Genomic DNA, 144,179 nt, shown 5'->3' with positions numbered 1-144,179 from the left:
GAATGTCTCATAGCAGCTCTCCTTCCCTTTCTCTGACACCAGGTCCATGGCCCAGACAGTCAGGGTTTGTACATGACTCAGCCATGGGAGCAGACAGAGGTTTGCTGCCCTGTCTGTAAGGGGTTTACTTGCCTCACCCCCTTCTAGCCCTGCTCTCCCCAGTTTCTCTTTTCTCACTACCATTTCTTCTCATCCGTGGTTTTCCCTGTGCTCCATCTCACAGTTCCAGGGCTGCTGAGTCTTACCTGCTCCCAGCACCCACAGGCTGACAGTAGTGTCCCAGGCTGCTTCCCCCCCCCCTCTTATGCTTGTCTTCCTAAAATGACCTTCCCCTGTGGTGACCTGGCATGCTCCCCAGATGCATGAATGAAGGGACTAAGAGTGCAAGTCATCCTTAGGTTTTCAGGTCTGGGTTAGAATGGACCTTAAGATCATCCAGTTCCAACCCCCTGCCACCTTCCACTAGAGCAGGTTGCTCAAAGCCCCATCCAACCTGTCCTGTAGAAGCTTACCATGATTCAGTGTGCCACCTGAAACCTCTCAGAACATGATTATTTTCATCTCTTGACTACTTTTTTGCTGCTTCCCAGGGCATAGAATCATGTGTTATGGCCAATGAAGCAGTTATTTAGCCAAATGCATTCAAACAGCCTTTCTGTTAAGCTCATTTGTTTGCTAATTTATCATCCTTGTAACTGTGGCAGGTATTAATCCATCATGCTATTGTACAATTTCACTGATACCTGTACTGGTATCTGGTACTTGTCAGTGTAACAGAAGTACAGAAAATAGAAGAGATTTAGATGAAATCTGGACCTTTAAAAACAAAGAGAGATTCAGATACTATAGCCCCAGCTCTGTTTTCCTGGCAGTTGTGGCTTGCCAGTTATCAAAACATCTTGTCTCTTCTTTGCTGCTGTGCAAAAAGCCCATGGATGCAGTGACTGGATGCAAACTTACTCAACATAGTAGAAACAGTTTAGCTGATAATACTGGCCAGTGAGAATGAAACAAACTAAGCAGATTTTTGTTTGATTCATCTATTTTTAATCTAGTGCATTTCAGTTCTATTTATCTTTAGCTGCAATAGTAAAGAAGAGCCAGCAAACACCTTCGACTGATTCCACAGCTGCCTCCTAAAACAGAAGGCTGTTTTCAGGTCTAAGACTGAATTCCACGGCCCAAGCATGAAGATGGGATATAAAGCTGGAACAGGCTTCCCCTAAGTTGTTTACCAGATGTTATAAAACTCAGTGATAATAGCTAGAAATAGAATCCACACCTTGGCTCATGCCTTCATTTTCAGCTCGGAGTGGGAGTTCTGGTTTAATTCCTACCAAGTGTTTTTTAAAGAGCTGGCTGGTGTTTAACTCCTGATGACTTTTGAAACAACAGGGAAGTTTCAAAGGACTGCAGGGGGGGGAAAGTAGAGCAAAAGTGATTAATGAACCACAGGCTGGTATCAGTCCTGAGCATAACAACAGACTGGCTGTTACAAGATTCAGTTAAGGGAATTGTGAGCAATGCCAGACAAAAAGCTTAAGAAAAATAGATCACCATTCTAACTTGGTAGAGAGAACTGAAAGATCCTGACTGTGGCTGAGTCCGATAAAGGTGTTAGTTTAAAAGACTTGTGTAAGCTCCCTGGCTTTGTTCTGCATGACATTTGGAGTAAGAAAATCAGAACACTGGAATTATACGTACAATTCATTATGGTTAACGGGCAGCTCTGAAAATGCAATTAGAATCATAGAATCATTGAATAGCTAGGGTTGGAAAGGACCTTAAAGATTATCTAGAAGTGAGGACTCCTTGCAAGGCAGGTGTTTCCAATGCAAGGATCATTTTTAATGTTATATCATGAAATTATTTCAGTTACCTGAAAGAAAACATAAAAAATTCCTCCTAAAGTTTGAACAGCTACAGCTGGGGAGCTCACAAACAATAAAGGGGTGATTTACTGTAACAAAGTGATCTGCATTGCTCAGTAAGGTAGATGGAGGCAAGCAGATGGAGGCAAGCAGTAGACTTTTCAGCATGCGTACAAGAACATCTCCATTCAGAATGGAATATTCTCCATTCAGAAAATGCAAGCTCTTAAAGGAGGTGAGTCTTATCTGGGAACCAGTGTCACCGAAAAACATTCATACTTTGTCATAGACAAAGAGCTGTCTGTAAATTCCCAGTGCAGCCAAAACTAGTGTAATATTATTACCTCTAAGGAGTGGAAATCTCAGATGTAAATACAATGAGACTTTACTGCAGTTTCCTTTGACAGGTGGATGGCTGCTGCTGGAATTATATATCCTGCTCTAAAACTGCTCTGAACTCCAGAAGCATTTACAAATTGGGAAGGATGCAGAGAAGATCTGTAAGAATGATGAAGTCTGGAACACACTCTTCCTGGTGACAGATTTAAGTGGCTGAGTGGATTTAGTCCCTCAAAAGGATGGCTAAGAAGTAACTTTATTCCAGCTTATAAACAGCTATAGACAAAACAGAAATGAAACAATACAGTTTGTTGAGCAAAGATTTACGAAGACTGGACAAACTCATCCTGAAAGAAAAGTGTATGTGCCTCATAGCAAGGTAAGTTTGTCTTGGAAGACTAATGGGAAGTGGGATGTAAATAAATAAGGTTTGGACATACTTTTAATCCCTTCTTCCCCTAGCTCTGTAAACAAGCAATGAACGGAGAAAAGACAGAGCAAAAACAGTGTGTATAACCACAGCAGTTTATTCGTGCTGTGTCTATGAAGCTCTTGAGATATGCATCAGTCACCAGGGATCACCTATCAGCTTCTCTGAAATGTACTTTTTTCTCAATCTTTGCTGCTATTGTTAGCTGATGTAATCTCAGATTTGTGGTCAGTGCAATACAAAAGGACACAGGCCAATCACTCATGATGTACTCATTACTTACTCACATCTAAGGGCCAAATGCTGCAGTCTGCACTGGTAAGTTTGTCTGCTGTGGGAATTCAGGCACTATTATTTTGGCATTTCATATCAAACAAGACCATTCCTTCAGCAGAAACCAGCGGTAAGTGAGGATCAAGTGTTTAAAAAATTCATGGACATCAATGGAGCTGACAGCACTTGATGCAATTCCTTTGTAAACCACATCAAAATAAAGAAAGGGCACACTCTTTCATTCAAACAAAGACAAGAATTAGCATTTGGTTTTATAGAATCATAGAATAGTTAGGGTTGGAAAGAACCTTAAGATCATCAAATTCCCACCCCCCTGCCATGGGCAGGGACACCTCGCTCTAAACCGTATCACCCAAGGCCTCGTCCAACCTGGCCTTGAACACTGCCAGGGATGAAGCATTCACAACTTCCTTGAGCAACCCATTCCAGTGCCTCACCACCCTAACAGGAAAGAATTTCCCCCTTATATCCAATCTAAACTTCCCCTGTTTAAGTTTGAACCCATTACCCCTTGTCCTACCACTATAGTCCCTAAATAAGAGTCCCTCCCCAGCATCCCTATAGGCCCCCTTCAGATACTGGGAGGCTGCTATGAGGTCTTATGTAGGGGAAGTTAGTCTATTTTTCTTAATTTTTTAGTGAGTTTAAATAAGATATTCAAAAGGTGAGGTTCACAGCTGTGTAATTACCACCCACTGTTAGTCTTTTAAAGATTGACAACTTCCTGCCTCAGCAAATAAAAGCAAACTGACACTTAGAGCATCTCCCATTCTTGCAGCCCATTTCTCACCTAAAGCATGTTTCAGCACATTTCTGATACTAAAGGTCAATCCTCCCTCCCTTCTTGTCAGTACAGATTTACAACAGCAATTAGCGCTGGGAGAATGTGGTCTAACAGAAGAATACATCCATCATCATTGCTTTTGATTCTGGCAATTCTAAAAATTGCTGAAAAATTGATAAAAACCTCTTTAGCCAAAGCAGAGATTTTAATCTCTTACCCGAAGCCAATGGGCAGCAGACAGAGGGATACTCAATTGACAACTCTGCTTCAGACCAAGGATCCATCAAGAGATTTTTCTAGAATTCCTATTCTTTGGCAAACAAAATTTTCTATGGCCGAGTCACTCATTATTTGAACTGATTCTGTGTTTTCTGGTGAAAAGACATTGTTGGTAAGGCCAGAAGCAGAAGTCATAACATCTGTCTGAAGGTCACTGGCAGGAATAAACAGCCTCTAGTGGGGTAATGGCACTTCTTTTATATCCTGATACTGTACAGAGGTATTCAAGGAGGAAAGGAATTCTAGAAGTTGAATTACCAGAGAAATGTCAAGATGCATCATCCCTCTTTAAAACACTGACTGATAGCTAACATACGCTGCTTTCTCCTTTGGTGGCAGAGTAGGAATGCAAAGCTAAAATAGCCAGTGCACAGTGGTTATGACAAGGCTCCTGCTCTCTGCATCCTGCAGTAGCTCCCACTACCCTCTTCCTCCCTTTTTACACATGTTCCTTTCAACAGCACTGACTCTGAAATTGATGGGGAGGATGCTTTAGCGATTAAAGCACTGCAGTAGGACTTGGAAAACTATCATTTAATTCCCAGCTCTAAACAGTGTGATCACAGGTATGGTAATTAATCTCTGATGTCTTAATTTCCTCCCTGCAAAAGAGGAGGATAGTACATACTTACTCTGTTCTTGCTGGCACATCATTTTGGGCTGTTATCCCCAGAAGATGATCTTTAAACTGTGCAGGGGCTACCATAAAGGAACTGAGATCCCAAATGGAGCTGCTAGCATAGCACAGGATTCAGAGTGGGAGAAGAAGAATTTATGATCCAGACCTGCTGTTTTATCTTTGACGGCTGAACGCCACAGTGCAGTTACACATTTGATGCAGCTCACTTGTCACAGTGATATACACATTTATTTTTCACAGACTAAAATATTTATTGAAAACCATCTCACTCACGCTCCATAAACTTGCAATGATGGATGGACCACTCGGCAGATAAAGAACTGGCTGGATGGCCGCACGCAAAGAGTTGCGGTCAATAGCTCAAAGTCCCACTGGAGACAGGTAACAAGTGGTGTCCCTCAGGGGTTGATGTTGGGACCAGTCTTGTTCAACATCTTTGTCGCTGACATGGACAGTGGGATTGAGTGCGCCCTCAGCAAGTTTGCCGATGACACCAAGCTGTGTGGTTCGGTTGATACGCTGGAGGGAAGGAATGCCATCCAGAGGGACCCTGACATGCTTGTGAGGTGGGCTGATGCCAACTTCATGCAGTTCAACCAAGCCAAGTGTAAGGTCCTACACCTGGGTCGGAGCAATCCCAGGCACAGCTACAGGCTGGGCAGAGAAGAGATTCAGAGCAGCCCTGCGGAGAAGGACTTGAGGGTGCTGGTCGATGAGAAAATCAACATGAGCCAGCTTCAGTGTGCGCTTGCAGCCCAGAAAGCCAACCGTATCCTGGGCTGCATCACTTGGAGTATTGTGTGCAGTTCTGGTGTCCTCAACATACTGTTGGAACAAAACCAGAGGAGGCCACAAGGATGATTAAGGGCTGCAGAACCTCCTGTATGAAGATAGGCGGAGAAAGTTGGGGCTGTTCAACCTGGAGAAGAGAAGCTGCATGGAGACCTCAGAGCATCTTCCAGTGTCTGAAGGGGGCTACAAGGATGCTGGGGAGGTACTCTTCATCAGGGACTGTAGTGATAGGACAAGGGGTAACGGGTTTAAACTGAAACAGAGGAAGTTCAGGTTAGATCTAAGGAAGAAGTTCTTTACTGTGAGGGTGGTGAGGCACTGGCACAGGGTGCCCAGAGAAGTGGTAAATACTCCAGCATTCAAGGCCAGGTTGGACAGGGCTTGGAGCATCCTGCTCAGGTGGAAGGTGTCTCTGCCCATGTCAGGGGGTTGGAACTAGGTGACATTAATGTCCTTTCCAACCCAAATCATTCTATGACTCTATGATTGCTAAATGATCCATGCAATTGCCCAATATTTGTGACTAAGATTTACCTCTGTAAGGATAAAACTGTGTTTATATAATTTTCATATAAACTGTAGATAAAATGCAGTTTTGTATTCTTTGAACTGCCTGGAGAAACACCGTGTTGTTTTTCACAGGTGTTATGGTATTTCAAAGCCACAAAGCAACTTCATTTTAAACTGGTTAAAACCCAATTGGAAATTATTATTATTCATGTCTGTCTAATGCAGAGAATTAGGGAAAAACATGGGTTATAAAAAGACCACTCTGCCATATCTGAGCACTTCAGTACTCTGCTGGTACACAGGAAAGTAAAGTTCCTCTTATGTAAGTCTACTGTTCCTTTTTCAAGTTACCAAGGCATGTGTTTCTGCACACACTTAGATGTATGTTTAGGTTTCAGATTTATAAAACTGATTCACAGCACCTATATGCAAATAGATGGTCAACACTGCATAACAGGTGAACAAGAAACACTCACATGGCCTCACGTGGTTAGATATAATATATATAATTATATACATATATACATTACTTGCCATTCCTTCTGGGTGAATGCATACACTGTACTCTTGACAGTGCAAGGGAATTGTGCAGAACGTACTCAGATGGTCTGAATAGCTAGTTTTGCCACTGTAAGTAGTTGAGCTTAGCTTGGTAATCCAATCATAGCTCAACAGAGAGGAGAAGAAACAGCTTTGCCTTAAGACCAAGATCATGGAGACCTAAAGGTGTGCTCAGAGAGCCAGATTTACTTTAGGTCTTCCTTCAGATTAACTTAGGTAGAGTGAGCCCGAAGCACCTGACTGCTTCCTACCACAGCTTCCCCATGCTGGTGTGCTTATTTGTCTGGACTGCTACTCGATGGATAATGGAAGCAGAGTGCTTACTGCAGGACTAGGAGACAAACAGCACATGAGAGCAGCCCTTGGCAGAGTTGCTCTCATTCCTGGAAGGGGAGAGTAAGGAGAAAATTAGGACAGGGAGCCCTGGACCACCACGCTTCCCTGGAGTGGTGGGCTGGGTCTGTGATGGAGCCAAAGACCTGAGCTTTAGCAAGGGATTTTCATAATTAGTGATTTGGGTTGCTTATTCTCCTGTATGAAGTGTGGGTTACCTTTATGGATTCCCCTGTTTGGGGCTGGTTTTGATTAATCTTTTGTGAGTGTTAAGGTTTTCCTACTTTCTTGCCAGCTCATCTGGGACAGCTTATATGCACATCAGCCAGTTTCTACTCCTCTTACTAAGCTGATCAGCCTCAGGAGATCTGACTCAGACTTGGGCTCTGTGAATCTGGAGCAGAGTATCATGGAAATAATGGTTGGATGAGACTTCTAGAGCTGGTCATGGAAACACTGTCTCATGCTTCCAAGGTCCAAGAATGTAATACAGCTCTTTATTACTAATTAATTGGTAATTATTAATAACACATTAGTAAGACATTTGGAGGACTTCTTTAGTGCCACAGGTAAGTTTAAGTCTCTGGCTTAATGCTGTATAAATAAATATCTGATTTAAAACAAAATGATTTTGAATTTTCTTCTTTGAATTGAAACAATTTCTCATAATGGATTTTTTCCCAAGAACTTTCACATTTCCATTGGAACAGAAATTCTTCTTTTTGATTGCTTAAACGCTATTCTGAAACCTGGTCACTGGTGTGTGCTCAGCAGCAGCACTGCTTATGCTCTTTCCATACTCATTAGATGCTCTTTCTAGCAAATGTAGCTTCTGCTTCTAGTAAAAACTGTAAACATCCTCCTAGTCAGACATTTTCCACACTGAAATGGCCAAGGAATCACTGTTCTCACAGTAGCTCCATCAGCCACGATGCTCTCATGACTCTTAAAACACCTCTGCTTAACTTTATTTCCAGAGACCACTTATGATGCTGAACTAGGTCTCCCATATTCTGGATCTCTGATGCATCTCCAGATAATATATCTAGTCTTAAGGCTGGGCACAGATGCATGTTTCTATCTTTTGATGACAGCTGAAAAATGGACCACAATTGTTAACATGAGAATGCCAGAGATGCAGTGTTATTGCTAGCACAAAGCCAGCTCCATGTTAGAGAGAAAGGACGGCTCAGGAGGCTTTGTGTTAGCTGTTTCTACCTAACTTTGATCAAAGTTTGTGCAATTTCAACAGTATTTTTAATGTTGCTCTGACAGTAAAGAGACACAATTAGTATTTCACTTTTGTATCCAGTGACAAGGTGCATGGGAATGGTTCAAAGCTGCTCCAGGGAGATTTCGACTGGATATTAGGAAGCATTTCTTTACTGGGAGGGTGGTCAAACACTGAAACAGGCTTCCTAGAGAGGCAGCTGATGCTTCAAAGCTGTCAATGTTTAAGATGCATTTGGGCAATGCCCTTAATAGCACGCTTTAACTTCTGGTCAGCCCTGAATTGGTCAGGCAGTAGGACTCGATGATCATTGTAGGTCCCTTCCAACTGAAACAGTTGTATGCTATGCTATGCTATGCTATTAAAACATCATGAAAACTGGCATTTGCAATGCTTTATAAGCCATATTTAAAGGTCACTAGATGAAACAAGCCCATCTCATTCAATGACACTCTTACCAACTGCAACATTAGTAACTTCATGAACTCTAAACCAGCAAAATGCCCAATGAAGCAGCAATTTTAAAACAGTGCCCTTCTAAACCCTAGAACTGAAAATCCAAGATACTCCTGAAGATATTCAGGAGAAAGTCCTGTACACTGCACATCTTCCACTTTGTCTATAGAGTTCTTCATCTGAAGTATGACAGTACAGACAGCTTGGGAAATGATGCATTTTGAGATTGTCAGAAAAGCCAATTATATACAGTATGTTACCTGCAGTGCATTTATTCTTAAACATAGCATTGCATGTTGTATTTTCTCTGTCTTATCAGAACTAATCTTTTTCTCTTTGCTTTAATAGGTTTGCATATGTCTACGTCACTACCTGAATTTCTCCTTCCAGCCTACCATTGAAACGCACGGGATCCAACCACACATCCGGAAAACAAGGTTATACCTACCTGAGTGCATGGACTGAGGGCAGGTAAGAAATTCTACTGTATCAGAATGGGTATCTGTCAGAGTTCTGATAAATGTCCAGGTTTTTAAAGCATACCACACTTAGTAACCAGTTATAGCAACAGTGGGAGATTGGTGTGAAACGTTAAAAGAAGAAAACACTGTAATCTTGTACTAAGCAGAAAATTAGTTTTGCCCTCCTATTATTCTAACAGGCTGGCAAAACAGCCTTCATTTATGTTGTGTCTTTGAATATGCAAGCGATAAACAGAAGCCTATTTTTGTAGAAATAAATTCATTTTATAGTGCTCAAACGATTTGCACATCAACCACATTAGCAGCAACTGTACCTTCATTGTGCTACTGCCCTACTTAATGTTTCAGAAGATGTAAGATCTGATCCACCTTTTCATTGTGACTTCTACGTTTTGAGCATTATCCTTCAAGGGACAAAACTTCTTATGCCAAGACAGATATTTCTGGAACTAACCTGTCAGAAAAAGGATTTAGCTGTTACAGAGTATATTTTAGTGAAGATAAATATTAAATGACAAAGGTAATCTGCATTTCCCCAGCAGGCTACTGACAAAAATGGTTTTGGGTCCTCATGTCCTCTGATGGAGAATCTCATGTTATGGCTTCTGTGTGCACCAGATGTTTTGTACCCAATGTGGGCTTTTAAATTAACAAAAACTCCACACAACAATACAGTCCTGCATGGCTGTGTAAGAGGAATACCTTCCTAAGAAAGCATTATAAGAATAAAGATAATGTTTACTTCTGATACATCACCCAGGAAAACTTGTTATGGTAGCTAATGCAGGTAGCTGAACAAATTCTGTGTCTTCCTTATCTCAAGTAGGTGAGATTCTACTCCTCATGCACTTCTGTGTCAGGATCATCTCTCTGCCAAACTAACATCCTCAGAAAGCTGCCCCTGGCAATTCTTTCTGTTACTACAATGCTGTTTTCATAAAGCAATCAATCAAAATTATGAATTTTAAGATGATTATATAAAAGACAACTCTGAAGAAAAGAACACAGTATTGAGCATAAGGAGTTAAAAAATGAAGGGAATTTTGATTGTGATGTGTTATGATCCTGAACTTGTTCTTTTGCTATTCTCTACTGAATCATAGAATCATGGAATGGTTTGGGTTGGAAAAGACCTTAAGATCATCCAATTCCAACCCCCTGACATGGGCAGGGACATCTCACACTACACCATGTCCCTCAAGGCTCCACTAAACTGACCCTGAACACTGCCAGGGATGGAGCATTTACCACTTCTTGGGCAGCCCATTCCAGTGCCTCACCACCCCCAAAGTAAAGAACTTCTGCCTTAGATCTAACCTGAACTTCCCCTGTTTCAGTTTAAGCCCATCACCCCTTGTTCTATCACTACAGTCCCTGATGAAGAGTCCCTCTTCAGCATCTTTGTAGCCCCCTTCAGACACTGGAAGCTGCTCTGAAGTCTCCATGCAGCTTCTCTTCTCAGGCTGAACAGGCCCAACTTTCTCAAGCCTGTCTGCATACGGGAGGTGCTGCAGCCCCTGAGCATCCTCGTGGCCTCCTCTGGACTTGCTCCCACAGTTCCATGTCCTTTTTATGCTGAGGACATCAGAACTTCACACAATACTCCAAGTGAGGTCTCACAAGAACAGAGGGGCAGAATTACCTCCTTCGACCTGCTGGTCACGCTGCTTTTGATGCAGCCCAGGACACGGTTGGTTTCTGGGCTGTGAATGCACACTGCCAGCTCATGTTCACGCTCATGTTCATGTTCATGAAGATCTCATGTGACACATTTTTCTGAACCTTTATGGGCAAGAGTTATATTTGCCTCCTTGGCCTGTATCTTGCTCAAATGGCTGCATCTCACCATTGCCTTTGAGCTATCTTTGCTTTCGAGTATAATAACCTGCTCAAAGTAATAGCCCGCTGCAGATCTCTGATACATGGCTCCCACTATGCATGCACTGTGGAAAAATAGAAGCTTTCATTTTTCCAGCTTTTGAAATTTCATTTTAAGACGGTGTTTCTGTGTAGAAAGGGTAGATGCTCCCGTGTACGTAACTATCAACTGGAAAAGTAGCATGTGCCACACAACGTGGTGAAAGAAGAAAACTAAACACATTCCAAAGTGAATGCTCTGTTTCCAAGGTAAGGGGTGAATGTATTCCTTTTCATCAATCTTTCTTCCTTTCCAAAAAGGAAGGGCAGGAGAAACTGTGCCTACACGTTGGGTACTGCAGGCTTCAGCCAAGAGGTGGCGTTGGGATGCAGTGCAATGTTCTCTTACCAAAATGCCATCCATTCCTCAAAACCTGTCTTAACTGTAGCATGCTTGATGCCCAGAGACCCACGAAGCATTGATGGAAATGAAAAACGCAGTGTGGATTAGCAAGGAATGCAAAGGGCCAGAAGTCTGAGTTTAGACTGGAAAACTAAAGCAATTTATGCCTCCAACAATCATATTGCTTGAAGTAAGATATCAGAGTCCCACAGTCTGCAAATCTGTGTAAACACGTGTAAACACGAACCAAGTGCTTGATACAGCTATTAAGTTAGATCCTACATTAGCTATTAGTAGATGCTAGATAATATTGTGTTAACCACAATGATGCATGTTTTCAGCATGCATATGCCTCTTCAGAACACCTTTCATCCTAAAAGAAAAGTATTTCCAAACCAAACAAATGGAGACAGAGCTATTTTCAAACCAAAATGAAACAAAACTACTCACATTTAACACTGGTATGCAGACTCTTTGGTGCAGATGAATCAACAGCAGCTGTATTAACAAAAAGAAGGTTCAGCCCAATGAAACACTAACATTACAAATAATCATATCAAAATGGATAGAGATGAAACTGATGATCCTAAGGTGCTGGTGGTAATTCCGTGTGGGAATGTGGCACCAGTCTGCATAATATAAGCATTATTAACAATGTAGATCTACAAACTACTAAGTCCTATTGTTTCCCTATTTTCTTCCTATTTCCTGCAGCTATCTTTGCCAATGGTCATCTCTCAAAAGGTAGTACAGCTTAAATGTAGTGGAGTTAGTTGAGTTACACCAACCACAATTATATCAACTGCAATTAGATCAAATGAGGATTTGAGCTCTTCTCTTTATCAGCATAGAGTAAGTGCCTCAGCAGTGCTCCTGTTGGTTCAGTGTAAAACTGGGATCTGAATTTTGTGGCTTTTGCCCAAAATTAAGGTATAAAAGTAAGAGCCACTACAGCCACATCTATTAACTTTCATTTTAGTTTTCAATTTAAGGAAAGCTGTACTAGTTTTGTATTGGCATCTACTACTTCCTGGAAAGTTTGTATTTTAGGGATGAGTAGTACAGCTGAGATCAGCCGGGGGAAACAGCCAAGTGATGCTTGAAGAGCGAGATTCAAGTTGTCCCTAAGTTTCATGTCATCAGTTCATTATCTTTCTAGCAAGATGAGTGATCTAATTGTACGATTACACAGCATGTTATTTGGTTGTTTGGTTTTCATTATGACAGGTTAAAGCAAATAAGCTCCAAGGAATCAAGCCCTGTCCCTCTACTGCTGCAGTCTTCATTAAGTCATGTGCCCATACAGGAGGCAATATGGAGGGTAATGGAGCTTTATGTCTGATATTGTATGTACCTGGATACAACTGAGGTATATGAGTAAATACTATTTTTGACTGTGGAGGGAAAAGCAATCACTTAGAGAAGCTCAATGTTCGAGTTTCATTTGAAGGGCACTGACTCTTTTCCATCCAAGACGCTTCTGTGATTACTGCCAAATGTCACAGCAAATCTGAGTTTGTACAAGCACTCTAAACAAAGTTTCAGACGTGCAGGGCTAGCTACTGTCTAGGGTGAGGCCAAACAGGCTGTACTTTCAAAGGCAGCTGTATTTCAAAAGGATTGAAGAACATTTAAGAGGACACTGGAGAAAGCCTTTAGACAACCCTGAGCAGATTTTTCAGAGGCATGGCATCCTATCATCTCTAAGGATGTACTGAACATACAAGGATGCCAGAGTGGGACTCTTCATCAGGGACTGTAGCAATAGGACAAAGGGTGATGGGTTTAAACTTAAACAGGGGAAATTCAGGTTAGATATAAGGAAAAAGTTCTTTACTGTGAGGGTGGTGAGGCAGTGGCACAGGGTGCCCAAAGAAGTGGTGAATGCTCCATCCCTGGCAGTGTTCAAGGCCAGGCTGGACAGAGCCTTGGACCACCTTGTATAGTGTGAGGTGTCACTGCTCATGGCAGGGGTTTGGAATTAGATGATTTTACAGTCCTTTCTAACCCCAACTATTCTATGATTATGTGATTCTATGATTCTATGATATCCTTGCAATACTGCATTTATTTAAATGCATGTAAACATGTAGCTCTACAAGAACTACCTGTAGGAATGATGAAGCACTCTAAGAAGTAAAGTAAGTGTTTTAAGATTAAAGGTTTCTGGTCTAGTATGCTCCAAATCTGACTTTTGAGAACTATAACTTCACATAGCAAAACACCTAAGAATTAGATATTTTAGCCACTGGAAATTTAGGTTAGCACCTGCTGTGAGAAACTCTTTCCAACTTGACTGAATTCTGCTACAGACAAGCAGGACTGACATTTGAAATGCAGAAAATTGAAAGCTGCTTGGGAGCAAAGCTCTGGGCTCCTTTTATGCCAAGAATATCTCCTTTGCATTTTCTTCTGAGCTTTAAGAATGTAACAGACAAAAACTGCAAAACGTCTTTGATTTCTTCCTTGTACTTTTTGATCTTCACTCTCACATTTAGGATTCACCAGTTGAGAATAAAATTAACTTCAATTACATACAGCAGTCTCTGTGGCTCTTAGTCCTGACGCTTCTGTATGTGTATGAGCCCTGCAGTAGGCTATGAATTCTGCAGTCCTTAGAGTTCACTGTTTCAGTGGCATTAGCCATGCAAAAGCAAGAGTCACTTCAGTATGAAAGTATAACAGCACCAATTCAGCCTCCAGCTCCCAATATGAGTGGAAAGGTCATGAACCATAGCACGGTGCAGGTCATGAAAGTGAAATAGTGGTTCTGATAACATGATAAAACAATGTGCTAGATTGAGCTAGGTAGCTTAAATTAAAGCACTTGGCACTGCAAAATGACAAAGTGATTGGTCTCCTGGCAAAAAATGCAGTAGCAATCTCATCTGCTGTTCAACAGCTATGTGCTGTTATAGAGCTCACTGCATCGTATCAGTGTATTGTTTGGTTAGAAAGCCTTGGGAGCCCAAGGACCGGATGTTTTGCAATAACCTAACTATGGCTATGAACATGCAACTCCAGTTGTTTTCATCTGCCCCTGAAGCACCAGGAAGTTTATGCAGCTCCAGACAACTGATGTAGGACATTTTTTTATTCTGAATCTTATTTCTAGCAGTTTGCAGTTATTTACAGGAAGAAGAGTATTTGAAGAGCTCGCTCAGACATAAGTGCTTGCTAATGGAAATTCCTTCTAGATTATTTAGGAATGAAACTGTAACTTTCTAAATGTCAAAAGCTACAACCTCACTATTACTCTTCACTGGTTTTCCCCAATTAAATACCTGCCCTAGTTCACATTTTACCTTTCCTTTTAGTCAGCTACCATATACATCTAAACAGAAACCATTATTAAAATCACTTAGCAGAATTAAATAATATTTCCTTTGCTAACATGAATGTGTCCTTTTGTGAAACAGTTTGACTCTGTACGCTTCATGCTTCTTAACAGTTAGGACAAGATTACAGTCTCAGTCCTTGTCCCCTACATAATGTCCTACATATCTCTTCTTTTAGGGCACACCATGTTTTAAACTCTCCTACACCCTTTAAGTTAGTGACAGGAGAGGGAGGAAAGAAAGGGGGAAATTCAACACCTAGCCAAAACTAAGGGCAACCAACACACCCTTGTCTATGATTTCATCTTTCAGCTATGTAGATGTTGTCGTCATTAAAGACTGTACATACCTTTGGCTGACATCAGCTTCTTGTAATGAGCAGCCATGTGATCTTGAATGATGTACTGGTTGGAGAGCTTGCAGGAAAGCCCTGGAGAAAAAGCTGTAAGAAGGAAATCTCTCAGTTCATTCAACCGGGCAAGTGATGCTTCGTGCACTAAAGGCTCTAAAAACATTTGAATATTCATCTCTTCTTGCTTGAAATAAAACCAAGTCAATATTCATTTATTTATTTCAAAAAGTAAGGGTAATACAAAATGTAACATGAAAAAGTGGTAAATTATTCTCATTTTGTGTGGTTTTGGACACCTGAGAATTATAGCTTCCAATAAGTAATGTATGAGCCTTGGATATTATAGAACTCTGGAGAGTAATAGAGGATCTCACTGCTTAATATCTGATCTAATAAAAAGCATTTACATTTTGAAAGATTTAATACTAGAGAGTAGGACCAAGTAGTGTAAAAAGCTGCATATTAATATCTTGGTAATACCAGGCCTAACTCTAGCACTCCGTAGTGAAGGAAATGGACTGGATACACACAAAGGTAGAAGCAGGGCCAAAACAGAGCCAGAACATGGAACAGAAGTGTGTTACACACAGACTGACCATGACACTCCTCTGAATCGCTAACCCACAAGACTTCTCAGATTAGGAAGAACTTGTCTCTGTATCTGACATCAGTTCATTATCCCAGGAGAAAAACCCACGAAGCAGATAAGCGTTTACTCATTTCACACTTTAACCTGGCACTGGCCAAGATAGATCACTGTCTTTCAAGCTGTTTCTGAATATAAATATTATTTCTGAAATCCCTCTGTAATCATCAGGCAGGATTTGCAGATGGAAAGTTGCTAGCAAATAATATTAGCAACTAAACAGCATACTGGAGATCAGAAATTTAATGTGCCTTTGGCCTTCCGTCCACAGATACAGAAATAGCCCTTACACTGAGATAATCAGCCCATCCACCCTATTAAGATCTGGCTTTCTGACACAATGAAGTAAATGATTGTTTCATCGTTCATGTCCCCAATGTACAATTTCAGTTAATGTCTTAGTTTCAAAGCTTACATTTTGAAAGGGGAAATTGGGTTTAGAGTGTGGGAGTCCATCCTTCTAACCTCTCTTTGGCTTCTTTCTCGCTGTGCTGCTTTTTCTAGTCTAAATCTCCTGCCTAGCAAGTGAGACAGTGCTATAAACTGTATTTTCCCAGCTAAAGAGTTTGACTGCATTCAATTTATAGTCTCACCTTTTGAACAAGCACCATAAATAAGAGTAGGGCAGAACACCTATTGCCATATTTGTTGCTTCATTCAGTATTATTTACTAACGTGCTCCTGCAAGCGACTAAAAGCCTGCCCAAAGGGCACTGGCATGAAGACCTGCTTTCAGCAGCCTGCCCAGGAGCAGCATCACATCCCAACATGACCAGTTGCACACAGGTGGTGTTACTTTAGCTCCATCCATTCTGGTTTTCATTAAACACATAAGCACAGCCAGAGTGCTTATACGATGACACAAATAGGCACAAACAGAAGTAGTGACTCTGTGTTAGCTATAAATCAATGGAGAATTTGGTGCCAAATTATGTCCAAAATCTATTTATTTCTTGTCTCAATGAAATTTAGCATGAGTAGTATAGGTACAAGTATGGAATCCAGTACTTGAAGCAGACAAACATAAAGCTCATGACATTTCTAATCACGAGCTTTCATCACGTCTCCAATTTCAATCAGGGAAACCACTCAATAGGTGTCAGTACCTTACTAAAGAAATCCAATAGTTACAATCAGTGCTATTCTGCTTCAAAGCTTTCATGTGCTTGAGATTAGTAGTTACTCACTCACTTCCATAACTTTGAAAACTTAATTTTTCATTAATTTTGCCAGCTGTGCTGCAACCTGCTGCTTGCAAAAGCAACTGGAACAAGCTTTCCAGTAATATCCAGCACCATCCCTAGCTGATGGAAAGTGGGAAACTCTACTGAGCTCAAGGAATCCAATGCCCTAAATCACAGCAGCTAGAGGCTTTTGTCACTAAGGCAAAAAACCCAGTATTTTGGGAGATGCCCCAAATTTCTCCCTGATTGGCACTGTCAGCCTGATTTCAATATATGCAGCGAAGAAGACAGCATGGCAGAAGAACAATTTGATAATCCAAACAGTATCTGAGGATTAAAAAGGGATGGAAAATTCATTTATAAAAAGAATATTCTTCTCCAAATGAATTACCAGCCCAAATATGAAATGCTGGAGATATACAAGGCACTAGTAGTTTAATCTAATTTTTGATCTTAAATCTAACTTTATCCAGCATCCAGAAAATCACTACCATTGTGCAATAAACCACACTGTGGTTATTCCTATGTAAGGAAAAAAAACCCCACAGATTATTTTCTTTGCCAAAGACTTTCTGTTGAACTTTAGCAACTCATTTGGTCTTTCTGTGTCTTTTTGTCTTTCTGCAAAGAGGACATGAAAAAACACATCCATTTTCCAAGAAGATGTTTTAAGGGTAAAAACAATAAAGTGGGGAGATTTAGGGGTGGGCTTCCCCCATCCTTAGAAAGAGTGTTCTTATTTGACCCCTCTGGAGAGTTAACACTTTTTAACAGATTTATTCTTTCATTTTCCTTTGCATTTTTTGAAGAACTTCAAATTGAGGGAAAAGTTAAATAGAAGAAGAAATTTTCCAGAAATTTTTGGTAGCCCTGTTATGAGGCTCCCTTGATGGGGCAAACATATGGCAGGTCAGATTGAACCAGCCTTTTTTCGTGCTTTTGAAAGTCTTTCTAAACTTTGAGTAATAGTGTACTTTCAAGTCATTTATATCTTTGCTCCATCCCTGGCAGTGTTCAAGGCCAGGCTGGACAGAGCTTTGGGTGACACGGTCCAGTGTGAGGCATCCCTGCCCATGGCAGGGGGTTGGAACTGGATGATCTTAAGGTTCTTTCCAACCCAAACCTTTGTGTGATTCTATATATGAGCAAAGATCTTCAGGAAATACATAACCAAGAATGAGGAAGAAAGAACAGTGACAGCTCTCTCAACTCTGACTCTTTTTATTTCCTATTTTGTAATAACTTTCCTAGTAATTTATTATAGTCCTGGCTGTGTAGTTGTACAATGACTAATTTGCCTCCTTTCCACTGATTGAATTGCAAGAGATTACTTCTGCAAATCATGTCTGGAGAATATATCATGTCATATCATAAATCCAGTCATAGCAGTATTAAAGTTTGACTAATACACAATGACAGTGATAAAACGTGTCTTTTCCATGAAGCTGGAAAACAACAATATGCTTTTGAAAACCACAAGAAGTGACTTTGCTCCTCACTAGATTGCTCATCCAAAGCCACTACTTTTTGGCTCTTAGAGGAGCTTGTTCTCAAGAACATGTAGAGTATTTTAGCCTTTAAAAGACCAGTATAACTGCAGAGCTGAGATAACACAAATAGTTTATACCATTGCTAACTGCTAATTCCTACAAGTGGAAATTTCACAATGGGGGGACAATGCTACATGTACATTTAATAACAAAAAATCTTCAGTGATATTTAAGCCTCAAAAGCTTGGAAAGATCAAATTCTTATCTACCCTTCACCTTACCAGGAAGTGGGAACCATCTCTACAGCATCCTTGGTTTTGCCTTTTGTAAACAGAAGTATCCATCTAGCATTGCAAGGAAAGAGCTATCTCATACCATAAGCAGAAGTTCACAGTTATGGTCCTTCACCTGTATCTGTGTACTTCCTCATCTTGTATTAGAGCCAACATTTGAAGGAGAGAGGGACCACCTCTTTGCTCTGTGTTTGTCTCATGCTTAACAAGGTAGAGTATTTGCCCATGGCTATGGCCACAGGGCTTGCTTCAATGCAGATGAATATAATAAGCAATGAGACAGTCTCTCAGCAGAATGGCCCAGTCAGTGTTTGAAAAACATTGAGCAGATCCTCCTTCTTTGGTTCAGTTGCATAGTTACCTCAAGCTGCTCCCCTTCTGGGTAAATATTTCAGCCTATTTTCAGCTACAGGAAGCACTAGTAGGCATTGAGCTTTGGCTTCTGCTTTGAGCATCTAACAGTGGTGTCTCTGCTTCTGTTCCCTGCAGAAAATATATGTATATTCCTTTATACAGGAAGCCAGCATGACAGACTGCTGAGGTGTCCTCCTCTCAGTCCTTCGGGGTTCCTTTGGAAAGGTGGGAGGAGAAAGATGGCAGTAGAATAACACCCTGTGAGCCCTTAAATGCAGCACTCCCTGTGTGCAGAGAGTAAAATGTCTCTGACTGCAGCTGGGGTTTGTCAAGGGAGGGACAAAGGACAAACTGGACAAAAATGGAGAGTGATGATGCTGTCTTTGCCAGCATTTAATTAAGGGCTCAAACTATATGGACTGGGAGAAGGTAGAGTGGAACAGCATTTCCAAGAAGGGAAGCTTCAGGCAGAACAGCTTTTCAATATTCTTTTAATAGGTGCTTTGTAAAGATCCTGATAAGGAAAGCTGATTGCATGAATTAAGAAGGTGATTTTTGTAATAGCAGATCTTAGAAGCACTTATCTACTTTATATTGTTAAAATAATAAAATATATGTTTTTTAATAATCTTATATTCAAGCTCTTATTTCAAAACTGGAAAACACAGGTATCTCTCACGTAATAATTTGGATACTTACGGCTACTTTTGAGACTCATGTGTCCTCTGAAAGGTCCCATCATGGAGTATGTAGGCACAATGGCTATCTGGAATCTTTGGTAAGGAAGTAAAATGTATTAGTTACATATTATGGAAGCATTAAAAACTATGATTATCTTTCTGCAGATCCAATGGGGATTACAGAAAAGTCATCTCCTGGCCAGAATGTTCCACTACAACTGATACAGGTATGAAAAGGCTGGTACTTTTGAGTTTACTTTCCCAACCACATTACTTCTGTTTGTTGTAATTCCTACCAATTAGTGGGACTCTTTTGACCAGATACTCTGAGAAAAAGATCTCTGTTACAACAGCATCTATGGGGCAGTTTTCTGCAGGCCACAAAAATGAGCCATGGCATTGTGCAAACGTCACGTATTTTGCAATCTGAAAGATCATCTCTGCTAAACATAAATCTTCAAGTGAAAAGAAGGAGGAGCTCAAATGCTACTGTGCTGCTTGTGCCCAAAGGAAACAGTGGGGGATAAAGCACAACGTTAAAGTTTTCCTAAAGATACAAAATAAGATAGACTAACATCCATACCTAGAAAAGCCACAGTGAAGTAAGCATACAAGCCTCCTCTCATTTTAAATTAAGGTCAAGTTTCAAGAACACAAATCCCAAACACATGTAATTCCACCCATTTTATGAAGACATGTCCCAGTGCTGACAGCTGAATTCATCTCAGATGGGTTGAACGGTAAATTTTTCTGTGTGCCATAACAGCTGCAGGAGCCAGCTCTCCATTTCAAAAGCCACTTAGGTTCACAGGAGTCAAACAGACATAGATTCAGAGAAATCCAGGTTTCAGTCCCTACCTGTGCAGTGGTGTGGTTTTCAACACAGTCATGATCCTAACTCCAACTATAATCAAGGAGAAGCTGGTATGCTAATTTGCAAGTTTGAGCCTGTAAAACTAAACATCAGTCCTCATTTCTAACTAGCTTCTAACTTAGTGAAATGATTTGTCTGTATGCAAAAGTTCCAGCAATAATTTGAACTATAGTTTAAATAGACTTTCTCCAATTGAAAAACTTATTTTAGTTCACCTTAAACCTATTCCTGGTTAAGGTGAAGCAAGCCAGGCATCAGTGCAATGTAAATACATACGTAATCTTCTCCAACAGATAAACCTTATCACTTTAAACTCACACCTAAATGCCACTGCTTCTTTAGCAGATAAGCCAATTGGCATACAGGAGCCTAAAGCTCAGCAGCTTTATACCCCAAAGAGTTGTCTACCAGCAGAAGTTCTTAACTGTGAACTGAAATGCCTGATTAGATTTGTGAGTTACAAAGGAAACATCTCCTTAGAGATGATCCTGAGTGTCAAAGGACAAGCCAAGCACCATCAGAACTAGAAAAATCAATGCAATTCTTTCCTTGGTTTCAAAGCAACAAAGTAATTTGGGGTAAGTACCAGGAGTATCTGACTCTCTGACTAAACAATGCAATGTTTACTTGTGTTTTCACACAGATTTCCAGATAATTTTTGGCTTCAGAGGCATTGCTGCAGCTTTGGAAACCTTGTGCTATATAGCTGTGTTATACAGCTATACCCTAAGGGCAGAGACTTCAGAGACTGATTACAGGGTTTGGATCTTGCTTTGGTGACACTCTGGTGACACTGTTCTTCAGAGAGCACACTTTCAGTCAGGTCTCATCACAGGTAGTTTAGGTTTTGGTGAAATAATCTGTTCACAGTGTTCTTAACTGTAAAAAAGGACCCAGATAACAGAGCATTATAACTGTGTTCTGAGAAAACAAAAGCACAAGCAATGCTTTTTTGGCTCAGGCTCTGCCACCTTAGACTTCAGGCTTAAAGCAAACACACTGTGAAATAAATGGGAGCTTTTCCTCTGCGCCTGTATTTCTAATTGGCATGGGTCCCTAAGTTAATAAAATCACCAAAAGGTCAGCTTCTTTTTTTGTCTTTTGGAAACATACTTCTATAGTAACAACAGGATATGGACAAAGGAAGTCACTGCTCTTAAATCCAAGGTAGCAGATCAAAACATTTAATTATTATGGTTTTATTTATTTAGATATATTCCTTATGCATTTTTACTCTTGTTTGAAAACCAGTGGAACTTAGTCAACAGCTTCATATATACTGGCTAAAGACTTAAAAGCAAACTAACTTTGACACACCTCACTGTATAGTAATAGTACTACTAATAATTTTGATTCTTTAATTTCTTTCAAAGTAAAATTTATCCATAACTAAATCCTTACTTTTGGCTTTTTCTTTTTCTGTCAGGCGTCTCTGAAAGGCATCACAGGTAGGACATTATACTGGAATGAGCTCATAATCATGTTCAACTTTAGAACAGAGAGTAATTCCTTATCTTGTGTCCAATCCTAGCATTTTAGCTCAACAACTACTCCACTATGATTTCAAGTGGAAAATCATGAGTGGGAAACTGCTATAGGAGAAGGCAGATAAAAATGGAACAAACACATATCAAAAATTGCACTTGTTTTACCCAAATACATTTAATTTAGTATGTGAATGCTATGTGTAACATTTAACGCAGGGACTAAAGAGTTGTTATGATTGAAAACAGTCACAATAATGGTAGGTATTTAAGTAACTAGTGCTTTATATCTGCATTTATAGCAGTGCACTTACGTGCTAACGCTGCTGTTGTTCAAACCCTGGTGGCGACTTACTGAAGTCTTAATCAACCAGGCTCTGTACAGACAGTCCCTTGCTCATTAGGGTACCCAGTGAGCTTCCAATGTTCACCTTCATCTAAATATCTAATACGTGGAATTTTCTTTCTCATGAGAAGATGCATTCCACGGTTTCCATAGATGCAGCCATTTTTGACTTATGGAGCCCTAAAAGGTTCTAGAGACAGTGTGTTTCCCCATGGAAAGCCATTCAAAAAGAGAATTATTTTGGCAGAAGGCATTTTGAAAACCAGTGAGATGACAGTAGAAAACCTATTGTGCTCAAGTTATGATGATTCATTGTGGTCCAGTACCGCACAGAGAGCCAGAGCACATTCAAGGTGATGCTACAAGCAATATGCTCCAGTTTACTTCATGATCAGGCCTTGAATGATGAGCACCCTTTTCCAGAGCAAAGTATCTGATAGTGAAACAAGGGAGCTACCTGACGGAGTTTCTGAATCTGAAGGGTACAATCTCTTAAAGGCAGTAATTCAGCAATGTTCCTTACCACAAGCTTAAATCATGCGTGCTTTGTAAAGCCATACTTTAGTACTATTGCTAAAATAATTCAGCAGCTATGCAGATGGTATTATTTTTGCCTTTTCTTAGAAAGAAAACAAGAAGTATATAACCTTTGCAGGACTGGTGTTAATTTTTGTGAAGCTTTTCTTTGGAGCCATAGCAAACTGAGAGACAGCAGAGCTTCTGCTTACACTCAGGTACAGCAACAGAAGCTGATGTGTTTTGGGATCATTTCAGAAAAGAGGAGTTTCCTAAAGCTGTCATAATTTATGCCCACCTTTGTTGAACCTCTGTAAGACACAGTAGGGAATCTGTACCACATAATCAATAGTTACCTATCCAACTGTAATTTAAGCTCTGATCTTTGCAGCCATTTAGTGAAAGAATGAGTCCCAGATCTAATAGAGACTTATTTCTATTTAATGATGTGTTTTGTTGTCATCAAGTCTCTTCAGTTTCTTGTATTTTCCACATTTTTATAATAGCCAAATCTGTCTCGCTGTAGCAGCTATTTTATTTGTGCCAAACTGCTTTAATTTCACTTATATGATTGTAAGAAAACAATTTGATTACCAAGTGTTATATTCTGCTACTTTGCATCACTCCAGTTCTTCTAACAGGAGACCCAAGCTGTAAATTACATGGAAGAAAAATCAGATTTTTCTTACAGCAGACAGATAGATACTAAAATGTTCTTTTATATTAAACGCAGCACACCTAAAAAAGGTGACAGTAAAAGTGCTGAAAGGAAGTTACAGAAAAAGAGAGATGCTTTTTTACGCTTTACCTAATAATAATACACACCTACAACATGACACTGCTAACTGCATTCACAGAAGACAGACCCTTTCTGGATATTTTGAATTATGTACATACCGCTGAGTATGTACTGATCTCACTGATGCTGCAGTGAGAGGGTCACTCTCCAAAAACAAGGGTTTGATTCTGTAGCTTTGCACTTGCCTCCAGCAAGCTGCTGAGCATCAGCTCCCACATCTGCAGGGCTTTGCATGCTGCAAGATTCGGCTGTCAGTACAAAAGTCAGTGACAAGTGCAGCTATTAAGAAGGTTTCAACAGCAGTCTAGTCTCCTGTTATTCACTATGATAGAATATTCTGCTTCACATATTCATACTTAAGGACTTACCACTGCATACTATAGCGAGTTAAAAATTAGGCATATGTTAGGCCATTCCCATTTATGGGAACACGGAAAGTTTAGCATAGATCTGAAACAGAAATAGATCCGATCATCTTCTCAGGGGTTTTCTACTGAGTTTGGGTTGAAAGGAGCGGACCTTCATTCACAGCAACACAGAACTACGATCTCTGAGATATGTATATGGCATTTAACATTCAGAACTGATTATTAGATATACATTATTTGTCAGCATCCCCAAATCCACATGAATTTCCTAGTGGACTGGAATCACTCTGGGTCTGTATTTGAATACCTGTAGCATAGAAGCCTGTGTCCCTCACCAAGCATCTGATATGAAAGCAGCATTCTCAAACTTAATCCAGAATGTTAAAACAAACCCAACTTGACAATTGTTTGTGCAACATTTTCGGTCAGTTTGTCAAAGTAGGAATAGTTCTCAAAGAAAGAACAGGATTTCACTGAACTTCAGAAATAAAACCTGCAAGGAATCCTTTCAGCTCACTTGATGGGCTGTGGGAGACCCAGGACTCCAAAGCAGTACCACATATGGCCTCCTCTTTGTTGGGCACTGAATCCACTCCAACACCCAACATTTCCAGGCTTTGTGGAAGTACCGGGGCCATCCTCTCTCTCTTGTGGACCCAAAAGCTACACATCATGTTTGGCTTTCCAGTTGAGCAGCTGGAAACCTTTGAGAACTGAGCTTATGCGAAGGTCCCTGGGTCTTGAAGCCCTGGGGGACCCTCCTCCAACTCACTCTGGTATGAATAGCTAACAAATGTGAAAGCCTGGGGATTTGGGACCCTGGAGACAAAGCCTCCAGATTCAATGCATTAAAAAGAAGTCATTTTGAGGCACAAGCAGAGGGGTTCTAATAAGTCATCATTTATTTTCCTTTGCATGGAATGGGGGTTCTGCCACTTGACTGCCTCTGCTAAAGCCTACCGTACTTGTACTGGGTGAGCACTCTGATATTTGGACTTTGTGGTATTTAATTATTTGCTATCTAAACTGCATGACAAACTATTAAGAGCTGGAGGCAAATGAAGCAACTGTTGCAGTTGTAAAAGCAATGCCTTAGAGACCTCCTATGAAGGTATGTGTGAACCTGTACCCAGGCCATCCTCCCACTGATCAGCAGGATCCAATTTTAGCAGTGTGCTTCTCAGCTGCAAGGCCCCTCAATGGAGCAAAGACACTCCTTTTCAAATGCCTTTGCTGTCACTGGGTGGTATCCACTCACAGCTACAGAGAAAACATGGAGAAGCAAGGAGAGACAGATGAAAGGAAGAAAGATCAAGGCAGTCCTTCATTGAATCCCTTTGATGTGAAAGGGAGATGTTACAGTTTGGGGATCTACAGGCAGAAAAGTCAGAACAGAAAACAAATAATAAGAAAACCATGAAAGCATGTGGGAAAAGGATAACTCTGCTCTTTATTCTCTCTTTTCATTAATAGAACATGGTTTAACTAACAATATATTCTTGGAGGTTGTCTTTCTTTTCATAAGAGCTCAGACTTTTCCCTCGCTTCTGCATGTCATTTCTGAGTAGCTGCATACAGATCAATTATTTGTTCTCATTCAGGACAGAGTCATAGTTTCCTGGTAATACTTTCAAGGTTCTTAAATAAATAGAAAGAGCGCTATAATTGTATCCATCCTTACACCCCAATTAAACAGCTATGGGTTGCTCCTGTACCGATTAGCCTATACTCTTGCCCTGCAGGACAAAGAATCACTCTTACTGTGCTTTGCACAGGCCAGAGCTCATCTGCAATTTGTTATCCTTTACACAGTATCCAAGTAGGAGAACTTCTTAACAGCAAGGAGTCTATTCATTAATATATAAACCCTAGTTGATGAAGAGCTAATTACTTGATTGCCTGAGAAAGTAACTGAGCCACCTCTCTCTACCCAGCCATGCTGTGGTAGCTCCTGGATGTCAGTGGGCAGCACAGTCAAGTAGTTATTCCAATAAAGGCAGGAGCCATTTCTTTGAGTTTCTAAAATCAGCACATGCTGTAAGAGAAGCACTTTAGACTGCATTTATCAACAAGAAATATGGCCCCATCCCGAGCAGGTAAAAGCAAGATATAAATAAATTTATACTGTCTCTGCTGATGGATATGAGCCTGTTTGCTGGCAAATTGCTTCAGTTATTTTAGATTCCTCTGAAAACTCAAGTCCTAAAATAACTTCTATCCCCCTGCCTCTTCTAAAATGCTTTTTCTTTTGTTCTCAGCGGGAGAAGACTGACTTCAGCAAGATGGACGCAATAGAGTCTGTCCCTTCTCACCATGCCCTAGAGTCACCTTGGACATGGTCTATACCTCAGAAGTATCCTTTTCTCTTCTGCCTGGGAGGATTGTGGCAGCATCTGGCCAAGGATGTACAGCCTACTCCACCAGCAAGCTCCGCTCTCCTCCAGAGCAAGCAAATGCTTTCTCTCTATTGCCTGTGAAAGGGTTGAGCACTGTGGCAGTGGAAAACTCCTAGAGCTTCAAATGGCCGTGAAGGGTTCTGCTGCCCTGACTCTATCTACCAGACTGGACATTACTTCAGGAATATCTTTATAGCTAGTGCATAACTTTAGAGCATCAAAGACCATGATGTGTGCCTTTTACCCTTCCAATCTGTCTTGTCCAGTTAAACCAGAGATTTAAAGTTTCTCAGGACAGTAGTTGTCTTTCACTCTAAGCAGAATTGTGCCTCACAAAATGAGTCTTGATCTGTCACATTTAAACACTAGGACAGCACAACCACCAAGTCATGAGAAATAATCTAAGTACAAATAAGCACTGAAACATGAGATCTTTGAGAACTCTGAGGTTTGTGTCCACCACACTGGTTAGCTAAAGATTGAAGACCATCTTCCCCCACAGGGATGAGAAAGGAAAAATTGAGGAGAGTGTGAGGGTTAAGTGCTCTGTTCTTGTCCTGTTCTTCAACTTTCCCAGGCATCTACTTATGGCCAGTATTGGAGATCTATTTGGCTAGATAACTTCTAGTCAGATGCAGGGCAGCACTGGTAAAGTGTTTTTCATTTTAAAGCCTTCTTTACTTACAAATTGTAAATGATATTATATATATATTGTAAGTTATAAACCCTTTTCAGCCTCAGTTCCTCCTCACAGTGTAACGTGGCTGATAACTCCTCTCTTGTTTTAAGCATGATAAAGCCACCAGCTGCACCAGGGCCACTGACCTGCACCCAGAAGAAACCCAAACTCTACCAGTCTTGCATGTTTTAATTTGTGTTTAGTCTTCCCTTGCCTATAAGGGCTAAACTGCAAGTAATGCCTGGTGAGGGAAAAGGAAAGAAAGAAAAAAGGACAGAGCAAATTCACTCTTAAATAACAGACATTTATATAACATATTCTCTTCATTTTATCCTATCATTTAGATACCAAGGAATGGCAGGACATGTGAGAACTATATTCATTTAAAAATAACAATGTGTCTTAAAGAAGAAATTAAATCAAGAGGATGAAAAAGAGCACAGGTAAAAAAAAAGTAACGCGAAGAGCTGTTAATTACTGTCACTTCTCCCTTGAGTTTTTGGATATTTTTTCCTCTACTCAAATGTGTTTCCTCTGCTATGACTTTTTCTACATAACATGATACTGGTATATTAATGCTTGATGAAGCAAGAAATTTTGAAGGCAACTTCTGTTCCATACAATGAGGAATTACTGAATTTTCCCCTTTTTTGTCAGGTATAATGCATTGGTATCAGTACAGTTGTGGGAACTACAGTATTACATGAATTAACTACATGAATAAGTCTGTCATTTATTTTGATAGGACTTTGACAAGAAAAGAATTTAATTCCATTAAATTGTCACGCTATTTAATTATTATTGTGTTATTTCTGTTTCCCAGTTTTCAACTCACAAGACTGTAGATCTTCACTGATGTGCCTTGCGGTAGGTCAGAGGTGACCATCTTGAACATAAGATCCTCACAAGGAACTACAGTTTTCAATTGAAGCCTGCTGGCTCACAGCAGTTAGCTGCAAGTTTCAACAGTTCAAGAAGGTAATACAGCCTCTTCCTGCAGCAGCTGCAGCAGGCAGAAATAACAGACTGATGGCCGAAGGGGAGAAGAAAAAGAACTGGGGAACTCTTCCTTTTCTTTATGTCATTTCAGGGGCATGCTGCGCACTTGGTGGGGCTGCCAGGAAGCTTACTACAGCACCTTTGGCACTGGTGAGGAATAATCAGTGTCTGGTGTCACAAAGCAGAGTCGAGATCAGTCACAACTGTGGCCAGGGCAGTGAAATAGGAGGGTGAAGCTCTGGATGTCAGCAAGCTGGAAATTTCTCCAGAGTAGGCAAAAAGCTCCCAGTGGCCACAAGCCAATAAACCAGCTCTGTTCCATGTAGTCATACAGCCTCTAGCATAAGGATAGCAGGAACAGTGACACATCTGTTCCTAAATGCCAAAAACACCCCTCAGGAGGATGTATAAAGCTCAATTCAGGGGATAACTACAGGGCCAGGATAAATCGTTGAAGATATGAACACTGTCAGTTCAAGAAGCTGAGGACTCTGTAACTTTTTGTGACATAGTCAATAAAATGATTGCTCTTTTGTACCAGAACTGCAGCCCATCTAGTTCAGCATCCTGCCACTGGGATCCTGCCTTTCAAGTACCTGAATAAAGCCTGCAGCAAGTGTATGTATAAAAGCCAATCTGTTCTTGTCCTCATCCTACATCTTCTAACACCCAGAAGCTACCCTCTGAATAAAGGAAGAAATTTATTAATCTTCCCAATAAATCTATTAGAATTCATTACAGACTTGTTGATACATCAGTTTGTGTCATCTATAAACACAATTAAAAGGATGAGAAACAAGATCTTGGTATTTATCAGTCCTTTGTAGTCTTAGCAGTAACTTCAGCAAGTGCCCTGAAAGCATTTCAATGCCTCTAAATCACTAAGTAATATTAACTCAACGTTTAGAAGTTTTCCAAATCCTCCTTCTGTTAACTGTACATGGTGACACTTAAACTAATGAGGCCAAATTAACAACTTCCAAGTTTTAAATAATTAAAGACAGCCACTGCTATCTAAATCTGCTGAGATAATATTAAACCCATGATTTACTGCCAAATGCTCTGAAGTTATACTGTCACAAAGTTATTGTGGTATTGAAGGCCAGGGGAAAATATACCATCAGATATTAATGATAAACACAGCTAAGATTCAGACCGAGTTTTGGGGAGAAATATAAATTGTAAAGTGAGTGTCATATGTTGTGTTCACATGCAGCACGAGCCCAACCAGCTGTAAATAACTAAAACAGCTAAGACTTTCCCATTATCTTAAGGGCTGCCAGGCACCAGCCAGATCTTTCAGTCTTTATTTACCTACCTGCACCTTTATATTCTCTGGTGTTTCTTAGAAAAGATCATAGGTCTCCACATGTTTGGGAAACCTACAGCTCTTCATACACAAATGAGCATGTTTCTATAACTTCAGCTATGTAACTATTTCACTTATTTAGATGAGAACTTTTTCACTGTGTTGCAATTTCTTGTTATTTTTTGCATGCCAGTCAAACAATCACCAGGAATCATTGTTTTGTAATTCATTAAAAAAAGAAAGGTAGGAAAAAAACCCACCCCAAACATAAAATCTGTTTTCCATTTTTATCCTTTACAAAATTGGCCCAGTAAAATACTTGACAAATATATAACGACTGTAACAGACAAGTACATTTTACTGTCGAGTTTCAATCACTGTGGTAAGTTTGCTTCCAGCCTCAGTCCCCACTGAAGTCCACAATGGTGTTGACGTTGACTTCAACAAGGTCACAATTCAATTCTCTGGAGGTCCGTGGGTGTTTTCAAGCAGGAAGCATGAAGAAATGCAGGCAGGTATGTGTGTGTTTGTGAGACCAACAGAGAGGCCACACCTCTGTGTTCAGAAACTATGTACTCCACTGGTTTCTTCAAATACCAGGAGGGCTTGGCTGGAAAAGACTTTGTTGGCAGCTAAAGCCTTCATAAAATGAACCCTCCGTAGTGCAGCAAAACTGGCCTCTTGCAATTAAACTTTCCATTTTATGAAAGAAAGCCATTTTCTGCTAGCAGTTCAGCAAAAAAGGATGTACCTAATTACAGTGAATCTCTCAGACAGGACTATCTTCAGATACATGAACATTTGCAACAGACTATGTGGCTGCAGCAAAATGCTGGCTGTCTTTATCATGGAGACCCAGCTCTTCCTCTCAGTAAATTAGTGACCTTTGGTGAAGTGGGATAGCCCCTTAGGGAGGGAGGGGGTTGTTGCTTTTTCTTACCTTCTCGAATGATGCCAGACACAGGTTAGCTCAGAACACAAGCAGAGCATTAAGTAGGGCAAAACAACATTGAAACTACAGCAGTATTAAACTGCCAGGCTTTACAGCCACACGATTCTGACTTTTTGGTTTTCGTTGTGCAAGCAAGAGCTTTCCTGTTAGAAGGGGAAATCAGTTGAGAGAGAGAGCATACAGCATAGTAGGGGAGCCCTGCTGTTACTTGCAGCAAGAACGTCAGAACTGGAAGGAGGAGGTATTAAATGTAATTCCCTGCTGCTCACTCTCTTAAGGCACAGACAGTTCTCTAATGGAGGCCTGCTGGCTGCAATCAAAGGTGGCCCTAGGAGACCTTCTCCACCATAAAGCCATAAGCAGCAACAGCAGACTATAAAGTTCTTAATTAGATTTAAGCATAATCCTGGAAGTCTTAAGCAATGGAGAATCCTCAGATCTGGTACTTCTGAGGGAGGCTCTGATTGCACAGAATCATGGAATGGGTTGGGTTGGAAAGAACCTTAAAGCTCATCCAGTTGCAACCTCCTGCCTCAGGCAGGGACACCTTTCCCTGGACCAGGTTGCTCAAAACCCCATCCAACCTGGCCTTGAACACTGCCAGGGATGGGGCAGCCACAGCTTCCATCCGTGGCAGCGTCTCGGGGGGGTTCACAGGATCCCAGAATGGCTGAGGTGGGAAGGGACCTCTGAGGGCAGCTGGTCCAGCCCCCTGCTCAAGGGCTGATGCCCAGGGCCGTGACTGAGGCTCCACTGGGCAACCCGTGCTAGCGCTCTGTCACTTTCAAAGGGAAAAGGCAGTCACCGACATTCGGAAAGATGCTCCCGTGCTGCAGCTTGCGCCTATGGCCGCGGGTCCCACCCCTGGGCTCCACAAGGAGCACCCTGAGCTGCCCCGGGGCAGTCCCCGTCCCCTCCCTGCCTCCCGTGCACCCACCCCGCCGGGATCCGCGTTACCTCAGCGGCGGAGGGGAGCGGGAGGCTCCGGACCCGCACAGCAGCGGCTGCTGGCCCGCGGGGTTCCGCCTGGCAACCGCGGCTGCCCGGGGAGGAGCCCCGCGGCCGAGGCTGGCCGGGCCGGGCTAAGCTGCCTTTCCCCCGGCCCCCGCGGCCATGTCCATCCACCCCCACCGACCTTCTCCTTCCCTCAGGATGCGTCTGGAAGGCGCTCGCCCCTCGGAAGCAGCGGCGCTGATGGGGCATTCTGGGGTCTCTTCAAGTGGCTCCTATTTATGGCTCTCCCACCTTAGAGCCCAGCCTGGGTCTCGGCAGCAAAGCCTAGTGATGCATGCATGGGATGCAGCCATGGAGCCAGCCCACCACCCCCCGGCGCCTTCAGTAGCCAAGGGTGAGTGATAAAACGTGTTAGCTCATCACATTAAATGCTCAGAATCATATTAAATGCTGAGGTAATATTAAACATGAAGCTAATATTAAACGTGAAGCTAATATTAAGTGTGAAGCACCACACGGGCCAGGCTGCAGGCAGAAACCTCCACCAAGGGCCTGAGGGAGAGGAAGCGCTGAAGGGATCAGGAGAAGGATGCTGGCTGACCTGTTCAAGTGTGTTACAGAAAATAAGATCTTGGAAGCAGTAATGAGCCCCACACATTTAATGTTTAGAGTGGTAAAGAGCTGGCAGAATCATAGAATGGTTTGGGTTGGGAAGGACCTGAAGATCATCTAGTTCCAACCCCCCCGCCATGGGCAGGGACACCTCACACTAACGTTTCTGTGTGGTCAATAATGCACTATTGAGATGATCAGCTGAAGCATACATATCAGTCATAAAACTTCTGTTTTAGCAATATCCACTTTTTACCACTGTCTTAGAAACAGGCATTGTTGTAGGAGTTCACTAGCTTTTTGAGGACGGGCCTTCACCCTGAAGGGTTTGTTCTCACTTTCTTTGGTGCATCCAATTCACATTAAACTCAAAAGAACCAGTGGATAGCTTAGGGCACACACATTCCATCATCCATTAAGTGACCAAAGGATAAATCAGGCTTCATGTGAGCACTACCCTGATACTCTCTGTAGTTCTGTAAAGACGTGTTTATCCAGATTTCCATGTCTTCTGCCTTTCAAATTATGCAGCTCCAAGAGAACTCTGTGTCACAGAGAGGAACACAGGCTGCAATATCAGGCAAAAAGGTGGAGCAACTGCACAACTGTGCAGGAATGCTTTAGTTCTATGCTAGTTATTGTATACTCTTGTTCGTTGTGTCTTAGCCATGACAAAGGAACAACTTTGTTTCAGCTGGTGAGTTTCACCTGCTGTAGAGCAAGAGATGAGGAAGGGCATTCTGAGTAAAACACACTGATCATTGGTGCTCCTTGTGTGTAAGCAGATGTAAACATCAAAGCCATGCTCTGGAAAATAGTGTAAGTCGCAGAACACAAGTTGTAGCACTGTCTTGCAGTGAGTTTTAAGTAGAGAGATGGTTTTTCCAGAGTCATCCTAGTGACATCTCCTCTCAAGTCTGCCTTGAACCTATGTGGGCATATAGGGCAAGAATATACCTAGAATCAAGCAACACTTAGAGAGGAGGGAGATTAAACTTCCAGCTTTAAAAAACTGTGTTTAACATTTCCAACCACTTCAAAATAAAATGTCCCCGGGTGGCAAGTGGAAGACAAACTTTCTTTCCTTAAACCTCTTCAAGCTTAAAGCAGGCAACTAAACATTTTAATCTTCTAGCTTCATGTCTTCTCGCAGATCACTATGGGTGACAAATGTTCTGAAGGGCAATCTGTGCTTTAAATTCCCTTTCAAAAAGCTAGGCAGTTCATTTGCATACAGATAACTGACTAGTCCTTTAATTTTGTCGTAGTTCTGTTGATGATAGACAAGAGTTATAGCTTGTACTCCCTCAGTTATGTTGGTGTAGCAAGAATAACAAGTAACTTAAAAAAAAAGGTGTTTTTGTTACTGATGTCAGCACACCCATGTCTGAGTTCACACAGGGAACAGCTGTAACAAGTAAGAAGATACATTATACACACTCACTATTTGGGGATGAACTGTGCTTCAGAGAAAGTTGCGTAGATCATAAGCCTGCAAGCAAGAAAAGTTGCTCTTAATGTGCTGATACTTTTTAGAACCAAGGCAAGGCTTTTATCATCCTTTAAACAACCACTTTTCTCCTATCAGTCATTGTTTTCATTGAAGAGAAGGAACAACTAAACAAACACCTTATTCAGAAGATGTAGAGCTATTTTGAAGAGCTTCCTTTACAAATGCTCCTCTTGGAACCCAGTCTCTCATGTAAAGTGGATCTCCTGTCTGAACCATCCTTCTCTGCGAACAGGTAAGTTCTGATGCTTTTATTGCCTTTTAGTCTCGTGAGCAGGTTTCTAGCTTGTATTTAATCAACACATTTTATGCTGGCACTCTTGAAAGAAAAAAAAGGTTTGTTGAAAGCAAACTGATAAATTCAGAATGTTGAAGAATAAGCAAGAGATAAAGGAGGTCAAACAGAAAATGGCTGTTTTTGCTCATAACAACAGAAAACATTGTCTGCTCTTCTTTCTCCCCTTGCTTTTCTTACACTTATCAGTTTCTTTTCATACTGGCTGTGATAGAGTTTTGCTTAGTCTTGTTTAACTCAATAACAAAATGTTTTTGAAGAACTTATTCTGCAGGAATAAGGCAATGTCAATCTTAATGCATATGCAGCTTCTGATTTGATATGTTTTTGAGCAGTATTAGTCTCATACCTGAAGAGAGAAATAGAACTCTTTCAAAGTTATTTGATACAAGTTGTTTGCAGTGTTTGGGTTTGCAAATGTTGTCCAAGATTAAGCAACTTTTTCATTTCAACTTGCAAGTGGGAATAAAGAGCTTTGAACTTTAAACTGGATTATTGTGTCATACCGGTTATGTTGTTATTTTCACTTTTGCTTATACAACTTGTGAAGAAGCAACAATAAATATCTGTTTCTGTAGCCTTTACTTCAGTGGCTAATAGCACTGAGTTTATGGGGCTGCTACTTCTACGGGGACCACAGTGATGAGAAGTTATTTGGCTGTTAAAGATTTGTTAGTAAAATACAGGGAAGATGTATAAGAATTCAGTGTTGTTGGACTTTTCAAGAGGCACAGCAACTAAACAAACAGTTGAATGATCTAGCAGCAGCAGGAGACCTGCTAATGCAAATACTTAGTGGAGTGACTCATGAAAAACAAGCTGAAAGAAAAACATTAACCAGCTTGCCCTTTCTTCCTCTCCCAACCCTTCTCCCTCCTTTCTTCTTCTCTTCTCCCTTACCTCTTTTCCTCCCTTTTTCCCTTCCTTCCCCTACTTCCCTTTACACCCCTCCTTTATCTGCAGAAGCAGATCAACAACAGGGAATTTTTCCCTACTTGCATTGTTACATCCAGAAGAATTGGTGCAGGAGGCAAAAGTGAGATGCCATTCCATTTTAAAACCTAAACCAATCTATGACATTCTCCCTGTTGCTGGATCACTGAAAGGGAAGAGGTCTAAAGAGCTTATCTAGCTGTCTTACATTTTCAGTCACCATCTTGGTGCATAGGCTCATCCAACCATGGCAGGTGATGCTGGAGTGAAAACAAACAAACAAACAAACAATGACTTCAATGTAGTTGTGCTGCAAAACCTCCTTAGAAGCTTTACAGCCTATTTTTCACAAGTATAAATATCAGAAATAAGTGAATACTCCCAGCCTTCAGCCATCTGCATGTATGTGTGGGGTTTTTGTACAGATACATGTTATTCTTTGGTCTTCTGCTTTCTCTCTCTCTGGGTGTCTTCCCATGGATATTGTTATTGGATAGTGTACCATCATGTGTTTGGAGTTATCGCTGCAGTTTTATGTGGCTTTGCTATTCTAAATTTTCTTTCCAGGAAGCTTCAGTTTCATGAGTTTAACCAACATACCTCTTTCACTGTAACGTGGTTGCATTAGCAAAGGTTCCCATTTGAATCAATGTGACATTCAAAGTATTAGGAGAAGGCTACCACAGTATAGGAATTGAAAAGTATTATTATGTGTGGTTCCTACATACAACTATCACTTATGGAGGAAAAATTCTCTTAAAGGGCTCTCTAAAGCACAAGTTTGCTTCTTTAGAGAACATACCAACTGCGAATGCTTATACCACCCTGCAAACATGAATGGAGGTGGTGGTGCACCTTCTGAGTTCCAGTACACCATAAAGACCGCAGAATTAATCTGCTGCTGAGATTATTTCCATCATCTTCTTCTTCATATGTAATGTAAAAATCTGCATTCTCACTCATAACCAAGCTAAACTGATGTGTACTTCTAAATGTACTTGCATATGCTCATTTATCTCCAGAGTACCTCTTAACGGCACACTTACAAGTTACTCTTATTGTTGCTGAAATTTTGAAAGTAAAATCTATCTTTTCTCATCTAATATATAAATAGCCTAATTTGATTCTTGGAAACCTTTAATTTCTGGCTGTAATAAACTGGTAGAGGAACATGTTTCTAAAATACATGTTTCCAGCCACTGGAAGGAAGTGTATCTTACTAATATCTTTATCATTAATTTGCAGTAATGATCCAGAAACTCAAACTAGCAGGAAGGATAAAAATATAGAGGCAAGACTTAAATAGCTTGTTGACAGAGAAGGGTTAGAAATAAATTTAACCTTAAGCTCAGCCACAATGACCACTTGCTACTCAGTTCTTATATGGCATTGTATTCTGTGCTATTTACTGTTTTATCATGCATCTTGTAGAGCATTCTTCCTTGGTCCTTTCTGAGAAACTACATGACTGAATGCAACCCCTAAGTGAAGGCAAGATTTGTGAGCTAGTGCAAGAAGTCTGTTCTGCAGCCATGTTTGGGGGTATACCATCAGTGCCTTTACTCTTGACACAGACTTTGTCAGCAGGGCTGGTTGATTCTGCAAGTCCTGACATCATGGAGCTAATTAGCCATTACAATTACAAAGCGCCTCAGTCTGGATGAACCCATTCACCAGTCATATGGAGCAGTGATTTAGTCTATGCAGTGGCACTCCAGACACATTTCAGTTCGATAAATGAGATTATCCTTAGGCCCTTTGTCAAGTTGTGCTTGAAGTGGAGGGTTTGACACCATCTTTAACACCTGAGACCCTGCTGAGCATCGCTTTGCTTTCTGTATTCATTGCAGAAGACACATCTGCATGGCTAAAGGAAGAGTTAATATAGATTCAGTCTTTTTTAGAGAATGAAATGAGGGTTTGGAGATTGATCTTTGCCTTTCCAAAATTAAACCCAGGACCCAGGGAATCCAAGCCCTTCACAGAGGAAGAGTGACTAGCATAGATACTGATGTATATCTGTGGGTTTTGATTCTTAGTATTGACATCAAATTCAAATTATTCCTGTCATTGTCAGTAATGAAATTATTTCACTAACATTTAAAAAAATAATTAGCAGAATCCATTTTATAATACTTTCAACAAATCTCAACCCAGATGCAGGTGGATGATTCCTCTTAAGGCATAGTACAGGGATATCTGTCGAAGTATTTGTGTTGCAAGGGCACATTGCCTGGCATTACCAATGTCATGTGTTACCTTGGCTGTAAAATTATGTTGCCTAAATCACTATGAGAGCCCTGTTCACTGTGTTGTGCAAGAGACCTGGTGATTGCTTCCCAGCAGTGATGAGAATGAGTTATGAGCCTCTCTGCCTCTTCCTAAAATAACAGGGAATGAATTTCATGTGGGCAAACACTTGACTCATTCTTCTTGGAACTGATAGCTTACCACAGAGGACTTGGAGGCTGCTCAGTGAACCAGCCCATGGTTCACAGGAAGAAGAAGCCTCCAGAGGAGCTCAGACACTCAAAGAACAACATTCTTGGCCAAAAATAACCCTGTACACTGAAAAAAAAAGGAGTTGGTTTACTTGTAAATCTGTTGCAGCAACATGTACCTCCAGACATATCCAAGAGATGAATCCATCCATCTTTGTCTCTTCACTCGTCTGATTCCAAGCAAAGCTTCTTCCCAACAAAACCAGCACTGCATATATACATGGTTTATGATCATGGGTCACATGAGCTATGTCAGCTGCTGATGGTGAAGACTGTGGTGCAGGATGTGAAGGTAAGAATGGCTGTTCTAGGGCAATGCAGTGATGTAGTGATATCTGCTGAGGGACTGAGAAAAGCAGGAGAGTTTAGGAAAGGCCAGAACTGTGACAACAGCAGTGTGAGAGAGGGACAGTACCACAGGTGGTGCTGCACAAGGAGGATGGGTAGGTGTCATTTTTGACGTGTCCCATATGAATGTGTACAGGATGTAGTGCAGCATGTTGTGTTCTGGTTTTCAGCACTGGTTTGTATGGATGTGTGTGAGCACTGGTGTGGAGTGAGGTGCGGTGGTAGAAGTGATACATCTCTCCTACCTGTTCACACACACTGGTGAACTGGAGATCACCTTTTCTCCCATACCCTCTACAGATGCTCTGTGGGTCTCCCTAAGTTCTGTAGCTGACTGTGGGGAATGCCATGGCCAAGTGTACATCATGGTTTTGAATCTGTGTGTTTTGTCTTGACTGATAGACCTTCTGCAGACTCTTTGGCACAGACTTTCTTTGCGTAGAAAATGGCTCACTGACAGCAGAAGGAATATGCCCTTCTTGGAGATATGAATCCTTCCTTGGATGAGAGAGCTGCTGTGTACTGCCAGATAAAATTCTGATAGTTAGGTTTCCAGATTAAAAAACTATTTTACTCTACATATGTGAGACAATATCTGCTATGAGATGCTGCTGTGGCGTGAATCTTTATGGACTGTTGCATAAATAGGAAACAGAAAACAAATCTACCCACACTCCTTTTTCTTTCCTTTATGTTTCCTTCCCTACTGCCTGTGCAGCCACTCTTCCCCAGCAGTGATAAAACATTCTTTGCTTGCTCCACAATACGAGGATAAAGAGAGTGATCAGCATGTCACAAGCAAGGGAAAGTGTCTTGAGCTGCTTGGTGGCAGTGGGAAGCAAAGGAGAAGAATTGATCGCTCCCCAAAGTCATTCTGTTGCTTCTGGGAATACGTAATTCCAGTACTGATACATCAGAAAAAAGAGTCTTTCCCATCCTCTGGAAAATGTCAGGAATGCCTGCTCCAAGTAGTACACTTAGCATCCTTGTTTGTATGCTGACAAATCAGCCTTCATTCCAGAGATGGCATGGGTCTCCAAGGAAAGAATAACATCTCTGTCCCAGAGTATTAGTGGCCTGAGGCTGATCTCTGTAAAATGCCTACAACTGCGGCTTCTCTGCACTGGGAAATGACATTCATGTTGGAACAGGAATGTAGGAAATTAATGTGGTGATAAACACAGTGCTAAACACAACTGTCTATATTTGGAGTTGGGCTTTCATTTGGGCTTACCTACACAGGAAGCTATCAAGGGATCTTGAAGTGGATAAAATTATTAGAGGATTTGAGCAAGGCATGGAATACTCCAATGTGAAAGACATATCCTAATGAAATTCCCTGCTGTAAACAGAGTGGGAAACGAGTAATTTAAGGAAGCTGTTGTCATTCTCTTAATTAATTGTGGTAGCTTCACGCTGAAGTTGAGTTTGTATTTGATAACAGAGAGAAGCAAAATGAAAAACCCTCTGAGAATCTTATATAAAAATATGATCCTCATGTTAGCCTGTTAAATATGCTTCACATGGATGTGTTTACCTGAAGGCATTTGTATCAAAAACCTTGGAAACATCTAACACCATCTGGCCATTCCTGCAGAGGGGCAGGAGGGGCAGGTCCAGCCTGACATGAAAATCCCATTGCTAAATGTCTTTAAGGAGCACACTGCCTCTGTTCTAACCAGCTTCTGGTTACACTAGGACCTGTACATCACTAGGAGTTCTTCCTGTTACAGTATGTTATCTCTGAACACAAATGGGTTTCCTTCTTTGAGAACCGGGATATGTAAGTGCCTGTAGTAGGTTCGAACAAATCATAAAGATGCTGGAAATGTTAGAGAGTAATTGCTTAATTATGCAGTTATTTTATTAATTTTTCTTTGTTATTAAGGCAGTAAAAGTAATTGAAATGTTAATCTAGGGTACTTGCTAAGGCATTATGTGTGCTCTATATTAAATTCATGTGCCAGTGCTGTGGGTTAAAGATGATTAGAAAAATATGAAATTCTTGTATCTCAGCAGGTTTGACTTAAGGGATTGAGTTGTTTTACTTGTACTTGTCACCTGCTCACAGGGTGTAAAGAGATGATCCAAAGGTTGGAAAGCCTTACAGGACTTGGATATTGTTGCATGCTAACAACAATAGATGTGCAGAAGCAGGCATTGCTCCAGAAGTTAGCTGATAGGGGAACTGTTTTAGCAGGCAGCATAGTGCAGTTTTAGTAAAGCTAGTGAGCCTGGTGAGTACTACACATGGTACTTTCTGATTCGGATCATAGGGGCTTTTTGTTGAGCTTGGATAGAGTTATATGAAATATTTAAAGTGAAGGGATATACATAGTACAAGGTGGAAGATCCTGGTGTTATTTAAATTCTGTTTTCATGCAACACAGAAAGTGAGATAGTGTTTTGGATGTTATCCTGAGAAGAGGAGCCAAGCAATTCTGGTTTTAAATCCTGATACTGACATTTACTCAGAGCCAGGAAGAATGAGGCAGCCCGTGAGCACAGCTACCCCACTTGTGCTAGACAGTGGCTAACTCACCCCTAGAAACACTGCTTATCTTATGAAGGTAAACCAGGTAGTGTATGACAAAGCAAATCAAAGCAATTGCGTACTTTGAAACAGGGCTCTCTGTTTGATAACCTACTGGATAGCTGGCTCCTGCTCCCTCTGCCTTGCAACAGTCCTGCAGTTTGTTTTAATGACAGTAGGATGACCTCCAGAGTTTGTATAATTTTCTTCTACATTTTATCTGAAGACTGCAGTGACTGGTCTAGATTACTTTTTGTGTTATCACCAACCCCAGATTTAGGTAACATTAAAAGAAGTCCTAAGTCAGGAGACAAAAGAAGATCCTTGGACCTTGTGATCCTTTAGCATTTTAGATATTTTATCATGTATTTCAATTCCAGCATTGTGTCAAAGGCACATTTCTCTACTTCCATAGCTCTTTATACACTATTTAAACAGAAAGGCAATTGTTCTGTCAGCTAAATACTTCAGTGCATGGATTTGATTAAAGTGAAATCACTACAAATAAATGGCACAGGAATAGCTTAATTGTACAATTCCACACAGTTTAGGAGAATAAAGCATGTGCCCGCTTGCTGTATTTGGACAGGAGAGCACCTTTGTTTTGTAAGAATAATTTCCAAGCTACAGGAAAATATGTTTAAAATTGCTGGCATATCTCTTCATCTGAAAACTGGAAGGAATTCAGAGATGCCTGAGAAATTTGTGGCTTACACCTGTCTCTGGGCAAAGTAGAACAGTTGATGGGGTAAGTCAGGGTGAAACAGTGACAAAGGTAATCGTATTGTGGTAGATCTGTGAGGGTCTGCTAAGAGAGATGACTTCTGCTTGGTCTGTTCTTGTGCTCTGTTGCATGAACATGCTTGTGTCTGTTCTCAAAGATAGGACTGAGCTGGCTGGACCTTTAGTCAGGGCAGAAGTGGAGGCTTTCAGGAGCTGAACCCTTTCTCCTCTGCATATGGGAATAGGCTAGACCATATGCCACTCTTTCACATTGCTGACCTGATACCTTCACCTCAGGAGTGACGGACAGTGATGGTGACCTCAGGCAATTGTTGCCTCAACTGATGATGAGCCGTTGGTCTTCTGCCATTGGTGCTCCGATCAAGTTGTAGCTCTCACTTGCTTTTGTCTAGTTCCCACCTCATTCCAGGCAGCATAGCTTCACTCTGGCTTTTCAGCCTTGCACAGGAGCTTCTCTCACACTTCAGGTGTTGACAAGGCAAAAGGAATACATAGGCCAGATTTCTTCATGTGTCAGCACCACATACAACAGGTAGGCAGGACATCATGCCACCGTATTCTTGCTGATGGGCACAGCACTGTGTATGACACTTCTCTCTTCCCCAGTGCTGATGTACAGATGCATTCCAGTGAGAATTCCTCACTGTTGCTGCAGAAACTTCTAGGGCTACACTAGTACTTAAAGTTCCAGGGTTTGGTCTGTGTGAAATAAATGGTATTGGATTTAGAATCTGTTGCTGACTTTCACTTAAATCAACAAACATGAAGGAGGAACAATTAAATATATTGCTTGCTAACTACACACAAGATGTATGTGTTCCATTACATCTCATTCTGTTATTTTTGTCCTTTGGTTAATAAATATAATAAACATGCCCACGTTAAATACATTACTGCAGGATGCTAATATACTGAGGATATTGAATATAATTGTTGTCCTGGAGAAATGGTCCAACAGAACAAATAAAAAACCCCATAAATAAGTTGCTATGATGTGATGTGATTATTCTGTCTTAAATTTCTAGGGACAATAATTATCACTCTAATTTATTTCTCAGAAGTCCTACATAGCAACACAGAAGAACATCAGGTGAGGCTCACCAGAGTCATAGACCACTAACTGACTTAGGCAGTATATCTATAGTTAATTTTGCTTTAGTTTGTTTTAAGAAGTTAATTGTTTAGCATATTTCAACTTAAAGGACCATTTCCTAAGAGAAGTAATAATATTAACAAGTAGTATGTGCTTTATAGAGTTATATATTTATGAACATAATTTATCTGACTTTGGTCAAGCTTTGGTCATCTGTAATTTGTCAATAGATTTCTCTTACTTGATGAAAAATGTATTTTATAAGAAATAGACTGTTTAATTCAAAGCAAGACTGCTACACTTTTCAGTAAACCAACCCCCCAAAAAACCCAAATTCAGCGTGCTTTCCAACACACAACAATGTTAAAGTAATCCCTCAGCATTATTTTGTGTTCTTTGACAAAGGTTTCCACACTGCAATTTAGATCAGCAGGGTATCTGTTCAACACAATTTTCAGGAGGATTCCAGCTGAGCCCTGATCTGTGAAAGTATAGACTTTAAATAACTTCTTATTTTTGTAGTGTAAGTGCTCAATGGAAAAGTGTAATCCAGGTGCATGTGCAGGTCTAATTTCAGGTTTGCGTTTTGCATGGCCAGGTTGGTTACAAATACGGTACATGAACATGCATACCACAACCATGTATTTCTTCAAATTCACACAGTTTAATAGATACTGCTACTTTCATTTCTGCATGAGCAATGCTCTGTGGATTTCTTCAGTGAATAAAACATCAGGATATCAATGATGCTCTGATCCTTTGGAGTCTTCACGCATCCTTGTAAGACCAGTGTAAGAAATCCTCTTACTGTTTCTGTCATTTTTCTGTTATCAGTTGTATAACTCGTACCAAAGAAATTCACTCGGAGCCTCTTATGTGTATATACATACAGCAGATAGCTCTGAAATTAGCTGCCTTGAAATATAAAGATGCTCTTTGTAGGGAACGGCTCTAATCTTGTTTGTGTTGATGATACACCCATATGAATAGTATTTCCTCAGTTTTCTGGTGGCTTTCCTTAAACTTGTTGGATTTGGGGTTTTAGGCTGTCATCATGTTCTATTTCCAAAATATGACTGAAAAAGACTTGTGCTTGGATCTCCATGTGACTGCTGGATTTGTGTATTCCACACATCCACCATCCTAACTGCAGTGCATCTAAAATATGATCTGTAGCTCTCTGGAAATGTACTCAGAAGTTCACAAATATTAGTAATTTTGAGGGATGATGCTCATTTTAATCCCACTTCTGTGCCAGGTAACTTTGTGTCTTCATACCTGTACACTTGCATTGGTAAATATTACTTGTATCACACATCATTGCAAAGCAGCGTAGATGAGTCCTTGTATAAAGCCTCATGTCACTTTAAGTTTACTGCTTGAACGCTGTGCATGAAAGCATTTTGTGCATCATTAGCTTGTTCCTTGCCAGACAATGTGGTACCCACACAAATATTACCATCTGGTAACTTCTGTTTAAAGCAGCTGTTGTCAGAGTATTCCAGAATCTTAATGGGTATCTAGATTTCTAAATGCCAAAGGCAACATACCTTTGATCTCATTGCAAACGGAATGGCTCCTTAGATTACAGAGCTGCACTACAGCATGCTTATCCTCTCCTTCAACTGTATTCATGCACAAAAAGGCAATGTTCCAGATATAAGTTCCTAGATGATAACTGACTTGGTTTAGGATAACTTTCTGTGGGAACATCTGCAATGTTATATGGAGGGAAACGAGTGGAGAGAGCAAGAGAATGAGAGCTGTCCACTAAGTAGTGGTGGTCTAGAAGGTGCTTGGGTTCTTGAGTCTTAAGGCAGGATGCAACCAAAGCATGCTAGCTATCTGGGTCAGATCACAATTAAACACTGGAGAAACTTGGGCTGAAAAGAAATGATTCAGATACACAGCTCTGCAGATTGTAAAATCTGAAAGAATCAGTACAAAATGTGGGTTGTTTCACAGGAATTTATCATTTCAGAAGGACACAGTAAAGAAAGATATCAATCAAAAAAACTGGTGTGAATGGGTCTTTCTTTGTGGATATGTGTAGGTTTGAATGTTTTAACCTACAGGAATGATTTAGTAGGAATTCCTATGTGATTTAGGAGCAATTAGTAGTATTGCCTTAGCTACAGCCACTGGACTTAACAACACAAATGTGGATTTCTTTTCAGGGAACTCACTAGCTGTACCTTCCTTCCCAGTCAGAGGAATTCTGCCATTGTTGCAACACATAATTATTCATGCCCCGTAAGTTGTAACTGGAAAACAACCATGTGTTGCTGAAAATTACCATTCATTCTAGGAATTATTGGAGGAGAGAGAACGGAGGGACTAGTTGCTATAGCAGTGGGTAAAATGTAGCCCACTACAGATGAATAATACTGGCATGGGATTTCTATGAAACACAGCAGAGTGTGGGTAAGAAATCAGTAGGTACACAGAAAGAAAGTTTAACATGAAAGAGTTCAAATATCAATTCTCCATCATCTGATTTTACTCTTTCCCAAAACAAGCAAACAAACAAACAAAATCCCATTCCCCCCTATCCCAAATCCTATATAATTCCCTAAATCTTACAAACTTGTTGTTCTGTGCTATTGGTTTGCACATATCCTTCTTATACTGGGCAAGGTTTGTTTTCATATTTGCCATGTAGCCCTTAAGAACACCAGTTGCACAGACTGGCATACTGTACTAGAAAGCGCAGATACTAAAGCAGTTATTAGGGAGTTACTTGCTGTTATTTGGGATGCTCTTTGTTGCACTGTGAACCCCGGCATGTACAGATACTACAGAGGGAGAAGTATTTTACTGTGATTCTTGTGTTCTGCAGATGCTCACAGCTTTCCTTTCCTGCTGACTTCTTATCAGTAAGTTTTTTTTTACCTTTGTGGCAGCTGAAAACCCACCTTTGTGTGGGTTTGGTACCCAGTTGTCCCACAGAGCCTAGGAAAGAGGTGGAGTACTTGCCTCTGCAGCTGAAGAAGGAGTGTATGTCATTGTCGGTGTCTTCTACCCCTGGGACTGTGTGTTTTCTGCTACTTGTAGTAATCTCCCTGCTCATTCCTGCAAGGTGGCTGGGTATCCTTTCACCTGAAACTGTGCACTTCTCCACAAGTGACTAAGGGACTGGATCGCAGCCCTGGCTTTTCATGCAGCTCTTGTGGCTGGTTTGGTTTAGGTCAGAATACAAATCAATAATGAGTCATGTTTGTCCTGTGCTAAATAGCTGCTTAGAAATAGAACAGGAGATTAGTTTGGATGAATTTGCTGAAACATAATATATATGAGGGCATATACTCTCTGCCTTCCCCGTACTTATGTTTAATGCGTAGTATCTATTTTGTATGCTTATCAGTCCAGGCAAAAGAGCAGGTTTCTGTAAATCACTTTGTTTTCCCTTTCTCTGACTTCACTGAAGGCAGAGACATACTGAAGGCACTCACACTCTTTTCTGCAAAGCTACTGCCGTTCATCAATCAGAGAGCCACAGTCAAGGCACTTTGCAGCCTTTGTAATGTGCAGCTGCTGGTGATCTTTTTCCCTTTCCAGCATATAATTCCTAAGTCCCTACTTTATCGTCTATTTAATAAGATATTTTTCTCAAGCATTCAAGTGCTCTTTCTAAAGTACAACTATAGCCATTATATTAAGGAAGGTTATGAGCTGAAAAAAATGGACAAAGTCTTATTTGGAAATGAGGTAATATTAGCAACACAAATTACATGAAGGTTGGAATTTGACCAAGGTAAAACAAATTATCCTATTTTGGAAGACCAGGATGTTTTCTGAAAATCATCAAAGTGTTGAAAGAATTGGAAATATGACAACAATGCTGATTTGGAACAGACAGAGGAATCAGATTGTTTTATTCTCACACTTGGGTAAATCAAGAGTGATTCCATTCAAACAAATACCATTCTGCTAATAGAAAAATGAATGTAAATAGGAGGAGAACCAAACTAGACAATCTTATCCTTTGGAACGCTCTATGCACAGGTCAAGCCTGACGTTTTCTATTTTCTGTGTTGGAAAAAGGAAAACAAATACGCTTCCATTGGTTTAGTTTTGTGCCCCTAAGAACACAGGAAAGCATGTGAATGTCATGTCAGCATGAATTACATATATATCTTCACTGATACAGAAATCACAGCATTTTGCGGGGCATTCTGCTGCCTCTAACCTCCTCTGGTTTGACAGAATAGGCTTCAGAACAGTAATCAGAATAAAGGGAGCCTGCAAAGCCATGACATTTCCTCAGTATCTGGATTCTCTTAACAAAACTCTCCATTGCCAGACCATAAACAACAAGCTGTATCTTTCAAGAACCATTTGTTATGATTTGAGTTTATGTTTGGTGCACCAGTAGCAGTCTGCTTGTGTGTTAGAAAGAGACCAGGAGACTAGCCTGATTTTATCAGGTCTACTTGTGTAACATTTATATTTCCATGGGTTTCAGAGGAGATAGGGACATATGACTTTCTGAATCACATTAGACTATTGACTGATCAATCTTGCTTCTTACAATGGCCAGGGCCTAATACGCCACAGTTGCAAATAGCAGTTATATACCTGCTCCTACCACAACTTCATTGATTGTTAGTTAACATTGTCTTAAAAACATATCTCCAAATACTTCTTGAGTTTATAGACCTCTGTTATTATGAAAAAATAAAATACAATTTTACAAAAATTCTTATTTTGTAAAAGCAGAAAGGCATCTCTTTGAACTGCAGGTCTGAAAAATGTAAGTCTTCTTCTCCCCCTCCCTTCCATAAGCAAGATCATGACATATTAACTGTGTGTATCTCAAAAATGAGAGAAGGGGAAACTGCATCCTGCTCTGCAAACACTACTCATGGAGATATTTCTGGTACTAAATTTTATTCAGTTGTAAATCTGTGTTGGCTTGAGCCCTCAGCCATAAGCTATGGATTTAATCAGTGTTTGGAGCTGGATGAATAATTCAATTTGATCTGTTCTCTTTTAGCTTGTGAAATCCATCTTCAGGTTTCAGCTGCCTCATGTACTTATCCAGATACTACCTGATTCCTTTCGAAGCTGTGCTTGTCTCCCTTCTGGATGTTGATTCCAATAACATGAGCAGACTCTCAGTTCTGAAAAGGGTTCTGCTTAAACAGAAACAAATCCAAAAGGCTTGCAAAGGCAAACCTGCAAAATTCAGCCCCGATATTTCAATCTCTGGATTAAAAGGCTACATGGGTGACATTCTAACAAGGGTGAAGTGAGTGACACAGTTCTCATGGATTTGGAAAAGAGTGTAGTTTCAGATTAGGTCCCAATTCCTGCCTGTGAAAATGTAAAATTCAGGCTTGCAAAACCAGTTTTGAAATGTGTTTTCCATGTTCAGCTCTATGAAATGTCTCTTGTCAGTTTAAAGAAAGAGAATGGAAGAATGGTATGATGCTGATACTGTGGCATTGTGAATATTTGTATGGATGCTTTTTCAAACTTTTGTATTGGTTTTATGTAATGTCTTTAGGTTTGTCTGGTCAAAATATAACTTCTTTACATTAAAAAGGTCAAATTAAGTCTTATGTTTTGAATGACCTGGAATAAAATAATAACAGATGATTCATTCCTGCTTCCTAAAAACCTGAGATGCCTGCTTAGGTGCAATAGGAACTTGGTGGAAAATGCTGTGTTTTAGTGCTGGGGATGGTCATTTGTTTGCAAGTTTAGAACATCTTTGTTGGAGCAGCCCTTTGACAGCAGTTCTGTCTCTGGACTAAGTGACCATTCTGCATTTGATGGTCTTTGTATTTTGGGCTTACTTTTTGTGTTCTTTTAGACCTTATGGATCCAAGTTAATGTGCCTCATGCCTCTCATTCCCCACTAGACATCAGTAAAAGCCAAGGGATCAATCCAATACAACCTATTTCTACAAGTTGAGTAATGTTTCTTTTTTTATATGTTTTCATTTGCTGTTTCTGTGTACGTTCCAGCCATATTCCACTCTTTCCAGTGAACACATTTAGCTACTGACATCAAGAAAATAAAATCATACATTTTAAAAACAACCAAGGTGTGACAGTAAGTGGCGTTCTGATGAAATAGGCATAATGTGGCTATATTGTGGGCAGCAGATTGATGTTCTTAATTATTCATTTTCCTGCTTTTAGGTGCTTGGATCTTTAATGTAATAGATACCACATTGTTACATTTAATGCCTTCAAGTGGACTTAGGAGCATGTTTGATGATTTGGGTTTTTGTTCTGGCAACATTTGGGTGAAATGCAGAAACAACGTAAAATGACAGGCTGGTGAGAAGGAAGGTCAGACACATCAGGGGAAAGTATAGAGTAAAAGAAGTTGGAGATTAGTTTTTTCTTGCTACTTGTGTTGTGACAGAGCTGCTGCAAAACTTTCCAGCAACATGGGAAATGATATTTATTTCTGTTGCAAAAGTTAGTGGTTGAGGCTATGGCTGAAATGGGGTTAACTGCTCCTGTCCTGGTAATAGGGGATATCAAGATGATTTGGGTTGAGCTTGGGTACTTATGATGCCCTCTCAACGTATTCCCCACCCTGTCCCTGGGACAATTGCAGCCATCTTAGCTTACGAAGATGGCTTATAAAGGCTCTGGTTTAGGCAAGAGGCATGAAAGCTCCTGCATTCACCCTTGACTATATTTCTCACTTCCTACCCAATCTGACAGTCCTTGAAACATGTTTCTGTGGCACAGGAGTAGGAGGACACCTCTCTATCCTCATAAGATCTTTTACTGAGTGTGGAACTAACATGACAGGAGGAATCAGGAATAAGATTTAATTTTTGTATGACTCTAATTTGTATACGACTTTTCCCTCACCTGGTGAATTGGAGAAGAACACATTCTCTTCCCCAAGCACACCAGTCAGCAGCATCTCACTGTCTCATTGCAGGAGGAAATCCATGCTACAGTTTACAGCAGCTTTGAAACACCTTGTCCTTCCTCTTTCAGTGGTGATTTTCCACACTTTGTACAAACTGGAAATATTTCTGTTTACGCCTTTTGCCTTCTGGGCAAAGATTATATCATGGTTTGGATTAAGATCTGAAGCTATTTAATGTCCTCTGTTTAAGTGCAGTGGAGAACATTCTGATTTCCATGGATGCTGAATGCTAGTATGGATTTAGTAGCTCAGTTCTTATTTATCTTTCAGACCATTAAATCTGACATATGTACAACATCATTTTGTTCCTCCTGGTTATGAAATCATTAGAAAGGCTGAGGTACATCTGTAATGGCAGTCCATTAATATAATTGTTATATTTAATAATAGACAACTTGCAGACTTGCATTTTCTTAACCCTGTGACTGAGGGAGCTGCTAGTCTTGGCCTTTCCAAAGGACTATGGAGTTTTTGCCTTCTTTTAGGTGAAGGCAGTCAGGGATGTTCACAGCACCCATAGCCTCTGGATACACAGCCCAACAGTGCTTAAATTGAAGTCTAACTGTTAGAATAACTCTTGGTTTAATCCATTTATGCTTTGATGTTTCTTGGGTAACATTTCTCATCTCTCCATAATACCAGTGTAGATTCTGCCTTATGGCAGAAGCAGAGTGGGTGGTGGGGCTGTGAGTAGCTCTGGAGCAGCCTTGCTCCAGAGATGCAACCCGCATGGCAGTCAGACTCGTCAGAAAGGTTCATTATCATTTCCTAATGTCATGTTCCCATCACCAAAACATCTTAACCAAGTGCGAGCGACATGTGCAAGATGTTTGAGTGTCTGGTGTCACCTACTTGATATATAAATGTTTGAATATTTATTGGTTTTCTAACATGCAGCTCTGTTTTTCTAAGGCACAGCAGATACCCATCTGCTGCAAGTATACAGAAGCACCCATGTTTTCTAAAACTTAAGTGTGCTTTCGCATAACTGAAGAAAAGTTCTAGTTGTTTTCTGAAAAGTGACATAAATAACTCCATTTTCATGCTAGGGATATTGAGTTATGCTGTCTCTTTCTAGAGATACAGTCTCTCAGTCTTCAGATTAATCCTGTCTCTAAGATCTGTTGGGCGCAGCAGGTTACTGCAGATATAGCTGCCAACAACGTTCATCTGATTCCGCTCATCCAGGAGGAACAGAATCCAGCTTTTTAAATCTGTCCTTGGCTGGTCTGGAGTTGGCAGTTTACAAGCATGTATGAAGAGATCAGCTGCTTAAGGAAAGGCTGTTTCTGTGTTCTTTGGAGGAGGATGATATTAGAAGAAATGAATGCAATAAATAGCTGAAAGTTGCTGCACCAGATTAAACAGGGCAGAATGGGATTATTAGTGTCCCAGATTCCCCCCTTTTCATGCTCCATTCTCTCCTCCAAATTGACAGCTGATTTCATGAATACTCATTCCTTCCCCTAACTTTTGGATTAGAGACTGTTTCAAAGACTGATGCAATATAACTGAAGATGAGAATGCTTTTCTTTGAAACATGAGTTGCTGTCATATTCCTATCCTTTCCCCTAAAAGTGAAATACACCTGTATGCCACACTGTTCCCTGTAAAAAGGCCATTATGATTGATTTCTCCTTCCCAGATCTTTTTGCAGCCACAGCATAAATGTGATTTTAACACCAACTCTGTGACTTCCAATATACTTCCTCACAGTTATGTAGATTTTCCAAGGACACATGGAAAGCCTTATTCTTGGAGAGAACTCCAGGACACATGGAAAGCCTTATTCTTGGAGAGAACTCCAGTTTAGCAAGGCAAGACTGAGTTAAAACTAAAACTGTTAGTTACATAGTCTGCCTTAGTACCTTAGGCTTCAAACTTCTCTGAGTCATCTGTTTGCTTTTTCGTTTGTGAAGTAAAGAGTCTGTACTTTCCTTTGGTTTTTATTCATAGTATTGGTAGGATGATCAGGGGCTTGGAGCACCTCCTGTATGAAGACAGATTGAAAAAGTTGGGGCAGTTCAGCCTGGAGAAGAGAAGCTGCGTGGAGACCTCACAGCAGCTGCCAGTGTCTGAAGGGGGCTACAAGGATGCTCAGGAGGGGCTCTTCATTAGGGACTATAGTGAAAGGACAAGGGGTAATGGGTTAAAACTGAAACAGGGGAAGTTCAGGTTCGATATAAAGAAGTTCTTTGCTGTGAGGGTAATGAGGCACTGGCACAGGCTGCCCAGAGAAGTGGTGAATGTTCCATCCCTGGCAGTGTTCAAGGTCAGGCTGGACAGAGCTTTGTGTGGAGTCCCTGCCATAACATGGGGTTGGAACTAAATGGTCTTAAGGTCCTTTTCAACCCAAACCATTCTATGATTCTGTGATCTACTCTTGGTTCCTTCATTTTGCTTCTTATCCTTTCTGCCTTTGTTATTGCCTTCTCACACTTGTAATGAGAGTCCTCATCTTAAATGTTAGCAAAGAGAACTTTTATTAATTTCTATGAATTATTTTATTTCTTTAATATTTTTATAAAAAGTACATAATTCTGTATGTAATTCTATGTAAAAAACAGTTATGTAAATGCCTAAGTTGATTCTGATCTTGCAAATGCTTGTCAAAACAGCATTTTTCTCTCAGTTTTGAGTTGATCGCATTTTACTTTCACTGTGGTTGTGTGGCAGTGTGGTGTGATGTTCCTATTGTGTAACAATACTTTTTGTGTCAACATAGATGTCTGTGCCTTCAAAAATATAATTTTGCATCTCAAATCCATAGTTCAATTCCCATGTTTCCTATTTCTTAGATGAAAACAAAATAACCATCTGAAATAGTTTAATGACACCTGGAATCAGTGGTGCTTCTGTGTGATGATGTTGAACGTTCTTGCATTCAAAGTTTCACCTTCCAGCAGTGTCAGCATCTTGTAGGCATTGCATGATTTTTCTGTGATTGCTGTAAGTCAGGGACTGAGATATAGAGCAGGAGCAGTTTCATCCCTGATAGTAACTTATTTTTTTGCCCAAGTATTTGTAGAATAGATTAGAGTCAATATTACCTCAGTTACATAACATGGGCTTCAATAGAGGGGTATTATGGAACCTGTAAAGAATACAGAGAATGGGCTAGGTGGGATTCATATGTCTTTGAAAGGAGACAGATATTTATTTAGAAAAATAGTTTATATTTTTGTCTCTGAAGAGTTGTATGTGGGCATTTTCCAAAGTGCTGTTTTGCCATTGATTTCAAAAGGAATTGACCTGATGAGATTTTCATGGAATCATGAATCATGGAATGGCTGGGGTTGAAAAGGACCTTAAGATCATCTAGTTCCAACTCCATGCTATGGGCAGGGACACCTCACACTAGGCCATGTAGCCCCAGGCCCTAAATACTTAATTTGCATATTTTGTTAATGGCATAACAACCTTTCAGTTGCACACTTTTCTCTTTTTCTCTATAAATGCCGTATCTGGTGTGGTTGTATAAAACTTTACATGTTTAGGAAAGTTACATCTTCACAAGTTCATGTCTTAATCTATATAAGGAAAACACTCAGTGTTTAAATAAAGACAGCCACAGATTCAGTGAAAGAGTGCATTGCTTTATTTACCCAAGCTTATTTGGGGCTTGTTTGCTGAAATGCTGCATTTGCCTCTACACTTCATGCATTAACAGGTTTACAACCTACTCATAGGACTATTGTCAGGCATTGTGCCTGATGCGATAAATGATAACAGGCAGCAAACAACGGCTTACTAAAAGCTCATCAACTGTAAGGCAGCGTGTGAGCAATCCTCATTGTTTCAGGACAATGTCAGACAGTTTAGTTAAAATTAACTCCAACTATTCCTGAAACTCATCTGTCTGATTCTGCGAAAGGACATCATCTCACTTGAGGCGTGAATGGGAGAGGCTTTAAGAAGATGCTGAGAACTGATTTTCTTGGTTTGGGTTGGGTTTTTTTTGCTATGTTTTGTTTTGTCCCCTCTGGATGGACTAAGTGTGTTAATGTAATGAAACTTTGAGTGAGAACTTCACCATGTGCCTGTGTACTGAGGCTGCAGGAGCTTGCAGCCTGCATGGGCAACCATCCCCTGCTCCTCGGGCACATGCAGCCCTGGGCAGTGGCTTTGATCCTGGGCCATGTTTGAAATCGGCCCGTTTTCTCAGATACTGGGAATAGAAGCCAGTTACTTCACATAAGGAAGTGGATGTCTTTGCCTGTCATTTATAGTAACTGGCTGTTATTAATTGTCTTGCGACAAGCAAGTGTTTCCTGCTTGTCTGTTTGGTATCTTTCCATGCCTTAGGTGTGAGACAAGCATCTGAACTCTGTTGAACTTTGTAAACAGGAAGGTCTTTTATTACCTCCTTCAGAGAACAGCAATTTGAGTAATTTGTTTTATTTGTTGCAAAATGTCAACAGGTTTCTGTCTGATGGTAGAACACCAAAAAGGCATTTGAAACTTTGCATGTGCTCTTGTGTTGTCTTCTATCAGCTAGTGTATCTAACCAAGTAAAACTTTCTCTGGTACATTAGGGAAAGTGCTTCTGGGGTTTATTCCAAGGTTAGGCATATAATGCTACTGTGCTCAAAAGCATAGATTGCTATGCATATTCATTGTATGTGAGTGAGAGATGCATTTGTGGTACATCAGTCAAAACTGACTATTTTCATGTCCTAAAATTCCATTAAGAAGAGAAACTTAAAATTGATTCCTGAAATTTTTGATGGAAATGGAGAAATAGGTAAAGTAATTTTGAGAGTTTAAGAATATCCTTGAACTCTGTTGAAATGAATAATTCATGCTTTTTTGAGAATATATTCAGAACTGCAAACTGTAGTCAACGGAGGAGGAAAACTACAGATAAATGGACAAAATATGGAATTAGAGCAACAAATATGCCCAATTTCATAAAGCAGATAAACTTATGGAACTAATTATTATCTTTTTTTTTTTTTTTAATCTAAAATTGCCCTGAGATGAAGGTCTTCTGAGCCATCTGATGTAACTGTGTTCTACAGCAGGGACTAACGCAACCCTAACAAAACATTTTTGAGTACAGGGTTGAAGAGAAAAGACTAAGAAGATGACGAATGTCTCCAGGATATGCTGCACAAGATATCTCATAGAATCATAGAATAGTCAGGGCTGGAAAGGGCCTTAAGTTCCAACCCCCTGCCACGGACAGGAATACCTCACACTAGACCATGTCACCCAAGGCTGTCCAGTCTGGCCTTGAACACTGACAGAGATGGAACATTTGATTCTCAGGGGACAGCTCAGCAGAGTTCCCATTCCCCTAAGAATTCCAAGAAAACCTGCGAAATAGACTCTGCTTCATAGCGTCAGACTCTTTCCCCACTCTGGATTTACACTCAAAGATTTTCATTAACGGACTCCTATTAAGGGAACTAATTTCATACATTCCCAAATGTTGCTAAAACTCAAGTTCAGGCACACTAGATGTAGAGAGTTGTGTCAGTTGCTCACAGAAACGAGTCACACAACTTACAGAAATGAGAACAGGCTATTTGTGTGCTGGTGTAATGATCAAAAATGATCAAAAATGGCCTAAATAAAGAAAACTGATAATCTGAAAGCATTTCTGTAGAAATGCACACCAGGAAAATGTTTTGCCTGTAAAAAAAAAAAGCCAAGCAAGTGAAGCAGTGTGGAAAATCTCTCTTGATAACATAAGTTTTCAGCACACAGTGTCAGGCTGCTTTTACTGTCTTTGATGCTTCTTTTAGTTCCTAGAACTTCTTACTCGGTTTTGACCTGAAACTCCTGGGGCTTGGTTTTCTTTGTGATTGATTTTTCTTGGTTCTTTGGTGGCAGCATTTACATGTTTGTTTTCCCAGAGAGACAGAAAACTGGATCAAAGAGCTGTGTCACTTCAAGTTAAATGGGAACAGAGGAGCATTGTCCATCAGAATTCTTACTGTAAGCAGTTGCTTACTGAATAGCTGGGGTCCTGTGCTTAAAATGCACAAAAAGATAGAACATACTCTAATTTAAAGAACACCTTGCACTAGTGACTTATTAACAAACAATACTTAACTAAGCCTTGCTGCAAGGCAGATTTTCCTCTAATTTGCACTTACATCTTCATCATGGCTGTCAGGCTGTTGGTAAGTATAAAGTTATAAAATGAATAAAAAAATACTACTATGATCTTATTTTATGTGGTGTTTGTCAACTACAACTCGTATTTCCAGCTCTTCAATGCAAACAGCAACTCAAGAACTCAAAGAAAACCATGTGGTGCCCCAAAATATTTGCCCGAAATCAGAATCAGGGCTTTAAGCAAAATATTGTCTTAGAGCTCCTGGTGTCAAGCTTTGAAAGTTAGGTATGTGAATACTTAATATAACTGAATAGGAGTGGGAAGGAGTTTTCTGTAGCACAACCTTCAGGAACAGGTTTTTCAGATCATTTCCTCTTTATGTAGAGGTGTTCATCTATTGGCCATACAAGAATTGGGGTTGTAAGCAGTGGATTGGGAAGCAAGCATGCACAACTGCTTGGCTACAAGTTAAAGTTTCGAGGGTCAAGCCAGACTTTCTTTTACTGACAATAATCATAGAATCACATAACGGTTTGGCTTGGAAAGGATCTAAAGATCATCCAGTTCCAGCCCCCTGCCACAGGCAGGGACACCTCACACTAGACCATGTCACCCAAGGCTTTGTCCAGCCTAATCTTCTTTTTCTGGAAGGTTGCATATATTTACAAGTGGTTTACAGAATATTTAATACAGAAAGAGATAGTTACATTCATTCTCTTAACCCCTTGCCATATCTTCAAATATTTAAAATGATATGTCAGAAATTTAGGGTTATATGATTGCCATACAAATAGTATTCTTTGTCTACTTTGTTAGGTGACTGTTGCAACAATTACAACTAACAGACCAGTTTTTCTGTGTCAAATTCCTACATGATTGTGTGGAATATGGAATAGCTATGTCATATTATTTTTTTAAGGAGTCAGTATAAATGCAGTGCATAAGCCTCAAATTACTGACAGCTGAACTTGGCAAATCTGAGTGCAGCTGAAGGTAGGGAACTGAATAAATCAGGATCCTTTGTCAACATTTAGAATTGGGATAATCATAATGCTGTGGACCATGGGGAGGAAGAGTGAAAGTTACAGAAAATAAGATCAAACTCTAGAGAGTATTTTATTCCCTTCTTTTTTGTCCTGACCAGTAACTCTTGATACAGTTGAGTGAAGATGCTTAAAAGCCTGGATTGTGACTGCTACTTGGGAAGCTCACAAATTAAAAAAGGAATAGTTGCAATGTAAACCTTCCTCCTTTAAACAGTGGAGCAAATTTTATACTTTGAGGCACACCTGACTAAACCATACTGGGGATCTGTCAGCAGCAATTAAACTACATGCTGAATATGTATGTTTTACGTGAGTGATGCTTAAAAAAGGAAGAATTAGTAGAAACACTGATTTTTGTCTATTACTTTATAGTAAAGAGGTTCTGGTCTTTCAAAATCTTCTGGGACATTTGACATAGAATTATTCAAACTTTTAAGGGACTTGAGGCAATTTTGGTTCCAGTTTCTAAGTGCTTCTTAACCTGTTCAGTCAACTGCCCTTTGTGTAAAGTACTATGAAAATGTAAAACATTACATAAATGCCATGTATCATAAATAACTTACCAGTTTATTTTTATGTGTACATTGAGTATTTTGGGCAGGAAACACAGAGAGAGAACACACATGTGCTGCAGAAGAGAATATGTCCTGACGAAATGACTTGCTCGGAAGACTCCTTAAAAACAGCAGTAAAGGAGATGCTTGATCTTAGAACAAAAGCATGGTGACTTCTGACTATTACATCACCAAATGAGGAACCCACAAGCAAGACATAATTTTTACTGTAAGTACCACTACTACAGACACTTATTTAAGTCAAACTTTACAGTTCTTATAGGTTCCATAACTTGAGATGGTAGATTAGAATGTAGAATTAGATTATTTGATTAATAATTAAATCAGAAAAATGCCACTATGATGTACATGTCCATTCTAGAAAAAGGTGTTTTATTGTAGTTAATGGCCTTTCCTTTGAAATCTTGATTTTGTAGTAAGGTCTGTTTATACGTGAAACGTGTATGCATTGAGGATTTGCTACAGCCAAATGACATAATTGCATCAGCTATCAAGTAAGCTGTTTACTGAAAATGTTTATTTGGGAAGATGGAGCTATCCTTAATTTTGCTGTGATCACAAATATCACTTAAATATTGCATATAATTTATTTATATATAACAGTGTGATGACTAATTTGGAGCTTGGAGATTGAGAGACTGTTGAATAGAGTGATTTATACCCAAGAGAAGCCCACTTAAAATGTGTTTTCTCTGAAACATCTTAATGTGAGTAATCTCTACTGCAGTCAGATATTGGAGAGCCTTGTGATTTTATTTAGGAATTATCAGCAAGTTTGTAAGTTTTGGCAGGAAAGTTTCCTCAGGACCTGAGGAAAATCTTAGCCAAAATCTCAAGAGGAAAAGATTAATGCTGTAGTGACTGCATGAAAGAGAAAATCTGCAGAATCAGACTAGGGACTTGCACTGTAGGTTTCTGAATTAGAGATGAGTCTTTCAAGCCATGAATCTCTCAAGCCACCACAAAAGGAGGTGTTTTTTTCAAAGTAATATTTCCCTTGCTTTTGTCTTTTTTTTGTCTTGGTTGTTGGTTTGTTTTTTTTTTTTGCCTTTTTTACCCCCCAACATAACTTCAGAAAATGTCTGCTTCCTTCCAATGTGATGCATGTATGGTTTTTGTTTGTGAGCAGGATTTTTTGCCTTCTGCTTGGTTGTCTGCAGTCTTCATTGAACATAAGGGTAAACACAATCATGAGTACTTTGTTGGGCTGGGGATGAACAACTTATCACCTTCATAATGAACCTCTAGTGCCATGTAACAGGACTCCAGCCTTTGGTGCAGTTCTGTTGTTTGCAAAGTGTTGTGTCTTCTTTGAATCACTGTTTCAACGTTTCTGAAAGTGAAGTAAAATTGATCTTTCTTTTAAATGCTTGATTATGTTGAAATGATGCTTTCAAAAATGCATAGCCCTTTTAATTTATTTTATTATTCACTTTTAACTTTAGCTATTTGGTGTCTCTTGGGTGAAATTGCACAAACACAATCTTTATGTGTGAAAAATACTTTTCAGAAGAGCAGGGAAGGAAGTAGCAACTCTGTTCTCTCTGAAACAAAAGAAAAACCAGAACAGAAACAAGGCAACAAGATCAGATGTGATTTGCTTTGAAGGTTGTGTCTAATAGCCATTTAATCTTTAGAGTTATTATCTTTATGGTTATCGGTGCTGTGTCAGTATTTGCAAGACGTGTTGCCACAAAAGCCATGATCTAAAGTGAGAAAGGTGCATTAAGAGACGTAAGGAAAATCATAAGCAGACTACTACCACAACCAGCACATCAACTGCTTTCTCTTGAGAGAACTGGAGAAGCTGAGGTGAAAGGTTGTGAAGAGAATGGAATAGAAAATATTTCCCATTTTTCTAAATGCTTTAGAAATAGGTATTATATTTGAAAGCAGAGGAGAAAAGTAGAAGGCTATCCCAGAACTGGCATTGATTGATTGACTAACAGTTTACCTTGCAAATATATTTAGTGCATCCTAGATCATGCTCCAGTCAAACAGATGGTGTTTTATTCTTGCAGCCTCTGTTCCATTATTCCATTAGTCTTCAAACTTCCTAGTTTTCTAGATTAGTTAAGGAGCTACATCAATAAGTACAGGCAGGCATTTGTCAGCCCACTACAGCTGTAAGGACTTGGTTTACAGACCTATTCTAAACTTATGTATGCTTAGTATGTATGCTTTGTGTTTCTCAGGGCCCTTGATGAGAGATCTACTGTGATCTAGATTTTAAATTTCACGTGTACCAAGTGCAGGAATGGGGGAAAGCTGAAAAATGCCTGGGAGAAGATAATGGGACAGGGTTTGAAAACCTGATATGAGCAAAAAACTAGATGGTGATTAATTCCTAATACCTGTAAGTTTTATGAAGTCAAAAAGATAAGCAGTGCTGACAAAGCGTGTTTGAGAGGCATCATGTTGAGATTAAGGAGACCTTTTGTACTTCCTTTTAATGTGACGGATTGACATAGATAAAATATATGGTGGTTTAATTTTCTCATACACATAACCACTTCCCATCTTAATCTGTAATTAAAAGAGAGTGTTTACTTTCTTCATCCACTTCTGGAAAAGAAAGGCACCACTCTATGTTAGCAGGCAGATTCATATAACATTCAATGCTGTATAATGCAGAGATCTTCAGTATGATGCGGTAAGCCACAAAATAATATGAAGACAAATACCTTTTTGGCCTCCTTCCACTGTTTTATTTATTACATCCTTTATTTTGACTGGTGGAGAGGAAAAAAATACATGACTTGAAGTAGTCATGACCACTTTTTAGCAATTGCATCTTTTAAGACAACACTTACTACATGAAACATTGCAGCAAGTGCATAGAGTTACCCATGCATGATATTTGAGTTATTCAAAGAGAGCACATCTTTCTAAAGGGAGATCAGAGTGGGCTGGGAGAGGGATGATTTTATTACAGTATTCCCTGTAAAGATAAAATGCAGGTTCACAGTGAAATGTAGTATACCATAGCACAGGATTCCACAGCAGTCAGTACAACTTTCCTCGGTTTGGTTGGTTGGTTGCTTTTTCCTACCTCAGTTTTGCATCCTCAGGATTTTAGACCAGATCTAAAAACTCTTTTCTCAGCTGTTCTGTCCACAACACTTTGACTATTCAAGCTTGTCAGGTTCGGATTCCTGTTGATACAATCCAAAATGTTTGAGCAAAAGAGTCCAGTGGGATTTTTCTGAACAAGCACTGAGTTACAATAGCCATGACTTGGAGTTTTGGCCTCCTTGTTGGAATAGCATTTTGCAACAATTGAAGCATTGTTGCAATAGCACTTTGCTAAATCAAAATCAGTGGCGACTGTTGCAGATCATCAGCCTATCTTCAGTGTTCAGCTTCTGTTCCTAGTGCTTTGGAAAAAGCTGGAGATCAACTTGCTTTCATCACTGTTTAGTCCTTGAAATAGTATGAACAGCACTTGATGGAGTAGGTAAATGCTGTGTTCTCTGTAAATTGCTGTAGCTGTGATAGACGTAATGCTGTTTTGCAGCTGTGCAAGGTTAAAGCGTCAAAGCAAAGGGTTCTAGTGGCGGGACCAAGGGAAGGTGAGTGGCCAAGAGCCAGCAGTGACAAGGATGTGGCTTTTAGTGCTCAGTGTATATGGACTTGGGAAGAAGAGAGAAGAACTGAGTAGTACTACAGGCAAAAGAGATCCCATTATCAGAAAAAGGATGCCTGGTGATAGAGCTTTCTATAGAGAGCTTTTTAACTCTCACCTTTGTCAAACTAGATCAAACTGACCTGAGTACAGCTCTGCAGCTTTCCATCCCTGTATACTTCAAAGAATTAAAGTCCTTTCTCTGCTTAGACTAAACAATCCCACTTCCCTAAAATAAGAAACAATTGTGACAGGCTGAGTTCTGGACTTTTACTTTAATCCTTATGCTGAAACACTGATGGTTAACAGAGCAGCACTAACACTAAGGCTTTATTTTTCTCAAGCTTCAGCAAAATCAGCCCTTCAAAAGGAATACTACAACTATGTCTTTTAATTCTTGAAATAAATCCATTGCATTGCAGGGACACTTACATAATTAACCAGTATATTTTATTTTGTATTTTTGAAAAGACTAATGTGTTTTGTTCTGACACCCTGAGAAAGATTTTGGAATTGCTTTCTCAAATATGCTTTGCACACATTCTGCAACAGTCTGCACTCTCAGATCTATAAAGACAAGTCATTCTTAGGCATAAAAGCAAAATTCCTTTGTTGTTTCATAGTGTTTCAAGCACAAATTCATTTTAACTGGTGCATTTCTTTCAGAAAAATATGAAATAAGAAACAAGATTCAAGACACACGAACACACACGAAACAGCAAAAACATTCAATTGCCACCTAGTGAGCTTGAAGCAACACAGTTTGCAAAGTTCTACTTAATAAAAGTAGAGAATCATTATGGGTTTCTTTTTAAATGAACAGTTTCTTTGATTTGTAATATCTAAAATGCTTCAGCTAATGCCTAAGCTAACAGAAAGACATTTGCCCCTTGTTTAGGGCACATACTAAATATCAAGCTAGATGGAGTGTCTTTTTTCTTAAATTGAAAGTAAAATTCCAGAGGTTCCTTCTTTTCCTGGATGAATTGTTCTCTTGTAGCAGATAACTTTGCATGTGGCCTGGGGCCACAAAGTAGCACTTTTAGGCTGCTTTCTAGTTTTAACTTTGAGGCAGATCTTTGATTCTGGCTTATGAAGTGCATTTACAAACAAGCCATGACAATAAAATTCTACCTTGAAGTTCTGATTCCAGCTGGCAAGAAACTGCGTTCTGGAAATGCATTGTCTGTGTAGGGATTTGTACAAGTGAGAGGCCACAAGGCTGGTAGCACTGAGTGAACAAGAAAGGCTCAGCTGGTTCATGTCTCTGCCTGTTTTGGCTGAAAATGGAGATATTTTAAAGACATGGTTTGGATTTTAAACAAAGATTTAATGCATTTGTAGATCCACAAACATCACTTTTTTCAGATGGAAAAAAAACCTATCTGAAAAATGTTAAAAAATAACTATAATGAAGAATGAAAAATTGTTTTCACTGTGACAGACATGTTATTGGGATTAATAGCCAAAAGAATTGTGATTCCTGGAAACTAAATATCAATACAGTGATAGTCATCAAAAGCTCCAGATCTGACCTTTGGGTCAAATTAGAGTCTACTACCATCAATTGGAGTGTCTTCAGGGGATCTTCAGGGATATCCACATATCCCATCTTAGTTTACATGACCTCTGTTAAATGAGGAATGCCCGTTGTGGATTACATGAAACAAAAAACCTGCTGCTTCTTGTGAATTCTGAGTCTGCATATGAAATAATTCAAATGTTCCAAATATATCCTGCTATCTCTTTGGATCTCAGTTATTTTTGTCTTAGTCTTGGACTCTTTACAGCTTAAGCCAGCCACTCATTTAAAAGCTTGATGGTGAAATCAAGTGATTCAAAATACATAAACTGAATTAGGAAACTATTTTATTTACTTTGGGATCAGGATTAAGATTATAATATAATGTTTTTTACTGATGATATGTGGTGGAAAGAGAAGCCCAGAGAAGAATAACTTTTTTTTTCCACAAGATTATTTAGCAATTTTAGGAGTTATTGTACTGGAACAATACATTGGACACAGATAGATCAGCTGGAAGGCAACTTGATGGAGCTCATAGCCTCACTTTGTCCTACTCCTGATAAGTACGTAATTCTCAGGATATAAAATCAGTTGGATTCTGTACAGGCATAGCAATCCTTTCAGAATTGATTGACAAGTGAAAGAAACCCTGCCAATCCCATGTTCTAAGCCAAAATATGTTGCTTATTTCTGTGTTTAACTAGGATCAAGCCTTGCATGAAAGCTGAAAAAAAATATTTTTATTTCATATCTTTGCACTAAAAATGTCAGGCATAGGTTATATAGGAGAAAGATGATTTTGGCTCGGTCTGAGATTTAGAATAATGTATTATCCTATTACAAACTGAGTACCTGTTAATACCTGAAAAAAATCTTAACAGTCACATGAATGATGGAGTGGTGGTTGCTAAACTGCTCATTTGAAAACTCATTGAGTTGCACAGTAATCTCAGAGTCTCCAGTTTTATTATCCTTTATGCCACTGAGAAATACCTGCTGTTATGTTGCTCTGCTTCCATTTTCATCATGTTCCAAACCAGAAAGGTATCACTGTCTCAAAATGTGTTGGTAGGTAATAGAGAAAGGCAAGCGAAAGGTCGTATCTCTTGCAAGCTGATAAAACCATGTAACTTAAATTTAAATAGAAACCACATTATATGACCAGAGGTAAACAACTTCTGGGTTGTAGTATAATTTATAAAATAAAAACCATTATAATTGAGGGCACCTGGACTGTAGCACTGATGAATAAGGCAAAATTCCCATTAAGTTGCCTGTAGATATACGCTGGGTCCTTGCTTGGTTGAGGTGAGGTCATTTGTTTGGATTTTCTCTGCTGCATCTAAGCCTCTTATTTTTTCCCACTCTTCACAAAAACACCTGTACAAAACTAAAGCCCCTCAGTGGGAGACATGCCTACATAATGATTTTATCTTGCTAATACTGCCTTTATTCTCTCAAACAGATCTTCCAATTTCCCCTCCTACCATTTGCTTTATATTTGCTCACAAAACAACTAGTGTATTGTGTGCACTTAAGTACACAGAGGAAAGCTAGTGGAATGCTAAAGAAAGTGCTGACACCACGCTCTGTTTTCTCAGACTTGTAACTTTACCTCCAAAAGACTCTCACAGAGCTGCTGCAGGTTGCCTTTAAAGTCTCATTCTGCCCCATTCCTTGGTTGATGAGGATAGCTTCAGAGACATTACCATACAGTGATAGGGATGCAGAGGCCACACCAGAGCTTGTGCAGATAGTCTTTGTCATGTGGAAGACAGGACCTCAGCTCATATCCCTGTCTATAAACACATGGCTTGAAGTTGTGCAGCCTCAATAGCTCTGAGAGTTGAATCTTCACCCCCATTTTGGAGTACTCTAAGAGTTTAAGTCAATGATGCGGTGGCAGCTGCTGACTGCACATGATAACTCACACATATACCAAAAGAGATCTGGTAACTGGCACATATACCAGAAGAGATCTGTGTTCAACCCCACTCTTCCTCTAACATGGAGAAATCAGAATCTTGAACACCTGATTACACACCTGAATAAGAGACTGTATTTGCTTATTACAGTACCAGTGCTGCCCAAACTGCTTCTGTCCAACTTTCCTGTAGAAAAAGAGATAGATCAGCAGGGTCCATCTGTAGTGTGCATGTTGCTGGCTGAGCATGGTGTACATAGCCTGATCTTTCACATGAATAAGCATTTGCTTCCAAAGAAATCTAGGCAGGCAGAAATCAAACACTGGAGCTGAGTGCAACATCTTGAAAATCATAATGAATTTGTATTTTATACTTCTTGTGAAGCTGTGCTACCTTCAGTATAACCTTGGCTATTGCAAAGGACCAAATCAGATACTGAGATGATATCCACTGCCAGTTCATCTAGGAGAAGGTTTCTAGTTTCCTTGAGGCCTTTTATAGAGTGTTGTAATGCTTCAGATGAGATACTGACTACTTTTAAATGTTACCGTAATTATTTTAAGGAACTTTGCAAACCATTGGTCAAGAAGAGTATAAAAAACACAGTTGCAGAAATAATCTGGTCGGGGATTGAAGTGGAAAGACATATAGCCCTTGTTGCTGATGTATATGCAGAAGTAACATGACGGAAAGTGATAGGCATCTTCGTACTTTTGCTTTAAATTGGAAAACCCATGTAAAGGATAAACTGTAGGAGACTGACAGTAAAATCCTATTAATGTATGAGTCACTGCTGCCTTGATTTGATGACCACTAGAACACAGTGAACTATGAACTGGCCAATAAACTGAACAGTTGCAAGGAAATGGCAGGAAAGGTCTCACTGAAGAGCTCTGGTGGTGAAGCTCTGCCCTGCTGTAATCTCTGTTTCAGAATGTGAGCTATACTTCACCATCTGTCTTCTGGTCTGTGATCATCTTTCTTCATACCATCAGCAAACACAGAGAGGCAAGACATTGAAGAGATGCTGCATGCTATCCCTCCCCTTGTTCTTTGTATCTACTGCTGGGGTTAAGTCCTTTCTGAGGCTGTGGCAAGTACTGCCTAATGTGACTGCAGTGGCTTTATAGTGGTTCTGTGACTTATTGACCAGCTCACAGCCCGTGCAATAAAAGCCACTGAAAGTAACAGTACTTGTTCTCTTCAAGATGGGACAGAATTCTTACCTTTAACAAAGTGTGTGATACAAAAGGAAAATTAAGTGTAAAACGCCATTGAAATTGATACCGAAACTCAGTGAAATCAGTATTTCATTGCAGGAATTTAACTGGCCAGTTTTGATTCATCATTGCCTGGGTGCTGCATGTGACCTGCGTGGCCATTTGCTTGCGTAGCAAGCATTCGGGGAATCTTTAGCTACTTAAAGCTGCTGCAAGAATCTTGGTTCTCTTGCTACATAAATACAGCCTTATATTAAAATGTCCAAAAGAAGCTGATATATAATCTATACCTTTAACTAAGGCAAAGAAAAGGTCAATTTAATGAACAAGGAATTGATAGCAATGGTATACTTTTGGTATTCTTAAAAGACATACAATATATAAAAAATGCATCTGAAAAGCCTATCCTTTATGAATATAAACTGTTTTAGCATAAATAAAATCCTCAGAGAGAAGAAACCATGTTCCTGACCTTGCAAAATATACATTTCATTTATGCACTTAATTCCATTAATCCTGCCTTCATACAGACTGTAAGGAGGCTGGGATACTCATATTCAAGAATCTACTTCAAGTTTCTATTCAATAGAGAGAATTACCAGCAGAAGCTGATACCACCACTGAGAAGAGCTCACCCAGACTACTATTGTGTGGTAAAAACAAGGCACATAGATCAGGAATGAAGTTCTCTGTAGAAGTTTTCTGTAAGTTACAGATCCTACTGCTTCCATAGAGAATTGAGGGCTTGTGCAAGCGACAGAATATCTTCACAATGCCAACATGCTTAACACAAGTGCAGAGCCATGGAGTAGGGTGACTAAAAAGATCAAATGGAAAACTGGTGGACATAAAATGTCACTCAATAGAAATGCAATGACAGGAAAGAAGAATGCAGTGATATCCAGGAAACATGGTTTTTGGCTTTGCAGAAATATCGGGTATTTCTAGAAACAAACACTGCAGAAATTCTGGGTTTAGCTGTGGGCAGAGAACATCTTCTTCACATAAAATCAAGTTTATTTAAAGCTGTGGGGAGACAGGACTGTAAAGGAGAGTGAGAGCAGAACTGTGGATGTCCCCAGCTATCTGACTTGAGAGAGTACTTTATGGCAGTCTCTATGACAGATCTCTAGACAGAAAATCATCAAGTCTTAAGCAGAGGGCTGTTTCTGGCACAGGTTGGCAGTTCCCAGAGTTACGAGTGGGATGGATCTACTGTCTTCTCTACTGAACTCCCCATTGTCCTTTTGAAAAGGCTTTTCAAAATGTATTCAGTGAACCATTGGATACTGTACACTTTTTATTTGCAACTAGCATTAGTGTGCATCAGAGCTCTGTTTCCCGTAATCTATGGGAAAAAATATGGGGTTGGAAGTGTGCTTTTAGTGAGTTTATTCAACACTGCACAGTGCCTTAGCCATGCGCAGCTTTTGTGTATGGATGAAATTACACACTGCACTCTAGCTACAGGTGTCTATTTGCATCACTGTAGATAGCATATCTAGCAATAGGGATGTAGAATGCTCATGAAAGACTAATGGCTTCATCCAGGTTGGTGGCAGACAGAACTCAGCAGCAGGAATGCACATCTGGTGCAACAAGGACAAGGCTACCATGAAGTAGAGATGGTGAGAAATTTTTTTGAGGTCTAATAAAATATCTTTCATGACAAAAGCCAGTTCTTCAGGAAAAACCCCTTTGCACACAGGAAAGCACCAGGCTAACTGAAACTTCCCATGAGAACCTGCATTTCAGCTCCACCATGGACACAATAGTGCAGCTACTTGATACTGCTAGGCTAATTAAGGTACTGGATTAAGCAGTTTCATACAATCTCTTGACTCTTTCATATTCCAGGTGAGGGTCCTGATGTACAGTTTACTTGCTTTTGCAGGATGTGTGAGGGTCTTTCACTTAGTTCTTAACCAAAAAACCCCAAAGCAAGCAAGCAAGCAAGCAGAGCATTCATTCTCACACTATATGGAAGATGGCATGTGAAGAGAAGCATGTGTGGGAAGATCCAGCTTCTGACTACCTGTGCAGTCAGTGCACACGCTGCCTTCTTAGTTTAGCTTCAGCAATTACTTGGCTTCTCTAGGTCCTTCTCAGCAACAGATAAGTCATATCAGGCTATGACACACTTTAGACAAAACAAGGAAAGGGTTTTATTTACCCAAAGTAGGAAGAATAGCTCTTAACAGCACAGAAAATGGAGATGGAAATATCCTGAAAGGAAAACATTTAGGTAACCAAACAACCCACAGTCATCCCATGCCCAGTGCTCTGATTTGCTTTCCTAGCTCTATCCATAAACACGTATTTTGTTCCCTGTGACTGCTGCAGAAAGGGGTGTCCTCCTATTCACTAGCATATTTTTTTCCTATTTCACATGGAAACAAGCAAAGACTCTTCTGCAATTTCCAAACGTGTTATAAGCAGCAGTATATTGTAGAGGAGAGTAACCTTGCTAACCTATGCAAATAGCAGAGAAGAACATGAGGATTATTTTAGAAAGGGTAAAAAAGGGTTAGTAATATGAAGAAGCAGAAAAAGCAGACAACGGGTGTTCCCACTGCTTTTTAAATCTCTCTTTAAATTATTTACTTGGCACTTTGCTCACAATTTAACTTTTTTCATTCATCTTACTATTTAATCACAATTTTTAATTATCATAGTAACTTGAGGCTACTTTTTAACTCAGCAATAGCTTCATCTTCTGCTAATAAATGGCATATATCCTTGGCTTTGACACTTCCTTGCTGTGTTTTGGCTTTGGAAGAGCATGCAGTGCAGGGCACTGCTATTGCCTCTTAAATCTCCAATCTTCTCAAGTTATCAGTACAATGTTTCACCCTGATGATGCTAATTTAGCATAAAAATGTTCATCTTTCACTGTGGTTCTTAGTGCTACTCTTGCTAAAAATAGAGATCAGAGAACAAGTTCTTAAAAAAACAGGATCTATTCTTAAAGCCATTCTTCCAGATGATTTTTTTTCTCCTTAGTGTGGAAAAGGGACAGCCTTGTAGGTTGGAAGACAGAGCTGTAGGTTGGAAGAGAGTTACATCTCAGTGTGTGTGATTGAGACATTTTGGGATTAAAGTCTTGGCCTTTTTGAGCTTCATGCCAAATGAACTCCCATGCTGCGGTTACAGTGCTCATGTGAGAGTGGCTGCACTGGTTTGGGGGCTGCTGGGGGACATGAGCCAGTGGGCATGACTTCGTCTGGGATGCAGAGGCCATCCAGCCCAAATCCACAAGGGAACAGTAAAAGATCTGGGCCTTGCTGAGCTATCCACTCTCCCCACAGCTCTCTGAAGTCCATGTGGCTCTGTGAAGTCTGGAGAATGTGGCTTATGGGTTCAGGAAGGTTGACCATCTCTCCACTGCACCGAGCCTCTGAGGCAAACCTCCTGTTTTTGCAGGCAGCTTGTCAGATAACTCTTCTTCATAAACTGACCAGCCTCTGTTTTACAATGTTAGGTTTTTGTTCTCATCCTCCCTGGTGGAAGAAGCTGGCTCTTCTCATGCTTTTTGTGATTTCCAGCCAAAATTTATTCACAGTATGGTTTTGGATTTGTGCCAACATGGTCCATTAGCAAAAAAAAGTCTTTTTCACTGAGCTACACATTGCAATCAGATGTCTTCCTAGCCTCCAATTTGCCAGAATAAGTGATCTGAGCTCTCCCAGTTTCCTCTAACACAATCCATCTAAAAGTCTTTTCTGCCTCTTTGGGTTAATTTTTGTGGATCACCAATGACTACAGCTAAGTGCCCTTTTCCCACTGATGTTTGACTGGGGCCAGTGGGTTATCATGCAGCACTCTGGTAGTACTAGGTGGCCAAACGCCACCTCCCATGTGTTATTAATACTAGGAAAAATAATCAGTAGAAAGAAGATGGTGGGCTTAACCACCAAATTTAAGGACTTCTAATAAATTCAGTTAAAACAGACTGTAAGGGCCCAGCTTATTGTGTGACACTTCTTTGTATTCATTCGGTGACAACACCAGGATCAGGAACCAGAACACACTGGACCACATAGGTAGTTATTAGGTGCCCACATGCAGTTTGTAGATGGGTCTGAAAGAATCAATACCCCCAAATGTGTGGTGTTTGGTGGGTTTCTGCAGGGGCTGGCCACATTGGGTTCCTTTCAGAAAGTGCTAACTCTCCCCATTCACTTATAGGAGATCTACCGTTCATAAGAGACTCCTTCCTATGGCCACAAAGCTTATTTTTGACTCAGGTTGCAGCAGGGGTTTAAGCATAATTAGACCCTGAATAACCTTAGGCAGAAGTGTAATATTCCATATGCAATGTGTTCCTTTGAACCAGAACAGATCAACTGCAAAAGGAAGAGGAATAGCATCAGCTTCTCTCCTTCACAAGTCCCAGAATTACATATATGTGATACATGTTTGTCAGTTTACCCATTACAATTAGATTTATCACAGTTACAAGATCCAGCCTGGGCACTTGCATTAATGACCACCAAGAGCACCCTATGGTATCTGGAGAAGATACAGAAAAAAGAAGCATGAATTCTGTGTCAGGAAAGAAGAGTAAAATGGGAGGTTTGAAGGACCTGGAATAGCAGCTGAGGACTACAGCTATTGCTTCTCAAGAAATGCATCAGGCAGAGGGATTAAAGGAGAAGTTTTTCTCTTCAAAAGGAACAGTTTCTAAAGGGAAAGGTGGGCACAAGCTAGCTATGCTTTTTTTTCCAGTAACCTCAGGCCAGAGGCAGTGGATATTATTTAATAACCTACAATTAAAGTAGAGCAGTCTAATTACCAGGTTGCACTAAAAAAGTCAAGTCACGCTCTTTGAAAGAATGAAATTCTGCGAGGATTAATTGCCTGTGAAGTGCCTAAAAGAGAAAAATATGTAATATTTGTAAAAAAAAACACCTAAACCCCAGACCATTTGTTTTTCCCTGTTTGTGGGATCCTAATGTTGAGATCGTATTGCAGGAGATAGCCCAAAACTGAGAGAAAAACATGAGAATCTGCCTTATATTTGGAAGGAGCTGTATTAGTTTGCCAGGCTGCAGAAGGCTTCTGGATAAGAATGCGAGTTGCAGAAAGAAAAGAGGTGATGGCACTGTAGATTGGGCTGACAAACAAGTCTTACTTGAAGACAAAATGGATTCACAAAGTAAAACAATAGCATCAACAGTTCAGTTCTCATGTGGAGTGAATTTGCAAGAAGTAATGTGAAAGTTTTCACTTGAAGGAAAAAATGGGGAACGAAACAATGCCTGGTCTTTGATAGAGCTACTATTCTGGCAAGAAACAAAACTATCTGTGGGAAGCTGTACCTACAAGGAAATTAAAGGTAAGTATTCTGCACACCAAAGAAGATTGTTCTGTGGAAGTTGCTCACATGGAGTGCTATTTCAGATGACTGAAATGCCCCCTTGAACAAGAATGGAATTGTTGTTGCTTGTAAATTGACTATTGATACCCAGGTCAATATGAAATCTTAAGTCAATTTGAATACAAACAAGAAAGCCCAGGTTGTGCAGTGACAAAGTCAGTTCAATAGCTGTGAACTAACTAAATACAATTGCGAAGCAGTCTCTTGAAAACATAGAATTTAATTTATTGTTGAGGGAGACAGGAGCTGGAAATGCATGTGGTACTTCGTCTCACGGGGAGAATGTATAAACTGGAAGGACAGAAGCACTTGGAGGTAGAAAGAAAAACAGCTTTTAAGAAACCCAAACTAAATTAAGGTATAGACAGCAAAGAAAAAACTTAGAAGGCAAATTTCACAAAGAAAATGAGATTAACACAGTCACTAAGTTGTAAGAGAACAGTAAGGAAAAGGTAGCAGAAAGATCAGAAGTTGTTAAGTGTACATTCATGAGGAAAGAACCCTTCTATCCATGATCATGATACCCATTATATATTTTGGAAATCTGAGAAACAAATGTCCATTACAAAGGAGGAAAATGACCCAGTTCTCTCTGTGCACATTTCCAGTTGAGTACGCAGAGAGCTAAACCACAGCCTGTTAAAAACTCCTTGTCCACAGAGATTGCCTTATGCAATGTTGTCAAGTCACTGTTTTCTAGGCCCCTTTGATAAAAATGGACACGACAGCACTTTTCCACTTCAAAGAATTAATGAACTAAAGAACACTTCATAATGTTTAGCATATATCTACACTATTGTAATGAGGCCAATACACATGGCTTACCTAGCTACACATAGAAGTCTAGTACTAGAGAGAAAGTTTATGGTAAAGACTAAAGAAATAAGTCCCTTTAAACAATTGGCATGCCCTCCATCCTAAATTAACGGTGGACTGTGTTTTGGCTTGGGTCTTATGTTGATTTTGATTATGATGGGTAAGTGGGCTCCTGCTGTAGTTCCACTTTATCCAAACCTCAGCTGCATACACTTTTTTTTCAGGTGCACTTCTTTCAGTGTTTGCCTTTTGTGCTTTCCTGCACTTGGTATTTTCTGAGAGCTGTGCTCTGCTGAACACCCATAGAAACCTCTTAAGCAGGTCGACTACTTCTGGTCATGCTACGTCTGAGTCCTTCCCACTCCCTGGGCTTGGAAAAGGATGCAGGCTGAATGCCGCTGCTGTACTGGGGCAGGACCCAGGCATGTGCTGATCCCTTGTCCCCTCACCTCTCAGACCCAGTTCCCATGCCAAGGAAAGCTGAAGCCCAGAACCTGAGCATGAGCCACAGCATGTTGTAGCCGGGCGTTGGTCTGAACACTCTGTGGAGCAGGACCCTGGGGCATGCTAAGCCATGTATGGGAACATAAATACAGACATAGCCATAGATAATGTGGGAACTGAGTGCCTGTAAGTTTTCAGGCTTCCTTTGAAGTTGATGGGAATTTTCCTGAATAACATATGCGTAAAAACAGAATAAAAGTGTTCAGTTTTTGGCCTGTTAGGACACGGGTGCCAATAGTAAGTGCTTTATTGCTGAAATCATAAGCAGCTAAATACTTGGGGAATTAAGAATACACTACCCAATGGCTTGCTGGTTAAAGCATTCTTAGGGAGGTAGGAAATGTGGGACCAAATCTCCTCTCCTGTCTCCTGAGTGGATGCTTCAGCTACTGAATTCAACTGAGTATTGCCTTTTGCCTCTTTGCTCTCTCCCTTTCCTCCATCCCTTCTCCCTTTTTATTCCATCCTTATCAAGTACTTGAAGAAGCTCACCAAACAACATCTGGAATGTGAAGTGCAGATGGATCCTCCCTTGAGAGACTTAAATCCCAGTGCCTGACAGGGTTTAGTACTCTTCCTGTAGTGTTGCCCTGAGGCTGGTTGATAGCAACTCCTGGAAGACTGCTGTGAGTTCCTCTCATGGGTGGCTGACTTTCCCGGCATGTTATACAAGAAGCTCAGGCTCTAATCATATGTTATAACTCAGGCTCTAACTTCGATGTACGTCTGTTCTGGTTACCCAAACCTAGATGCATCACTGCAGAGCATAGTGACTCTTAAAACACTGTGTTGACTAAGCCCAAAGCCCGTAACAGCCAAGACGAAATCACAAGAGATACTGACCAAAGCTGGGCTGACTTTATTTACAGTGGTATAATCTAAGTCAGCAAGATCACATCAATACATGGTAACTGACAAGATGTGAATTTGGAGTGGGAGAAACACCAATTCACTCACCCTTGTCCTCTCTTACTGAAGGCAGCTAGACCATGTAATTCCTTTCATAAACTGGTGACCCTCCAGCCTCCAGCTTGGCTTTTTGCATTCAGTAGCATTAAATTAATACGAATCTAAGGAAAGTATAGTTCCAGACTTTACTACTGCAGCATCTTGTAGGTCAGTCTGTCTGTAGTAAGGGGTCCAGAGAATGCTTACAGTAAGATAGGGAGTCCATGCTGCAGGTCAGAAAGTCACTCATCTCAGTGCCAGTAGTCTGTTCAGCTAAGTGATAGCTCTAGCTTTGTTGCATTATACAAGTGTATAAACAAGTTAATTAAGCTATTAATATTTACTTTTGTATTATAAACTCCTTATAGCAATATGGTTTTAGTATTATAGTAATAATTAGAACTTACAGCTAGTGTGCAAATGTGGTATGTGTGGACGATACAGATGTGTAACTGTGTAATATGTGGTATATAGAAAGATGCATTACTGTTAGTTCATCATTAATATATATCACTTTAATGTTATTTACTTTAAGAGCAACATGGGTTTGATACTTTAAATTGTGTTTTTCCATATATAGCTTTCTGTTGAATATTCTAGACAGCATCTACTGTTCATATACTCTTCCCTAAGTGGTCATTTTGAATGGCTAATAGGTCAGCAGTTATTGACAGGTTGCTTTCTTGTCTAAATATAGAGGAATGTGTGTATCCTTGTACACAGCGGGTGTTCGAGTAATAATGAAAGTGATTGATGATAAAAAGCCTTCTTTCTACTCTTCTGTCATCAACAACCTATTGGGATCAAGAGAACACTAGGATAGAAATTAATCTTCCTTCAGTTATTCTAAACAGTCAACTGATGGGAGATTTCTTTGATCTCATTCAGTTCAAATTGATTAATTCTGTTAATTGCTCTGTTTGAAGTGAGTTAGCAGGAATTTGCTGCGTGTTGCAGCATCCTTGATGGTTTGTCTTCTTGCATGCCAAACAATTGAACTTGGGAAAGAATTTGAAGGGAGGTGTTGTCAGTGTACTGTTTTCTGACTAAGACTGATGATGGCTATTAATGACAAATATCTGTAGAGTGATCAGATGTAATTTGTTTCTATACTTGGAATTTCCATTGAAGCTGTCATTGATTAAAATGCATAAACAGTTCTTGGAGCAGGAACTCATGTCTTCCTCCTCCAAGTGAATACATAATCACAAAAATAGGAATGTTTTCTCTCTCTGTCTCCCTCAGTACTTTACCCACCTAATGAATCCTGAATTCTACGGGAAAAACTGGGATTACATTAGAGCTCTTTAATACCTCCTGGATTATGGGATAGTCATAAATTTAGGGAGGTATGTCTGCTGAGTAGGTTCTGATTAACATTGATAGTGGGGGACAAATCTCCTGCCTAGAGTCTGTTTTTTCAATAAGCAGGCTACATTTTACAAGATAGAGGAGACACTTGGGCTGCTTGGGGCTGTAAGAATCCACTGACATACACTGAAGGAGTTGCCACACACTGAGGAGATGGCTGCTTAAGGTTTGTGAGTCATACCAAAGTCCATATTTGCTCTAACTAGCTTTCAGTCAAAAGTGAAATTATTATACTAAGAAGTTAAGATTCAACCATAATAAGAAAAGAAATATATCTTGAGAGAGGTATGAGAAATTAAACAACAAAACATGTTGTAGATATGTCTCATTCTAGTTAGGCTTCAAGGTGATTTGTCTTTCTCATGTAGCTAGTAAGCACTTAAACCAAAATAACTTCCAAAGTAATTGCCACTGCCCTCTGATGCTGGGATCCAGTTCTCCTGCATCCTGCCTGCCACAGGTTAGTCTTTGCAATATAAAGATGCCTTTGGAGTGCCCTTCTGTGATAGTGTGGGCTCAGCTGGAAGTCAGCAGCTAACTGACTGAAGAAAACTTTTCTGCAATAGGGATGAAAACCAAGCTCAGTACTTGCTGTGGGCATAAACAGATCATTTACCTGTTTCGGGTAAAACTCTGCTGATGGCAAGGGAGGTTAAACTTTCTAAGCACCCCTCTAAGTATATTACTAACACTGAAGTGTAAACCTTATTTTACACAATATGTAAGTGAGAGCAAAAAATACAGCTCAGTAGTATTTGCTAGAGACCAGACTCAGACACAGGACAGAGCACTTGAGCTCAGTAATGTGTTAGATCAGTGATTTCTATGTGTGGCTTAGTGGAACTGGGGGAGTACAATTGGCAGGCTTTCTCCAGGAACTTGAAAGATGTGGAGTTAAATCCCTTTATGCAGAAGAAATAGAGTCCTTTTTCTCTTTGTCCTGAGAGAGTCTTTAAATCATTGCACTATTGCATAAAATCTAGTGGATACTTTTATTTGTTTTAAAAGCAAGTGGTAATCATCTCTACATTTTGCATGAAGTTTATTCTGCTAGACTTTCAGAAAAGCCAGATAAACTCCCCTGAGGAGATAAGGAAGAAAAGCTTATTTTCTGGATCAATTTGGTGTAAGAATGCCATTAGTGTTGAGCAGCATGGTAGGAAGTGTCCAGAAGCAGGAAGCTTGCTAAAAAACACCAGTGGTGAAAACTGAGCCATGCAGAAATGTAAAGAAATAGTGGTTTGGGAATCTCAATTTTACATATAGGTGCCTCTGTCCAAGTCTGCTACCAAGTCTGTCCCCTGCACTATAATACAGGAAAATCCAAAGTAGCTGACACAGAGGTAACTCCAGAACTGGAGGCAACAGGTGCATGTCATGGGTGTACTTAGTGTATTTGCTTCTAATTCCCAAATGGCTCCTTTTTGTGGGGTTCTGCTGTGGCATACAGGTATATCCCAAATCCACCACATCTGGCTTTTATGTATATTTGCTAGCAGGATGCAGGACATACTCCCTGTGACCCTGTAAGTTAGGAATAAGGGATATTTTCTCCACAAGTCTACCTTATCAGTATTGTGATTATAGCTGACTTTCCCAAATATTGGAGGCCATTTCTTATGAGTGAGAAAAATCATCAGATCTTCCCTCTAAAATAAAGAAAGAAATTGCCAATGAGCCCCCCAAGAATCTGGTATAAATGTTTAGCCTGAGGCTTCCTTACTCACTGCTTTTGTTGCACTTCTTCCATTGACATACTCTTCCCGGATAAAGCCTCAAGTAATCCCCTTAATATGTGAAGTTGTTAGGGGAGAGAACATGAAAAGCTCAGAAAGCAATAATTTCAGGAATTGGTTTCTTTATGGCTTTTCTATTAACTTTTCTTGGCAATCCTGCTTCTTAAATGGGTGTACTCCCATTTTTAACAAAAAACCCTAACCGAAAGTTGACATAAATCGGTACAGGGATTATGCTGTATGTGTTGCCAATGGAAGTAATTTAGAAAAATAATCGTTTTTATTGAAGAATACCTTTTATACTGGCATAATAACTTTTTATAATCTCACTTTGCACATTTATGCGCTAGGGCAAGCGATCTTTTTTGGCAAGTGATTATAAAAACACAAAGTTGTGGAGGATTTTAGAAATAGGAAAACCTTCATGTCTAGGCTGCTAAAATGCCATGGAAATTTCCCCCTAATGATTTTAGCTGTTTTATGTAAAGGGGTTGTATAAAGTAACTTTCTCATCAGTCGCTGTCCTAAGGGTGTCTGGTTCTATTTAATGCCTGGGATATTTATATCTGGGGTATGTTTCTATTTGCTATACAAAGAGGAAAGTGTGGGTCAATCTTTCCCCATATTTTGTAGCTCCATTCCCCTTGGAGCCAGAGACCAGATTTTAATGTTCCCTCTAACAACTGAGAATATACCAGGAAACGGCCAAACAGTGGCTGTATTTCCTTGCATGCTTAGTTAGCATCAGTGGCATGATACAACTGAAAGACTATTTGTAGCAAAAATGTAAAGGTAGATTAGCAGATACACTAAGGCTGCGAAGATGAGTATGAACTTGTAGCCTGTTCTCCTGCCAACATCATCCATAGGTGCCAGCCCAAGATTAAACCACCAAACCCAGAGATTCAAGGTCTACTACACTGCAAAGAAAACAGAGGGGAGAGTGTTCAAAGATGGAAGCGTTAAGCAATTCGAATGCACCATGCATCTGAATGGTAGCAGTTTATGCTTCTTGCTGTCCAAGCACCTTATGAAAACTGGGCTCTGGTCTCCAAGCTTTCTGCCTGCATAGCACTAGTGGTTTCTTTATCACAGCAGAAAGCTTTAGAACAAGCTATATAATAATAACAATAATAACAGACTACCAAATGGTGTCTTTCTGTACAAAATCTGCAGCATCTTTTCCAGGTGTAGCTGAATATGCAAAGACTGCCAGAAAACAGAGAAATGGAGTCTTCTGTGCACATTTGAAAGCAATTCATACATTTCCTTGCATTTTCTTTTATGGCTATTGCCATGTAGTGCAAGCCTGGTGGTTTTAAACCAGAGATGATACTTAATGTTCTCCTTTTTCATGTCCTCATTTGTATACTTTATTTCTGCTATCAAGTTCTTTCATTATCCCTGCATGATACCGATTTAGTATTGCCTGGGCTATTTTGTCTTTATCTGGTTTGTTTAGTTTCTTCCAAATGTATTTGTGGATTGCTCTCCAGGAATAGCACGAATGCTATTTTAGGTGATTTCCAGTGTCCTCTGCAGTTTATTTTATTTACAGATTGTTGTGCCATACGTCTGTTTCACTATTTGCAGAGTTCCCTCAAATGTCGATAAGGTACTTTCCAAATATAAAAATCAAATCCTCAGCTCCTCAAGACATAGTTTAAAAGCAAGCACTTGCTTGCTTACTCAAGGAAAACACCTGTAGCGTCAGCATGAACTCTGGCCGTTCTCTTGTCAGCCCTGGTGTGTGCAGTCTCATACACAATGTTTTTCTTTCCAAATACACCATGCTTTTTTCCAGTCTGCAAAGACAATACTGAGATCAGGTTTCCACCCCGTAAGTCATCCAGCAGCACCATGAAAATCTGTGAGGACAGTTGCATGATTGGTCCTAACGGGTGTGTGGAGAGCCACGTATAGAATCTAGATATTCCCATTGTCTGTCTCCTGCTTTGAAGAGACCACAAGCAGCAATAATGAAACACAGATTACAAACCAACAGTTTTGTAGAACATTTTGATGATGACAGAAAACCATTTTGTAATCATCCCACAGCACCACTAGCTTTCCCTCGAGGAGATCAGTAATTCATAGTAGTAGTACATTTTTCCTATGCATGAATAATCCATAATAAAGGTGACATATGGCAATTCACATTTAGCATTGATGAGAAAGGCATTGAAAAGTTGGTTATAATTGGTGCCTCCGAAGCTGGCCAAGCATAGCACATTTGTGAAAAGCAAATATGAAAAAACAGTGGCAGAACATGTAACAGATAAATCCCATTAGGTCCGGTAACATGACACAGGCAGGGAGGAAGCCCACTGGGAGATTTGCAAGCCAGTAAAGAAACATACACATTCACAATATTAATTACAGCACCAAATACTTCATGGGTTCTAAACCAACTTCCCACTTCGCTGCACGTGGATAAATAGATAAGAATTCCTAGCGATGGAAAGAATTAGAACCTAATTAAATCTGGCAGCTGAGCTCTATGAAAATAGATGGGCACATGTAAACATTTTTTTCTGGTAACTGATGAGGTGAGAAACAATGGCTTTTCTGAGGAACAAATAATTCGTCACACTGGAAGACAGACACTCGTGGTAGATGTAATAGCTTGCTAGTGAGGTAAAACACATTAATACATACCCTAGCTGCTTCACATATGCTTAACTCGTTTAAAAACATGAACTAGAAGCGATCACATCATTTTAAATTGACCTGCTTGAAGGCTTTACTGTTTTCAGAGGCAAATGAGGGCTGAGTATCACTTTTCTGTGTCTCCTGCCTCTTGCCTTCTCTTTGCCTTCCTGATGCTGGTGGTGGGCTGGGCGGACACAGTCTCAGCATGCCCACAGTGAGCAGCCCTGTGTCCTTACTGCTTGCAAAGCATATGGTCTGTCTTCTCAAAGGAGAAGCAGAGTGTATGCCATTTCTCGCTTAGTGTAAATTCCCATAGCAGGATATGACTAATGGTTTAATGACAGAATAGAGTAACATGGCATGGCCTTAATGTCATAATTATCCATAAAGAACTGACAGAAATCTTTTAATGTCTCCAAAGAAGTCAAGAGACAAGTAATTTGTAAGTCCCATTGAACAAGTAAAATGAGACTTAAAATTGGCTTACTAAATAAGTCTTGGTAGTGTTTCTACTGAGCTCTATTGTAATAGAACTTAGCAGGAGTAAAGAATTATCCTTGACTGTAACTGGGTGTATGGTTTGGCCCATTCAGAAGACAGGCAGAGGTTTCCATTCTCACATCATGAGGAAGTGTCATTTACTTTAGAGGGGAAGGTGTTGTGTCCACAAGACCTGAAGCCTGTAGTGATGCGTTGCTTGATCAGAGGTTCAGATCCCCTGAGGCAAATTAAATAGGTCCCCACATGAATAGTTGGTTGAAATCAGTGAGGGAAATGCCCTCACTGAAAACCTTCCATAACAGTCATTTGGGAATGCAGAAATCCTTGACAGCTAAATAAGAGTGAAGAAGGCTGGAACCTGTGGCACCTCCTATTGTGCAGCCAGTTGAAAAGGAAGAGCATTTACTGCACCTAGAAGTGGAGGGTTTAGCAGGAGCCCTTTGCTCCAGCACAAAGCAAGTGCTGTTTGTGGCCTTCCAAGGAACTGCTCCTGTAGTTGGAAAAAGGAAAAGAAAGTGACAGCATCAAGGGCATTTTCTATGGACTCTTTTTAAGTTGGTGTATTTTCTGGAATAACTCTTTCCTTATAAGTGTGCTCCTGTCCTATCGAAGCTATGTTTAGATCATCTACAGCTGTTATTTGTATGAATATGTGATTGCTATGTTTATCATGCAACTCTGACTTCCTCTGCATGCTGCATGCCTGGCTCTCTCGCTGGAGAGTACTTTTAACATTTCAAAGAGTTGAGCAGCTTCCAGCACCCACCGTCTGTGAGTAATGTGGCCATCCCAAACTCATGGCAATACAGTTTAAGACAGCATTAGACAGTCTTGTACTTTGTAAGTCTTACTCATAGTAGCATGAAATACACAAACCTGTATGTACTTAATCTTACAAGCCTTTTTTCTTTCCTTTTTCATCTGTTCAGATAAATCTCTTTGGCACAGCAGCAAGTCCATTTGCTTGCAAGGTTGGAGCTCTGTGTTGCAGCCTCTTTTACTGCTTAATCTCGCCTGTTGGTTGGTGGTATGTTCTGTCAGTGACACACTGCATTTGAGCGTGTTTGTTTAGTAAAGCTCAGGCCTAATGCATCAAACTGCTCTGTTCCAAATCTGAGGGCAAAATGGTTACACACACTATTCAAGCAATGTGTGGTGTACATTGCAATGAATATATTGGAAGGCATGACTTCACAGAACAAATGCTGAGGCTATAGAAGGTCTCCAGAAAACAGGTGCTGCTATACATGATCATTTTTGTTGTACAGCACTGGCTTTCCTGCTGGATTTGAAGATGCCTGTCATTAAAGGTGACTGTCGTATGTGGAGTGTGTATCTCTCTGGTAGAAGTGAGAAAGCACAGCTCAAGTCCAATTTATGTAAGCGGTTAGCTCCAGCTGAGGATTGCATCTAGTATGACAATAGGTGGAAAATATCAGCCAAGTGAAAGTAGACATTGGAGATATTTACTAGATAATGAATGGAAATAATTACTTTCACAGAGACAGCTCTTCAGCTGTTAAAGGGAAGGCACCAATGCAGTCATTCCTGGAGTGGATCTCAACATGCGTTCTGCCTGTTGGGTGGAATACCTAAATCTAAGGGCTGGTCCAAACCCTCCTGAAGCTCTTGGGAAGCTTCCCACTGATTTAAAATTGTAGGCAGTAAGTCTGACCCTTTTTCAGCTTTTAATAATGATTCCTCCACTCAAGTAAAAACAAAAATCTTGTTCCAAATATTTAGATTGCTAAAGAAAGGCATGTAGTACAATTTTCCACAATATTTTATACAGACACAGGTCAGCATGGAGGAAAATGTTCATGCCTGTTTTCCCATAGGATAACAGTTAACAAATATTTTCAGGAGAAAGGGCGAAAGATGATGGGTTCTTTTTATTGGAATGAAAAAGAAAAAGGCATTAAAATTTCTCACCTTCAGGAATCCTGTGTGTAAGGGAATATCAACAGGCAGGAGCAGGCATTCCACTCTTGTGTTGTTTGAGGATTGGGACTACATCGATGAAGTGGGCTGTATGGCTGAGGGTCTGCTTGCAAAGGTTTAGTTGGATTGGGCCCAACACCTCTTCTAACTCGACAGCTTCTTTGTTTGGTTGGTGGTGATGGGGAGCAGGGAGCTCAACCTGAAATAGCAAAGGCAGCTTCCTGACCTCTGCTGCACCCCTGGAGGTACGTGAATGCCCTGGGGAATACTGGCCTGACTGATGCTGCTGAAATTGGAGTCCTAAGGAAGTCAAAATTACCCTAATACGGAGAAGCGTTAAAATAAGTGACTTCTAAAGTGTTTGCTGATGGTGCTGCTGGTTTAAGCATGATGATAGCCCATTAAGCACCCCATGTATTACTAACTTTGGCCATTTTACAGTTACATTGTCAGCTTTAAATGGTTGTGCCCTGCACCCATTTGTTGTAGGCAGTAATTCTGTAACGTGTTTGCAGAGACTTTTTACAGAGTGGTTGTGGGACCAGGCTTGGGATTCTCTTGGCAGATCCCCTTCTGTCTTTTAGGTGAGTGTAGGTGTCCATCACCTCGGTGTGAACAGCCGATAGTGTCACAAGTGACAGATGACCGGGAAATCGGGGAGCTCGCCCGTGGCAGAGACACCAAGAGCAATTTCAGGCTTTTTAGTGGCAGAAACCACAGCTGAAGCAGCATTTCTGATGTATCTATCAGGCTAAAATGGAAGGAGGCGGGACGCCGGCGGTGCGTGCGATAGGAGAGCAGCTACCATCCCTGACTTCCAGCTCCCACCTAGTTAACTCCTTGTGTTAAAGCACCGCGCCGCAGATCACACGGGTTAAAAATCAGGCCGGCAAGGAGGGAGCCAGGGCCGCTCGTCCCCCCGCTGCCACCGCCGTGACATTTCCTCCCGTCCCAAAGTTCACGGGAAGACTGGCGAGGCGCCCGCCTTGGGGGGGGGGACGGGACAGCCGGCAGGTCCTGCCTCGCCGGAGGGGCGGCCGGTGCCTTCTCCTCCCTCCCGCCTCTCCCCTCGCTCGTTTCCAGAGGCGAGACCCCGGTCTCCGCAGGTACCGCACTGCCTCCCCCCCGCCTCCCGCCTCCATCTTTTCCCCCGCGCCCCTGCAGCATCTGCCCGCTGCCCGGCCGGGGCACGGAACTGCCCCCGCTGCCGAGGGGGGGGGGGCGCGGACGGGCGAAGGGGTGCGGGAGGTGGGGGGGGGGAACCCGGCTGCCCGGCGCCCCACAAAAGGCATCGCCGGGCTCGGGCTGCTCCGCACGCTCCGAGCGCCGGAGCACGCAGGGACACATTGCCTCACGTTTACACACTGCCTCGTACGGACACACTGCCTGCACAGACACACTGCCTGCACAGACACACTGCCTGCACGGACACACTGCCTGCACAGACACACTGCCTCGCACACGCACTGCCTCACACTCACTGCCTCACACACACACACTCCGCACACGATGTGCGGTGCGCGATGCGCGCCGTGAGGCACCTCGCACGCCCCGGGGCCGGGGGGAGCCGGCGGGATCCGCGCTGCCTGCGAGCCCGCCCTGCCGCTCCCTCTCCTCCAGACCCATCCATCAGCCTCTTCCCCTCGGTCAGCTCCTTCCTGCTTTTTCTTCCTTTCTTATTTTTTTATGGTTTTTATATATATATTTTTTTTAATTTGCTCTAACTGTATCTACCCAAGCCCTGAAAAAATGCCTGCCCGTGGAGCGAGGAGAGGGCACCGGGTCGGTAAATAAGAAGTGAGTACGAGCACAATGGCGTGCTTCCCCGCTCCCAGTCCTGCGGATGCTGCATGCGCCCCTGCGCGGGGAGGGGGGACCCCGGGATGCTCCCCGCACCGCCGCGGCGGCCCGGGCCCCTTTGTACCCTCGCCTGGCTGCTTTCCCTTCCCGGCTCCGCACCGCGCCCCGACGCGGAGCATCCCTGCCGGCCGCGGCTCGGGGCATCACCCGGCGCGTTGTAGCGGCCGCTGCTCGGGGGCGGTGGAGCGGCGGTGCCCGGTGCCCGCTCCTTTGTTCGCCGCCGGGCGGGTCGGCTCTGCTCCGGGCGGGCGGGCGGAGAGATCGGCGGCCCCGGTCGAGGAGGGAGCGGGGAGCGGCCGCGGCTGGGAAGCGTGGCTTCCCCCGGCACCGTGTGTGTTGGCTCAGAGGGGCAGAGAGAGGGGAGCGGGGTCCCCCACTAAGGTGTGGGGAGATGGGGGGCGGGGGGGAACAGTGCCCGTCCTCTGGGTGCCCATGGGGGCAGCGGGAGGCGTGACCGTGGGTTGTGCGGGGTCCTCCATCACCCCGCCGGAGGCCTGAGCCCGCGGGTGTTCAGGAGCCACGCACCGCCGCCACGCGTGCTGGGGCTGTCCCCCACTCCGCCGGCCTGAGGGAGTCTTCCCTCAATTTAGATGTGGGCTTTTCCCACCGGCAGCTGGGAGCGTAGTGGCGGCCCTTCAAAATGTACTTGTGTTTCAAAGCACTTTAAATATAGCCTGTGCGGTCAGCTGCTGGGGCCATCTTCCCACAGGAGACCTTTACCTGCGCTTGATGTGGTGGATTTGTTTTTAGTGCCCATAGAGTTGCTGGTAGTCACATGGATTACTGAGGTACTTGACAACGCGCTCAGCTGCTCTTTTCCTAACCCGGTGGGGTTAGGAAATTATTTTATGTCAATAAAATACTTTTTTTTTAATGTATAAATGTTTAACTAAAACATTATTTTAAGTAAATAAAAATGCACACTCTAAAATATGGGTGACTTTTCCAGTAAGTACACATATGGTTTACTGTTATGTTCTGAGAGGTATAACTGATATGCAATTAACACTTCAAGGCTGGTATGATGCGCAATGTATTGTTTTTATGGTCGTGTCTAGGGAGTTTGGATGTGATCGTGTTCTCAGAGAGCGTTTGTCTGCACACAGGACAAAATAGAAGAGGGAAGGAAGGGTTTGTATGTTTCTGCTACTTCTGTAATGCCAAAGTAGAACACAGCTGGAAAGCTGCTTAGCAGTGCTTAAGAGAGCAGCGAGTGTAAAGAATCTCTGCAGCAAAATACCACCTTACAGTAATGTAATGAAATGCAAGAGTGTAGGGGAAATCTGCAGCTTGGAAATGGTTGAATATCATGAGGGAACAGATGCATATAGGAAACGTTGCAGATGTGCTTGTAAAATGGATCACACTACTCAGAACAGCAGGTTTGTTGTGAGGAGCCGTGTGATTTAAGGGGAAGATTCAACAGTTCAAGAATTCCAGTTAGAAGCGACCTTGGCAAGAAGTTCAGTTGCTGATATCCAAGTGGGGCTGCAAAAATTAACTTCCCTTTTCTGTTTTGCCAGTGGCGGCACCTGACTTGCTGGATCCCAAATCGGCCACTCAGAACTCCAAACCGAGACTATCCTTTTCCACCAAGCCTACCGTGCTCTCTTCACGGGAGGAAAGTGATTCGGCCATTAATGTTATGAAATGGAAGACGGTCTCAACAATTTTCCTGGTGGTAGTCGTGTATTTAATTATTGGAGCAACAGTATTTAAAGCCCTGGAGCAGCCTTATGAGACCTCCCAGAGAACCACCATCGTGATTCAGAAGCAGACGTTTGTATCCCAGCATTCCTGCGTGAATGCAACCGAGCTTGATGAACTGATCCAGGTAATCCCTACCGAACCCTTGTCGCCATGGCTTAGAGGAACTGATTATATATGGCAGCACTGCTGTGGTAAAGGGGGAAAGCTTCATTAGCAAAGCTCTGGATTGGCCGAGCGATGTGACAAGTGTTAAGACCAGAAGTTGAGCAATAGCATTTTCATGCAAAGCCTCACGATTGAAAGACGATTGCTATTTTTAGGTCCAGTACACTTGGTAGACAGGCTTTTCACTGAGGCCTCCCATTATGCTAATTAAATGATTATTCGTCAGCTATCTATATAATTAATAGTTCACAAAGGAATTGATCTATCGATTGTGCCTTGCTGGGTCTGTCAATATTTGAAATCCCTGATTCTGAGGAAGAAAATACACCATCCATTGCCTTAAAAGACTTCTAATTTACTGTGATTATATCAAGCTAGCTTTCCTTCCAGCTGTATGTCTCTTCTCATTGATTTTGTTTTAAGTACAGGAAAGTACCACGGCCTTGATATTTTAATCATAGATCTCATTTTTTCTCCACTTCTTAAAGGCGCATCCACAACTGATGGACACTGGTGTGTTCCTACTGACATGACTTTACCCTTGCAGATCACCTGCCTCAGAACCATACAAAATATTTGCTAGAGATAGATCTAGAGCATTCTGAAATCCCTCTAACTTAAATCCCATGTTCTTATGAATATCTGGTTGTACTGCAGGGGGCTGCCAAATAAATGTCAGTTCTGGGGGTAAGACAATGAAACACGGGGCTGGAGTGACCAGTCAAGAGCTGGAGACGATTGACCCTTCATAAACAACAGCCATGGGGCCATCTGGGTTTGCAGAGCTTGAGATGGGATAGGGCAGAGCTGGAGAGGGTGGTGGGCATCCAGACCCTGGCTACCATGAACATGGAGAGCAAAGCTTCCTGGAAGTGGCTTTTGACTGCAGATATGACTGAGAGTTTAGAAGCTGATTTCACCCCTTTAGATAGTCTGCCTTGAGCATCAGCACCTGAGTTTGTTCAGTTTTAAACCCAAAGCACCCGATCACTTTTATGGCACACTACTTCTGAACTTTAAAAGCAAAGTGGAGAGATATCTTGTGTTTTGTGATTTCTCCCCTGCCTTGTTGCTAAAATGCGTTTCAAAGCTGCTACCCTTTAAGCGACTGTCAGGCAGCTCCTACCTCCCTGTGTCCTGACTAGGCATGCCTGAGGAGGTGTTGTTGATACTAATTTCTATGCTGTGTAATAACTGTGTTTCAGTGGGTCTACCAGCAGAATGTGAGATAATCTTTCAAGCACATTCTGATTAAAACAAATCTCTTGTAGCTAGTATAAATATCCTCATATGAAATTTTAGGTCAGATTCTGTTCTTGTGAAGATAAAAATAGAAGTTTCAAAGCAGTATTGTCTCGCATCATCTATAAGATGGCCCTTAAGGCAAAAAACTGTTGAAATTTGCTCTGGAGTGTTTAGATATTTCAGCAGTTATGATTCCCTACCCAGAAGCACGGATTGGTAACAAAAACCCCCACTTCATCAGCATTCAGTGCCCATTTGATGCTCTGTGTAAAATAAATGACAGTTTCAGTACAACCATCAGAGCACAGGTACCTGTATCAGCATTACCTCCCATCTTCACTAGCGATCTTGGCATGACCAGAAGGGCACAGGCTTGTGAAGCAGAGGAGGGGGGGTGATACAGCCTCCCACAGCACATGGATGCGAGAGAGCTGTGGGAAGAGTTTGCTCTGCTTGCTGTTGGGGTAAATGAGAAACTTAATTTCCTCTTGTTCCCATCTGCTCCTCTGTGAAGATGAGCACCACTACTCTCCTTTTATGGGAGGAGAGCTGAGGCATAGAGAGTTCATTTGGGTGCCTTTCTTCATGCAGAAGAAGTGATAACGCATTACATCAAGTTGTTTAAGGGTTGAGAATGAAGTGATTTGCCTAAAGTAAAATCAGAAAGCAGGGGTAAAAGAGAGTCTCAAATCCATTTTTCCAAGTCTAGGCTGCTGTCTTCACCATGAGGTCATATTTCTTCCCTAGTTACTTTGTCACAGAAGCTAAATTACTGGAATACATTTTGTCTCCCTGGGTTTATGTCTGAATGCTGTTACAATATAATGCAGTGTTTCTGCAGGTTTTGTTGGCTGTCTCGACGAATAAAAATAAACAGTGCGTGTGAGGAAAAAAGTAAATGATATTTAAGAATTCACTGAAAGCTATAAAACTGAAAATTAATATGTACTAGTGCAGTGGGAAGCGGGAATGATTAGTGTGTGCAAGGAAAATTACAGAGCTTACAGACAGAAATGTCTTCTTTAATCAAGAATTTACCTTGAGTCAAACTATAATAAAATCCATTATAAACTTTTCCTTTTGAATGTAATGTTCTGGGAAGCCAGAAACTGGTTTGGCTCTGGTTTGTGCTAGTCATTGCTCAAGGTACTTATCATGCCAGGCTTTTTCAATCCTCACAACTTCTGATACGTCATTTAATCCTTACTCTGACTATGCCAAGGTTGCTAACCAACAAGACAATATGTGGTGGCTTAGTCAATGTGCAAATTAGGGAGGCTAGTTTGAGAGCACAAATTCAGCTAAAAAAGATTGTCCAAGAGGAATGAAGGTCCAGTTCACTACCACCCAGGGGCCATCCAGTTTCCAGCACCGCTGCTAAAATCTCCCCTTTGCCACAGAGATGGTTACCACACAGAGTTGTGTGTTTCTATAAACACACAAAGGATAAGGAATTTTCCCTTCCTGCCTTTTCTATCCTTATTTCATCTCACTAATCACCAAAAGCCTTCCTGGCACAACAATATATATGCTGTTGCCAACTTTTTGGCACACATGGCTTTATTCCCTGGGTTTTGAATTCCTGAAGTTAGGTATTTTCACAGTGACTGTGTAGCTCCTCTAGGTGTACTCAGTGAAAGTTATACTCTTATAGACTTTACATGCTTGATACCCATATGAAACATGGGGCTATGGAGAGCTGCTATGCAGCATAGCAAATGTGCAAAGTTAATGAGTGCTCTGATGATGACAGCCTCAGCTGCCTCAGAAAAATGACCTGAGTTTTGTTGGTCAGTTTTCAGCCCAGTCCAGCAGCATTGTTTGTGCATTGTCAAAGAGATGGTCTTCACGGCCTTCTCCATCTCTGACTTTCATGGCCCAGTGTTGCAAATCAGTTTCAGTCTAAACCACTTCAGTTACTTGTTGCCTCACTGCAATGAAATACACCTGCAATGGGCAACATCAGTGTATGACCCCGAGACCTGCGTCCAGGTACATCATTCTTTTCATATCTATTGAGCACTTCTATTTAGTACCATACTTATAATGTGCAAAAGTCACACAGAGCATATCTGTACACCCAAGAGGCCATTTTTTCCCAGGCAATTTCAACTCCAGTTGCTTGTAGCCTGAAGCCAGTATCAACAATATTAAGTGAATCACTGCACGCTGTGCACAAGAGTGCAGAGGTGGGCAGTGCACAGCAATCAGTGGTAGTATATCGAAATCTACACCTAGAGAAATGTCCTAGGAGGGAAGCTGGTGAATGTGCAAACATTACTTTGGTGAGTCTAATGAGGATATGACAGACCCACAAGCTGTGCATGGTCTGATGTTAAACATCATTTTTTAGTTTCAGTTGGAAGGTCTTGAAAGGATCTCAGTTATTAACAGATGAGCAAACGTGGGTTTGCTGAAGGTTACATATAATATCCAATGCATTGTAAAGCTGTAGAAAGGGATATGGCCATGTATTTTGCTACTATTCCTTCTTTTGAAAGAAGATCTCTTGACAGTTAATCATGGATGGTGTTTTGTTTTCTCTATCCATGCCTGCTCTCAACTTGCCCCTGCCATGCAATGTGAAGTAACTGCCAGGTGGCAGAATGAAAGAGTAAACATAGTTCAGAGTGTGTGGATTTTATGTACATGTGATAAAATGCATAAACCTGATCTTCATTTACATGAGGGACATTTTACATCTTGCATGTTACAGGTTTTTCCCCATTGCTGAGGTTTATATCTGCAGAAGCAAACAGAAACCTGGGACTAATCCAGCTATCCACATGCAAATGACAATAAGCATTAAAGAACTAAAAAAAATCCCTAATTAGGGAACTTGTATCATATTATTTCAATCCAGTTCTAGCTCTTTTTTAGTATATTGACTTCCCTATAGCAGGCTTGCTGCTTAACTACTGGAAATGTTGGAGGCAGTTTCCAAACTCAGACGCACAAAGTGTATTGCCAAGTACCCAGAAAAATCTCCTGCTCTGTTTATGGAATCCTTATGCGTTTATGGAATGCTCCATCCCTGGCGGTGTTCAAGGCCAGGTTGGACAAAGCATTGGGTGACATGGTTTAGTGTGAGTTGTCCCTGCCCATAGCAGGGGGGTTGGAACTAGATGATCTTAAGGTCCTTTCCAACCCTAATTATTCTGTGATTCTATTATGTACTTATGTATAAAGAGACCTTGGGTTACAGTGCTGATGTTCAGGTTGCATGCATGTCCTCCTGCACACATGAAATCCATGCATGTACATTCATGTCATCTTCTGGGGTTGTTTGTCTCTGGGAATGGGTGAGACTGACTGAATGTAATACCCAGCAGCTTCGTAGAGTTGTCCTTATTGTTGCTTCATGCACTTCATTCCCTCTATAGGGGATTCTGTACACAGAGTGGGTGTATGAGATAACAATGAATCTGCTTTCCCCCTACCCAGAACTCATGTTGTTCCTAGGAGGTAAGGATGTGTTCAGTATTGTGCATTGTGGGATGTCTTGGCAATGAGAGACAAGTATTTGTCCTCCTGCCAAAGAGAAAGCTGATTAAAACAAAGATAAGAGTTTTTTTTGTGTAAATATCACCAATTACATATGGCTCAGCAGTTATTTGTTTTAATGTTGACCTTTATAAACTGTAATGGAAAAAACAAAATCCTTTTAATCCCCAAGCATCAAGTTGTTTAGTGTATTATTTTTGCATATAAAAATTGGAAATAAGACACATTTCAGATGTGTTATTTTAAATATCTAGAGTGCCCAGATAAGCTGGTGTGAATTATTTTAGTTACCTTGGTGAGCTAATTCTGAAACTTAAATGAGTTTTCAGGTAAAGAGGCACTGGAACCGAAGTTAAGAACAGAAAACACCTCATTTCTGGTTCCTTCAGCAGAAATATCCTTCACATTCTGAAAGCCCTAACAACTGGAAATAGTAATATCACACTAGACAGTATTTTAATGTGTTCCAAGTGCTGTTTGTGATCACTTTTGCCTTTTAAAGCCTTCGTTTTGAAACCTGAGCAAGTTTCAGGGTGCTGCCCCAAGCTGTCTCAGCACTGAGGGGCTCCTGTAGAGTTTTAAGCCCAGCCCCTTTTTAAGGGATGCGGCGTCTTCTGACAACTGAATGCCCACAAAAATGTGCTTGCATTTAAAACAAGCAAACAAACAAAGATTGAACGAACTGCCAGGGTTAGCTGAACTGACCTTGATCCCACAAGTTGATCTCCTTGCATTCAGTGTGAGCTTGTGGTCATGTCCCGTGCTTGTTTCCATCTTACGTTTGCATCATCTGCATTCTCCTTTTTCTTTCCATTAATCTCTTAGACTGTGAATGAGACCGAAATATGTTTTCTTTTTATCTCCCTTGAGGAAAAAATGTGTTTTTTTCCTTTATCTCTCTTGAGGGAAGCCTGACACAGTTATGAATGACATGGGAGCAGTGTTTCTTTCATCAAGCTGGCATCACCGGAATGTCAGCGTGATTTCTGATGGGATTCATTTCATGTAAAACTATTTTACTTTAAAATACGTGTTTTCTGTAGCTTCATTTTTATAGTTCCAGGTAACAAGTTGCATTAAGTTGCACTTCCACCAGGAGCTTACTTTGTGTCTGTTCGTGGTGTTTTTAACAACTTGCACTCTAGCCCCAAGAAACTAATTTTGCGCATCCTCAGGAATATGCTTTTTATTTCAGCCAAATAAGCTCCTGGAGCTTAAGTGTCCTCTAAGCAGGAACTTTGTGAGGGAGTTGGAACAGACCAGTTTACAATCTAAATGTTCTTAGCCCCTCCCTTTTGCAGTTTCTTCCAGCCTCTCCCAACGGAAGCAGGAAGCATCCCAAGCCTGGCTCCTGACCTGCAAGCAGCAGGTGTTTATACTTGAAGCCTGGAAAAGATTGATAGACCAGCATAAATGGATGCTGCAGCCTATTTTATTTATTTATCTGCGGATCCAAAATACCATTCCATCATTTTTCTTTAGGTACCTTCTGCATTTCAGATGTGAAGCTTATGACAAATTGCAAATACCAGTAGCAGAGCTGCCCACTGGTGTATTCAAAGCAACATGAAGTGAATAACCTTTAAAGTAGTTATAACACGAAGCACAGGAGCTGTAGTTTGTGCTGTTACCCTATGCAAGTGCCTGTCCTCAGTAAAGTGTCTGCCTGTTGAAGTACTTGAGCTTATGTGTGCTTAACTTTAAGTGTACAGGGTTCCTAACTGGTGCAGTAAGAGCCTGTTTCTCTCTTCCTCCCCCTGAGTCTGTAAGTCTAGGTGTTCCTTTCTGCTTCACTCTTGTCTGCAATAAATGTTCAGATGCTATTGTCTCTTTCTACAGTAACACCCCCCCCCAAGTTCTACGTGTCCCCAGATTAGAGGGATATTTAATACTATAAATAAGTATAAATATTACTATAAATATTACTATAAATATTACTATAAGCATTATTATAAATATTTATAGGTCTCACATAACCTTACCCACACCAGATACCCACATGCTGTGGTCAAGTCCGGCTGTGCTGCAGAAGCCTTTGGGTTGTGTGTACTCCTTGCTTAGGGTTGTTCCAGTTCCTGCCATCCTCTTACAGGCAGATCCCCTCTTCTGGCTCTGCACTTATCTCCTGGAAGGAAGGAATTTCTGTTGCCTGGAAGCATTCCCTCCAGTGACAGGCCAGCTCCCCTCTTCACTTTTCTGTGGTTCTTTTCTACATGACACTTAAACCAGAAGGGATTCATTTAGGCACAGTCTTTATCCTATGCAAGCATAAGGGCAATGCAGGCTTTGGGAAGAATACTAAATCAATTCTAACTGCCCTTGTCACTCCTTTGTCCAGACAGGTTGGCTTCTAATTTTTGGGACTGCTTCTGGTGTTGGGGCTTTTAAATGATACATGCACTTCAGATGAACAGTTTTATAGGACCTAGAACCTAGCTAGCTTGAATGCATCTGAATGACAGCTTTTGTCTTGAAAAGGATGGCAGATATGACTCATTAGTAAGTCAGTTTTGCTGAGCAGCTGTCTGCATAATTCTTCCAGTCTTTAATCTTAAGAAGCAAAGAAAAGCCCTCTTCCCTGAATGTGCATGTATACATACATATATATATGTATGCACACACACAAAATTAATATATACAGACTTTTTAATGCATAGTTAGAAATAGAAATGTGTTTTGATATGTTTCTACACGTTTTTAGTTCAAGTGGGCTGTGAACATAGGGTGAAAAGAGTTCTTGAATTCTTCAACATGTTGAGTGCTAGTTGCCAGTGCAGATTACAGTCATGTTATGCAAACTGGAAATCAAAACACAGAGTCACAGAATTATAATGCAAACATCCCTGCAAGCTCTTTCCACAGCAAGGCTTGAAGCCATGTGCTTTTGGAGGCTGTCGAGTTGTTTGCTAAGTGTTAAAGGCACCCTAGTTTGCCTCTGAACAAAGAACTAGGATTTCCATTCTTTGTAGGCCAAAGCTGGAATGAAACGCAGGTCTCATGCAGTAGCCAGGCCATATGAGGGGTGTTGCTATACTGGAAAGTGAGAGGGTTCTCTTGTTAAATGGACAGTGAAGAAAGATATCCAGGCTGAGAAATGAGTTTCCAGAAACTTTGAGGCATATCTGACTCTTTGACATCACTTGTTAAATGATTGCCAGGCAGCACAAGCTAACTCCTGACAAGCTGGGTAATGAAAGACTGCACACTCTGTTTTTTATCAGAAGCATAATTTAAGATGCTGCTATTTTTATCTTTGGATAGAAAAGCTGAGAGTAATGAAGTGTTGTTTTACATCATTTCATAAAAGCCAAGGGACTGGAAGATGGTACAAAAGCATGTATTCAGAGCCTGGTGTGGAACAAGGAGATGAGCATGAGGGTGACTGCTTTGACATATACTTGTTTCTGCCTGACCTCTGTATGAGACAGTAGTTGACTACCAGAGGCTAGCCCTCTCAGTCTGTAACCTCTCCATATATTTCTCCTGTGTCTCTGCAGGCCCTTGCTTAGTGGATGTAGCTCTATGGCCAATAGGCTGGCTTTTGTCAAGTTATCTCCATTGACTCCTTGCAGGGTCAGAGGACCAGAGGCTGAAATCTCTGATTGTCATGTCTCTTCACAAAATGACTGTGCCATTTGAGTGGCTGGTTTATATCTCATTTTAACAGAAAAAAGCCACAAAGTTCCGTGTCTTCATCTGCAAGGGAAGCTTGGTGTGGCCTCAATGGAGAGACATCTATGTGAATGCAGGGATGTGATAACACAAAAGTGTGCAATGCACCTGATCTTGTTGAAGATCCCTGATCATTGCAAGGGGGTTGGACTAGATGACCTTTGAAGGTCCCTTCCAACCCAAATGATTCTCTCTGTGTGATTTACCGTAAGGGATTCTAAATCATATAGGAAATGAAAACCTGACGTTCCATTCAAATGAGATTTTATATTTTCATTGTCCTTTCCCCAGTGTTCTGGTTTCAAGCAAAACCCCTACAGTATAAACACAATGCTTATGTGTTTTTGGAGCTCAGGTCCTGGTTTTGAAAGCAAGGCAGGTCATGCCTGGCCTATCCACTCTGGGCTCAAACGTCCCTGCCTCTTTGATGCTCTACTAAAGCTAATTCCTGAATACGGGTATAAAGCCCGGTAGTCTGGATGTAGTAGAAGTTAGGACTTCTACACAGACATGGACACAACTCATGTCTATCCTAAGATATAGTGCAGAGCTAAATTAAAAATCCATGTAAGTTAAAAAATGGGAATGAACTTCAAAAATATTTAAATATTTGAACATTTTATCTCAGTTCATTTCACTATCAACCCCCCCCCCCCCATATTTTCACTATTCTAAAGACAACTGTAGAAGAAAAAAAATACTTTTTCTGTGACCATATATTATTATGCTTAAAGCCATTGCACATAGAGACCTTGATTGTGTGCCATGTGCTGGGTGACCCCCTCCTCTGCTCAGTCCTCAGCCTTCTTATACGAGACAACTAGTAGAGAAAGGCTCTGGAAGGTGGTAAGGCAAGTGGAATAATCTATGTAGTTTAAGAATTGAAATTGTCCACATCCCTATTCTAACGGTGACTGGTTCTGTAGTGCTGAAGTGAAACTGATTTTTAAGTCAAATTTAGTTTGTGTATGGAATAAAAATAAGAAAAACTAGAAATATTGCCATTAAGGCAGTCAGTTAACATTAATTCTGTAAAGTAACTCTCTAAAAGTCAGGAAATTCCCATGTTGAGATCACACAAAGCTTTTACAGGATGCAACATTCGATAAAAGTAGAGATTGTATAGGGGTTTCATGATTCTAATTGTTGCAAGGCTCAAAATGCACATAGTTACTATAGCTGTTGTATGAGTTGGCGTAAGCTGAAGGGCTGATGTGAAGTTACGAAGTTATGAAGGAAGGAAAGAGCAGCATCCAAACTGGTGACAAATGAAGTGGTTGTGTTTGCTCTAGTAGAAAGGCATCAGTTAAGAAGAAAGGCTGAAGCCCAAGAATAAAGTGGCACGGTGTATTGAATCTAACAGCACTGACAATGGCTGGTGTGCTGTTTGAACACTGAGATTCTGGCTTTTAGTTAAGTTAGGGGAAACCAGCTGCGTGAGCCTGTGGGTTTATTCTGTACTAAGGAAATATTAATATCCAATATTCCAGATAAGTTTGTGCAGTGAATGTAGTCAGAAAGAAGATGCTACATTGAAATCAGAGCCCTGAAATGTACCTACTTATAAGTTATGTTATATATTATTTTCTTTTAAAATTATGCTTGGGAATAGTCTTAGATGAGGATCTGCTCATAGGCACTGACCAAACTAAGAAGAAAAGATGTCCTGTGATCCAAAGAACTGAATATGCAATTACCTCTTCCAAAAACTCTGTTGGCAACATTTAAAGACTTTATGAGACAGTAGCATTGATCTCAGTAAACCAGCAACCTTACCTAGCTGTCATCCTTCTTAGTAAGGGACTAAGTACAGAAGACTCTAAAGGAATGTAATGCAGCAGCTTTATTAGTACTTAAGGCTATACCTCTTCCCAAACATGGTAACAACACACAGCATAAGAAGGTGCGTTCGGAAACTTCCTAACCTGCTGATGAAGAAGGCATCATCCGGCCCTTTATGACTGAAACTATGTTTAAAACAATTGATAAGGTAAAGCAGTCAAAGATACAAAGAAAGTCAATGAAAAATACTGGCAATAAAAGAATACTTACATACATATTCAACAGATCTATTTAAATAGGTAAATATATTATTGAATCAGAAAGAGTTTTTAATTCAGAAGAAAGAGGCAGCTGATGGGTGTATAAGATCATTAATTTCTTGAAGGAGGCAAATAAGAAATTGCTATTCAAGTGTTTCTCATAACATGAGAACTCACAAAATTACTTTGAAGCACATAAAAATCTCAAAAGGGAAATGCTTTTTAAATGATCCACAAAGTAAATTGCAGAACCTGCTGCTACAGAATGACTTGGCTCCCAAAATACAAGTGAGCTCCAGAAGCAGTTAGATAAATTCATGGTAAAATGATCCACCCAAAGCAATCTGAACACCATGATGCAGATGCAGCCTCCCACTCAGAAAGTCCCTAAAGCTGTGCTTAGTCAGAAGTTAGGATGTATGAAGAGAAAACATCCCTTGCCTACTTGCCTGATTCTTTTCCTAATTAGCAGTTGGCTAAAATCAGAGACATAACAACAGCAGCTAATTGTCTTTTATAGCCATCTGTTGTGCTTTGTTCAGTCTGACCCAGCAGAGCAGTTTGGGATTAAGTTGTACCTTTGTATTTTCCCTGGAAGTCTGTAGGTACGGTGCACTGCAGTTAGGAAATGCAGAGCTGTGATGGATCTTTGAGCAGTTTAGCTTGGCAGTCCTTTCAAATAAAAGATGCTGAGGTAGTATGGCTTCCAAAACGTGTAGTGATGATATAAAGCTCTGAAAACATTTTGCATCTGGGTGTGTATAAATCTTGGTCTTTCTAGGCTGCCAAAACACATATATTGCTCAGGGTACTGCATTTGTCTACTACAATAAACTGTAATAAAACATGAATAGTCTCATAAAATTATATTGATCCACTGCTTCACCATATAATGTCCTCACTGGAGAGGACCATTTGCAGGTACAAGAACTTATGATGAAAGTTCTTAGTTCACTGAAATGAAACAGTACTCAAAATGAAGTCAGGGGGCTTTATACTGCAGCTTTAAACTCGGGTTTAAAAGTCAAAGGAGTATCTGAATTGTGTAAATTATACAAACAATACAAGGGATGGTTTTCATACGCTGCTTGGTCTGATGTGCCCCATCCTAGGCTAAGGTAAATACCTGTCAGTATGAGAGCTTCCATATTTATTGTTGCCAGGTTGTGCGCGATGTACAAACATAGAAGAAACTTTATTCTTACAACCCCAAGGAAAATGCAAGTCTTTTCCCCTTCCCTGTCCGCATCCTTTCTCCTGCCTCAGTGGGGTTGAAAATTCCACATCTTTGATGTCTGCCTTTGTGGTATTAAAAAAAAAAAAGTTAAGATGGAAACTGTTGAAGGTATAGGAAGATAAAACACAGGAAGATGAAACATAGGAAGATAAAACAGTGTAAAGTCTATGTAGGGATCCCCCAGCTGGCTTTCTGCTGGCAGCCCTGGATGTTGAAAATGACATAGGTGGCTGTGGGGATGGAGCTGTGGACTTCAAACTGGCTACTTTGTGCATCTGAGCTTGGAAAATGGCAAACTGGAAATGGCGGATTTAAGCGGAGATCCCCTCATGAAACACTGATGACCTGGTTAATCCAGCGTTGGCATTTTGTCGTGTCCATCCAGATCGACTGACTGCCATAGGCACTGTTTAGAAACCAAAACATTTTCATTTGCAAATTATCAGTGTACTTTGGGATTGTAAAAAATATCGCTACTGTGCGACACTGTTCTGCAACAGACTGCCCACACGGAAAACCATCCTAGTCTGCCCTTTTGCTGAATAGCTTTATGTGCATAATCAGTGTTGGACAACTCCCCAAGCAGCAACTATCAGTTAAATCATTCATATCAGTTTTGCAGCATTGCCCTGTTGTTCTTTTGTTAGACATCAATATTATAATAAGGGTCATGAATCTGAAATAAGGCCTGTTCTAGAGTTTCAGAATTAAATGATAACCTATATTCCTTAAAACATTTAAAGTGAAACAGTGCACATCAAGGAGTATTTTTGAACTCAAACACTGGTGTCTGTCTGCAATAGATACAAAACTAACCAGGAATACTTTATGTGATAAGAATTCACAATGGTTGACACTGCTGAAATAGGAAATCATCCATATTTGTTGAGACTGAAAATGTCACTTAGTGTCAAGCTTGTGCATTGTAGCTGCTAGAGCTGAGTTTTCCAAGAGCAGCTTTTCTGAACTAAACAGTTGTATAAACTTCGAGGTGCATGTTTGATATTTGACCCTGATTTTTTATTAATATAGTGAAATTTCTAGAACTGTAATTATTAATCTTCAGTTATTGAATTATCTGTTCTACAGAATTGTTTTAATTCATTCGCGTTCTTTTGATGCAATGCAATGTGTGGCCATTTCTTCGTGGTGTTTTAAAATAGGTGTGTTTTATAGAGTGTATTTCCTCGCCTAATTCAATAGATGAATGTTTTGGGAAACTCACATTGTCAATCTTTATATAATGCATATTTTTCTTCACCAAATGGTTGCAACAGTAAAACTAATTGTGTTTGCTCAGATGATGCATATTGCATTCTCCTTCATGGTCTGGAATTTACAGCTCTGCTGCATGCTGAAGTGCTTGGGGTGTCTGCTGAAGATTAAACTGTAGCCTGACTCGATAAAACTCGAGCAGAGCAATGCTGATCCTTTTCTGCTTTATTGCTTGGATACAATGATTGATTTAATCGATTTACTGTGTAATGTATACTGATATCATTGTTTCATGAATATTGACAAAAATCTCTTTCAACTTGCAGCAAGTAGTGGCAGCAATAAATGCAGGAATCATACCTTTAGGAAACACATCTACTCAAATCAGTCACTGGGACTTGGGAAGTTCCTTCTTCTTTGCTGGCACTGTTATTACCACCATAGGTAGGACACAGCTTATTATCTTTTTACAGTAAATGAGCTGAAACCCTTTTGCTTTCCAGTGTGTGCATATATTTGTTAATTGTAAATCGTTCACATCTTCTGGTTTAAAGCAGAGAGTTACCTTTCTAGCTGCAGGGGCAGAAGATAGCTGTTGGTAAGAAGCCCTACCTGAGTATTGTGCTTTTCTCTAGAAGAAATACGTTGCTGTATATTTCTGCAAGGTGACTAAAGAGGTTGTGGAAGCATTTTCTGGGGGGGAATTTGGTCAGCTGCGTAGTCACAAGCATTAAATAGGGCATGCTTTAAAGCACATGTGCACTAAGACTTCACTGAGCTGTAGGGAATGTCAACTGTGTATAAGCCTATTCTATATTGTTGTTTTCTCTAAATTCTGAAGGAGATGAGGAAATGGTAAAGATTGAGTTCAGTTTCATTTAATTGGTTATGATTGTATTGATGGGCAAATTTACATTCTAAGGCTCACTTTGAGGCTTGTGTTGCCTTCAGCGAAGTCCAAAGCTGTCAGGCGATTTCTCAATGCTCACAAGCCTGCAGAGTTTTAAGATCCCTTTTGCATTTAAGAGCCTCTGTCCCTTGGAGCAGGTATGGATAGCAACAGTGTTTGATCTTTCTTTGACTATAATATAGCGCACGTGATGCAAGGTTCAAAGATGTGCTCACAGATCACAAAGGGGCATCCACAAAGGTGGATGGAAATTTGAATAAGAAATCAAAGGAGAACAATTTAAAACCTCCATTATGAGAGTAATATGTAAGGAATTGTACATTCCTACAAGAATTGCCTCTATATATGCATATTGTGATGGAAGAGGATGCTTTCTAAGTGTGGTATATATCTTTGTTCTTTCTTTATGCAGAAGTGTGTCTATGTGTCTTGTGTTTGAGTAGATACGTGTCTATATGTATGTATAAGTACTGTCTATGTGTAATGTTTTTGCATATCTAGAGCAACTGAAACACAGATTTAGTGAAAACAGAGTGAAACTCTTACTTCCTTGAGGTTAATAACTGATTTTATAGTAGTAGGTGCACAAGGTAGTAAAAACCCCAAGTACTGAAATGTGTCATTTTCACAGATTATAGCAAAAAAAAGCAAGAATCTTGAGAGAATATCTTTATGGTTAGTCTTATATTATCTTCTTCTGGCAGCATGAAGCTTTTTGTTGTAAGTAAGTATCCATGGTCCTGTAGAAAGTGTGTAGTATTTGCTTCAGTTCCCACTAAAAGTTGATGCATCAAAAGTGTTCAAGGAATTTAAGGGATTGAAAAATTATTTGAAAGCAGTGGAACATTTTGTTTCACCATCTTATTTCCAAGTAGAACTAGGGCTTTTCTAAGTCCAGATGTTTCCTGATTTAATTTATTGACCTGAGTCCAGCAAAACATACGTGAGTCCTGCTTAGAGAAGAGAGGGGGATTTGCAGAGGCATCCAGGCCTCTGATCCACTGTCCCCAAGAGGCAAGACAACCCAATAGGAAATACGGTGGAACATGAGTATTTCAGGTCATTTCTGCAAACCAGTGCAGTCAGAATCAGGTAACATTAGGCAACTGTACATATTTATTTCAGGATTTGTGATAGAAACCTGAGAAAATGTGTGTGGGGAAAGTCTTCCATAAAAGATGTTGGCTTTGGAGTAATATGGTTTTCATCAGAGACCCCTTTTGACAGGAAGCTCCCAGTTAGTTGCAGGTTTGAGCTTTGGTTCTCAGGACCCGAGGAGAAAGCTGTAGTGTGGTTGGTATTGTCTTACTGCTGTAAACCACTTCCCCGCTGGCTCATAGGGCTTGTGGTGTGAAAGCAGGTGGAACTGTCATGAAAAGCCCTTGGAATTGTGGCTTTCCCAGGAAAATGGTGACAAGTGAAACAATTGGGTGTCCTTTGCCCTATTCTTTATATTATTATGTGCCATCAAGTGATTTTGTTTTCAGTATCTTTTCATACATAATAACCTATTGAAAAAGAAGGCGATCCTTCCGATAAAGGGGCATGACTTTATCATATAACTTGATATCTTAACTTCTCAAGGGACTAAAAACTCAAGGGACTAAAAACTCCAGAGAGCTGCCATAGCTTTCAGCCAAACACTACAGGTATTCCTTATGGACAAAGACATTTATAAGTTCCTAAAACAACTTTACTAACGATGACAATAAAAGTGATTTTATAACATTGAAAAAAAATTATAAGTACTACATCCTTTAGACTGCATAACTTAAGGAGGATTTGGATAGAAGGAAAAAGGATCACTACTATTTAGAGAAAATTATAGCTTTCCAGTGTTGCAGCGGATTTTGTAGCTTCTCAAACCTCTTATTACTATAATTTTACCTTATTGTTTAACCCACACTCTCTGGTGGTATCCTAGAATCTAAGAAATTCAAAGGGGAGCCAACAGGTTTTTTTATGGATAGTGTTTTCCAAATCCTTCTTTAATGAAAATAAAGCCTTTCTTTATTGACAGTTACACTTAACATCCCCCAAATATTTGGTTCCTGGGAAGAGGGGATAATAAATAAAGCCTTTAGGCTTTGCCTAAGCAATAATTTATTGGTTTACATTTAATGTTATTGTATCACAGTAGTGATGAACATTGAAGTGAAAAATATTGACTGTAGTTTGGTGGCTGTTGGCAGCAGTTCTGAGCTAGCTGTAGTTTCTTGGTCTTCTGGGTTGCTTGTAGGCTGCTGAAAGGCTCTCTGAGGGTGATGTGCATACCTATGGAGTTTCAAAGCCAGCTCATAAAACCTGAGGTTACACTAGAGAAAGCATGGCTTGATACTGATTTCACAGTTTTGTTATTCTCTTCATGTTATCCAATAAGCTTTACACTGTATATTAAAAATTAATAAGCTCTGCTTGAATAGAATATAATCTGTCGTACCACTCCTAGATCTTTCCTAAGAAGTGGATTTAGTTGAGAGGTCACGATCAAATAATTTCATAAGATCCTTTATAGCTTTTTTCCCTATGTCTGAGTAGGTCGGCTTTATCCTTGCATTTGCTACTGTGCAACAGCATGAAACTTGTTTCAGGAAGGGCCCTCACTGATTATGGCTTTGGCTTGCTTAGTTAGGTGTTCTCACTTGTGGATATGTTTCTATAACAAATGTGCCTTCTCTCAACAAAGAAACATGAAACTACGTGATTACTCTGTGAGTGTGGAATGGTTTCTGACAGTCCCTAAAAGGGAAAAGGGTAATGGAGGGAAATAGGAATGCTGAAATTGGCTATGAAAAATATTGTTGCATTGTTCCCTGGGATACTGTGCATGCTGCAGAGCACAAAAGAGTCCTTTTGTCTACCTGAAAATGTCATTATCTAGGCAGTCCTGTTCTAAAACCACATGTCCAAAGAAAAGGAAAAAGAGGGTTGAGAAGAAAAGACAGAAAATAATGGTAGCTCCATCACAAAGCTGGAGATAGTGCTAAGGAGGATGGGAAAATAATCTTTGTGTCAGCTCTTTTTGAGAGCTTATTGTTGCCACTGCACATATTTTTTTACCCTCTAGATCATATTCTTCAATAGGTAGCTTCAGTCAGAAATGGGCATAGGGGCCCAGCCTGTGCACTTCTTTTAGGGCCTGAGAAAATCTTAACCTGGCAGCAGGTAGGAAGGGACACCTCTCTCACTGCAAGCTTGAGACCTGCAGCTAGAGAAATTAAAACAAAGTGGACATGCCAAGGCCTTAACCTGAGCAGTTGTTTCCCCAAAAGGCTTCTGTCTCAGCACGTAAAAAATGTAATACCTGAAGCCATGTCATAAAAACCTCTACCAGACTCCTATGGACCTTCATCGAAAATAGCTGCATTATTTCTGCTGTAATTCCAGCCAGTCTATAATGACTTTTTCAAGCACTGCAAGTAGCCATGTAGTGGAAAGGATACTTATTCAAACTCCTGGAAGATGGAGTATCATGGATAGCAGCTGCGATCATGTCAGGAGTGCCAGCAGCCTCGCTGGTGCCTGTGGTTTGCCAGAGCTGTGTCTACACGGGGGTGAGCTCATAGAGCTCCATTAATACCTTAGCACTCAAGGATAATTTAGAGCCATGTTGATGTCCAAATCCAATAGTTGATAATAATTGCATCTACAAATGAAAAAACCAGAAGAACACATCATTTCTTTTTGTCCTTTTCCACTGTTTTTCACCAGCTCTTGGTTTTTGAACCCAAGCTTCTCATATGTGCTGGAAACAGCCTCTAGAGAAATTCACTAGTGACTGAAGTCTTTACTTTAGCTTCACGCACCTAGCTGAGGTAATATGGTTATGTTGCTTGGGTCCAAAAGCTAAGAGTGCAAAGGAATGTGAATATAGAAACAGAATAAAACTGACTGTAAATCTCTATGTTGTAGGAATGGTTGTGAATAACAAGCAGCCAAGATTCTGAAAAAAAATAAATTCATATTTTTGCCTAGAAATCTGAGCTTAATTTGTCATATTTAGTGTTGCAGTTAGTTATGTAGCTTCAAATGCAGTTTCGCTATAAGGAATAGTTCTTTGGTGTCCCCCCACTGCCTGGACACAAGGTTTTCTTGTGAAGGCAGGGTGTTCGAAAAAGTCTTATCCCATTGCTTGTTGACTTGAAACAACAATAAAGTCCTGCTGCTAAATCTGTCCCTTCTGGCACCATTTCACTGCATTTTTGAAATACAAAGTAACAGAGTAATGTGTTGATAACTAAAATACACCAGATATGTTTGATGTTATAAAAAGACAAATATTGTGTTACCTATTATGTCATTTAATGATAAAGATAAAAAAATTGCAAACGATGTTGACAACTTCATTCCTTCAGTTCAGAAAAGGAAGAAGCATCCTTATGTTAGAGTGTGTTTCTTTCTGCCTGTTTGTGCCACTGAAGCAGAGCTCTTGAGGATGAGCATAAAGATTTTACTGGAAAAGATTGCTCCAATTTGCTTATCAGAGTACAAATGCTGGGATTTCTTTTTTGTGTATTTGAAAGGGAAGAGAGAAGCAAGTAAAAGAGAGTGAAGTGTAAATGCTAAGGTGATTGAGAAGGGGCTTGGTGAAAAACTCCTAAAAGTAAAAACCATAAAATACATCTGCCTGAAAAACAGTCTGATTTGGGATTTTCTCCATCATATCATTATTCAAATCTGCATTTGGGACTATGACTTTTAAATGAGCTAGACTATACCATAGACATTAGAGTCTACAGCTTCTGAGGAGCTGTTTCTTTCAAAGCTCCTCAGCTTGAAATCTTTGATTCCCTTTCCAAAGCAGCAGATACAGTTTCATTAAGGGAAGCTCATGGATCTTATCCTCCACTAATAGTCTGGATGCATGTGTCCAGATTTCATACAGTTCCTAGCAAGACTGTGGGTGAGGCAAAGCTGAGTGTAGCCGGTTGCTAAGACCAGCTGCAGAGCAATGCAGAAAACAGGGCTAAGTTTTATGGTCTGTGAAGAGGTGATAGTGAGAGACATGCTGAAGAGGTCACTGGGGAATGAGGTGGAAATGCTCCTTCAATCTCTTACTCTGCGGAGGACTCCACCAAAACCTCCTACTTCCTTATCATGACTTCCTATTGACTCTCAAAGTATGTTAAACATGTATATCTCATCTGATAAAATGTCAACAGAAAGAACTCCTTTGTTTAAAAACCAATCCCCCTGATGTCTCTTCAGAATTCAGTCTTTCCTCTAGGTCAGCATTGCCCTTACCTTCCCATTCCCATGCTGCTGTTCTTAATAGATGTTAGAGCTACAACAGCTTTTTGGTCTCTATTCCATTCTGATTTATCTCCTTTGCTTCACTTTTGTTGCTCCTGTGAAGAATTGTCTGAATCAGAGCCAGTTGCTGGCTGTTGACAAGCAGTGGTTCAGCCACGCTCTGGAGAGACCTGTTAGGACTTTTGCAATGAAATTCTCCAAATAGTTCATCTGAACTGAGCATATTCTCTCCCCGGACAGTAGCTACTAAACAAGATCTTGGCTGTAACTATTTCCCCCAGGAATAGTGAGGGGAGAGGGTACTACCACCATGCCCTTCATTTTCCCCTGCATTGGTTCAGGCAGCAAGAAAGCAGGCTTGGCTGACTCAAATGCTGAGGAAATAGCACTAGGACTGCACAAGGTTCAGATGTAATAGTTAGGATAAGACTGCCAGGATCTAAAAACCTGGACCAGTGGTGGAAGAATGATCATGGTGAAGATTTGAAATGAAAGTCTATTAGATGAGGAGCTCAGTTAGAGACATTAAGGGCCTGTATATCAGAAAAAAATGGATTTAATTGAATGAACAAATCAGAGACTAGAAATCTAGTCTCACTGTCCAAAATGAGTGAGGTTAGGAGAAGGAGAGCACCGCTTTTTTTCCTGTGTATGCCAGAATATTCAACAATGGTAAGGGTGGCTCAGAAACTGAAGAAGTGCAAAATTATAGGATAACACACAATTTGTGTCATTTAAATATACCATTATACTGGCTTTTATACCAGCCCCATTTTGATACACAAGTATCCAATGTGCATGTATATGGTAAATTGCAAGCAGTTGCATGTTCTGTGGGCCATAGTCACAACAGAAAGGATCCAATACTTCTGATGATGCTGTTACTTTAAATTACCACCTAGATTAGAAAATTTTGGGATTATGTAGCCTCTTAGTGGTGTGAATATACAAGGGAGTTTTTGTTGACCTGGTCACCTCTGAATTGTGGACCAGAGATTCGACAATGGATATACTGGTATAAAAGGATGCTGTCTCTTAAGGAAAAGTGTTGCATTAGTGGCATTTCACATCACTTTTCATATCTTTTTTTGCAGTGATCTTTTTTTTTTTTTACACACTTTTAGTCTTTTAATCTGGATTCAGAGCACTGCCAACTACTTACTTTTCTTGCAACACTGAGTTTCCAACCATTTATATGCTGGAATGTTTTTCTGACTACCTGGAATGTATTTCAACATTGGTGTGATTCCATTAAAACCTGGTTTTGTCAAAAAAAAACCCTTTTAGATTTTATTAATAAGCTTCTTGCTAAGCAGCAGTGATGGGTTTGTATTTGGTGGGATGTCTATTGTCGGGTCTTGCGAAGTACGGAGGAAGATGTATCATTCTTGCAGTTTGATGTGCTTGCACAATCTGATGTTTTAATCTTCCTTTCCTCAAAACCAGCAGAATTTGTGTTAAAACTAATGGCCAGGTATGTAGCTTTCCCCCACTCTTGTACCTTCTGTAATTTCCTAAACAGACTATACTTAATGCAGTTCTGCTGAGGTCTTGCTGTGGAATGAAAATGCCAATTCATCACTTGTGACACAGTCCCAAATTTACACTGCAAATGAGCACGGAAGTGTTCACAGCTTCCTCTGTTCATGCTAGTATGCTAATGGAACTGGATTTTGGGTTCTGTATTCAGATGTCTCATCAGCAGCTGATCAGGGTAGGGTTTCTGAGCTTCTCAGTCGTGTCTATTTTAACTCCCAGGTTACAAAAGCTTGTTGTTATCAATAAAGGCTGCCAGGAAGAATTGCTGAATATGGTTGTACTGTTTGCAGAATGCAAATGATTTCCTGCTTCCCTTTTTGTTTATTTCTGTAATTGCAGCAGGAGTGGTGCAATTAACCATGGGAACCTCAAATCCTATAAGCAAACAGAGGCATGGGATTCTGGTAAACAGGAAAAAATGAATGCTTTGTGCTTTGTTTCTGTCAAACAAGAAGTAATAAAACTGGAGTCACTAACTGTGTAGGGTTTAGAGGTCAAAACAAAACCACCTGTATGTAGTGTATATATCCAGTCAGGATGACCTGTTGATACTTTGCCCACGTTAAGCTGTTTACCTCTATGTGCTGCTCTGTTCACAGCTGTTTGCACTTACTGTTTAGTTGAGCTTCTAAGCAGGACCAGCTTTTAACAGGGGAATGGCAGCTGTAATCAGTGACAGCAATACCAGGTTTTTAGGTCTGGGGGATTGTTTTGGCTAGCAATATAAAGACTAACGTGGGAGGTTTTAACCTCTATCTCAGCTGGAGTTCCTGGCTTCTGATCACTATAGAACATAAGGCTCATCTTAGGTGCCTTTAGCACAAGCTCTGAGTTCTGAAGGCTTGATCTCTTATTGAGCAGTTTTGCAGATCTGCCCAAGTAGCATCTTGTTATATGCCAAGTAAGAACGTGCTTAATGTAAGTCCTGCTCTGTTTGCTTATCATATTGACCTGAATGTACAATGAGGTTAGTGTTCTTCTAGGAAACCTAGATCTGAAGATTGCTTGTATTACATAGAGGCTCTGCTTGATGTACATATGAACTGTAAATCTTCTCACAAGTCCCAGCAATGCCTCTTGGCACTCTGGCTGCTTGGAGCAGGGCAGGGGCTAGTGCTCATGAGAAATAGCTGTACCTTGATAGCTCAGTGTTGTATTGGAGATCTGCTAAAGAAAAGGTTCACTTGGCCAGGGTAGACTTTTTGTTTCCTAATTTTTTATAAAGACTAGAGAAAGGAAGTTATATTGATAACCTAGAAAAGCTTCAAAGATTTCCTGAAGTGAACGGCTAGCAGGATAAAATCCAATGTGTTGTGTCACCAGCATTACAGAGTAAAAAAGCATTAAAGTATCACTCCAGCACATGAGAATATCCATTAGCACTTTATAAAAGTGTTTCTTTTTTTATGCACTATTTTCTATATTTCTCATTAGTGCCAGCAGCTTGGTTTCATTAAAAAAATGAAAAACTAAAAGGGAAGCCAGATAGAAATGCAGGCAAAGGGAAAATTAACAAAATCCATTAGCTTTTTTCAATGAGTGTTTTTCTGTATTGAATCCTCTGGTGCTTTGGAAAATCTCATCCTCTGAGGTCATCTTTTTTACAAGAGCTGCATCAGTTAGTTTGGCTTGCAAGCAAGATTCTAGTTCATATCTCAGTGTGGGTTAGAAATCCATATACTTCAGGAGTACAAGGTTATTTCTACAGTAACGTGCATATAATCTGTACATGCATTGCTTAAGACAAAGAGGATGAAATGTGCTAAAACCCAGTTTGAACTGCTAATGCAAGTGCAGTTGTTGAGTAGGAAAGTTATGTTCTGATTACTTCCGTTTTTCATTTGGGAGGAACAGACATTTACAAAAGACACCTGTTACTTGCAGGTTAATACTAAGATAGGTGGTAAAAAGGACTTACAGGATGCCAATTTTAGGTGACAGTGCAGAAAAGCCATGGGTATGCATTACCTACCCTCTCCCGGTCATTTTGGATTTCACCAGTGGTTTGTTAGATGCTTTTCTAGATGTGAAAAAAAAATGGGATGCAAGCTAGAGGAAGGACTGTTGTCTAGTACATAGTAGCTAAAAGCAAACAGACATGTGCAATAGTACAACTCTTAGGCTGTAAAAGATGAGTTACTCTTTTTCTTGAGGTGGTCTTATACTGAGTACCAGTGATTAAAAGTTTAGTCTGGACTTGCACAGCACAATCAGGAAGAATAACACCTTTTTTCCTTGTAGTTAATTTACTTTCTGAAAGTCATCCTATTCTACATTGATTTCTTTTAAGAGAAGCAATTAGAAATACTTGATATTAAAGGGTTAGCAGGTAAGGGTTTTTTTGCTTTTTGGTTCTGTGGGGAAAAAACTGCAGAGAATTTTATTGTTGTGGCTTGATTAGAGATGTGCTTTTCTCTTTTCTGCACTTGTGTGGGATTCTGATGTGTTTTGCTGGACCAGTAACCAGAGCCTAGAGAAAACCAAGTATAACTGAAGAGATGTGACTTCCTTCAGACATCTTTGCTGTGGATGTTTCATAGCAACGATGCAAATTCAAGCCTTGCTTGTTGGACAGGAATTTGGTAGCAGGCATGGTCTCAGTTAGTCTCCCTAACTGCAAAGAGATCCTTTACCTGCAGAGGTCCTTATTCAAAGCCAGTTGTCCATCTGAAATCAGTAACTCAGTATGCCCACATACTGTGGGTAAGGGAGTGTTAATTTAATATTTAGATGAATAGGTGGAAAGTATGAAGCAGTCCGAGTAGGAAGAATTCCAACCTTGAGAATTCAGATACTAAATACATCAAGTTTAAGGTGGTTTTATAATGCTTTGAATGTAACTACATTTTTTCATTCCACAGAGCTTGTTACTCTTTCTGTGAAATGTGTATTTAAGTTGCAGTATCCAGGAACCAGATATAGCTAAAACCAGAACTGCTTAAGGATGAAGTGATTTGAAAATGGTGGTGTTCTTATCTGCCAGAACATCATGAGGATGTCTGAAGTTGTAACCAAATACAAGAATTTGGTGTGTTGCTCTTAAGTCCTGCCTTATTTCTGATAGCCAGGCTCCAGCTCTGACTTCTGAATAATTGCTTCCTTGCTGCCATCACCTTTTGCTATATAGACCTTCCATCTCATTTTCTTTCTTGAGACGCATAATCTGGATTAAATATCCCAAGAATGGATTGATGACACTTGCTACTTGTGGGACTGACAAACTCTTTTCTGTCACTGGGGTTAGTTGTACAACTTAGTGCAGGAAACATTTTCTTTTTGGTAAAGATAAATACTTGAAGCATCAGGTCACTTTTATTGTATGCTAGTATTTTGTTAACCTGTGAAAACTTCCACCATCTGAAGAGACTGCATGGGAAGGGAATTCCCTCCTCTTGTCTATAGCTGCTGTTTCTTGTTCTCTAAATTCAGACTACTTTAGTTTTCAACCCCCTGGGTTAGCCACAGTGGGGATTATTCACATCTAATCTTTGCAGACTTTCATTCTGACATTAGATATCATTAGGTCACGTATTAGTACTGACTTGCTCAGTTTACCTATGTTCTTTGGTTAGTGTGGCACAAAACAGTTATCAGGGAAAACATGGATGGATGGATTACCTTGGTTCACAGGTCTTTGAGGCTTTTTGCTATGTGATGCATCACAGCAAACAAGTCATTGTGGAACCAGCATGGTGCTTGCCATCTGCTGTTCTGACCTCTTTGCTGCTGTGTTGTTTCGTCCGTGCTGTTTATTTAGATCACAAAGTCTTTGAAGCAAGTATTTTGGGTCATAATGGCAAGAACATGGGCAAAGATCACAAGTGTCTGTATTGCTCAGCTGAACTGATGAGAAGTTAGAGAGATCTTACAGCTAAAATTGCTTATTTATATCTCTGCAATAAAGATTCTCCACTTTAAATCTGCAATAAAGATTCCTGCTTCAAGGTTCCCTTAGATTAAGGATTTGTACTACTTCTAATTTACATAATCTAATTTTATGTGATATTTAAATATTACTTAAAATAAAACCAAAACCCAAAACACGAGAGTAGCTTAAAAAGACTGAGACTTTTTCAGTGTAGTGGTGGATCTTTAATCATGCTTTATAATTTTTTAGTCAAATAAGGTAATGTCAGAGGCTATTGGAGTCTCTCAGCTTTTAAGTAGGTAACAGAAATAAACTTCAGTAATTTTAATGGCTTAAAAAGGTCTTTGATTATATATTGTTGGCACCCACTCTAAAGTCATGTTGGCAGTTTGAATGCAATCTCAGACTTGGACACAAATATGCTGAAACACATTTGATAGCACCAAATGCTTTTAGAAATCTGCCAGTATTCATGCTGGGTTAAACCTTTTCTCCTCTTCAAACTGACAAGGAGATAGCAGTTTGTGCTGTTATCGTACCATGGGTTGATACAGTTCACTCTGATCAGAAAAGCACAGATAGCCAGCATTCAGGCTTGATAAACAGGCACAATTGCTGCTTGGAGAAATGGATGCATGGAAATACGTTTGCTAGAATTAAGGAAGTGTTAGGGCACCAATGGCCATGGCAGTGCTCTTGGTGAAGGCAAAGAAACTTCTGCTATCTGGCTTGCTCTGTTATTTCCCTGCTATTAAAAAGGATGGTAGATATGAAAGAAGATTTTAGGGGCTGTATACTTTGCTCCACATTTTGGACAGCGTAATTGCAAAGCTGTATTTCAACAGCCTGAGAAAGGAAAGCTTCTCTGGCTATATATCTACCTACTGTCTGGTTAAGAACCAGCCAAAGAAAGTGTGCTTACCATAGCAAGAAGCCATTACCTGATTCACAGCCCCATTATAGATCAAGACTGAGAAAGTTCTAATTTTTGTGTGTCTCATTATGGGATTTATTGAGCTTCAGCAGAGCCCTGAATTGATATTTTAGGCTACATAAAAATGTCGTTTCAGTTTGCATTTGCCTGAAATAACTTATTTTGTTGTGAGCTGGTTCGTAGGTCATCTGTGTGAAGAGACATCCATAAATCTGTCACAACTTATGATGGATTCTTATTAATGTGTTTTTGAACCAAATAAATAGCTTTTAAATCTGTTCTTGGAAGCATCGCATGCTCGTCTGAACTTTTGACTGCTAATTAGTCATTGCTGTTAAATTGCTTAGGATTTTCAGGTTTCTAGACAAATATGAAATATGGATTTGGTTGTTCAACTAAACTGATAGTCCCTTTTGTCCGTTACAGGTCAGTGAAGACTGGGAGAAGTCATTATTCTGTACTCTTTGCTCTCTGGTTTTTATCTTGCATTCTCCAAGCTATGCTTTTCTTATGATTGGGTAAAAGGAATAGTAACCAGTGTGATTTTGCAGCAGTGATTAGAAGAAATGAGTCAGTGCCTTCAGAAATGCACACATGTTGTAACTGAGAAATTGCTACTAATCCCCAAATAGTGTTAGAGAAGAGTGAAGATGCTGAAATGCAAGAATGAAAGATTTCATTGCTAGATGTCTGCTAAATATATAGATTCACAGATGCCTCTGAAGTGGCACTATTGCCAATACAGTGGTTTTGGGTAGATACGGCATAAAAATGAAAAAAGAAAACTGTATCCTTCCACAAACCAGTTGACTTTGGGCTAGTGTACAGGGTAAGATACCAAACTATTCTATGATTCTATTTCCTTCTTTCTTTTTATTTTCATTGACTTATTTGCAGGAGACACAAATGTTTGCACAGAATGCTTTACTGGTGGGGTGAGAAACCAGAGCTGCATGTTCAGGTGTGCAGCATCAGTTTATCTGAGGCTGTGCAGTGGATTCTTTTTGGTATGAAGGAACGTATGTTGCACAGACCAAGGATCATGCTTCATTTTGAAGAGTGGAGTTGCAGGAACTGTAGATGGCAGATACCCAGTCTTGGAGCATGACATATTAGAGCTTATAACAGAAATGATCACCTAAGAGAAGGCTGCATGGAGACCTCCATGCCTACAAAGGATCCTACAAGGATGCTGGGGAGGGACTCTTCATCAGGCACTGCAGTGATAGGACAAGGGGTGATGGATTCAAACTTAAACAGGGGAGATTCAGGTTGGAGATAAGGAAGAAGCTCTTTAATGTGAGGGTTCTGAGGCGCTGGCACAGGGTGCCCAGAGAAGCTGTGGCTGCCCCATCCCTGGCAGTGCTCAAGGCCAGGTTGCACAGAGCCTTGGGCAACATGGTTGGTGTGAGGCATCCCTGCCCATGGCAAGGGGTCCGAACTGGTTGCTCTTAAGGTCCTTTCCAACCCAAACCAGTCTGTGATTCTGTGATCCTAAGATATTAAGTTCAGCTTTTTTGTCTCATTGAAGTATTGATACATAGAGAAGGCAGGAGTATAGTTTATTCATGCACTGTAGGTGAGGTGTGTTATGTTATGCCATGTTCTGCCACCCTTTGAAGTAACTAGGTATGTATAGTATTCAGTCCTGCACGCTAGAATGATTTACAGAGTTAAACATCCTTGGTGACCAGTAACAAAGAAGGAGACATAAGAAACAGGTAGTTTTTAAAAAAATAATTTAAAACTGGCTTTTAAATTCTCTTTAAAATTAAAACAAATCTCAGTTTAGTCTAGTGAAGGCGGCTCATCTGGGAGTGGGCTTATGAGAAGTAGACTGTAGGAGGGTACTAGATCACTATTTCTTGGCGATCTCTTGAAAGTTTGTAAAAATACATTTTGTAGGGATTTGTTCTTTTCTGAGAGTCTTGTTATATATTGATAAAACCACAGCAAATTATGATGCAGAAAAATTACTATAATTCAATAATGGGATTTTTTTTTCTTTGTAAAAGGGTATGGTTTGTAGGGAAAGGAACTAGCTACTACGAGAGCCACCGAAATAGCTGGAAAAACAAATAAGCTTTTTGAGGAAGGCCTCATTTACCCAAACTGCTGTTGATTTTGGGGTTTTTTTGATTGTATCTGATACTCTACTCAAAGGCATTTTGCTTTTCTACAATTTTACCTGTATTTTGATGTTCTATTATTCTAAATATAAAAGAATATATGTACGATTATATTAGGCCTCTCTGAAGTGTTTGAACCGTCTTGCAGATACTGAGACTCATATCTCCATTCTCATAAGAAAAAAGCATTTTAAAGTCTTTATTGTTCTTTCTTAACATTTAAAATGAGATTTCCATAATGATATGCTGCTGGATCATCATATATATATCTAGTACAGAACTGACAAAGGAAATGTAAAAGACCTGTCTGTGCTACTTCTCCCCCCTTGTTGTTTTATAAGCGATATTTAGAGCACCTCAGCCTTAGTGGTTGTCTAAGGCTTCTGAGTGGCAACTTAGAGACTAATCAGAAATAATCATTCTTTCCATAATATAATGAAAAGAAGATATCAGATTTAGAATAAATGCTTTTAGAAATATGATTCATAAAAAGGTAATAAAGCAGTCAAAATTATTTGATGAGCAAGAAAATAATTTGTAATACATTAGTTTCCACGATAGAAACATTCCTTCTCCACCCTCTGGTTGGTTGAAGAAGGCCTGTCTGGTGTTCTGCAGCCATCAAAGGGCAGTAGAGGTAGGAATCAAAGAAACATGAGGACTTTCCCCTAGAACTAGCATTAAAACAGAGAATGAGAGTATGACGGGGCCCATATTCAGTCTCATTAGCATCAAGAATCTCTGTATTTGACCTTGAGAGAAACCAGCCCATCATATTTGAGTGGGTAGCTTTGTGCTGCAGTGCTTTGTGAGCCCTGTATTTTACAGATGTGCAAATGCATGAGCATATATGAATATATAATGTTATCCATCATGATAGCACCTACCTCTAATGATGGGATAGAGTAATGAAGTATTCCAAGCTGTTGGAAGACGTGAAAGATTACCAGATGCTTGTTAGAACAGCATGTTTCATCCTCTCATGCAGAGAAAGGATGGGAACTTCAACTGCAATCGTCTGTGAAAATGCTCCCACAGAGATCTGCTTATTAACTAACACCAAAAAAGATCATAGCAGGAGAAACTGAGAAAGCAGCTGGAATGGTGAATGCTTTATTGATGAGGGACCACTGGACACAGAATAGTGCCAAGTGTGCTCAGGCTCTGGTGATGTTATAAGTCTCCCTGGCCTTTGGAGGAATTGTATAGAAGAGACACCTACCATAAGCGTTAAAGCTGGGATGTTCCTCTGAGTTTTCTGGCATCCCAAGTGGGCGTTTTTCATCCTGTGCTGGCTGCTTTCTCCAGCACTCTTTCCTTCTTGCCCCATCTTTTTATAACGTCCCTTTTATCTCAGGTTCATCTACACCCACCTTTCTTGTCTCCTTTTCCGTCTGTCCTCCCTCTGAACTCACCTGGAAAAATAACTACAGAACTAACAACATCTTGCCAGGGAAGGCTACAGCCTGCATCTGCTTGAGGAAGGGGCTTTGAGACAGTAAGTGGCACCATTTGGAGCTGCTGCTTCTTATCACAAAGTATTTTAAAAACTTTGGGTTTGGGCCAATCCGATTATGTCATTTATCTGTCACGTAATATATTCAATATGGCATTATCATTAGCACTGGTTTAAACCCAGCAGGCAGCACAGAACCATGCAACTGCTTGCTCACTCCCTTCCTTCTTTCTCCCTCTGATCCTGGAGGGATGGGGAGGAGAATCAAAAGAATGTAGGTTGAGATAAGAGCAGTCCAGTAACTAAGGTATAACACAAACCACTACTGCCACCACCAATAATAATGATAAGGGAAATAACAAGGGGAGAGAATACAACTGCTCACCATCTGCTGACTGCTACCCAGCCCAACCTGAGCAATGACTTGGCCCTTCAGAGTAACTGCCCCCAGTTTATATACTGGGCATGTCGTGCTGTGGTATGGAATACCCCTTTGGCCAGTCTGGGTCAGGTGTCCTCTGCTTCCTCCCAGCTTCCCCTCCTCCGTGGCAGAGCATGAGACTCTGAAAGTCCTTGATCAGGGTAAACATTACTGAGCAGCAACTAAAAACATCGGTGCTGTCAGCGCTGGTCCCAGGCTGAAAGTGAAAACCACAGCACTGCACCAGCTACTGAGAAGGAGAAAAATGACTGCGACTGCTGAACCCAGGGCAAGCTAAATACTAAATAACAAAGAAATTTCTAGGGAAATTAAAATCTGAAGATTCCCCAGAGAAAAGCAGGTTTGAGAGTAGTGATGCATAGAGTTACTAAATCTAGACATGAGCCAGATAGGATCATATCCAACCATGAAAATTTAAACAGAATGCATGTGGGATATGGGGTAGCTGAAATGCTAGGTCCTGAGCTTACAGACACCTTGTGTATGCCTCACTTTGGAGGAGCATGAGGAGGTTCTCTGTGGGTCACACCTTGGAGAACTCATGTGGAAAAGGGATTATTAGATGGCTAGGAGAAGATAAGACATGCCTGGTGTTAAATCTGGACTCAGTATTTGTGAGTTCAGTGAGGTCTAACCCCAGAATTTTCCACTCTTCTGGTTTTGGTCTGTGGTAGAGGCTCATGCTTCTGAAATCTGTCTGCAGTCATGACATTTTGTGCTTCCTGTGAGGCACTCTTTGGTAATACCAATACAGATTAATTTAAATACACTGGGAACAAACAGTATTAAGTTTTCCTTCAATCTGGGGAATACCACCGGCTTCCTTTGTAAAGCTAGTTAACCTCCGGGTTACTTGGTGATATATTCTTTAATGTTTCTTCAAACCTATGCCATTCTAGTTTTCTCTTTTACAAATCAGACTCTGATGAGTTTATTTGGTTGCTGCTCAAGTCCTCTCTGCCAATCTTTGTCCTTTTCTATGCACATCAAAATGTTAATTTTCATAGACATCGTATTTTTCTATCAACTCGCTGGCTTTCAACCTCATTAAAGCGTGTAAGTTCAGCTGTCTTGTACTTCACCAATGGCTCAGTTGCTACCACACTTACTGTCTTTTGGACGCTTTCCACTGCAGTCAAGGGAGGTGATTCTGCTTCTCTCCTCTCCTCTGCTCTGGTGAGACCCCACCTGCAGTCCTGCATCCTGCTCTGGAGTCCTCAGTGCAAGAAGGGTACAGACCTGTTGGAGAGGGTACAGAGGAAGGACACAAAAATGACCAGAGGGTTGGAGCATCTCTGCTATGAAGAACGGCTGAGAGAGCTGGGTTTGCTCAGCCTGGAGAAGAGAAGGCTCTGGGGAGACCTTGTTGTGGCCTTTCAGCTCTTAAGAGGGACCTATAAAAAAGATGGGGGGAGACTCTTTAGCAGGGCCTGAAGTGAGAGGATGAGGGGTGATGATTTTAAACTAAAAGAGGGAGATTCAGGCTGGATGTGAGTCCAACATAGTAAGGTACTTCTGCACTGAGATTTAGGGGTTTTCTCTTGCCTGTTCTGTTCTGACAGTGGAACAATTTAGTTCCTGGTACCTGTATTGTAGGGCAGCTGCAGGTGTTCCCATAACTTACCTCAGCTTGCTCAGAGCTAATGGGATTAAACTAACTTAGTTGGAAGGATATGTCTTGTATTAAAGGATATAAAGATTTCCTGGGATATGGCTACAATACCATGGCTCAGCCATGTGGTAGGAAGAACAGAACAACACAATCTGCATACAGTAAATTTCTTTATAACTGCACAAATAACATATGATTAAAATATAATGTATGTTTGAGCATATGTTTACACATGTATTTGCATCAAGGTATTTTAAATACATATATGTTAGCATCTCTACAAGCAGTGTATGGCTTTCCCTTTTAATAGTCATTTATTATTTCCACCTCTAGAGTATGTTAACTTTCTATTCATGCAGATATTTCTCTTCAAATCAATGCAAAGAGGAGAGTGGCTGTGAGGAAGCATTCATATCTGTATCTGTCTCTCTCTATCATCGCTATCATCATCTCTGTCAATCATCTCTGTATCATCATCTCTATCTCTTTATGTACTGTGTGCCTAAGATCTCCTTCTGGGTGCTGTTTGAGTGTTACTTCACATGTAGCTCATATACCTTGGTAATTGCTGTATAATACCCAATGAACATCTGCTGTCTCTGGGATGCAAAGATACAAATGACCCCCTGAACCAGCATATAAGTAGACACTGGTTTAAAACCTCTGGTGTCTGTAGTTCTGCTCTGAACTGGGGTAAAAGATGGTTTCACAGTCAAATGGCTGCACCAAGGCTGTGACCCACTAGCTTGTGGCATTGTGGTGACACCTTTGGTTATCTCCTTTCTGCCCTGGTACTTCCCTACCTGGTGGGAAGGGGCCTGAAGCACTAGGTGCTCTTTGTGAAGCTCTTGACTGACAGGTAACCTTGTCTGGAGAGACTTTTGGTTTGAGACAGCAAGAGTGATCTGGGATGAGTATTATCAGTCCCTTTGAGAACAGTGCAGTTTTATGTAACATCTCTAAGGGATTTTGCAGGAATTTTTGGAGCCCTGACAGTGTTCTAGCTCATGGGGCTGTAGTCTCTGGTAGAAAAACTAAACAGTACTAACTTCTGTTAAGATACTGTCTTAGGAACTTTGGTGCTCTGGTCAGAGCCTCTGGATCACTTCTGGATCCTGGTCAGAGACATTTTAATGGAGGTAAATTCTGAAGGGTTCAAGATTTTGTCAACCTTCTCTGAAGGGGGATTGTGAAAGGAGTGTGGGAGCAAATAAAAGAAAGATAATTGAGGAACTGGGTGAAAAAACCCTACCTTTTCTTGGGTTTTTTTTCCTGCTGTTCTCTTCTGTTTCCAGCCTCCTCAGCTGCGACATCTCGTGTCACTTGGCTGAAGGATGCGATTCCCTTCGTGTTAGGAGCTAAAGCAGTACAGGGGTAGTGGTAGCTGAAGCCTGAAACAGTTATGTAGGTAGTAAAATCCAGGGACAAAGTGGGGGGAGAAAGGACACCCTCGTGTAGCTTACCTAAAGAAAAGGAGTTAGCAGTGTGTCTGGTTTTCTGTTTGTGCATAAGCAACATAAAGGTGTTGTAAATAGATGATTTAGTTCAGCAGAGAGCTTTTACAGGAAGAAATTGCATTATAATTTATAGTTTTAAATTCATTTCACAGCTACCCAAGGGACAGGGTATATAACTAATGTTCATATATATTACAAGGAGATATTTGCTCTCAAATCAGCTTGAGAGGGCTAGGGGTTAAAAGGAGTGAGATAGTAAAAGGAAAGCAGTAGCCACTTTGAGAAATGTGCAACATTTTTGTCCACTCTTTAAAATTTGATTTGAACTTCCTTCATTCTTATATCACCCAATTTCTCCCAGCCTTCCACTGTTACAGGCAGGCCAGCATCTGACAATACTGATGCTAAATAAGAAATAGATGCTGCCCTGTGTAAAGGTGATACAACGACTGGAGCAGCTTCTGGTTTGGAGGATATTTTTCTGTGGAATCCTCTATTTTCCTAGCTTAAGTTGTTCAATTGAGTGTTAAGTTTGTGTGGTAGTTTCTAGATTCTCAGTTCATCAAAATCAGTGCTGTAGGAAAGACTGGTTGTGCACAAGATGTTTATTAGTACAGGGTTGTGTGACACATCTGTAGTACACAATGCATTTTTCAGCTGAAGAAGGCTTCTCTGCAAGCCCTATGCCAGCTTCTGTACCAGCTTTTGTTGAACACAGATTGTGTTTCTCCACTGCAGACATTGGATTTATAATTTTGCCTTTTCCCCAGTTCTACTTATATATGAAAATTAACACCTGGAGGCTGTTTTTCAGGATAGAAAAGGCAGCATCAAGAGGCTTAGTCCTATGCAGTAGAACATCTTTTAAATGGGGAAAGAACTATGGTATTAGAGCCAGTTACTCTCTGTAGTATTGAATAAATTTATTTCCAGTTCACAGTATGTTCTTTGCCTGAGGAAGAATTGGGAGGGGCATTACCTGTTTTGAGAGAGAACCATTTGAATTGTATATTTAACTAACTTTAGTTTGCAATATACATCTGAAAGTAGATGAAGTTTAAATCAAATGTAGATTATTTGCCTAAAGATCTGTAGAGGATTTTTATACCATTCTTCCATCTGGTTTCCATTTTTAATTGGCAAAAATCTTCTCCATGTGTTTCATGATCATCATCTTATGATGTCCAAGTGCTTAAGCATCTCATCAGAATCAATAACCTGAAATCTGACTTCTGGAACTCAGAGTGCATGTTTTCTTGACGGTTGCTATGGACCCATGTTGAGAATTCTATTCTGATTTTTAAGCTTTGATTCCTCTTTTTCACTTCAAGAGCTGTAAGACTGACTCTTTGTATACAAGCTAATGATTTGCTCTCTATTCCTTATTGTCTCCGTGTATTTCTAAGCTGTATGTGTGGCTCCTGAAAGCAAAACTGTTCAAAGCTTAGTCTTCATATCTTTTGGGAAGGGGATTTCTTCTTTACTGAAACACGCTATTATGCATTCATTAAAATAACTTACTGTATTTCTGGAACACTTTGATTTTGTATGAGCTAATGTCTGGAGCAATTTTCTTGAAGTGAGTAACAGGAGAGAAGGGATAGGGTACTATTATGTAGAGTCAGTATATTCCTTGTGTTTTCTGGGTATAGCTGCATGTGAGTTCTATGTCTACTTGCTTTCATTATGGCTATTCCAGTTAGAGACAGCTTTCAATCATTCAGCTCTGCTTCTGTGAATTCCTCCAGAAGTCCTAAAAACCCATTTGAATCTAGTAGAAAAATGCATTTGGGAACAGTATTTCTTTTGAGAATAAGTTTAATTTGTAGGCATTTGCATAAGTTTTGAACAGAAATAAATGCTTAGTGTCTATTTTGACCCTTCGGAATTTCAGAACTAAGTATAAATAAAATTGAGAGACTTGTTTAGAAAAAAATATTTCTGGTCTGATTGTTTGTAATTTTAATGTATGTAGTTCTGTAGCATTTAGCTTCCCAGTAACCTAAATTGCCAACAGTTCCATTTGGAATTACTGTTTATTCACGTATACTTCTTGCAATGTGGGATGTTCCCCTTTTTTGTGTGGAGGCAAGACACTTCTGTTCTGCTCTGAATACTGAAGTATGACTTCGGATAGATTTCAGGGACTATAGTATGGAAAGCTCTTATGTCCTGGAGTTTCATGCTGTTGATTGGATCTAATATATGATGAAGTACAAAACCACGTGCAGTTAGTTCTGAGGTCTTATATGGGGAGAGGAGAAATGTGGTGCATAAGTTCTTTTGACTTCAACTTTAACACCTGGAGTGCACTAGGGATTTCGTTAATGTCTTAGTAGGCATTGGAGTGCCTAAGGATACTTTTTTGATGTGCACATTTTGTAAAATGCCAGACATTTTGTAAGGCCAGGTTGAAGGAGTCTTGGGTGACATGGTCTTGTGTGGGGCATCCCTGCCCATGGGGAGGGCTTTGGAACTGAATGATCTTAAAGTCCTTTCCAACTCAAACCATTCTGTGACTCTATGACAAATATTGTAACATTTGTACATGATTACTTGAAAGGAATCAAAAGACACTAAGGAATCCCACTGAGTCTTTGGGAACGTGAATGGGCATATGTTAATTTAGCTTTCATCTGTTTGTGTGTAAACATAAAGAAATCATTCAATGGTTTGTTTTCTACCAAGAGTTAGAGCTACCTTGAAAAAACCCAAATGGCAATAAACAATTTGTTTCCTGTTTTTGTGCTGACAAATGAAGCTGTGAAGATACCAAACTGGCACACGTTACTCTTACAAATGTTCCTGGTCCCAGAAAAGAAGTCCTGGTTAAAGCAAGCTGAAAAATGTTAGGCTTCATTTTATGGTAGATCAATTACTTGTTGCAAAATCAGTTGTTATAATCAGAGGATTATGGTGTTCTCTTGAATGAATGGTGTCCAGTAGAACCAGAACCAAAGCCTAAATGAATGAATTTAGGCTTTGAGTGGGATTTTTTTTAAGCCATTTGCTGCTTTTCCGGTTATTGTCCCAGTTAGCTTCCATTCAGGTACCTGAGGAAAATGGGATCCTATTGCAGCTGGAGTTACAAAATGTTTTCAATAGTAACCTTTCCCTAATTCCATGTAAAGTAAGTATGGTATAATTGTTATGCAGCCTTCTGCAAAGTTAGCTGTCATTTGCCCCCCAAAATTGAGGAAACTCTTTTGTAGCATTTGGCTTCTAGCAGGCAGTCTTATATTCTTAACTATAAATGGAAATCTGTCAGGATTGTAGAGAAAAGTGTCATGAATAATATTCTTGCGTTAACCTAGACTCAAAATATCAGGGCTGTCACATTGTCCTATCAGGATGGTATGGGAAATAAGCACAAATACCTGTGCAGGATGGAAAGGCTTATGAGCAACTTAGTAAATATTTGTGTGAACAAAAGCCATGTATGTAAATGTCAGAAGTGTTTTAGAAGCCCAGAGGAACAGAAACATGCTTAAACTCAACACCAGTTCAGATCTTCAAAGACAGTTTATGAATGCTGCTGCAGATTACTTGTAAAAACCCTAAATATTTTAAGGCAATTATTTTCTGTGTGAAAGAGCCAAGTACAGTTAAAGGAAATGAGCACAGATTTCTTTCTCTATACAGGATTTTTCCCTGACATGTAGCTTAGGGAATATTAATTTCCATGCATATTTATCATTTCAAACTGGGTTCACTAACAGAATTCACAGCAGCTAAAACACTGATGAAACTTTCCCTATAACCAAGGATGAGTCTGAGCTACAGTTTGCTTATTTCTGGCAGTAATGGAGTAGTAGTGACCTTCAGTGAGGCTAAGTAGTGCATGTTCTTTTCTGCAATGCATTTCAGACTCCTGTAATAACAATGGGAAAAATAATATCAATATATGCTATCTGCTAAAATACTATTAGAAGTATTCTCACCTCCATGTAACTCCTAGTTTTTAAGGTTGAATGAGGGCATGGGATATACTTTAATGTAACTGTCCTTCTCATACAAGAATATTCCTATTTAAAAGTCACTAAGATTTACTGGCCTTAGCTTGCATAACTGCTGTGCATACCTTTACATGCTTTCATTTTTTAAGGGAAGAGAAACTGTTTTATTGAGGATACAGTTTTCCTCATCTTTCAGTTCAAGCAGACACTGTGCTTTTGTTGAAAAGGGAGCTCTTGCTTTTACAAGATGCACTGACACTTAAGGAGAGACAGAGTAAAAACACAAATTGATGTTTCTGTGTTTTAAAACGGACATACGGGTGAAGATGTTTGTTCCAAGTAGGAACTAGATTAAACCTATATCCATTAAGCCTAAAGCATTGATACTGAAAGACACCAATAAGCACTCCCTGAAGTGTGTATTCTTTTCCCTTTTCTGTCTCCCATTTTTCTGTTTGGCAGTGGTAATGTAACCTGGGCTTTTGCTTCTGTTATCTTTCTGAGTCATCATTTGTTTTCATGTGGGCTGTTAGACCAAAGGATGGGGAAACCAAAGGGCTTGACCCTGTGGGTGTGGAATGCTTTCAGGTAGTTTAGATTGAAATGGGACAGCAGGATGATAATCTCCAGGAGGATGTAAGGTTGGGGAATACCTCTAGCCCTTTTGGAAAGGCCAGATAAGAGACAGGTTGTGCATAATGCCACACAGCCGTGAGTGAGAGGAGCGTTAAATGTGTGAGCCTGTGATCTGGGCTTTTTAGATGTCAAATTCTCAAGTTATTTTCCTTTTGAAATTTCACTTTGCTTAATAAATAGGGGTTTTACTCTTTAGTCGTGTGCTTGGTCTGAGACTGTATCCTTGATTTCAGGAGACTACATATTCCATAGTCCAATCAAGACTCAGAGATGTGCTTGTAGTCAGATGGCTTGATTTAGCTGATTTGGCTCTTTGTATTTCAGCTCAGGACCATGAAGGGTAGGGTAAGAAGTGAAATAATGTTTGAGAAGTAGGTATACATGTGGCTAATTTTTATACATTTTTACTGTTTCTTTTCCCCCTGTGAACTAAATTGCAAGATTATATAAATTCAAGACCGGCAGCAGAAAGCTGTGTTCTGTTTAATTTCTTTCTAAAAGATTCCTTTAGCTTTGTGAAAGAAAAAGAAATTGTAGTCCATGCTTTTCAGAGAGGCATGAAGGAAATGGCTGCTCATGGTTTTGCTACTTGCTGAAAGTCCTGTCCCCTCTAAGTCACATTGGCTTCTTTCAAAGGCAAACTGGGGAGGTAAACCCAAAAGCACAAAGTTTGGAATTAATTTTGCACTGCCTGACAATTATAGAATCATAGAATAGTTAGGGTTGGAAAGGACCTTAAGATCATTAAGTTCCAATCTTTTTAATGGCTTTGAAGTATGTAGAAAGACAGTTTTATATCCCATTATTGCTCAGTTAGAAAGCTTTCGTGAGACTCACAAACTTATCTTTATAAAGTACTTGACTCTATACTTTTATAGAGGTCTTTAGACTGTTCTCTTTACCAAGGAATCAGGTGAGAATCTCCAGACTGATAGCTCTGAGTGGCTTGGGTGAAGACATAAAGTTGTGCTGAGGGTTGGTAGGATGCTCTTGAGCCAGAGAGTGCTCATCTTCCACTGCCTTCTACTGAAGCACTCACTGCAGAGGAAAAACCCACACACGTGCATAGGTTTAAGTCCCTAAAGATTGAAAACTGTGGCAGCAAAAATGAATTCTTGCACCTCTGAAGGACTTTAAATATTTTTTGCAGTTTTGTAGTTCCACTTTCTTCAATTGCTTTGGATAATGACATTATACCAAGAGATTTATTGATACGTAATGTGAGATTCTGGGAAATTAGAGAGCTGGTGACAGCACGATTCCCAGGATTCATTTCATTTCTGCCACATCACAACTGTGCTGAAAATCAACTGAAAAACCTGTTAATACTTCCATTTTCAGAAGTGTATATGCTTGTTCATCTTTGCAGGTGTATATGCTGGCAGAATGAGGCTGCTTTCAGATATTTAAATGTCACCTGAATAGAGATAAATTGAAACGTTTTTGAAGTTAAGCATGTTGCTCACTTTGCTGAATCAGGAATATAACATAAGAAGCTAGAAGCTAAAATGTGAAGTCATAGAATCATAGAATACTTAGGGTTGGAAAGGACCTGAAGATCATCTAGTTCCAACCCCCTGCCATGGGCAGGGACACCTCACACTAAACCATCTCACCCAACGCCTTGTCCAACCTGGCCTTAAATGCTGCCAGGATGGAGCATTCACAGCCTCCCTGGGCAACCCATTCCAGTGCCTCATCACCCTTATTTGTCCATAGTGGTTCATTTTTTGTCTTTATAAGACTCTGTGTTAGCCCTAATTGTAAAGGTTGCTCCAGTTGGGGAGAAAAGAGTAATAGGGGAATGACCTCACACTTTCAGATACGTGATGGTGAATCTCACTGGCAAAACCATCTCATTTTCTCTTTAAAGATAATAATGCTATGAATGAAAATCTTCAGAGCTGTTTCGTTTAGAAGCTTGGTAGTGTTCTGATCTTAACTCTTTTGATGAAACTGTGTTTCTTAACATTCTGGTATAGATTAGGACTCCCTGCATCAAGAGGCATTTTTATTAATAATAAAATATTCAGCTATTTCACATCATGTGCAAAATAACGTGTGTGTGTATACCTATTTTCTCTTGAAGAGCTTCCTTCCTACCAGTCTTACTAAGATTAAGAATTGTGTGCTTGTATGTGCAAAGGAGGATTTTTCTCTTTCACAGCAGTCTCCCCTCTGGCAGGGTAAAGCCATTCCCCTTGTCCTGTCCCTACATCCCTTGTCCAAAGCCCCTCTCCAGGTTTCCTGTAGCCCCTTTAGGAACTGGAGCTGCTCTGAGGTCTTCCCAAAGGCTTCCCTCTCCAGGCTGAACAAGCCCAGCTCTCAGGCTGGCTCCAGAGCAGATGTGCTCCATCATACCTGTGTTCATTTTGGCCAGTTGCATCAGCTTAACATGAAGTGAGTCTGCTGATTGTAGGATTATGGGGTTCTTAGGTTTTGTTTTGAATCTGTAACTTCACTGAAACCAGGGTGCATTTACAGAATACCTGTGCTGGCACAGTACATGTTTCATGAGAAACTGGATGTCCTCATCTCTGGGAATAATATTGCTCCTCAGGAGAAAAGGCAAACGCTGGTGACTTGGCATTTCAGCTGCTCACGAATCATTTGTTGCTGTAAATTCACCATAGTTTTAACTTGCTAACACTTGTTTTGCTAACACAGAAGCATATACAGGCAGGGTAGTTTTTAACTCTGCTGGAAAGCATATGGACTGCTTTGTATTGGGGATGGAGAGGCCAGGAAGAGCTTGCTTTACCCAGCACCAAGGACTGCTTTACTTGTAAATAAAAAATGAAACCTGTTTCTTCCATTACCTATAGGGAACAAGAAGGAAAGATAATAAAAGAAAACCTCCAAGCTCGGGGTTTGGGAGGGAGGTGGGCAGGAATCTGATGTCCATTGAAGTTGCAGCATCAGAAAAAATTGTTCATAGACTGTTTTTGTCAGTACATCTAAAATTGTCATTTATTGGTTTTCTGTGGATCATTTGCATCTTAGAATAGCTTGGGTTAGAAGGGACTTTCAAAGCTCATCTAGTCTAAGCCCCTGCAATGAGTAGGGATATCAACTAGATCAGGTTGCCCAGAACCACATCCAGCTTGTCCTTGAATGTCTCTAGGGATAATGCATCCACCATCTCTCTGGGCAACCTGTGCCAGTGTTTTACCAACCTCATCATAGAGAATTTTTACTTGCATCCAGTCTAACCTCCCCCTCTTTTAGTTTAAAACCATCACCCCTCATCCTATTGCAACAGGCCCTGCTAAAGTGTGTCTCCCCATCTTTTAAGAAAGGCCCCTTTCAAGAACTGAAAGGCTGCAATAAGATCCTCCTGGAGTCTTCTGTTCTCTAGGCTGAAGAACCCCAGCTCTCTGCCCTTCCTCATAGCAGGGATGCTCCACCCCTCTGATCATTTCTCTGGCCTTCTCTGTACCCTCTCCAACAGGTCCATGTCCTTCCTGTACTGAGCACTCCAGAGCTGGATGCAGGACTGCAGGTGGGATCTCCTAAGAGCAGAGTAGAGGGGCAGAATCCCCCCCTTGACCTTCTGGCCATGATCCTTTGGATGCAGTCCAAGATATGACTGGGCTGCAAGCAGACATTGATGGCTTATGTCCAATTCTTTGTCCACCAGTACCTCCAAGCCCTTCTCTTTAGGGCTACTCTCAATCCCTTCATCCCCCAGCCTGGATTGATACCGAAGGCTGCCTCAACCCAGATACAGGACTTTGCACTCGGCCTTGTAAATTATTCATTACTTCTGGTGCAGAACAAGTGTTAATTCGTCATTTTTGTTAAGTATTTACACGTGGTAAGAGTACATGGGTAGTAAGAGTTTCATTGTATTGTGGACTATTATCTCTTTACTTTAACGTACATTATGTTTTTGCTGGCTGTGTTAGCCAGGCATCTTGCTCCCATGGAGCAATCTCACTTAGAGGAAAAAAAGCAAATGGGAGTTTTGAGGTTTTGGTGCTCATTCAATTTTACTAGAATTAGAGGTAAAATGGATATAAGCAACAACAACTAAAGGAAGTCACTGAAAAAGGGGCATAAGTCCTACTGCTGATGAGAAGTAGATACTGGTCACTGAGCAAAGTGACAGCTGAATGAAATGAGGAACCTGTACTGGGAGACAGAGCTATCTGAATTCATGTTTAAACTTTAAAAGTCTTTTAACAGCTGTTACCCAGTTTCTTGAGAAATTGCCTTAGCAACTGAATGTGAGTTACTGAATACTGCGACAGCTTCTATATCCATACGCAGACTTTCCTTATAATGCTCCTTCACCTCTCCAGCACAGCACTTTGACTTGAAGAAAACTTACTTTTTATGAATATTTATAACCTATTCTTTTAAAAGAAGGTTTATTGATTTGTGACTACTGCTCCCACAGAACTTGGATGAATAGAAACCACTGAAAAGAGATCAGCCTTTGTCTCATCAATTCTTGAATATTCCACGTTTTATTAATGTCAGTCTAGGTTTTCTTGTTATTATTCATAGTTGGAAAAAAGAAAATTATTAGAAATTCAGAGGGTTTTTTTTAAGATAATATTTTTTAGGCTTGAGCCAGAACATTATAACCTTCAAAATAATATATTGACATTGCTGTGACACAGAATTAAGAGTTGGTGTGGAAAATCAGACTTCTGTATGTTAGATTCCAGATAATACCAAAGGGAGTGCTGTGCTAAGCAAGGATATTAAATAAACAGCAGTAGAATCATAGAATAGTTAGGCTTGGAAAGGACTTTGAGATCATTTAGCTCTTACCATGGACATGGACAACTCACACTACACCATGTCACTCAAGACTCCATCCAGCCTGGCTTTGAACACTGCCAGAGATGGAGACTTTACCACTTCCTTGGGCAACCTGTTCCAGTGCCTCACCAACTTCTTCCTTATATTCAACCTAAACTTCACCTGTTTAAGTTTGAACCCATCACCCCTATTCCTATCACTACAGTCCCTAGTGAAGAGTCTCAAAGGAAGTCATTAAGAACCTCAGCCTTCTCTAAATCCAGGGCAGCCAGTTCTCCTAATAGCTTCCGGAGAGGGCCCACATTGTTCCTAGTCTCTTTTATTTGCTATGTACCTGTAGAAGCCCTTCCTGTTATATTTCACACTCCTTGACATATTTAATTCTAACTAGGCCTTAGCTTCCTGGGCAACATCCCTGTATTCTTCCCAGGCCACCTGTCCTTGCTTCCACCTTTTATAAGCTTCTTTTTTCCCCTCTAAGTTTCCTCAGCAGCTCCTTATCCATCCAAGGAGGTCTCCTGGCCCTCCTGCAGCACTTCATTCTAGTTGGGATGCAACACTCCTGAGCTTGTAGCAGGTGATCCTTGAATATCAACCAAGAGTCTTGGGCCCCCCTGCCCTCTAGGGCTATATCCCATGGAACCTTACTAAGCAGGTTCCTGAAGAGGCCAATGTCTGCTCTCTTGCAGTCCAGGGCAGTGAGCTTGCTGCACGCTCTTCTTACTGTCCTGAGGATCTCAAATTTGACCATCTCATGATCGCTGCAACCAAGGCTGCCCTGGAGCATCACATTTTTGTCTAATGACTATACTGCATTTTTGTCTAATGATTATATACAGACCATTATTTATGCTAAAAGGGTATTTGTCTATGAATAAGTGCATATTTTTTGCCTTGGCACTTATGGGCAGGCATTTATATAAATGCTGACCTTGTGACCTGAAGTGGCAATCCAAAGGCAAAAACCATCTTAACAACTAGAAATTCAGCAAGGTACCTTTCATAAAGATTTCATTGGGTAGTTCCACAAGGCCTGGAAAAAGCATATTTTGATCTCTTAAAAATCCATTTCACATTCAGTATCAAAACACATGCATTCACTTTGAAAGGGTAGTCACTGTAATTGAGCTGCCTAGTCCAGGTGGGTGTGAATCTGCAGCAGTGCTGCCACCAGTTACACAGCATCTGGTGGCTGAAGCCAAGGGCATGGAGCTGTTTCACCCAGCTCTGGCCTCATGGGATTCAGCAGCCGGGAGCTGAGCCTTTCCTCTGAGCCTCTACAATCTTCTTAGTATCAAGTTTCTCTAATCCATTTTCATGTAATTAAGAGTGTGCTTGTTCACCGAATTATTCATCTTTCAGTATTGACCTGTTTCATCAATTGACCCCATATCCAATCCTACAGCCAGGAGTAGTTTCTCATCTCTCAAAACATGATAAAGTTTTGCTATAATTTTCATGTTGTTTGCTGTCTGATGAATGATTTCTTGTGTAATCTGAAGCATGTCAAAAACAATGGGAAAACATTTACTGGTATTTGAATTTACATTTTCCTGTTTGGAAAGAAAACGCTTCAAACCTTCCCCAGACCTTTCAATCCCACTCAAGCTATTTGATATAAATGAATCATAAGTGGTGACACTCTTTTCCAGTCAATTTTGCAAGTAAAATTTAGTCTTAGAACTCTCAAAAGCACCTATAATCTCTCACATGAGAAATACTTAATTGTAGCCAGCTTGCTTCAGCAGATGCCCTGCTTTGTCTAGGAATTCTCTGTGAAAAACACTGATTTGGAGTCTTTATTCTTCAAACTCCACTTTGAAAGTGTGGTTCTAAAAGACCTTTCTGAAAGACTGAGATACTGGTTAACTAAAAAGCAAAAGGATCTTTTTCTCTGCTTAAAACAGAGATTTTTCTTAATTATTAAGATTCCTTTTTATGAAGGTTTGAATGCAAAGAACCTCATCTGAACAGGAATGTCTTATCAATTGCGGGACAAATTCTAGCATTTCAAACTTTTCCACATTTGCAATAAAACCTATTGTTTGTCATGGGCACCCTCCCCCCCAGACTTCAAACATATGTTGTTTTGCTCAAAAGCAGTACTATACATGTAGTTATAAAAGTTACTAATTTCTGCTTGATAGCAAATCCACTTCAAATGAGTAAGTTACACTTTCATCCTCAAATCTGTCAGAAAAGAGGACATGAAAATAAGACAAAATAATCCTACACAGTGTTATTTTCTGGGTTGTGTGTGTGGTTTTGTTTGGTTGTTTTCATTTAGCATACCCTTTCTTCTGTCCCTTGCTGACCAAAGGGACTGAGCTTCTCTTTGTATCCAGTTTTCATCTCGAAGGCTCTAAGGGTTCTGGACACGAAACCATGCAATATGTTATTTTATTGAATGGCACAATTAGTTACAACCTGCCTAAAATCTGCCTTTTATTCTTAATTCACTCAGGGGTTACTGCAGATTCCTTCCAAAACTTATTTCTTGTTCACAGCTGCTGTCAGAGACAATGCATTTTGAATGCACAAAGTCCTTTGGGCAGTAAAGATGTGCTAAGCATTTAGCATGACATGAAAGGGATTTGGTGGCACTAGGAGGTAAATCATGCTCCTGGTAATGAAGGTGAAGTGAGGAAGGCACTTTGGAGAAGTACAAGGAGAAAGTGGCCTTGGGTGAAACTGATCTCATTGTGCAAATTAGGTTTTTATGCTTCATGCTTCTCATTGCAGATAGCACTGGTTTAAAAGTCTTTGAGGGAAACTTGCTGAAAAATTTAGCAAGTTTAAATCTAGTGCTTTCTTCATGTCCATGTTCAGAACCAGGTGTATTGGTTGTAATGAAGAACCAACTGGTTCTATCCACTTAGCAGAAGTAGAGGAAGAGAAAAACTGCATGGGACTAGAACATGTGAAGAGTACTGGAGGTACTGAGGCTGCTTGTATGATTAGTGTGCACCATCCCCTCTAGGCAAGCAGCTCAGAGGGAGGGAAGTGCAACAGAGAGCATAGTGTGATGGAGCTGATGCCTCCAGGGCTTCTCAGTGAGCAAGGCTGTCATAGCCAGACTTTATGCTATCCTCTGGAGCAGAAGTGGGAACTCTGATGTGAACATGCCATGCCACTGAGCTGCTGCAGTGGTGCCAGGAATACACCTGCCCTGCAGGTGGAAAGGAGCTGTGTGGTTTGTAGGGGTAGGTGGTGGCATTCCTGTGGCCATGTGCTACTCTCCAAATGCAGTGCCTGAAACAGAGTTTTCTTTGGGTTAAAATCAGAATTCCTCTATTTTCCCCCCCTATTTTTTAAAAAGGAAAGCAGTAATACTGTTCTGAGATAAAACCCTCAGCAATTATATCAACCATATGAAATATAAATGTTTCCTCTACCATTGCATACATGATGGATGAACTTTTCACTGGAGAAACCAAGATTAGGTTTTCCTGGTTTTTCACTGGAGAAACCAAGATTAGGACAACCTGTGTAACTTGGGAAGTAGGCTGTGGTGTACAGCAGCAGGCTGTTCTAAACCATGACACTGTAGGAAGTATGACTAATGTGTGATGGAAAGCCCTTGGTAGATCAGTTCACTTAAGTACGTGTCCTGTTATGAGAGTGCCTTGGTTTATTATGTGCAGTGAGCATCTGGACAGAGAGAAGCTACTACCTGCTGGAGAAGGATTATTTTATCCAGTGATGTGTGAGATCTTTTTGTTAAGTGCAATTAATAATACAAAACCTTTGTTGCTTATGGAAGAGAATTCTTCATTTTTCAGGCTGGAAAGCAGGAATTTGTGAGTGTAGAAGTAAGGTACCATCCTTTTCCCAATCTAAGATGCGACTGATTTAGGGAGGAGAATATATAGAGCTGAACATGAACTTCATGTCCTCATAGCAATCAGCAGCAGATGAGAAGTATGCTGCAGCAGCAGTTGTCTCTGTAATAGCTGTGGGATGCATGGAGAATGCCAATTTGCTTTATGAAGCTAACCGGGCAAAACTGCCTGCTTGGCGTGGGCTTCATGTGTTTTGTCACCATTAAGAGGCACTACTTCGAGGTGAATACAGTTCCTAACAAAAAGAAAAGAGGGGGGAGAGCAATTCCCAAATCCCCTAGTATGAGTTTTATAAACCTGGTGTATCCATACCCCTGCTTCTGGATTGTGTTAGGACCCCTCAGGAATTACACCCTGGAACTATTTAAGCTCCTGCTGATGCATAAACAGGCATGTTTATGTAAACAGAGGAGCTTGTATCTGTTTGTCCCTTTTTAGTTGGTGATAAGCTAATTTTATTTGAAAACTCAAGGGTCTTTTCTGCTTGGTGCATAAAGGGACAGAGAAAACTCAGTGGAGCTGAAATCCCTGAATTATAATGGTCAGTAATTTCAGGCCTGGGTTAGAGAAGGGTGCTAGGTTGGGCTAAAGACACTGTGACATTTTTCCAGTTGCCAGAGTCAAGCTTTCTTTTTGTTGTATTAAGGCAGGGGAAACTTAAATTTGGAGGACTCCACAACCCGTTAACTGATGATATTTCCTCTAATTTTGTGCTTTTTGTTTAATTTGTCAGTGTTCTTTAGTCATTATTTGGGAAAGATTAATACTGATGTTTTTAAATTTTGGTAATCTGACTGAACACTATCAACATTGCATTTATTCTTTAAACAACTGTTATCTGGTCAACTGATGTTGAGGCAATAGATATAGGAGTAAAATATATTCTCAATGTAATTCATTTTTATTTTAATGCAATTGAGTGAGGAGCAGGTTCTGTCTCCTCTGTACTGAAAGGAAGGAGTTTTGAAAACAAGGCTTTGATGTAGTTTACCTACAGGATAGCAGAACCAAGAATTGAGATTACAAGTTTCAGAAAGAAAATCAATGTTAAACCAACATGTTCAAAACAGTTTAATACAAATACTTAATACCTAAGATCTTCATTAAATGTGCTTTATATTGTAGAAGCTTACAGTCACATTGTGCAAAAGTACTAAGGTATTTTGAAAAGAAAATGACATTGCAAGCTCTCAATAGAGATGACAGAATTTGTCCATTGGCTTTTTCACAGGAAAACTTGGTTTTCGTTGAATGATTTTTGTGTAAATGAGAAGCACCTCATGCAAAATTTAAGCCACTAAACCAAATTTCTCCATTAGTTGCTGAAATATTTTGCTTTTCGTTTGCAGTTGTTCTACCCCAAAAGCTTTTGTTTAATTTCTCCATGGCAAAGAGACCTTTTTCTGACAAATTCTCCATTTGACTGCAGAACAGTGAAACAGTGTCAAAACCGCTGGTGTGTTACTGCTACTGCTCCCTCAAAGCACGAGTGATCCTTTGCAGGAGGAAACCTTTGCAATTAAAATGGAGTAGTGAAATTTGTGGGGTTTTGCCTATGTGACCTTGGTGAAATCATCACTATACCCATCCTGGGAGATGGGTATCACAGATGCTGGGGCCTGTGCTCTTTGTATTTCAGTTTCTCCATCTTAAATGGACCAGCAGCAATTGAGGTATCAGAAGCATATTAAGCCAGTGAACACAAAATGATTTTTATGCTTTCAAATGGACAGGGCTGTAAAGTGTTTCTCTAAGCTTTGTTTGGGACACTGAAAGAAGCAAAGCCTTTAAAAATGAAGACTCTGAGCAGTCCTGCTTAGCCTAGAAATCCCTGTTTTGAGGGCTTTGTTTTTTTCAGGCTGCTTCTCTTTGAAATAGAGCACTTCTGAAGGAAAAGTGTATCTTGCTTACCAGTGCTGAAGCCTTCCCATTACAAGCCCAGTATTAGACATCTCCAGGTAGCAGGGGCTAAGGCATAGCTTAACCAATTGGTATTAACTACATGTAGTAGATGAGAAAACCTGTCATTTATTAAACAAAACTCCCGGAGTTCTCCACAGTACACAACATATAAGTTGGTGAGTTGTGCAGCAGTTTAATTTTAGCTCAGAGAGGACTCTATGACCTACAATTTCATTTCATTTTTCACAATGTTTGCTGTGCCATATGGTTAACCTAATAGGACCTATTTTTTAACACTACAGAGCATTTAAAATGTGTAATGTAATATATGTAACTTCTTAAACATCTCAAGTTGTTTGTAATTTAGGCTTTGGAAACATCTCCCCATGCACACAAGGTGGAAAGATATTCTGTATCATCTATGCCTTACTGGGAATTCCTCTGTTTGGGTTTCTGTTGGCTGGTGTTGGAGATCAACTAGGGACAATCTTTGGAAAAGGAATTGCCAAAGTAGAAGACACCTTTGTTGTGAGTATGCTGCCTGCCTCGTTTGTTCTTCATGCTGCTTGTTGTTCTGAAGTTAACAAATGAAATTAAAAGTATGATAACCAGGGTATAGCTGCTCATTGTGACCAGATGCATAGCAAAAGGTAGGAAGAACTTTGCAAAGTCTGAACGTGCTACTGAGCATCTCTGAGAGCTGGGTGAAGCCAAACATTTGCTACAAGAAGTGTGGTTGGGAAGAGGAAGAAGATCCAAAATACTTTGGTTTGCTCTTGTAGTACTCCTAAGTTTGCTGTAGTACTTGCCTTTAAAGGTTTTCATGTAAGTCAATAGGAAATTGATGACTTGGGGAGATGGAATACAGGAACTGCAGGGGTAATGTGGAAACGGTTTCTTTAATTCACAGAAGACATTTGGTGTTTGAGTCTAAAATCACAATTCTTAAAATCTCAGATGCCATCACACTGAAGGAAAGCAGGCACCTATGTTTTGAGATTTACAAGTTGTAGGTGACTAAAGCTTTGGGCATTCACAGAAGCAGGACAGCCAAAGTGGAACAGAGCGTGTTGGTGCCTCTCCGTGTGGTCTCCTCACTAGGCTGTAAGACACTCTACAGTTTCAGGTGTTTTCAGCCTCTGCTACTAAATTGCTTCACACAGCCTGGAGGTTCATGCTAATCTTTAATTATTAATGCAAAATGGCCCAGCTTCAGTAGAGGCAGAGACCCGTCAAACAGACCAGAAGCTTGTGCAGGTATTGATAAATCTCAGCCATAGCCTGTCCCTAGCCATCTTAAATGCCTTGAATTCTAGCAGAGGAACTTCATTTCCTCAGTCTGTTTCACACACAGAAAAGTTTATTAAGGTTGTATTTTACTAATGCAGTTATTAAAAATGTATTTACTGATATTTTTGAAGCATAGAATAAATGGCATAATGAAACTGAATAAAATTAGTTATTCGGGTGTTTTATTACCTTCAATAAAATGTTTTAGGTTTAACTGTTACCTAATGCTCAAAAGGCATATGAAATACTATTTGTCTTTTGATATGTAGAACATGTCATACCCAGTGAATACTCAAGAAGCAGCCTAGCTTTGTAGTGGTTTGCATCAGCATTGCAAGTGTTAGAAGGGTTGGATTTTTGCACCAAGCCTTAATCTTGCATGCAGGACACCTTTACTATATATAAAATGTCTGCCATGGCTTTATTTTTGAAGCAAAGCAAACTGAGGCTGTGCTGGGTAGATTCATGCAATAGGTAAATAAAAGCTTGAAAGGTTTTTAAGAAAAGGGAGGTATTTTTGACTTTGAAACATCAGTTCAAGTCCAGACATGGTACTGGTGAATAGTACCCATTTCCATTGAGGTTTGTCTAAAAAAAAAAAAAAGCAAGAACATTCCATAAGAACATTTTATTTTTGTCCTTTCTGGTTTTTATAACTAGATTTTATTCTTTTGCTGAAAACTACCAAAGAGACCAATTTGTGTCTCTTTGCCTGCTTCTCATAGGGATAATTGTTTTTCTTGTTTTCATAGTGGATGTATTCCTACAACAAGAATGCCTCAAGATAAAAAGTAGCATCTTGCACACTTGTTGGCAATATCTGAATGAGAACACTGATCTATATGTTGCAGTCAGGAACTCTCCCTTATTCTCTTTACTAGCTCCCCAAAAGAACTAATAGGAGATGCTAATGGGGCAGAGCAGGGAATTTCATGTTGCCATAACCCAAACTACTACTGTGATTTGGGTTACAAGAGCTGGACCTTGGTGACTGTAAAAATTGGTTTCCATTGACACTAAAATACAAGAAAATACGTATTGTGAACAGTCTGATTTCATTCTTGTGCTCCTTTTGTGGAAGCTTCCAGTGTTGCATGTTCCTTTGCTTCTTTTAAATTGAATCAACATGCTTTGGATGGATGGAAAACCCTTTGGGAAAAATGTCACATTGGCAGGGGCTGTCAAATGGGATTCTGCAGTGGTCTGTTCTAGCTTTTGTACAGTTTAAAAGAGAAGACATTAATAGTTTACACAACAGATAAAGGTTTGGCGTATTAAATCTCCAGGTAATCCATAGGTGGGGACAGAACTAAAAGTTGAAAGGCAGAATCAGGATTCAAAATGATCTTGACAAGTTTAAAAAGCAGTCTCAATGTACAGGATTCGATTCAAGGAGGACAAATTCAGGTGAAGGGATAACAAAACATGCAATTGCATTTCAGCAAACAGTGGAAATGACCTGCTCTAGGTGGCCCTGCCTTGCCAGGGGGTTGGACTGGATGATCTCCAGAGGTCCCTTCCAACACTAACGATTCTGAGGTTCTGTGAAATGTTCTGAGGACTGGGGGCTCATATGCTAACATGGGTTAATGTTGTACTGCCGTGAAATGATGATGCTTCATAGCTAGAAGTATAAATATGAATGTAAATAAATAGGCAAAGGGAATGGGGTTATATCTAGCTTTGAGTACAACACAATGAAACATGGATTATTTTGCTGGAGTCAACAAAAAGCAACAAGAATAAATGGGTGAAGAAAGACTGAAATAAAAGCATGCATTTGGGCTATAGAACATATGATTGAAAGAAAACACCTGTACAAGTTTGCTGGAAAGAATAAAGTAGCAATTGCTCTGTTTGCCTTGGGTAAGACCATAAATAGTAGGCTTAAAATGAAGGAGATGAGATGCAGTGAAAATATTAAGAAAACAGTTGAGCACGATCACATTGCCTGGCCACTAGTGTGTCTAGAGTGGCTTAGGTGGGTTTGATTTTGTCTTGGGGCAAGTTTGGAAAAGGTGATCTCATCACATCCCTTACCACTCTATTTTCTGTGGTTCTATTTAGCCAATTACTAGATTAAAGAGAACTGTGCAGTTAAAAATTACTGGGTTTATTCTGTTATTTGCGGATGCCCAAAGGTAGAGATATTGCAGGTGCAAGCACTACTTGGAGCTCACTCAAATATCTGTCCTCCTCTCAAAACTTCAGCATGATCTGCTGCTAACATTAGTGAATGCCACACACAACTTGGCCAGATCACAAATGTGGCCACAGTAAAGTGTCCAGCCCTGATCTGTATTTCCCAATGCAATTGATTCCTCAGATAGTCATGTTTGCTTTGAAAACCCTGTCAAAATAAATCCCTACTTGATTTCCTTATTTGTTTGAGAGCTATAATGCGCTGTGCTCTTGAGCAGCCAGTGCTCATTGTAGGTGATTGATTGGTGCTGATGTACTGTAGTTCAGTTTTACTAACGATGGGTTTCTTCTCTTTTCCCCTTCCGTTTCCAGAAATGGAATGTGAGTCAGACAAAGATTCGCATAATTTCAACAATAATATTCATACTGTTTGGCTGTGTGCTGTTTGTTGCTCTTCCTGCAGTTATATTCAAGCACATAGAAGGCTGGAGCACATTAGATGCGATTTACTTTGTGGTTATCACTTTAACTACCATTGGATTTGGTGACTATGTTGCAGGTAAGATTTCCTTGTAACTCTTTATAATATTTTGCAGTTATGTTCTGCTTTGCTGTATTATTTTGGGGCAGATGCATCTCCCATTTACCCTTCATCATTCCTGTGTCAGGGCACCTTAGAAGATATGGCAGGATGGAGAGAGGAGAAGCCTGTTTCTGCATAATCTTTTTTATTGTACTGTTAAAAGCTGGTGTACTTGATTTTTAGGAGGGTTTTTTGTTCTTACAAGTTGAGTGCAAGGGTTAATAAAGTATTTCAGTCTGCCGAATATATTTTTTTCCAGCTGGAGTTGCTTAAAATACCTTGCCCTGTGAAGTTATGTGACATTGGTTTTATGTACATCTCTTAGTTTCAAAGTGCTCTTCCAGCGCCCTGTTTCTGCCATTGAGATGTCTGTTTCTGTTGCATCCTGCTTCTGTGTTTTCTTTCTTTTGTTTTTTATGTACATGCTTGACCATGTGTGTTTTGTAATCTAAGAAGGTTTAGCATAACCCATAGATAATGTGTCCAGCTTCCATGGTTCTGTTAACGCAGGTGGGATTGGTTGCAAATAACTGTGACAAACTGAGTTGAAAATGCTTGGGTCAGTTCTCTGCATCAACTTGTTTCATGGAAAGGTATTTAGAGGTGTTAGATCACTTCTCAGAATAGGGTTAAGTATGTTGTGTGTATTAATCCAAGTCATTGATCTGTTGAGGTGAGGATTAGAAATTCAGAGCATTATGCTTCGAGTCTGAGACCTGCTTTCTGCAGTCTGATTTCATGCATCTCCTGATGCAGCACCATCATCTCATGAGATTTCACTCTCCCACCTCTGAACACTGTGCAAGGCAGAAGTAGCTGAGAAAGGCAGCAGTGCTGGGCTGCTGTTAGTGAGCTATTCTGCTGGAGGAAGTGCTCCTAGTAGACAGCCTCATGGTGTTGGCTCCTCACCTGTAGCTATTGTGCGAGTCCAAGTGCACCAAGGTAAGGGTCTCATGCTGTGTAGCTCCTCTTTGTGATTTGGGGGCCTGCCTGAAGTTTGCCTTGATGGCAGGAATGTGGCTGGTCTTGTTGCTGGTGAAGTCTCACAGAGATCTCTGAAGGGTCTGAACTGTTTGGCATAGTCATAAACGACCTGGGTAAAATGAAGGGAAACGAAGTTAGTGTTGACGTTATACAACCTGTTTAAGTGAAAGGTGACATGAGGAGTTGCCAAAGGGTCTGACAGATTACAGAACTGGGCTGTAAAGTGGCAAATTAAATGTGCTTGGACTTTTACATAGGGTTTTTATTATCATGTTTTTGTATTTTGAATGCATCTCACTGATTTCTTCCTTCCTTTCCCATTATTCTTTGTATTTTTTCTTATTTTTTTAGTCAGGGATTTGTGATTCTGTTAAGATTCACACTAGCACAAGATAAAAAATTTATGCTGTTTCCAAGTCAAGAGTCTGGGTGGTTTAGAGTTTCACTCCTGAGGGGTGCATGTATGTCAGGGAATAAAAATAATAGTGTATAAAGGCTATATTTACTGTAAAGCATTATGTGAAATGGCCCACTTTAACTAGAACACTGAGTACATTGATCATTACTCTCATTATACATTTCCACAGAATTTTCTATTTGTAGACCACTTGATATCATAATTTGTTCCTACATCATGTCTGGGTTGTTGGGTTTTTTTTTTTTAACTTTATTAGGAAATACTGTCTCTTTCTACAGAATACTCTTGAATTACACTGTTCTATAGCCTTTTATGGTTACTTATATATAATTTATTTATTTTAATCAAAGTTCCACTGTAAATGCATGATGTCAAAATATCATTCATGTTTTCTATTTTCTGTTAGAGTGACACGCACAAGATGTATATTTGTACTGTAATATGTTATTGATTTGAAGTTTCCGGTGGGGGAATGAGATCTGTATTTGCAGAGTTGATACTGAAGAGAACAGGGTTAGCTGACTATCTATCTCCATCATAACTGGGAGGTTAACATTGCCACTGGACTGTATTCCATCAGAGATGAAGTTGACAATATTATAAGTGTGTGGACTAACATAATCGTTTCATGGCAGATGACTTAGGATTTTCCAAAAGGTTTATTTGTTTTCTTGTCATTCCAGTAATAATTGTCTAGTTAAATAAAAGTTACGAAAAATGGGTATTCATTGACTGTGCTTTGACTGTCAGCTTCCACAATGCATCAATGCGCATAAATACTGAGGTGTTTGAGAAAAACTGATGTTGCGAGTTCCCAATAGAGCAGATTAAATTTAAGAGCTAGGCATCCTTCTTACTCTTGAGGAAGTATGCCAAATCTTTTGCACACTAACAAAGTAGTAAATTATGTTTATGATTTTTTGTGTTTCCTTGTTTTTCTCTTAGGCAAGCCATAACTTGGTCTAGACACATAACTTGGACATGGACACTAAGGTCTAGTGTGAGGAGTCCCTGCCGATGGCAGTGGGGTTGGAACTGCATGATCTTAATGTCCTTTCCAAGCCAAACATTCTATGATTCCATGATGATTCTATGATATTTTTGTGGTAAACTCCATCTAGAACTCTTTCTTTGAAGTTTAGGGAAGCTGAATGCCATAGAGATGGAAACAAGCATGTAGAGTTAAGCCATGTAATGCTGTAGGGGAGGTTGTCATGATAGAATATGGGTATTGCATCTGAAGCTGTGGCTCTAAAGAGTTGTGTTCTTGGTTTTGGTTTGTCACAATGAGCCATGCAGCAAACAGAATGATGCTTTAGTCTGCTTAGCTCCTAGATGGCGATGCAGCTAGAGAAAAAACTCACACTGGCATTGATTTATTTCCTTTTCAGATTCTTCCCAGACAGAAAGGCATATTTCTTCAATAATCAAGTGAAAATTGTCTTCTTATACTGATTAGTCAAACCTAAAGCAGAATGGTGTGCAGTACTAATATTCCAATTTGCAATTATAGCAAGTGAACTGTCTTAGCAACAAAAATAAAATTGGCAATTCTTGTAGCATATTGATCCTCATGGGATATTTCATGATTATGTGGCAGTTTTGGCTCAAAGTTCCCCCCAAAATCCAAAAATCCCTAAATATTTGAAAGCTTACATGTATTCTGGTAAATGTTTTTTCCTGGGAACTGTCATCCCAGAGGAAAAAACAAGTTTGCAAGCCCTATGTACAACTGTCACAGTTGTGATAACCTATTTGCTCTTTTAACCCCAGTTAACCCCAGTACACTTCAGCTGAAGAGAAGCTCTGAGAACTTTTAGGAGGTGAAGGGGAGAGTGTTTCTGAATAGCTGTACCAAAAAGGAGCTTACAGAAGAACTTGGGATTCAGGAATGTAATGGTGCTAATGGCTGCAGTGCAGGTTGTCATGTTAGAAACTCTTGTAGAGTTCTCCAGAAGTTTTCTGCAGGTTTCCTCTCATTTGCACTGGACCAAGTACTCTGTTCCCAGAAACTGGAATACCAAAACATCCCTTTTTGTGCTCAAAATCTGTCTGGAACCTAAGGAAATTTCACCTGCAACTTCCACCAGCAAGAGAAGCCTTAAAGCAAACATAAGACTGATAACTCAAGGGGCTTGCAGGGAGTGAAAAGATGAAGAGGCCTTCTAGTTCAAGAAAATATAGGAACAGTATTCCAAAAAGCAAACTTACTGTTTCTCTGTCTTATGAAATAGTTTGATTTTTCTCATATTTAGAGGGATTGATTTTTACATTTGTGGGAAATAAGTAATTTTTTTTTTGTGATTGGAGAAAGCTTGTTCTTGTAGCTTTTTACAAATAAGGGAAATAAACTGTACTACAGCCTGCACTGTTTTATGAAAAGCGGGACATAGTCAAATGTCCCTTTTCTTGTTTTAAAGAGAAACCACTGACTTTAATATGACAGCAGGAAATCCAGTCAGTATTATCAGTATTCTTTGAAAGGGAAAACAGATCTTTATTTGATGAAAAGTGTTATTTTTTTGGAGTATAATGAAAGGCTTTATTGGGTACTAAAGTTAGCCCTGAAGTGTATGTGTATATATGTATGTATAACATGAAGCTATACTGTTCATACATGCAGATAAATCCTTTAACTGAAATACAGCTGAGAAGGTATAGTCAAATATTTTGAAGTGATTAAATCTAACAGGTTTGAAATCTGAATTTGGTGAGCTGTCCAAAACTTGACTGAATTTAATAGCAGTCCAAAATATAAATAGCACATTAGCAGTCTGTTTCACAGTGCAGCATAATGATGATAAACTGACCCTGCAATCAGTGCCATTCAGCAGATCACAGAAGTTTTCAAGTCTCACTTAAAGAATATATTCTAATGCTTCACCTGATGGTTGTAGCAGCCCAGCTGATCTGCTCTCAATAAGTGATATTGCTATGTGATATTACTTACCAGGCAGAAAGACCTCTACAGAAAGAAATTGCTGTCATGCCAAGCAAGAGGCGTGTGCTGAGCATCCCATGAAAACTGTGTGCTTTCCCACAGGTTTTGTGTCCCTTTTTGGCATTTGGAAGTGCTTTTTGCCTCCTCAGGACTTCATGTCCGTAACTGGAGCTATCTGGGGTGAACCACACAGCCAGATTTAAGCCTAAGTCAGCATGCTGTGTTTTGCTTGATTTCTGTACAGGACAGCATGTAAGGGGTGTTTTATAGCTGCGGTTTGTATTCTGAAGCAGCTCTCCCTTTTCCACTGGGTGGCATCAAGTAACTCATATGGCCCACCTGAGTTTTCCCTCACAGACAGTGCAATGTTAGCTTGTCCCAGGCATGCTGCTTTTATGGGTCTGCATGAGCCAGCCTTTTTCTGTCCTTTTTTACAGTCCTCAGAGTTAATTCATTTCAGGCTTCAGGGCTGAACCTCTGTATTTCCTGGGCATGGGACTAATGATGTTTCTGGACTAAGCCTGTTGGCCAGGTTTGCCACAATGGGGATGATGGACAGCTACTAATTTTTCTGCAATTAAAACAGAGTTTGGATTTTAGCCTGTTCCCATACCCAGGATAGTTTGTACTGCTGATAAATAACAATGACATTTCATGCTTTGAAGGACCAATTTCTCAATAACTCGGAAATTTGTGCTGGTATGGAAGTCCATGCCAATAGCACTTTCTATTCTCTGCTTATACTTTTGAAGCAACAATGCAAGCAGAACCAGACAATTTTGCACAAATAATTGCATCTTTCCCTTTTGAGTCAGCAGTAGAAAGAATGGAAAAGAGAGTGGGAACAAAAAAGAATTGTTTACCTCCAATAAACTTGGTTTATGTGAATAAATATATGCATTTATTTATTTATAAAAGCCATAACCCTTACATGAGGCCTATTATCTGTCCTAGTGCACCCCCAAAATCTTTTCTAATGCCATTCTTTACTAAACCAGGGCTTTTCACCTCAGTAAGGAATACATTTAGGCCATAGAACAACCCATGCCTTCCCAAATGTTGACAATCCCAAATAATAAGTTGCTTTGCAGATGTAAGAAGGGGGTAGCAGCAGGATTACAGTACCCTGTGATGAAGATAGATGGAAAACCTCTTTGATTTCTCATACATTTTAAGTGACTTTGGATCAAATCTTTACCGCAAAACATGTTGGCGATAAACTGTGGCTGCTCTTACCCTATCAGATTCTTCATAATCTCCATGGAAGATTATGGCCACAAGAATTCTAGTTCAAGAGTAAGAGCACTCCAGTTGTGAGGTATTTCTTCTTTATTGTTGCAACTTATTTTAGGTAGAGGTCAAAGCTGGGAAAAAGCTTTGTCCCTTGGCCCACAAAATTGGTTTTGACCAACAACAAAATGCAGCTTCTGCCTTCTCAGCATTTTATTTCCTAAAGAGCTATGTAAAATAATGTTTTGCAGAAGAAAAATGATAGCATTATTAAGTAAAAACTTACGCTATGAAAAATCTATGCAAATGTATCATGTTGATATACTTTTTACAGTGCTAACAGCAAAATTGAGATGAATCCTCATATGCTTCAGTGCACATACATTTACCTATACATACTCATACTCAAATACATTCATACCCATTTATGTGAATTGTAAATCAGTAGTTAATGAGTTCCATTTACTTTAAATTCACTGTGTTGACTTTTGGTCATGTTTTCCTGCCAGTGGAATACTATTTAATGACATGGTTTAGTGTTGAGGTGTCCCTGCCCATGGCAGGAGGGTTGGAACTAGATGATCTTAAGGTCCTTCCCAACCTTAGCTCTTCTATGTTTCTATGATTTCCAGGTGACTGTATTGCAGCACTCCATGATGATTAAGCGTCACAGTAAATAGTTATCTCAGGGCAAACACCTTTAGATATGTCCTCTCTCTTCCTGGTAGTCTATTAAATAGAGATCTCACCTGAGGAGTCCTTGAAATTCAGAAACCCAACAGCTAATAAGTCTGTTGTTAAGCTTCTTCTTAGAGGGCTGTTGGCTGTACCTTTCTAACTGGGAAAGCAGAACTCCTTTGGGCATGGCTAGATGGAGCCCTCTCCTGGCCAGACAGTAAGGAAAACTCTTGAATGTGAGCGTGTCCTACCTCCTGCCCGGGTGATTAACCTTGCTGTAAACAAATTAGGTAGAAACTCTGAAGGAAATGCTTCCTGCAGACTGGCAGAGTTAGCTTCCAGTTTCAGTTTATTAACTTAACAAACAAGCAATTTGAAACCAGCTGAGTGGATGTTTTGTATGACACTTTCTTGTGCGTTGTAAGAGCAGTTGGAGAAGGTGAACCTCCAAGTGTGGTTCATTATTAGCTGCTGATAGAGCAAAGGCATGGTGGTAATCAACCATTCTTTCAGATGATGATCATCCCTAAAATCCTGGTTTACTGGATTGACATGAGCTGATGATATCAAGAAATAGCTTCATTTCTAATGCTTTGTTTGTCATGGGCTGTGACAAACTCAACCTTTTGGTGTTTGACTGTCTTCTGCTCCAGACAGAGTCTTCTGCCTTATATGTGACTGTACAGGTGTCAAAGTGTTTCCATTTTTGCAATGTGGATTCATCTCTTGGATAATTGAATGAACTGTTGCAGCTTAATGGATTTTATTGGTGAAAAGGCTTATTGATATGATGATAACAAAGTTTCTGTCTGAGAGCTTCCATACAAAGCTAACCAATAAAATTCTGTGTTATTTGAATGTAATCTCTGTGATTAGATAATAACAGCTAGGAAAAACTTTACTGTTCATGAGACTTAATCTTGTTACTGTAACAAGATGATTGAAAATTTGCCCCAAAACATCCTTGGAGTCTTTCTGTACAGGATGCAGAGATATAAAGCAACATATTAGGAACCTGTACAGACTAGTATACCTGAAAAGGTTTTGCTGTACTTCTGCTGTGGGCAGACATGCACATCAAACTTCTACTCACAGCAACCTAAACTGGGAGCCTGATTTTATTTGTCATAACACAGTTGAATTGCAAGTTTAAGGCTTCTGCTCCATTGAACTGCAAGTTGTGAAATGTGAGCTATTGTATTGTCAAGAGCTCCGGATGAACATAACTCTCTTGTGTGAAAATAAGGCATCTGTTCCCTATAGCTGTATTGTACCTGAAAGCTCCATTACAGATATCTCGGAACTGCTTTCAGTTTAACACTGGAAGGAAGCGACTGGTGCTTATGGCAGTGGAATTCAAAAGAGCTGCCTTCAGCTGACATTTAATTTATCCACCTTTTCTTGAGTATAGCTCTGTTCAGCTCAAGTCCCTCATCCTGGTTTCCCTTTCTGCAAAACAGAGAGCATTTGCCTACCCAATAGGAACACTTGGTAGTGCAGGTGCTAGTCTTTACTAGGGCTAAAGGATTCATGTAAGTATTAAGATGTTTCAAAGTCCTTGCAAAATCTGATCTATCAGGATAGGAACTCACTACATATTCCAGAGCAATACTTCTTAGAATTTGGTCCAGTGTTGTTACTTGGAGCAGGTGGGAAGTGCTTTCATTCAAGTTGTCCTCAAGCCCTCTACCTTAAATAACGATGTATCAGAACTTGCATTGGTTTGTCTGTGCTCATTTTTAATTATTAGGAATGATTAGCAATCATTATCTAAAATGTGCATACTCCAAACTCTGTTTTCAAGAGTGTATGAATTTAGATCATTGTTTATTCAAATTCAGCAGAATTTGCTATGAGCTATTGCATGGGTAAGAAAACAGGAGAAGCTTTAAGAAATATAGCTGGGTTTGCTCCTATGAATATTAATTCTGCTTTAATTTTAACTGTATTGTTTTACAGGGGGATCGGATATTG

At 40.3% G+C, this 144,179-nt stretch overlaps 2 protein-coding genes across 2 annotated transcripts in view; one reads left to right on the top strand and one right to left on the bottom strand.

The window, feature by feature from the left end:
* Positions 1 to 31,378, bottom strand: part of LOC133212448 (spermatogenesis-associated protein 7 homolog) — a 36,114-nt gene extending 4,736 nt beyond the window's left edge. Inside the window, exons 1-4 of the mRNA XM_061353913.1 lie at positions 31,279 to 31,378; positions 19,619 to 19,692; positions 14,950 to 15,042; positions 11,713 to 11,760 (exon numbers count right to left, since the gene is read on the bottom strand). Coding sequence (XP_061209897.1) covers positions 11,713 to 11,760; positions 14,950 to 15,042; positions 19,619 to 19,661 — 184 coding nt within the window. The 5' untranslated portion in view covers positions 19,662 to 19,692; positions 31,279 to 31,378. The remainder of the gene's footprint in view (positions 1 to 11,712; positions 11,761 to 14,949; positions 15,043 to 19,618; positions 19,693 to 31,278) is intronic.
* Positions 31,379 to 55,905: 24,527 nt separating this feature from the next.
* KCNK2 (potassium two pore domain channel subfamily K member 2) lies at positions 55,906 to 144,175 on the top strand (the record flags this gene model as incomplete). The annotated part of the gene is made up of 6 exons (XM_061353921.1): positions 55,906 to 56,644; positions 83,964 to 84,274; positions 97,557 to 97,674; positions 132,307 to 132,467; positions 135,744 to 135,930; positions 144,165 to 144,175. Coding segments are annotated over exons 1-6 (822 nt in total), but the record flags the coding sequence as incomplete, so codon positions are not given.
* Between the last annotated feature and the right edge of the window lie 4 nt (positions 144,176 to 144,179).

Source organism: Neopsephotus bourkii, unplaced genomic scaffold (genome assembly GCF_033783945.1).
Source record: "Neopsephotus bourkii isolate Nb327-2 ecotype Australia unplaced genomic scaffold, CSIRO-AGI_Nbou_v1 NB_707, whole genome shotgun sequence".
Taxonomy (NCBI): Eukaryota; Metazoa; Chordata; class Aves; order Psittaciformes; family Psittacidae; genus Neopsephotus; species Neopsephotus bourkii.
Note: the sequence above shows the minus strand (reverse complement) of the source record. Positions and strands in the feature narration are given on the sequence as shown.